At 50.3% G+C, this 119049-nt stretch overlaps 6 protein-coding genes across 12 annotated transcripts; 3 read left to right on the top strand and 3 right to left on the bottom strand.

The window, feature by feature from the left end:
- Positions 1–7235: 7235 nt before the first annotated feature.
- On the top strand, positions 7236–18606 carry Pigv (phosphatidylinositol glycan anchor biosynthesis class V). 6 transcript variants are annotated; one of them, XM_051171251.1, is made up of 5 exons: positions 7408–7965; positions 9912–10023; positions 13248–13342; positions 13967–14369; positions 18162–18606. In XM_051171251.1, the coding sequence occupies exons 2-5, from the start codon at positions 9946–9948 to the stop codon at positions 18438–18440; spliced, it is 855 nt and encodes a 284-aa protein (XP_051027208.1). In that variant the 5' UTR covers positions 7408–7965; positions 9912–9945; the 3' UTR covers positions 18441–18606. The 6 variants fall into 6 exon arrangements, with proteins under 6 accessions (XP_051027209.1, XP_051027208.1, XP_051027205.1 ...); XM_051171248.1 differs by having other exon boundaries at positions 7408–7547; positions 13248–14369; XM_051171247.1 differs by having other exon boundaries at positions 13248–14369.
- Positions 18607–35692: 17086 nt separating this feature from the next.
- Positions 35693–60898, top strand: Zdhhc18 (zinc finger DHHC-type palmitoyltransferase 18). The gene is made up of 8 exons (XM_051171421.1): positions 35693–36003; positions 42636–42796; positions 54901–55050; positions 56276–56413; positions 56517–56565; positions 57183–57285; positions 59227–59339; positions 60425–60898. The coding sequence occupies exons 1-8, from the start codon at positions 35693–35695 to the stop codon at positions 60546–60548; spliced, it is 1149 nt and encodes a 382-aa protein (XP_051027378.1). The 3' UTR covers positions 60549–60898.
- Positions 60899–68150: 7252 nt separating this feature from the next.
- Positions 68151–69404, top strand: Sfn (stratifin). Its single transcript, XM_051171772.1, has one exon. The coding sequence runs from the start codon at positions 68265–68267 to the stop codon at positions 69009–69011; it is 747 nt and encodes a 248-aa protein (XP_051027729.1). The 5' UTR covers positions 68151–68264; the 3' UTR covers positions 69012–69404.
- A 12632-nt stretch (positions 69405–82036) lies between these two features.
- Gpn2 (GPN-loop GTPase 2) lies at positions 82037–88407 on the bottom strand. Of its 2 annotated transcripts, none has more exons than XM_051171763.1 (5): positions 87955–88407; positions 86593–86749; positions 85155–85315; positions 83960–84090; positions 82037–82178 (listed from the first exon to the last, which is right to left on the bottom strand). In XM_051171763.1, the coding sequence occupies exons 1-5, from the start codon at positions 88363–88365 to the stop codon at positions 82088–82090; spliced, it is 951 nt and encodes a 316-aa protein (XP_051027720.1). In that variant the 5' UTR covers positions 88366–88407; the 3' UTR covers positions 82037–82087. The 2 variants fall into 2 exon arrangements, with proteins under 2 accessions (XP_051027720.1, XP_051027721.1); XM_051171764.1 differs by having other exon boundaries at positions 88024–88407.
- A 605-nt stretch (positions 88408–89012) lies between these two features.
- On the bottom strand, positions 89013–96454 carry Gpatch3 (G-patch domain containing 3). Its single transcript, XM_051171759.1, has 7 exons — positions 95971–96454; positions 93903–94327; positions 93098–93272; positions 92407–92466; positions 90357–90478; positions 90003–90130; positions 89013–89229 (listed from the first exon to the last, which is right to left on the bottom strand). The coding sequence occupies exons 1-7, from the start codon at positions 96419–96421 to the stop codon at positions 89013–89015; spliced, it is 1578 nt and encodes a 525-aa protein (XP_051027716.1). The 5' UTR covers positions 96422–96454.
- A 14347-nt stretch (positions 96455–110801) lies between these two features.
- On the bottom strand, positions 110802–113487 carry Nr0b2 (nuclear receptor subfamily 0 group B member 2). The gene is made up of 2 exons (XM_051171273.1): positions 112913–113487; positions 110802–111085 (listed from the first exon to the last, which is right to left on the bottom strand). The coding sequence occupies exons 1-2, from the start codon at positions 113451–113453 to the stop codon at positions 110844–110846; spliced, it is 783 nt and encodes a 260-aa protein (XP_051027230.1). The 5' UTR covers positions 113454–113487; the 3' UTR covers positions 110802–110843.
- Positions 113488–119049: the final 5562 nt, after the last annotated feature.

Here is a 119049-nt window from a genome sequence, read left to right as displayed (position 1 = left end):
TATATGTGTGTGTGTGTGTGTGTTTGTGTGTGTTTGTGTGTGTGTGACTCATTGAGACGAGGTCTCGCTGTGTAGTTCTGTTGGTCCTGAAACTCACTTTGTAGAATAGGATGGCCTGGAGGGCCTCACAGAGATCTGCCTCCTGAGATTAAAGACGCGTGAGCACATCCGACCCTTGACTTGTCTATATCTAGTTACCACTCTGGGTTTTTTTTTGGCTTTTCGAGACAGGGTTTCTCTGTGTAGCCTTGGCTGTCCTGGACTCACTTTGTAGACCAGGCTGGCCTTGAACTCAGCGATCCGCCTGCTTCTGCCTCCCGAGTGCTGGGATTAAAGGTGTGCACCACCACTGCCCGGCTAGTTACCACTCTTAAGGAAATCTTCCTCAGGCCACACCTTTTTTTTTTTTTTTTTTTTTTTTTTTTTTTTTTTTTTTTTAAGATTTATTTATTATGGATACAGATCTTGTTATAGATGGTTGTGAGCCAACATGTGGTTGCTGGGAATTGAACTCATGACCTTTGGAAGAGCAGTCGGTGCTCTTAACCTCTGAGCCATCTCTCCAGCCCAGGCCACACCTTTAAAATCAGCAAATACGGAGGCTGGAGAGATGGCTCAGCAGTTGAGAGCACTGACTGCTCTTCCAAAGGACCCGGGTTCAATTCCCAGCACCCACATGACAGCTCACAACTATCTGTAACTCCAAGATCTGATACTCTTCACACAGACATACATGCAGGCAAAACACTAATGCACATACAATAAAAGTAAATTATTTTTTAAAAATCAACCAATACCTTAAGTCCCAGAACTCAGGCAGAAGCAGGTGAATAGGAGTTTGAGGCCAGCCTCAACTAGGTCCACACAGTAAGACTGGCTCAAAAATCAATCAATGGATAAATAAAACTCAAAGCCTTTATGTCATGAGATTTGTTATTTATCTGTCTGGATCCCAGCTCTCCCCTGCTCCACTGTCCAAGGAGGTTCTGCCTAAGAGTCGAACTTTCTGTCTCCTCTATCCAAAGTACTCTGAGCAGATAACTGCACAGCTCACAGTATCATCTGATAAGTGCTCAGTGTGGAAGAGCATGTGCCTAGTATGCCCAAGGCTTTGAGTTAGGGCGCTGCCACTCAAAAGAGTGGGGGGCTAACAAGATGCTCAATTTGAGCCGGGCGTGGTGGCGCACGCCTTTAATCCCAGCACTCGGGAGGCAGAGGCAAGCGGATCGCTGTGAGTTCGTGAGTCCACGATGGCCAAGGCTACACAGAGAAACCCGATCTCGAAAAACCAAAAAAAAAAAAAAGATGCTCAACTTGGTAATGGTACTTGCTGCCAAGACTTGAGTTCACTCCCCAGTTCCCCAAGAGCCACATGCTAGGAGAGAACCCTGTCTCCTACTTGTGATCTTTCTTCCCTCTGACCTCACATGCACATGTGTATGTTCCTGGCCACCTTGTTTATCTTGGAGACAAGGTCTTATGTAGCTCAGGCTTCGAACTTGCTACCTCCTCCTGGTATGAGCTAGCTTATTTAAGATTACAGTGAGGTGGTTCCAAGGTTAAAAATCCAGAGGCGACTATTGGATTCCCTAGGGTTGCAGGCAGTTGTGAGCTGTCCAGATAGATACTAGGAACCAGTAGTTAAGAACACTGGCTGAATATAGGGTTCAATTCCTAGCACCCACAAAGCAGCTCACTACTATTTGTAACTGCAGTCCCCAGGGGATCTTTTTTCTTTCTTTCTTTTCTTTTTTTTTTTTTTTTTAATTTTTTCCAAACAGGATTTCTCTGTGTTATCTTGGCTGTCTTGGACTCGCTTTGTAGACCAGGCTAGCCTCAAACTCACTGCCTCTGCCTCCCGAGTGCTGGGATTACAGGCATGCACCATCACACCCAGCTACTCCCAGGGTATCTTATGCCCTCTTCTGGCCTTTACTGGCACCAGGTGTGCAAATGCAGGCAAAACTTTTTCTCCCCCTCCCCCCAAGACAGTTTCTCTGTGTAGCCTTGGCTGTCCTGGATGCTTTGTAGACCAGACTGGCCTCAAACTCACAGAAATCCACCTGCCTCTGCCTCCCTGGGTGCTGGGATTAAAGGCATGCACCACCATGCCATGCCCAGCTATGCATAATTATTTTGAAACTTTAAATGTCACTTAAAAAAAAAATCTCTGCTCCCTAACTTAAGTCCCCTCTGTCTTGCTTTCTTCCTTTCAGCACTTGTGAACATCTGCTCAGTGTCTCTTATATTCACCTGCCACCTTCCCTACAATATAAACAGTGGGTGAGGGTCACGGCTCCATCCCTCCCTGTCATACATCCTGGGCACACCGCATCCACATAATAACTAGCCAAGTGGCATCATAGTGGCAGATGCCATTGCTTTAGTTCAGTCTCTCTATTCGTCATTCTTTCCCTTATGAAAGTGGAGAAAATTAAAGTTCAAGGTTTTCTTCTAGAAAAATCAGAGATACTAATACGATTGTACACGGGGAGTGAACCCCGAGGCTATTTCTTCGTTGTGCACTTGTAGGCTGAGCAAAATATATTGCAAATAATCCTACAACAGCCCTGTGTGTCTCAGGTAAGTGTCCCCACCGACCAAGGCCCGAGTTCTTCCGGCTTCACAGCACACTCTATCCCCAGCCTGCTGCAAGGAGGCTGGGTTCTATTGTCTTTGGCAAGAGGCAGAAGCATCTCAAGAATTTTAGTCAAGCTGTCTTCTCATCTAACTTGGTGTGGCTGTTAATATCTGAGTCAGGGGCCAGGATGACAGATTAGTACTGTGGAAAAAAAAAACCTTTGTCAACCAAGATGGATTCTGATTGTTAACCGGGGAGAGGGGGGAAGGTGCTTTTCTTTTTTTCTGAGTTATACTGATAATAGCTATTTCTGCTACGGGTCTCTTGAGCTTCCCCCCCGCCACACACACACACACCCTTCCAATCTAGAAAGTGCATTTCTGGGCTGTGTGTAGAGCATTACCTAGGAGTTCTGTCTCCTGGGTTCCTTTCATCTGCTCTCCTGCAATTTGGGGGCAGTCTAGTGCAGTCTCTAGGTTCTGACTGGAGTTACCACTGGCAAAGAGAAATGCTGACCATTGAGCTGTGAGTAATTGGCTTTTGAGAAGTAAATAGAACCTGGCCAGTAGAGAACCCCGGGGTGTGGCCAGTAGTTCTTTTCCCAGGCTCCTCCTTCCTCCCCACCCCCACCCCCAAATGACCTTAACCTTCTTTCATAGCTGGACAGCAGCCAAGCCCAGCCCAAACAATACTCTGAAGCTTATTGGTTCTTTTGCTTGACAGCCACTGCCACCCCCAAGGGGCTAAGGCCTTCCCACCAGGCCTCTCTCTGTGGAGTCAACTGTTGAAAGGCAACTGCTGAAGGCGCTGGTGTTTTAGCAGCATGTCCATAGTTTTTAAAGCACCAGTGTTTGGCATCGGCAACCGGAGACAGGGAAGAGTCTTAGCAGGCTGGGGTGGGTGAGCATCTTCGAGTGACATGGCAGAAGTCAAACAAACAGGATACTTTGGGTGTCATCTGCAATGTTGAGATGGCTGTAAATATACCCAGCATCCTTGGAAACTAACGATATTTTCTTACAGTGAAAAGAAGTATCAAGTTCTGGAAAGGAATAGCTTCATCACAAGCATTAGCCTAGCCCACTGACCATTATGCTGGGTGATGGTGGCACAAACCTGTAATCCCAGCACTCTGGGAGGCAGAGGCACACATCCCTGAGTTCAAAACCAACCTGATCTCTCTTCCTTTTTTTTTTTTTTTTTTTTTTTTTTTTGCCAACCTGGTCTCGTACAGAGTATGCCAGGACAGCCAGGTCTACACAGAGAAGCACTCTCTTGAACAACAACAACAAAAGGACCAGGGAACTTTGGTTACTTTCATCTCAGTGTCCCATCCCAGATCAGGGTCCGCTAGTGCAATCCCATAGTTAGGTGGCTTTAGAAAGTTTGCTACCTGTGGGAGGCCGAGGCAGGCAGATTGCTGTGAGTTCTAGGCCAGCCTGGTCTACAAAGCGAGTCCAGGACAGCCAAGGATACACAGAGACACCCTGTCTTGAAAACAAAACAGAACAAAAAAAAAAGTTTACTGCCTGGAAACACAACGATAGGAAACAGATGCGCTGGGGGCTGTTTCTGCCCAATCGGGCCCAGCTGATCTCAGGTGTGGAGGCAGGAAACAAGGCAAGGAGGAATAAAGTTATCAGATTGTTTCAGGAAGGTGAGCCTGACTTCTCTTCAGTGGGAAATTGTTCTCTGGACATGGGGTTAGGATAGCTTGTCTTTAAAGAGTACTTTATGCTAATCACCCACAAATCCTGTGAGGGCAAAGACTAAACACGTCTTCCTCAGCACCTGTGGTACGCCATGCTTCCACTAGAAGAAAGAGAAAGCGTATTTAGGACTTGGTGTACCTTATATAGAATACTAAATACAGTTCCTAAGGACTCTTTTTTTTTTTAATGTATAAACTTGGGAACAATTTCAGTAACATGAAGTAGCTGGCTCAGGTACGTAACCCCAGTCCTGGCTGTGTTGGGGAGGATCGTGAGTTCAAGGACACCCTAGGCTACATAGCAAGACTGGGTCTCACTAATATTTACTAGAGCTGACTTGGAAGGCAGAAACATGAATTTGAGACGCCTGTGCCCTTGGGCACTTGCCTTAGGGACCTTTTTGTTGTTTCTGTGGCGCTAGGGATTAAGCCCAGGACACGTGCTCTGTCACTGAGTGACACACCCCCTGCCCAAGCTGCCTTCTCCAGGGTGGAAAGATTGCCCTGACTTTCCATTATATCCAGAAGCTAATATTCCAAACGAGGAAAATAAGTACTGAAATGACACGGACAGGATAAAATGGAAGGTGTTAAAAACAGGAAAGGGGGCCGGGCGTGGTGGCGCGCGCCTTTAATCTCAGTACTTGGGAGGAAGAGGCAGGTGGATCACTGTGAGTTCGAGGCCAGCCTGGTCTACAAAGTGAGTCTAGGACAGCCAAAGCTATCACAGAGAAACCTTGTCTCGAAAAAAACAAACAAACAAAAAAACAGGAAAGGGAGGGCCAGGCATAGTGGCACACGCCTTTAATCCCAGCACTTCGGGAGGCAGAGGCAGGCAGATCCCTGTGAGTTCGAGGCCAGCCTGGTCTACAAAAGCGAGTCCAGGACAGTCAAGGCTACACAGAGAGACCCTGCCTCGAAAAACCAAAAACCAGGACCTGGTGGCAGATGTGGATGTGGAGTTTGTCCCTGAAGCCAAACAACGGTCTGGTGTGATAATGTTTCAAGCAAGAAGATCAGCAGACGCTGAGGCAGGCAAGTTCAAACAACAAAAACGACGCCATCCTCTTGAATCTTAGAGTTCTAGAAGTAGCGGCGCATTGCTTTGCATGGACCTGCTTAGGAACCTGTGTGGTGAGGCTGTTCCCTGATGGTGTTGCGGGGTGGGGGTGGGACGGCGGCGGGAGATGTGCTCTTTCTGGCGTCCTGGGAGTTGGCTGGCTGTTTCCCTTGCTGTCTCTACTTTAGTGGCTCAGGGGCTGCGTGGATGAAGGCTCCATTTTAACTGCAGACTCAGAAGGCAAAGTGCGTGGTGCTGCCTCTCTCACCGCTCACAGCCTTGGAGCTCTACGAGCCCCTGCCACCCTCCAGTCCAAAGAGCCGGAGTGTCAGGGTTTCCAGAGCTCACGAGATTCAGCTTCCTTGTTTTCCTGTAGGAGCCGGAGCCAGAAACAGCAGAAGAGGAGGGGGTTGGGCAGCTGGGAAAGGACGCGAAGGAGAAATTGCAGCCAAGCTGCCACGGAAGACCCAGACAAAGTTCTACCTTTTAAGGGTGTTTCAGCAAACACTCTCGCTTCTCCTCGCAAGAGGACCCCTGCCATTTTTACAGGCAGATTCTGAGGGAATCTGATGCCATTTTCCCCCTTGTGAAGTCACACAGCAAGGACAGTTCACTTCTCCGTTTTGTCTTTAAAGGCTGAGTGCTGCGGAGGCTCCAGAGAGTCAAGGCATAGCCTTGGGCCCTAGTCACAAGTGTGCCCAGAGACGCACTGCCATCTCTCTCACAGGGCTGGCAACGACCGCCGTTTGTTTCCGCGCAGAAAAACCTGGAAGAATGACTTTGTAAACTCCCCCCTTTCTCTTTACCAACCACTAAAACGTCCCTTATACTCTATCCACCTTACACATAAATATCCAGGGCGCAGTTTTAAGTCCCAGGGCCTGAAATGATAGCTACAGCGCCCGGCCCCCACCGAGCTGAGGTGGGCTAGCTCCCTTTGCTGGGAGAGATAGCGACCATCTCTTTGTTCCCACCCACATTTGTGGCTGTTGAAGAAGATAAACCCCTCCCTCAGCTAAGGGCTGTGGCCAGAGGTTAACCCAGACCCAAGCTACTACGTTGAGAAGACAGATAACTGAAACCACAGGCGGCTTTGGAATCCTGAGAAACAAGAAGTCCACCAACGGAGAAGGATTTATTATCTGTTTCCTCTACGGAGGGTGCAAAGTTGTTCTAACAGTTTCCGTTACAGGGGTACCAACTGGCTGCTCCTCCCCAACAGACGGTTTTGTTGAATTAGCTTCCTTTTTTTTTTTTTTTGGCGCCAGCTCCTACGACAGAAACTGCTTGAGGGAGGAGTCCTCGGGGGTGTTCTCTGAGGTTTCCTTCCACGTCCTAGACAAATCACCTGAAGTGCGACTGAGAACTAAAGCAGGGTAGAGTCCTCCATAGCCAGAGGAGGGCAAAGTCGGGGGTTTCCCTCCCCCACTTTCTTCGCACCCGGGTGCAGGGTAGCGCTGCTTGCCACAAAACAAACCCAAGGAGGCTTTCTTTTGCCTATTCATGGTGACTGTTTTGTGCCAGGCCCTGTGCGGAGCTGATGTGGTGGAACAGGAGAGAACGCGCGGCTCTGGCCGCAGGGAATAGGTCTGGGGCAGTGCCCTGGTCCAGCCTCGGCCCACGCCGGCAAGTCAGAGGGGCCGGTTGCGTGATGGGACAGGGGCGAGAGCCGCGACTGAGCGCGCAGCGCCCGCGCGCAAGCAAACTGACGGCGAGCGAGAGGCAAACTCCTCAGGTGTCACCACGCCTGGAAGGTGCGACGCACAGACTTGGCCCCCGCCCTAGCCGGGGTCAACATGGCCGCCGAGGAGGGAGGCGGGGCGTTCCGAGTCCGGGCAGGAGGGGGGCGGGGCCGCCGTCGGCGGAGCCAGCGCGCAGGCGCGGGACGCTCGCTCGGGACCCGGATGGAGGTGCTGAGGTTGGAAGCTCCGCGGGGGTGGTCTGGACGCGCGGGCGCGGAGGAGACCCGGCGCCAGCTCTGGAGCTCTGGCGTTCTCCGGGGAGGGAAGCTGTCAAACTGAGGCCGAGAGAAATTAGGCGGAGGCTGCAGAGGAGCCCCGCCCCTCCGCCATTGCGGCCTCCGGCGCCGCCTCTTCCTCTGCGGCCTCCGGCCCTCGTCTGCTTCCGGCCCTGTTGCCTGGCCCGGCCCCGCGCGGTTCCCTCGGGACGAAGCCCTGGGCTGTGGCTCCCTTGGGGTGAGGGTCGATATCCCATCCCGGGGACGAACTGTGTCCGCAAAGTGCAGGCTGGAACGGGTTCCCTGCACCGAGGGGCTTAGCAGAAGGGGGCCGCGAGGCCTCTGGGGCAGAGTGCATCACCCCATTGAGGATGCTTAGCCTTACCCAGAGAGTCCAGGACCCCAGTTCAGCAGGCTTTCCCAGATAGCCCCCCATCACCGTACGCTTTCAGCAACAACGTACGCTGTCGTTGGAAGAAGTACGGGCTAGGCCTTGGAGACATGGGTTGTCCTGTCCGGAAAGGAATACATACCCTTTGTGCTTTCTGGCAAAACGCGCTCGTGACATTGGCGATAAGGTTTAGAACGCCGAGCATGAGGCGCTTGACGTGGTGGGCGTGTCGCTCCTCAGTTTTCACATCCATAAAATGGCGATGGTAATTATGCTCTTAACTGGTGTCTAATGAGATCTCACGGGAAAAACTAGTTCTAAGCATCCTGCCAGTTAGGAGTGATTTGACAAGGGGCTTCTTTCAAATGGAAGTTGGCAAACAGCGAGAGCGCTACTCGTCTTGATTTTACTTGGCTTAACTGTAAACTTAAGTGCGGGTTGCATCGCCTGCGGCCACTGAGTCCAGAGTTTGAATGAAAGAGAATGAGAGTCTAGTCAGAATGCAAAGGTGGGTTCAGTACTTTTCCTTTCCCTGCATCCCTTATGCATGCGGCTGGGAGGCCGGTGAAGAAAAGAACGGATTCATCCTAGGGCAGAGAAGGAGTTGGGTGTGCGGTTTTTTCCTGTGACCTGTTTGGGTTTAGCGAATCTGGTGTTGGAGACGGCGTCTCTAGTCTGAAAATAATGCTCCCTGGGATGTTCAGAAGCTTTACTTTAGACTGAATTTTCATGAGGAAACCTATGTGAAGTTGGGAGGTGAGCGGTGGCCCTGTTTTTTTCTAGGCCTCCTGGTGATGAAGCAAGCAGCAGGTGCCCCCTTGTGCTACGAAGGGAGTACTGTCGCTGTTAGCCAATCTTGTCCCCTTGATGGAGGATTTTATTTTCTCCCATGGTTTCTGTGACTTTGTCATTTGCTTTGTGTGTGTGTGTGTGTGTGTGTGTGTGTGTGTGTGTGTGTGCGTGCATCTGTTTGTGTATATGTGTGTGGCTACAGGTGCACCATGGCACACCTGAGTGAAGAGGACAGAGGACAACTTGTGGGGGTGTCTTCTCTCCTTCAGTTCTGTGGGTCACCAGAGTGGCAAGTGCCTGGACCTTTTGGGCCATCTTGCTTTTTAACATGAAATATGAGAGGGGGAGTACTTGGACCAGTGACTTTAGATCTAGACTCAGAACTGGTGATGCCGTATCCTGCCCTTGCTACGCTGTCCCTTTACATGCTAGGTCCTGGGACAACTAGGATTCAAAGCCACTGTGCTCATAAGTAAAGGATAGCAATGTAAAAATGGCAGGGTAAGAGGCAGTGACAGCATAGGGCAATCTAGTGGGATCAGAACATTCTGGAAAGCAAGTGAAGCCTAAAAGCTTAGAGGGTGTTAGCCACCTGAGAGAAGAAAGGGGGCTTCCGGCTCTTCTTGCTTAAGCACAGAAGGAGCCATGACTGCTTTTAAATTGGTTTTTTTTTTTTTTTTAAAAAGCCTTGAAGTGCATTATGTGCCTCAGAGTGGCTTTGGGTTTTGTATGTTGCTGCCACCCCCTCCGAGATGGGAAATAGCCCTAGTGGTAGACTCTGTCTTTGCCTTGAGTTTGTTTTAGCGATGGGAGCTGGCCGAAGTCCTGCTGAGCAGTGGTTTTCTTTTCCTTCGCCACTTAATTTAACAGACCAGCTGAACACACATCAGAGCGCCAGGCTGGCATGTGTAGTTATTACAGGCTTCTAGTGTGGTTCTGTGCCCCACTTCGGGGACTCTGGTTTGGGAATTATTTTATTATTCTGGGCAAGAGGGAAAGTGCACACACCAAATAATAGCAGCCACAACATTGATTTGTGTTGTGCTTTGTAGTTTAGTCCATTTTACCACAGTGACAAATTGGTGAGGTTGGGGGTGGAGAATAGCGTCACCTATTTTACATATAAAGGACTCACAGGGACTAAATGTGAGCTTGCAAGTGAAGCCTGGGACTTGAACCCAGACCTTTGACTCCCACCTAAAAGCATTGAAGAGGCTTTTAAAGTTCTGCAAGCTTAGCTTTCCAGTATCCTGCTTCAAAGTGACACCCAGTGGTCCACCTGCCTTCAGGATGAGTCTTTCCTCTGGGAAGTCAGGTTTGCCATAGTAATGTTGAAGGGGATGGCTCCTGTGAAGAAAATGTTATTGATTTGCTTTTGGCCCGTGTGTGACATTTTCTTCCTTGGGTGTTGGAGTTTAGAAGCCTGAGGAAGCTCAGTCCTGATGGTGTGAGGATGTGGGCCCTGGACCCTTACCAGAAAGAGGTGCTGAGGTTTGCAGTGAGCTGCCGTGTCCTGACTCTAGCGTTACAGGTCAGTCTCTGATCCTTTCCCTGATATGCTCTCGCTGTATGACTGAGCTAGGAATGAAGACTAAGTGGTTTTCATTCTTCACTTCCGGTGTGCCTCGGTGTGTGGTTGGACCCTGACACACTAGGCCTGGCAGCTGGAGAGTGGCCAAGAGCCTTAGCAGTGCTGTTGACCATGAAGCAGCAGCAGGGGTTTTCCTAACAGCCTTGGGTAGCTGATGGTCTTACCAACCGGGTGCTTTTAAAGGTGTGTGTGTGACTGCTTAAAGTACTGCCCAAGGTTCCCTTATTTGGAGTCTGAGTTCTGTGTTACCTGAGTGGGAGGGAGGCGGCCTTTCCAAAGTTCTGCGACTGTGTGTAAATATTCATCAGTAGTGACTCCCTTCTTCTCCTTGCTGTCTCAGCCACTCAGTTCTCAGTATGTTTGCCCTTTTGCCACCCCCTGCCCCCAGGCTGTCTTTTTTTTTTTTTTTTTTTTTTTTTTGGTTTTTTTTTTTGGTTTTTCGAGACAGGGTTTCTCTGTGTAGCCTTGGCCATCATGGACTCGCTTTGTAGACCAGGCTGGCCTCGAACTCACAGCGATCCGCCTGCCTCTGCCTCCCGAGTGCTGGGATTAAAGGCGTGCGCCACCACGCCCGGCTGAGGCTGTCTTGATACATATTTTAATCAAAATCACACAGGTATGAATTATTTGGTGCCTAGCATAGTGCTTTGTACTTGGTAGGCCCTGAGTTTATGATCATGAGTGAACATAGGTCAACACCCTAGAGCTGCTGAATTAACACAATGTGTGTCTGTGTGTGTGTATATCCGTGTGTGTGTGTGTCTGTGTATCTGTGTGTGTGTGTATCACCCATATCTGGGGCTCCAAGCTGCTTCCTTTGTAGAACCCTTTTCTTTTCTCCCCTATTTTTAACCCCCTCTGAGCTTCTAGCTCTGAATCCTTCCTCTCCTATTAAATGAAGCACTTCAGGGTTTGCTGGCTTTGGGGATTAAAGTGTCTTTAATTTGGTGGCGAGTGCTGTTACCTGTGCTTGTCACCCCTATCCCATTTCTTTTCACTGGAGTGACTTGATGAAGAAACTGACCAAGAAGAGAGTGAGCCTTTAAGTGAGCTGTGCTCTTGTTGCTAGGCTGGGGAGCCTGGCTTGGTGATGGCTCTGGCCCAGCATCAGCTGAGTTCCTGGCAGAACCACAGGAACAGTGCAGCTAGTCAGCATCTGGGACAGGGAGCCAGGACAGCTGGGGCCTCATTCAGTGTGAGCTTGGAAACAGTGTATTTCCTCAAATCCCTGAAGTTCAGCCACCAAAGTTATAGTGAGTACCTGTTCCCAAAACTGTGCTGAGTTGTGCAAGGCCATGTTTTCCCTCAAGTAGCTGACAACCAGTGAGGCAGAAAGACGTGTAACAATAGATTGGATCTCGTCCTCTCTTTGCTCACCCCTTCCAGCTCTAAAGCGCATGCTGTCAGAGCTTCCCCTAGCCACTCTGCGTCGTTGCTGGCATCTCTGTCAATGAGTTATTCTTTGAAGGTTTTGACTCCTGGTTCACTAGCACTCTTTCTGGAACTACTTCTGTTGGTGTCTGCGGTTTCAGTACTAAGAAGATACACATTCTCTGCCCTGGTCCCTCACGGCACTGTGCTACTTCCTGTCAGGGATCTTGTCTTCACTGCTCCCGTAGCATCACTCCATAGCCCGCTCCTGCTGCAGAGTCTGTTTTATGCACCTCACTCTTTGACCACTGTCTCTGCAGCTCACTCCTGTTCCCTCAGATCTGATTTTTCATTCTCTCTGGCTGTGTAATCCATGGAACCTACCATGTTTCTGTGGCTTTCAGTTTCCTGTCTCACGAAGCTGAGTCTGTTCCACTGTGGCAGTCATTGCCATGCATGCATATGCTCTTTTGTCCCAGCACCTGCTTTACCCTGAGACAGAAGTCTAGTCTTGGTAAATATAGTGATCTGCCTCCTCCATGCCTACAGCTACCCATTAAAACAAAAACAAAAACAAGGGCTGGAGAGATGGCTCAGTGGTTAAGAGCACTGACTGCTCTTCCAGAGGTCCTGAGTTCAATTCCCAGCAACCACATGGTGGCTCACAACCATCTATAATGTGATCTGATCATACTGTATACATAATAAATAAAATCTTTAAAAAAAAAAAACAAAAACAAAAAACGCAAGCATTGGGCGTGGTGGCGCACGCCTTTAATCTCAGCACTTGGGAGGCAGAGGCAGGCGGATTGCTGTGAGTTCGAGGCCAGCCTGGTCTACAAAGTGAGTCCAGGACAACCAAGGCTACACAGAGAAACCTTTCTCAAAAAAACAACAACAAAACCACTGCATGCATAAGCTCCCATTTTCTGTTAGCTAGGCAGTACCCCCTTTGGTTTTTTGTTTTGTTTTGTTTCTCTTGTTTGTTTTTAAGACAGGGTTTCTCTGTGTAGCCTTGGCTGTCCGGGACTGGCTTTGTAGACCAGGCTGGCCTTGAACTCACAGAGATCTACCTGCCTCTGCCTCCCAAGTGCTGGGATTAAAGGCGTGAGCCACCACGCCCGGCCAGGCAGCTTCTCTTACCCCATTCTGCTGAAATAGCTCTAATGGGTCACCATTGACCTAAATGCTAGTGAAGTCAGTGCTCAGTTTTCACTTCCTATCTTATTGGGCCAGTGAGCAGCATTCAGCCATTTCTCAATCCTGCTTTTCACTTGGTTCTAAGATACTGTTCACCCCTGGGCTTCCCACACCTCACTCATCCCTCACTGTTCCTGCTTCTCTACCTGGAACTCACTGTAGACCAGGCTGCCTTGCCTGCCTCTGGCTTCTGAGTTCAAGAGTCAAGGCTCGAGCTAACATGCCTGGCTTCCTTCTTTCTATGCTGGATCCTTACTCCTTCCATGAGGACTCCACCTTATCCTTGATGGGCTCCATCCTCGGATCTCGACTCTACCTCTGCCTTCTCCCCGGGCATCTCCTTCAGTCTCACACCTGGGAATACCAGCCCTGCTTACGTATCCGATTTATGTGAGTCCTGATCTGGCTTCTCATTTGTAGACTCAGGCATCTCCTGCTTGGTGTTGAACTTAGAGTTTACTAGTTAGCACTGGAGCGCCCTACACATGTGTGTGTGTGCACACACACACCCCAACACGTCCGTCCTTCCCATTTTATTACGTGGTGATTCTTCCAGTTACTCACCGTCATCCTGGTTCTCCTTCACCCCACAGGCACTCTTCAACACCATCATCCCAGACCACCATGCAGATGCCTTTTCTCCTCCCCGCCTGGCCCCCTCCGGCTCTGTGGATCAGCTTATAGAAGGTTTTCTGGGTGGTCTGTCTCGTTGGGATGCAGAACACTTCCTGTTTATTGCTGAGCATGGCTACCTTTATGAGCACAACTATGCCTTCTTCCCTGGCTTCCCCTTGGTCCTGCTGATGGGAACTGAACTGTTGAGACCCTTGCAGGGCCTCTTGAACCAGCGCAGTTGCCTGCTGGTCTCAGTAGCACTTCTCAACTTCCTGTTCTCTGTGCTGGCTGCAGTCACACTTCACGACTTGGGTTGTCTGGTTTTGCAGTGTCCCCGCCAAGCCTTTATTGCAGCGCTGCTCTTCTGCCTCAGCCCTGCCAATGTTTTCTTGGCAGCTGGCTACTCAGAAGCTTTGTTTGCCTTCCTAACATTTAGCGCCATGGGGCAGCTGGAGAGGGCCCGGGGCTGGGCTAGTGGGCTGCTCTTTGCTCTTGCCACTGGTGTGCGCTCCAATGGGCTGGTCAGTGTTGGCTTCCTCTTGCATTCTCAGTGCAGAGGCTTTTTTTCTTCTCTTGTGGTACTGAACCCCTGGAAACAGCTCATCCAGCTGCTGGCCTCTCTGTGCTTGTCAGTGCTCACAGTCAGCCTACCCTTTGCCCTCTTTCAGTATTATGCCTACACCCAGTTCTGTTTACGAGGCTCAGCCCACTCCATTCCTGAGCCCTTGGTACAGTTAGCTGTGGACAAAGGCTACCGGACTGCAGGAGAGAATGAGCCCCCGTGGTGCTCCTGGGACCTTCCTCTGATATACAGCTACATCCAGGATGTCTACTGGAATGTTGGTCTTCTGCGCTACTATGAGCTCAGGCAGCTGCCCAATTTTCTGCTGGCTACACCAGTGGCTGTACTGGTCGTATGGGCAGCCTGGACGTTCGTGAGCACCCACCCTTGGTTCTGCCTTACACTTGGGCTGCAAAGGAGCAAGGACAGTGAGAGGCTGGAGAAGCCCCGCCCTGGCTTCCTCAGTCCAAAGGTGTTTGTGTACCTGGTCCACGCTGCAGTGCTGCTGCTCTTCGGAGGTCTGTGCATGCATGTTCAGGTGAGGCGGGTCTGCCTGGGATGCTGTGTGAGTGCAGCTGAAACCTTAGACAAGAGAGCTACTCATGCCGCCTGTAGTCAACAGACAAGGTCAGGCACAGCTGTAATCCCAGCACTGGGGAGGAGGAGGGTTTTAAATTGAAGTTCAGCCTGAACTACAAAACACTTTTCATATCTGCATAGGCTAAATAGCTAGACAAGCACAAGCCTAGGGCGTTCTTTGTTCTAGAATCTGAATCAGAACTCTGAGGATGGGACACAAGTAAGATAAAATTACTGCCGTACTGGAGAGTTGGCTCAGTGGTTAAGAGCACTGTCTGCTTTTCTAAAGGTCCCGGGTTCAATTCCCAGCACCCTCATGGCAGCTCACAACTGTCTGTAACTCCAAGATCTGACACCCTCACACCAATGCACATAAATTAAAATTAAATAAAAATATTTTTTAAAAAAAATTACTGCCGTAGTGAGTCCATGGTATGAACAGGGAGGCAGACATAGGAGGCAGGTAAAGCTAGGGGCTAGCCAGCTCGGTAGACTGCTTTCCTAGAATGCTTGAAGACCTCGGGTCCTTTCTTAACACTGCATAAAACTACCTGAAATCTCTGTGCTTGGAAGGTGGAGGCAGGGGAATCTCTGTGAGTTTCAGGCACTACTCACTACTTAGTGACACCCTGCCTCAAAAAAAACAAAAACAAGGGCCTGGCGTGGTGGTGCACGCCTTTAATCTTAGCACTTGGGAGGCAGAGGCAGGCGGATAACCATGAGTTCGAGGCCAGCCTGGACTACAGAGCGAGTTCCAGGACAGCCAGACCTGTTACATAGAGAAACCCTGCCTCGAAAAAACAAAAAACAAACAAACAAAAGCCATCCTGAGCTTTATAGAACCCATTTGCTTATTTCAAATTATACTAGTGCTGTAAGAATTAGAGGGCCGGTATGGTGGCGCCGACTTTAATCCCAGCACTTGGGAGGCAGAGACAGGTGGATCGCTTGAGTTTTGAGGCCAGCCTGGTCTACAAAGTGAGTTCAGGACAGGCAAGGCTACACAGAGAAAACCTGTCTGGGGGGAGCGGGGGAGGAATTAGCTGGTGGTAGTGGCACATGTCTTTGGTCCCACTCAGAGGCAGGCTGATTTCTGAGTTCAAGGCCAGCCTGTTCTACAGTGTGAGTTGCAGAACAAAGGCTACACAAAGAAACTGTCTCAAAACAAACAAACAAACAAAAAATTCATCCCAGTGGGTAGGTCATAGACCAGTTTGAGGCCAGCTGGGGCTACATAGTGAAATCCTGTCTCAAACAAAAAATTAAATCCACCCAGGCATGGTGACACATGTGTAGCTCCATTGCTTGGGAAACAGAGGCAGGGAGAACATCCTGAATTCAGGGTAAATTCCCAGCCAGCCAGACCTACGCATCGAGATCCTGCTCAAGAAATCAAATGAAAGTTCAGATAAAGTACTGCAGGTGAGTTGAGAGAATAACTTAGTGGTCGAGTACTTGCCTAGCATGTGAGAAGCCCTGAGTTCAATCCCCAGCTCTGAAGTAAAGATGTAGGGGAGTAAAATAGTTTAGTGGATGCAGGCACTTGCTGCCAAGCCTGATTGACTCCACAAGATGAAAGAAGAGAGCTGACCACACAATCTGTGTATTTATTGTGGATGTGGAAAAGTACTTAATTCACTAAGGGAGGAAGGCATCATACTTTAAATGTGTTCTGAAGACAGAAAAACAAAAGCAACTTCCCATATAAGAGGCATGTGAGGCCTGGCATGGTGGCGCACACCTTTAATGCCAGCACTGGGGAGGCAGAAGCAGGGGGATTGCTGTGAGTTGGAGGTCAGCCTGGTCTACAAAGTGAGCCCAGGACAGCCAAAGCTACACAGAGAAACCCTGTCTCTAAAAACAAAACAACAACAACAAGCATGTAGGAGTAGGGCGATGGCTGAGTTGATGAAGAGCCTACAGCCCAAGCTGAAGCTGCATCCTCAACTGAGCACCCACGTAAGAGCTAGGCATAGTGGTGCTCATCTGTGGTCTTAGTGCTGGGAGAGAGACAGGAGGACCCAGGGTGTGCTGGCAGCCAGTTTAGCCAATCAGTGAAGTCCAGGTTCAGGGAGAAACTGTCTCAAAAGATCCCTTCACAACCATCTTCAGATACATAGACTGAGATCAGCCTGTACTTGGAGCCATCATTTGCCACTTTGTGGGTTCCTCTTTCTTCTGCCCTTCTCTGCCCCTTTTCTTCACCCTTTTAACCCCCAACCCTAGATAAGAGAAAAAGATAGAGAGGAAAGGAAAGAGATCCCTCAATAAAGTCAGAGGTCTGAAAGGGGGTGACTTTATTGTTAAACTACTCCCTGCTGAATCGGGGCATCGAGCTCCTTGGGGAAAGTTTGATCTTTGCTTTCAGGATATCTAATTCATTCTTCCTGTTTCTTCTTTGCACATGGTTACTTAACAAACCACAACCAGCAACCACCCCGCTTCTTGGGGTCTTAGCATTTCTATACCCTCTGAAACGGCCCCAGAATTCCAAATGTCACAATCACAGAAATTGTCTGCAGCTGGCAAAATCATGCCCCTTCCAGAGCAGGAGGCAAATCATAGTCAGCTGCTGCAAAGCAGCCCGTTATCACCACACCTGGGATTAAAACGAAAACATGTTCTTAGAATATTTCTGAGTCTTTTGTTTTGTTTTGTTTTTTTTCTTTTCTTTTCTTTTTTTTTTTTTTTTTTGGTTTTTCGAGACAGGGTTTCTCTGTTTAGCCTTGGCCATCCTGGACTCACTTTGTAGACCAGGCTGGTCTCGAACTCACAGCAATCCGCCTGCCTCTGCCTCCCGAGTGCTGGGATTAAAGGCGTGCACCACCACGCCTGGCTCCTTTTTTTTTTTTTTTCTTTCAAGACACAGTTTCTCTGTGTAGCCCTGGCTGTCCTAGACTCGCTTTGTAGACCCAGCTGGCCTTGAATTCACAGAGACCCACCCACCTCTGCCTTATGCATGCTGGGATTACAGGTGTGTGCCACCATGCATTTCTGTGTTTTTTAAAGAAATCAAAATTCCAAAACTCTTGACTACATGCACTACATAAAATTCTGTCTCCAAAACAAAGCAGCAGCAAAAAACATTCTAGGCAGATGGGGGAAGGAATGGGTACAAGCCGGGGTGTGAGTCTTGAGCACAGGTGATAGACATCTTGTCCAGGTTTTGGGATGGTGGTGGCAGTACAGGATTAGGGGCTTGAGTTTCTATCCAGTTATAAAGTTCTTGACTGTCTCCAGGAAAGTCTTGTCCCCACACTGACCAGCCCTCTCTCAAAGACGTATATTGACAGTTGTGATGTTCTCTGAGCCAAGTGGTTAGAGGAAGTAAAAAACAGCAATCTGTGGCTGTGGCTGCTTCACCTGTAAAGTGAGTGCCAGGCAAGCTCAGACAAGGTAGGTCAGAGCACTTGGAGACTTAGCTTAGAGCTCCCTTGAGATGGGAAAGGCTGAACCAAGACTTGCCACTTCTCTCTGCGCCATCCCCTGTGAGAAAGCCTCCTCGGGTTCCTGGCCTCCAACACAGACAAAAACTTAGAGACTATGGGCTAAAATCAGATCACATAGCGTGGTTAGCATTGGTCGGCCCATACTTGTGATTATACTGAGACCGATGATTGGTAACTCAGGTCTGCTGGGCTGGTGGTGCACACATCTTCATCAGGCCGCTTTGCTGAATTTGCTTTCCTAGTGTCAGGCCATGACTCATCCAGGCACGTCACTGATGCTCCAATCAATATGGCTTTTCTAGGTTCTCACCCGGTTTTTGGGCTCTTCCACTCCTATTATGTACTGGTTTTCAGCTCACTTGCTTCAGAGTCACGAACCACTGTTGAGATCTGTGGACACTGCACCTGGGAGGCCTCTTGAGCACTCCCCACCAGGACAGAAGCCCCTCAGAAACTGTCTCATGGAACTCCTATACAACTGGAAGACTTGTTCTCCAGTCACAAAGTGCGTTCTGGCCTACTTCCTGACCTACTGGCTCCTGGGACTACTCCTCCATTGCAACTTCCTGCCTTGGACTTGACCTGGAGTCTCAAGGGATGAGCTAGAAGCTGATGTAACCCAGGGTCTGAAAGCTACAAGACATCCTGGCTGGGACTGCCCACACATCCTGACAGCACTGTCCATTATGGTCTTCCTGTCTCTGGAGGCCAGTTAGGAGAGGAGACGGTGAGCACAGGAGCCCCTTCTCGGGGGCGGAGGGGGCGCACGGTACAGTGTAGAGCAGTAACTGTTTTCACTGCTGAGTGGAGCTGCCTCAAATCTCCCTGGGCGCAAGCATCAGGCAGTCTTTTTTTTTTTTTTTTTTTTTTTTTTTTTTTTTTTTTTTTTTTTGGTTTTTCGAGACAGGGTTTCTCTGTGTAGCCTTGGCCATCCTGGACTCACTTTGTAGACCAGGCTGGCCTCGAACTCACAGCGATCCGCCTGCCTCTGCCTCCCGAGTGCTGGGATTAAAGGCGTGCGCCACCACGCCCGGCCAGGCAGTCTTTTGTTGTTTGTTTTTGGCCTTTTTTGAGACAGGTTCTCTGTCCTGGACTCGCTTTGTAGACCAGGCTAGCTTCGAGCTCACAGTGATCCGCCTGTCTCTGCCTCCCAAGTGCTGGGATTAAAGGTGTGTGCCACCACAGTTAGCTGCATTAAGCAGTCTTAAGCCCACTGCTGACCTATGTGTAAGTCCTATTTTTTATTTGTTTGTTTTTTCATACTTGTTTTTCTTTTTCTTTGTTTGGTTTTGTTTTTTGGGTTTTCGAGATAGGGTTTCTCTATGTAGCCCTGGCTGTCCTATAATTGACTCTGTAGACCAGGCTGACCTTGAACTCAGAGATCCATTTGCCTCTGCCTCCTGAGTGCTGGGATTAAAGGAATGAACCACCACTGTCCAGCCCTGTGTGTAATCTTTAAAAAATATTTACTTTATGTGCATTGCTGTTTTGCCTGCATGTGTGTCTATGTAAGGGTGTTGGATTCCCTCAAATTGGAATTGCAGACAGTTGTGAACTGCCAAATGGATGCTGGGAATTGAACCTGGGTCCTCTGAAAGAACACCCAGTAATCTTAACAAGTAAGACAGCTCTCCAGTCCCTCTATGTGTAAATTAAATGTTTGATCAAAGCTCTAACCAACAGCCTAGTCTACTGACAATGGTGGAGACAGTATAGTGATGGGAGGAAAAAGGGACTGTGTGCTCTAAGTGAGATGTTTCTGAAGTTTTCTTTATGATACGGGCATGCATATATACATACATACATACATACCTGTATATATATATATACATATATATGTGTGTATATATGTGTGTGTGTGTGTGTGTATACAGACTATGAAAATCTGCAACAGATTACCTTTTTCTTCTTCTTTTTTTTTTTTTTTTTTTTTTTTTTTTTTTTTTTGAGGAGTGGTCAGGGAAGTTGAGACAGGAATACAATACTTGGGGTAGCTCCCTCTGGCTGTCCTGGAACTTCTGAAACTTGCTATGTAGATCAGGCTGGTCTTCACCCCCACCCCCACCCCCAGGCAGGGTTTCTCTGTGTAGCCTTGACTGTTCTGGACTCACTTTGTAGACCAGGGTGGCCTCAAACTCACAGAGACGCACTCTGCCTCTGCCTCCTGAGTGCTGGGTTAAAGGCGTGCACCACCATGTCTGGCTCTCAGGCTGGTCTTGAACTCAGATCCACCTGCTTCTGCCTCCTGACTGCAGGGATAGATGGTGTGTGCTGCAGCTTCTGCTGAATTACTTTTTGTAAGGTATAGAAGTGGCATTTGGATCCGAGCACTGGATCCCTGGATCCCAATCCTCATTTTCCAGATGTGTGATCTTAAGCTACTTTCAGAGCTGCCTTTGCGTACTCTGAAACTAAGGAAGACACTCCTTCCTGGGGTGTGCTTTAGGTCTTTTAGCCCTTAAATCTTTCAGCTACCTTAAACAACAGATCGCAGTCTAAACACCAGGAGGCTCAAACGTGGCCTAAGCGGAAAGTCCTTCGTTTCGTTTCCTTTGCTCTATCAGAAGTAGCCTCCCAGCGCCGTGGGAACAGCTCTGACCAGAAGCTGTCTTGGGAGAGTAATGACACCTGGTGGATGAGGGTAACCAAGGCTGACTGGTTTTCCATCCTCAAAAGCTCAGGCCTGGCTGGTAGGCATGAGTCAGAGGCATCTCTGACCCTGAGGAGTGTGGTGACTCCCACCTGTCTCAAGTCTCCAGGACGCTGAGGCAGCTACAGAGTGAGATCCTCTAAATGCCAAAGCGCGGGCCCTGCTGGGCCGGGTTTGTGCATGGCCTGGGCCAGGTAAAAGTCTGGCTCTGTGTCATTATCCTTCTTACTCCCCATTGGGCCAAAATCCCAATAAGCATATTCTTGAAAGCAGATGGCAATCAGCAGCAGCTTCTGGAAAGCTGAGAGTTGGAATTTGGACACACTCCCTCCAACCGTGACAGAAAGCTCAACTTGCCAGCTGAAGGGAAGCTCCTGGCCGAGGCCCAGCACCCTCCGTGGGAGCCTCCAGCCAGCCTGGCCAACGAGCATTCCCACCCATCACCACAGCACTAGCGCAGCCAAGCATTTGGTCCAGAGTCAAATGCTACTGAAAATGTACACACAGATTGGGGCAGCCCTCTGCCTTCTGCCAAGACACCGAGTGCCCTTCTTGGCAGAAGACGGTCACCTCTGCCCTAGTGTCCCTCCAGCTGGCAGAGACTGTGCCTCTTCACTAGCAGCTGCAAATCCTAGGGCTTCCCCATCCCCCCAAAAAAGTACGTGGGAGGAGCTGAGGGATACCCAGAGTGAGCCTCTCCCCCCTCCCCCAACAGTAATGCTGTTTTGTCTCTAGAGCTCATCACCCAAGAAACCCTACACCTGAGGACCCCTGCTAGGTGAGCACACAGAGGGGCCTAGGGCTCTCTGACCTTGGAGAGCTAGTTGCTAATCTTCTAAGGAGTGGGCTGACTTTATGGCCAGCAGCTGTCCTTTTACCAGCCTATTAACAGTCTTTAATAGTCTGCGAGAGGAACATGAAGGGCCCAAGGCCGGAAGCTTCCTGTTTACCCGAGGTCTAAGAATGCCACAGCTAGGTTGGGCAGCCACAGTTTCAGAGGGAAGTCATTTCCTTCTAAGACTCTGCTAAGAAAATACAGACCAGACATTCCAAGGACCCAGAGGGGCATGCCTTTTTGTTCTTTAATGTAGGTGGGAAAGAGGAAGCTTTGACGAGTGTCTAGCAGTCCCTTTGGGGTGGGGCAAGCGGAAGTCTGGATGGAAAAATGTAAAGTATGGAGGCTTAGGGGATTTTAAACGGACTCTTCACCAGTTGCTCATTAATGCCAATTTTGGACTAAGGAAGTCCTAGCCACGCCTCCTATCCTCAAGTGTTTATGGCAAGTTGCTGGCCAGCACAACAGAAGCATGCATTAGGGAAGTGGTAAATTCTTTAAAAAGCACCACTTTCTAGTGTGTTTGTGTGAACACAACATCCCATAGCACATGCCTGGAAGTCAGAATTGCCCTCTTGTCGCCTGTTGGATCTTTCATTACCCGAGTCCTGGGAATCAAAGTTGGCATGTCAGGCCTGAGGAGGAGCACCTTCACCCAGTGAGCCTCCTGCTGCTTCCAAAGTGGCATAAAAGGACATTTTGTTCTCTTTATTTGAATTATTTTTTTTAATTTATTTATTTAATGTATATGGATACTTTGTCTATATTACATCTACACACCAGAAAACTGCATCAGACAGATGTGAGCTGCCATGTGAGTGCTGGGAACTGAACTGAGGACCTTCGGAAGAGCAGTCGGTGCTCTTAACCACTGAGCCATCTCTCCAGCCCTTGATTTATTTATTTATTTATTTATTGTTTTTTTGGTTTGGTTTTTTCGAGACAGGGTTTCTCTGTGTAGCCTTGGCCATCCTGGACTCACTTTGTAGACCAGGCTGTCCTCAAACTCACAACAATCCACCTGCCTCTGCCTCCCGAGTGTTGGAAGTAAAGACGTGAGCCACCACCGCCCAGCTTGAATTCTTTTAATGAGGATGAATTTAAGGTTTAGCCATTCCACTGGCCCACAGTAGTGTTTTCTAAAGGCAGTTTAGGAAAAGATACTGAATTTAGAGATTAGGAATGAAGTTGAAGGTAAGCGTGCCGCCATAAAAACCACCTTTAAAAAAAAACACATTCAGGAGCCTGGAGGGATGGCTCAGCACTTGAGAGCACTGTCTGCTCTTCCAAAGGACCCAGGTTCAATTCCCAGCACCCACATGGCAGCTCACAAGTGTCTGAACCTTGACATCCTCACACCAATGCGCATAAAATAAAAGAGTTATTTTAAAAAATTCAGTGCTTCATTCATAAGTCCTTTTGTTATGTTTTGTTTTGTTTCATTTTGTTTTTTGAGACAGGGTTTCTCTATATAGCCTTTGCTGTCCTGGACTCCCGCTGGCCTCAAACTCACATAGATTCACCTGCCTCTGCCTCCCTGAATGCTGGAATTACAAGTGTGTGCCATGCCTGGCTTAATACTTGCTTTTTTGAGATAGAATCTCACTGTGTAGCCCTGTCTGGCCCAGAACTCAGATCTGCTTGTTACTTTCTCCCTGCTAGGATCAAAGCAATGAGCCACCACCACACACTGACACATTCCCCTCCCCCCTCCCTCCCTCTCTCTCTCTCTCTCTCTCTCTCTCTCTCTCTCACACACACACACACACACACACACCATACAGACTTTCTATGCTCACCCAGCTCTGAATAATGACAATGACACAATAATAACAGCATTAGCCCTTAACTTACTGTTGTTCACAGCTAGCTTTTATTTATTTTGGGAGGGAGTTGTTTGTTTGTTTGTTTGTTTCTTTTTTAGTTTTTTTGAGACAGGGTTTCTCTGTGTCACCATGACTGTCCTAGACTCACTTTGTAGACTAGACTGGTCTTGAACTCACAGCAATCCACCTACCTCTGCTTCCTGAGTGCTGGGATTAAAGTTGTGCGACACCTCCGCCTGGCCTTACAGCTAGCTCCCACCCCCACCCCCACCCCCTGCTTTAGTTGGGTTTATTAGAATGGAATTCAGGATAGAAGGGGAGGGGATTAGGCAGAAAATACAATCATGGAGGTCTATAGGCAAGATGGGGCCTTAAAGGAAGGCCTTTCCCTTAAAGCCTGGAGAGGCCCTTCACTAAGGGCTGGAAGGAAGGAGGGAGGGAGGGAAGAGAGGCCAGGCAAGGGCAGCTGCTCCAAAGAGCCCCCAGAAGAGAAACGTCTTTAGGAAGCAGCCTTCAGGGCGCCTCCCTGAGCAAATCCCCCCCCACACACACACAAATGAGAAGTTTGACTATACCTTTTAGGGGTGACAGGAAACCACTCTGAACTGATTTAGTTCAATAAAGCAGGCACGTGCAAGGACATGGAGGAGGCAGGAACGTAAAACATGGGATACTGTTAGGCCATAGCAAAGAGGGCTTCTTAACTATGCTCAAGTGTGGCCTCATCTCTTCAGGGTATGGGATTGGCCTAAAGGTGCCGGCCTATACTCTAACATGGGCGTGTGTGTACACAAGCATCTCACAAGGTGTGCATTAGGCCAGAGGACAACATTTGGGAAATGGTTCTCTCCTACCGTGTGATAGTCAGTCTTGGCAAGTGCCTTTACCTGCTGAGCCACCTCAGGAGCCCCACAGTCCACTTCTTAAGAACAAGTGTTGCCGGGCATGGTGGCGCACGCCTTTAATCCCAGCACTCGGGAGGCAGAGGCAGGCGGATCGCTGTGAGTTCGAGGCCAGCCGTGAGTTCGAGGCCAGCCTGGTCTACAAAGTGAGTCCAGGATGGCCAAGGCTACACAGAGAAACCCTGTCTCAAAAAACCAAAAAAAAGAACAAGTGTTGCTGGGGTTTCCAACAGATTAAAACCACCTGCTTTGAGTTTAAAGCCAAGACCCTTGAGGCATACCCTAGGTTTCTTACTCCCACCAAAAGACTCGCAGACTGACCCAGAGCAGAAACTCTAGACCCCGGAACTGCTCAGGTAACACACCAGTGAAGGACCGCATCGCTTTGGAGACCCATCCATCTACAATGCCTGGTGATGAGTGGCTTATCAAACATGCTGGCTGTTGTCACTCAGCTGGCCTTCAGCCCCACTATCACAGCTAGCTCTTATAGCCGGTGTTTACCCCTTTATATTAACCTATGTTCTTAGGTTCCTTATGGTTCCTTAGGTTCCTTAGGTTCATGTGGTTCCTTACCTCTTCATCTTCTCAGCCCCAGCACCCTGTCTCTTTCTCTGTGTCAGGCTGGCCAATCTTTTTATTCCCCCACCCCCACCCCCAAGTCCTGCCTCCCTTTCCTGCCTTTGCTATTGGCTGGTCAGCTCTTTATACACCCAATCAGAAAGTGATGGAGACAGGGCCTGGAGGTGGTGGCACAAGCCTGTAATCCCTGCACTTGAGAGGCAGAGGCAGGTGGATCTCTGTAAATTTGAGGCTGGCCTGGTCTACAGAGAGCGAGTTCTAGGACAGCCAAGGCTACACAGAGAAATCCTGTCTCAAAAAACAAAACAAAACCCACTGAGGTGATGCTTAATAATAAGAAAGCCAGGTCTTTCCTCAGCTCTTGGCTGGTACAGAAATCATTTAAATATACAAAGTCTTTACACAACGCCCCAAAACACCACTCCAAGCCGGGCGTGGTGGCGCACGCCTTTAATCCCAGCACTCGGGAGGCAGAGGCAGGCAGATCGCTGTGAGTTCGAGGCCAGCCTGGTCTACAAAGTGAGTCCAGGATGACCAAGGCTTCACAGAGAAACCCTGTCTCGAAAAACCAAAAAAAAAAAAAAAAAAAAAAAAAAGAAAAACCAAAAAAAAAAACAAAAACAAAAAAAACACCACTTCAACATCCTCTCTCCCTGCGTATGCACAGGCACACACATACACACACATACAGAGACAGAGAATTCCTGGGAATTGGTTTTCTTCTAATACCAGTAAGTTCCAGGGGTCAAAAGCAGGCCATCAGGTTGGTGGCAAAAAGCACCTTTTGCCCCACTGAGCCAGCCCTCTGACCTAGAAGTTTCTGTCTTGTTTACATCGTAGTCTTGTGCAGGTTGGGGCCAGGGGCCTATCCTATGCAGACATTGGGAAGCCAGCCTTGGTTTCCTGACTTGGCCCTGCCCTGGCTTCCCAGATTTCCTCTGCTTCCTGAAGGGCACTGAGGGGTCAGACTGGAGGATGCTAACACTGCTGTCACCAACCTTCTAAGGAGCAGAACTGACCTTTATAGCAAGGGAGGAAAAAACAGGTCACCATGTTCCAAATACTGAGAAATTCTTGGTGGTTTATCTGAAATTCAAATCCTGTACTTTTACTTACTAAACCTAGTGGCCCCTCTGAGGAAGCCCAGCACTCAGGAAGACGGACACTCAGACATTTGTATGGCAATGCCTTTCTGAGCCAAATACCTGTTTTTCCTTACAGAAATCATTTACCCCAACCCCGCACAGTCATTGTACTAAGCAGACAGTCCCTCAGTCAGCTTCAGAAGTAATTACTGGTGCATCGACGCATTAAACAAATCCTCTGCACTTCACAAATACACTCAGTGTCCATGGGTGGGGCAAGAAAGGGTGAAGTTGGGTCAGACTCCCATTTAGAAAGGGGAAGCAAGGGAAGGTGGGGCCCCTGGCCTAAACCCATCTCAATTCTTACTGGTCAGGCGTAGCAAAACCCCTCCTGGGATTAGGGCAGTTTCCTTGATTAGATCCTGATTTCCCTATTGGGAGGACCCTTGGTTGGTCCCTTGTCTGTTCTGGCTCCCTCCCCTTCCTGAACACACTGAATTCTGGACAGTCTTCTGTGATGGCGCCCTCAGGAGAACATTAGAGATGGGCCTTAGGAGTATGGCCTCCTTGGGAAATGGTTAGCTTTCACCACTGGCTCCCTATAATCGTAAGGCTTAGTCAGTTGGAGGCTGTGTGGGGATGGGACTTAAAACATGCTTAGAGGCCAGGCAGTGGTGGCACACACCTTTAATCCCAGCACGCGGGAGGCAGAGGCAGGTGGATTGATGTGAGTTCGAGGCAGCCTGGTCTACAAAGCAAGTCCAGGATAGTCAAGGCTACACAGAGAAACCCTGTCTCGAAAAACCAAAAAACAAAATGCTCAGAGGCCACTGGCATCCAAGCCTGATGACTTGAGTTCGATTCCCAGGAGCCACATGACGGAAGAAGAAGACCAAACCCTGTAAATTGTCCTCCAGCTGCTGCATGGACACAAACGGGAAGGGACACACATGCAGACACACAATAAATAGTTAAATTGCAAATATGTATACTCTTTTAAATTTAATTGTTTAAGTATTTTGTCCGCATGTGCACTATGTGGGTGCAGTTCCCAGGAGGCCAGAAGGGACGTCAATCCCCTGGATCTGGAGTTGCTGACAGCTGTGAGCTGTCCTGTGGGTGCTGGGAATCGAACCTCTGCTCCCTGGAAGAGCCAACGATCCAGCTTATATACATATAAAGGCCCCTCTGCTGCTATCTACTGTATTTTATAGCTCTGTGCCCCAAATTCTTCCCCCTCCCCCCCCCCCCCACTTTCTTTCTCGTTCCGGCTATGAGGTACTGGAGCTCTGCATAGAAAACCACATAACTAGCTGGGCAGTGGTGGCTCACACTTTTAATCCCAGCACTTAAGAGGCAGGGGCAGGTGGATCGCTGTGAGTTCAAGGCCAGGCTGGTCTGCAAAGCGAGTTCGAGGATGGCTACATAGAGAAACCCTGTGTGGAAAAAAGCAGAAAGGAAGAAAGAAAGAACTTCCCATACAACTGCCCCCGGCAGCCACAGGATTAGGCTCTGCCACTAAAGGCCACAAGAGGGCGACAGTGAGGCCAGAAGAGGAGGCAAAGCGTTTACTCCTTCAGTTGGCTTCTGGTTCCCATGAGGGAGGGCTAGGACCCTAACACTCCTTCTCTCCTGCAGTTGCTGTCAGTGAACTTTGGAGGTGTGTTGCCCCAGCAACAGTCACAGGACCAACTCCTTAGCATCCACTCAGAGACCCCAGCAACCAGCCAGTAATTTCCTTAGAGGTCTGGGTGGGTTGCCTGCAAGTACAGAGGCAAGAGTGCCAGATTTTTCCAACGTGAGAGGGGCTCTGCCCAGCCCCCCCAGGGGTCCCAGACTCAGTAATTCCAAATTCATGAGCTTTGCTTCCTGGTCTAGACAGTAGGGATGCTTCATAACCCCTTGCTTTATTTATTTATTTATTTATTTTATTTATTATACAGTGCTCTGTCTGCATGTACACCTGCAGGCCAGAAGAAGGCATCAGATCACATTATAGATGGTTGTGAGCCACCATGTGGTTGCTGGGAATTGAACTCAGGACCTCTGGAAAAGCAGTCAGTGCTCTTAACCTCTGAGCCATCTCTCCAGCCCCCACTTGCTTCTTCTTAACTTTTACAGGCATTTGTTTTATCTATATATGAGTGTTTTGCCTGGATGTAGACCAGACCGACCTCAAACTCAGCCTGCCTCTGCTTCCAGGGTGCTGGGATTGAAGTTGTGTTCCACTACGCTTGGCTCAAACAAAGGACAATTTCATCACCAACATTATTTAGAATCACCGGGATATAGTGACAATAAAAGGCCTACCCAGCTTTAGGGCCGGGCGTGGTGGCACATGCCTTTAATCCCAGCACTCGGGAGGCAGAAGCAGGCGGATCGCTGTGAGTTCGAGGCCAGCCTGGTCTACAAAGTGAGTCCAGGATGGCCAAGGCTACACAGAGAAACCTTGTCTCAAAAAACCAAAAAAAAAAAAAAAAAAAAAAGGCCTACCCAGCTTCATTAAAGGTGTGTGCCAGCACCAACTGACAACTGTATGTAGGCTTTGAACTTTACCAAACCTACTTTATTTGGGGTTCCTTAATGCCATACCACCCTTTCAATCCATCTACCTTAGATAGGAGAGAAGAGGTTAATGGGAACAGGAGAAGTAGACCTTTTTAGACTCGGTTCCTTGGCACAATTCTACTCTTCATTGTCAGAATTGCCGCCGACCCATTAAACAACAAACCAACAATTCAGCAAAAGTGACTGCAACTGCAGTAGCCAGAACCCGGAACTTCAAAGCATTCTCTGGAGCGTTTCTTTCTAGGATGGTCTTGAAGAGGAGCAATGAACAGCCAACATAGGAAGCGATGCCGAAACCCAAAAGCCAAGCCTCTGGTTTGGGGTGCGTGTGTGCGCGCGCACACACACACACACACAGACCTCCAATCAGAGTCCATACTAGGATGTTTATCAGTTGGCAAAGACCATGCTCCTGCAAGAGGCAGTTCCTCTTCTGGTGGACAAAACCACGTGTTCTCTCACAAACCACATGTCCTTACACAAGTCTGTTTTACATCCCACATTTGGGGTCAAAACAAAAACATGTTTACATCCACCACAGGCAACCTTGAAATTCTGACTCTCTTGCCTTCGCCTCCCAAACTCTGAGGTTAAAGGTGTTTGTTATCACACTTAACCCAAAGCAAGCATTCTACTGACTGAGCTATGTCCTTGGCGTTCCTAGTTTACCTACCCTTAGAGTTGTCAGTTGCAGTCATTATTTTTTGTAATTTTATTTATTTATTTTATGTATATGAATGCTTTGCCTGCATGTACTCCTGCAGGCCAGAAGATGGCATCAGATCTCATTAGAGATGGGTGTGAGCCACCACGTGGTTCCTGGGAATTGAACTTGGGACCTCCGGAAGAGCAGCCAGTGCTTAGCCGCTGAGCCATCTCTCCAGCCCTATTATTAATTTTTTCTAGACAGTGTCTCACTGTGTAGGCTTGGCTATCCTGGAACTCACCATAGACCAGGATAGCCTCAAAAGTCACAGAGATCTTCGTGCCTCTGTCTCCCAGAATGATAAGACTAAAGGGGTGGGCCACCATACCTAGCTTATAGTTAACAACTTTGTACTTAGTTAGTCATCACATTTTCTCTGTAAATTACTGCTGTGCTTTCTGCTGCACTGACAAGACCCCAAGGGTTATGAAAATTGGTATTAGGAAGGGTCCCAAGGAAACAGGTGAGCTGTTTCGCCAAGTTTGAACATACTAAGCCCCATGCCAGTGCAGTGTTTGATGCTCTCAGTTCCTGGCATGTGGCATCAAGTAACCAAATGCCAGCTGTGGTTATTTGTGACAAAGCGCCAACTAGAGCAAGTGTGCTGTACTTGACCGTAACAACAGTGTAAAGGACCACAGGCAGTCCTATTGCATCTGAATCATTGCAGAAAACAAAAAACAAAAAACAAGAATCTAGGCCGGGCATGGTTGCGCCCGCCTTTAATCCCAGCATTCCAGGAGGCAGAGGTAAGTGGATCTCTGTGAGTTCGAGGCCAGCCTGGCCTACAAAGTGAGTCCAGGACAGCCAAGGCTATGCAGAGACACTCTGTCTCAGGAAACAGAAACAACAACAACAACAACAACAACAAAAACAAGAATCCAGGCAAGGTGGCAGCACATGTCTGTAATCTCAGCAGGCAGGAGAATTAAGAGGTCAAGGCCCAGCCAGGCGTGGTGGTGGTGCACACCTATGATCCCAGCACTCGGGAGGCAGAGGCAGGCGGATCTCTGTGGTTAAAGACACTTGTTGTTCTTGCTTGTTCACTTCCCAGTACCCACAGGATGGCTCAAAACCATCTCTAACTCCAGTTCCAGGGAATCTGATGCCCTCCTCTGAGCCCCATGGACATCAGGCACACATATGACGCATGTATATACATACATGTAGGCAAAACACTCATACACATAAAATAAAGTAAATATTAAAAGCTGTAAAAGCAGGAAAGAAGGGGCTGGAGAGATGGCTCCGAGGTTAAGAGCACTGGCTGCTTTTCCAAAGGTCCTGAGTTCAATTCCCGGCAACCACATGGTGGCTCACAACCATCTATAATGATATCTGGTGCCCTCTTCTGACATGTGGGCAGAATACTATATACATAATAGATAATAGATAAATAAATATTTTAATCCCAGCATGCGGGAGGCAGAGGCAGGTGGGTCGCTGTGAGTTTAAGGCCAGCCTGGTCTACAAAGTGAGTCTAGGACAACCAGGGTTAACACAGAGAAACCCTGTCTCAAAAAAAAAAAAAAAAAAAAAAAAGCAGGAGAGAAATTGTAATTGAATTTACGTTTGTATGTATGCAGTCCAGGGCATACCATGGTTGAAGGACAGCTGGTGAAAATTGGATCTCTCCATCTATCATTGGGTCTTGGGCATTGGTCTTGGCACCAAGTACCTTCATGTGTTGAGTTATCTCACTGGTCCAGAAGGAAACATTTTAAATAAATCCAATATAGCCTTAGTATAGAGCAGCGGTTCTCAGCCTGTGTGTGTAGGTCATGACCCTTTTGGGGGTTGAATGACTTTTACAGGGGTCACATATCAAATATCTTGCATATCAGATATTCACATTATGATTCATAATGGTAGCAAATTATAGTTATAAAATAACAAAGAAATACATTTTTTTTGGTTTTTCGAGACAAGGTTTCTCTGTGTAGTATTGGCTGTCCTGGACTCACTTTGTAGACCAGGCTTTCCCCGAACTCACAGAGATCCATCTGTCTCTGCCTCCCGAGTGCTGGGATTACAAGCCTGTGCCACAGCACCGGGCTCAAGCGTTGCAGGATATTTGATTCCAATGTGATCCCCGAGACTGTGAACTGTATTTTTTTTTTTTTTTTTTTTTTTTTTTTTTTTGGTTTTTTCGAGACAGGGTTTCTCTGTGTAGCCTTGGCCATCCTGGACTCACTTTGTAGTCCAGGCTGGCCTCAAACTCACAGCGATCCGCCTGCCTCTGCCTCCCAAGTGCTGGGATTAAAGGCGTGTGCCACCACCACCCGGCTGAGATTGTGAACTGTAAAAACCTGTCTTTTGAGCCATGCATAAACAATATTACTTGATGAAAATTTATCTTCATATTGACCTGCAGGAAAATTGCCCAAATGAATGGGCTGTGTTCCAAGAGGCAATCCCACCAGACTATAGACAGTGAGGGTCTCCCCATACCCAGTCACACCATGCCAGGTATATGAGGATTACAGCAACGGCAGACATAAGAAGGCGCATCAGCACCAAGAAACAATGCTGAGCTGAAGCCCCTGGGCCTAGGCCTCTCCAGGGTACACCCACTGCGGCTGAGCAAAATGGTGGAAACTGGCTGCAGGAAGCCCACTTGCCCACTGCAGTTCCTCCTGCACAGCGCCCACCATCAAACCACTGTGACCCAATATGTGGGTGCTGGAAATTGATCCTCAGTCCTCTGGAAGAGCAGTGTTCTTAACCACTGAGCCATCTCTCCAACCTCCTCATAGACCAGTCTGGCCCCACTCAGATCCACCTGCCTCTGCCTGCTGACACCCTCACACAGACATACATGCAATCAAAACACCAATGTACACACGCACAAAAAGAAATGGTTTTAGCAGGGTAGGGTGGTGGTACACTCCCAAAATCCCAGCATCTGGGGACCCCAAGTCCATCCTACATTCCTAACTGTCCTTGAACCTAAGCAGCCAGCACATTCAATGGTATTTAAAGCCTTCATGTCAAATAAAGAGGTGCTGTAGGGAGCCACTGGCAAGCCCCAGTTAGTGAGTCACCACACAGAACTCTCAGGGTTTGGAGCAAATCCATGCCCTTTTCTGGAGATAGCTTCTTCTCTCTTCATCCCCCCTCCTGTACTTTGTTAGCAACTGGAAGCCTAAGTGTAGAATACTAAGTACCCATGACCCGAGCTCTGGGTAAAGGCGCTTGCCACTGCGGCTGATGAAGGGGAGAACTGCCTCCCACAAGCTGTCCTCTGACCCCCATGCATGCACGTGCTGTTGCATGTGCGCACACAAAATAAATAAAGGCTAAGAGATAACCCTGAAGGAAGGCAGGTGTGAGGAAGGCGAGAGCGAGGGTCACCTGACGGGCAGGTACTTTTCCTTCACCCTCCGCTCCCGCCGCACACTGCCTCCCCCTGAGGAGTTCCTTCTGTCCACAGCCCAGTTACAGATGGCTCCGCACAGCATGCTGCCAGCTCCACTCAGAGGCGCTACTGATGGACTGGGGTGTGCTCCCCTTGAAGATTCAAAGTCCTCAGGAAAGAGATTTGGATATCAGGGAAAGAGTTCTACAACTGAGATCCTGGCAGAGAGCAAAGGGAATACGGAATGAAAAGTAAGGGAAAACAGCTATAAATATCAACTATTTGCCTTGTGACCAGTTCCAGAGAGGAGCACTGTGTTTTTGTTGTTGTTGGTTTTTTGTTTTTTGTTTTGTTTTGTTTTTGTTTTTCGAGACAGGGTTTCTCTGTGTAGCCTTGGCTGTCCTGGACTCACTTTGTAGACCAGGCTGGCCTCGAACTCACAGCGATCCACCTGCCTCTGCCTCCCGAGTGCTGGGACTAAAGGCGTGCGCCACCACTGCCTGGCTGAGAGGAGCACTGTTAAAGCAACTTGTATTTCCTCCATTTGTTATTGTGTGTGTGTTAATTATAATTTACACATATTAGAATGATAAAAGAGTTGTAGTTATAATTGTGAACATAGACATAATACATATCACTTTCTCTTCATATTGTGCACATTTTTGTTAAAAACTAAGTTTTTTGGGAGGTTGGGGACAGGGTCTCGCTGTGTAGCCCAGGCTGGCCTTGAACTCACAGCGATCTGCTTGCCTCTGCCTCCCAGAGTGCTGGGATTAAAGGCGTGCAGAGGCCAGAAGAGGGTATCTGATCTGCTGGAACTGAAGTTACAGATGGTTGCGAGTCACTTTGTGGATGCTGGGAGTGGAACATGGGTTCTTGAAAGAGCAGCCACTACCCTTAACCATGCTAGCCTGTTTCTTTTGTTGTTGTTGTTGTTGTCATGTTTTGGTTTGTTTGCTTTTAGGATGCTTTCTTTCGGTGCTAGGGATTGAACTCAGGGCCTCACCTATGTTACTTCTGTGTTTTACCATTGATCATGAAGACCCCTGCTCCTGTTGATGTGTGTGTGTGTGTTTGTTTTGGGTTTTTTGTTTGTTTGTTTGTTTTTGTTTGTTTGTTGTTCGAGACAAGGTTTCTCTAGCTGGCCTGGAACTCTTGCTGTAGGCCAGGCTGGCCTCGAACTCACAGAGATCCTCCTGCCTCTGCCTCCCAAGTGCTGGGATTAAAGGCGTGCGCCACCAAACCTGGCCTGTTTGTGTTTTTTTAAAGCCACTCTATCTTAGTTTAGCATTTCATGTCACCATGTCGCAGTGCTCCGGGGAGGACTCACACAGGCTCTAGCAAGATAATAGAGAGAAACCCTGTCTCAAAAATCAAACAAACAAACCAAAAAAAAAAAAAAACCAACAACAAAACAGTGACAAGATGACAACTGCGTGCCACCATATTTTTTGGTGGTGGTGGTGGGCTAAGGTTGGGTCTCAGGGGCTGGAGAGATAGATGGCTCAGAGGTTAAGAGCACTGGCTGCTCTTCCAGAGGTCCTGAGTTCAATTCCCGGCACCCACATGGCAGCTCTCAACTGTCTGTAACTTCAAGATCTGACACCCTTACACAGACATACGTGCAGGCAAAACACCTGTACCTAGGTGTCGCTGGCCTGCATTCTGGGCCGGCCTGGACGCTGGTGGTCTCCCCGATGCGCGTGCGCTCCTGCTGCGAACCTGTTTGCTGTCTCTCTCTAGCTTGCAATGGCCGGTCTCCTCCCAGGATCCCTCCTCCCATTAGAAACACAGTCGCCTGGCTGGAGTCCCCGGTCCAGTCCGTATGGTTCCTCTCAGTCTTCAACAATGTCCGTCTCAGTGGGGTATCGCTGGTGGTAGTGTTTCCAAGCAGCGGAGCCCAAGGCAAGACCTGCCTAGACTGCCTTCACCTGGGATAATGTCTACAACCCTTCCACACGGAGCAAAGGCCTTGGCATGTTACTTCTGTTATACATACAGTAAGTGATGTAAGCTCTGTCTTGGGCAGCGGCGAACAATCATGAGTGCCCAGGTTCGGATCCGGACACCCACCTAACGATTTAGGCATCTGCCCGTGCACTTCAGCCAGCTCTGAGGGATCGGATATCTTCTCGAGGCCTCCACGCACGCATAGGCGTGGCACATTCACTCCCACAAACGCCAGTGCTCCTCCGTCGTACGGGCAGCTCAGTGGCAGAGGGGTTGCCTAGCGCATGAGGCCCCAAGAGCCATGCCAAACCAATCTCTGTTTCGGCAAACGGAAGCTAAACTCTCCTTGTTGGGTTTTCAAAGTGCGTGCACGGCTCCTTTAGAGAAACCTCTATGGTGAGTCACTGTGATACTCTCTAGTAAGTTTGGGTGGAGTTTCAGCAGAATTCCCAGGCCTGCAGCCATATTACAAGAAATAAATTCTGCCAACAACCTGAATGGCTGGCTAACAAGGAGACTGGTCCCCGTTTGACTCTGCAGATAAGAATTCAGGCTGGCTGATCCAGCCCAATAGCCTCAGGGGGATGCATGCAAAATAATTTGCTAAAATATTTCTAGACTCCTGACTTGAGACCTATGAGATAAAGTGTGTGTGTGTGTGTGTGTGTGTGTGTGTGTGTGTGTGTGTGTGTGTGTGTGTTCCCAACCTCCTGATGAAAAAAAAAAAAAAACCCTTGGGGCCCTTAAGCACTGATCCCCATTTAGGGGAATCTAGTAACCCAGGAATGGAGCTGGACTGGTGGGGAAAAACTAGAGACTGTTTCATACACGCCCCTTAGACACTCGGAACTTTCTTATTGGGCGGGGGGGGGGGGGGGGGGGGGTGTTGGAGACAGGGTTTCTCTGTGTAGCCTTGACTGTCCTGGACTCACTTTGTAGACCAGGCTGGCCTCAAACTCACAGAGATCCACTTGCCACTTGCCTCTGCCTCCCGAGTGCTACCACCGCCCGGCTGACACTCGGAACTTTCAAAGCAAATTATGTACCACCCTTACCAGCCTGCCCTCAGGTAGGTGAGCCTGGACCATCCCTTGAATCTCCCTGCTCTGCGAGGTGCCTGCCACACCAGCCTCCTAAACCAGGGTCTGAGTGCTTAGGCAGCGGAGGGAGCCCGGGAGGCCGCACCTGCAGTTCCCAGGGCCGGACGCATGGGGCGCTGCGGAGCGATCCGGGGGGCGGGGCGGCAGCGGAGGGGCCAGCCTGAGCGAGCCCGCGCGCGCGCGCCGCCGCCACCACCTCCGCTGCTCGGCCCGGTCCCGGAGCGGCGCGGCCGGCCCGCGGGGCGCGGAGCCGAGGCCCGCGGCCGGCCGCATGAAGGACTGCGAGTACCAGCAGATCAGCCCCGGGGCCGCCCCGCCGCCCGCCTCCCCCGGGGCGCGCCATCCCGGCCCCGCCGCGCCCCCCGCTCCCAGCCCCGGGCCCGCGCCGGGCGCGCCGCGCTGGAGCACCAGCGGCAGCGGCAGCGGGAGCCTGGGCCGTCGGCCGCGGCGTAAGTGGGAGGTGTTCCCGGGCCGCAACCGCTTCTACTGCGGCGGCCGCCTCATGCTGGCCGGCCACGGCGGCGTCTTCGCGCTCACGCTCCTGCTCATCCTCAGCACCACCGTCCTCTTCTTCGTCTACGAGTGAGTTCGCGCCCCTCGCCCCCACCGCCCTCCCGCGGTGCGTCCCCGGCCGCCGCTCCTTCCTCGCCTGCATCCCTGTGTCCTCCGGCCTCCGCCCGCCCTGGACCCCCTCACTCCTCCTCGCCACCCGGACCTTAGGTACCCTGCCCTGGTCACCGGGGCTTCTGCGGGGTCCCTTAGGTCCTCCTGTCCTCCTATCCCTGGCCGGCTCTTGCCTATCCCAGGCTCTTTCTCACACCTCTAGGCATCTTTCATTCCTATCCTCAGACAAGCAAGTTTTTGTGTCCTTTGGCTGCGGACACCCTACCGTGAAGATACTGCAGGGTCCTGGCTCCCTCAGACTGTCCCCTCACCCCCCACCTTCCCCTCAGTCATGCTTGTCCTGGGGGTCCAAGGCAGTCTTCTGTAAAGGGCCTCTCAAACTAGCCCTTCTCTCTCCTGCGCTTTTCCTTAGTTTCTCCAAAGCTTCTTCTTTAGCTCTCTGGTCCTCCAGGTGGCTCTCCCACCCTGACTTGGCTCTCCTCCTTCCTCTCTGGACACTCCGGAGCATCCCTGGGTGGTGTTCCCCCACCAGGACAGCGGCATCACTCCTTTTCATGGAAGAGACCTGGGTGTTTTCACGTGACAGGTTGCCTAGGGGTTGGCCTACACTGCCTCTCCGTCTTAAGGACCGAAGGATGGAGGGGTGGCTACTTGCTTATGGCTTTCTCAGGGTCGCCCGTGCACCCAAAGTTTTCACCCCAGCCTCAGCCTCTAGCAGGAGCCACCTGCCATGTGACTCCCTGCACACGGGAACGCTCCCACACACTCACACCCACCCACCGGGTGAGCCCCACCTTCCCCTCCTACTTCTGGAAGTTCTTGGAGTTGGCCTCTTTTTATTATTCAATTTAGTGAAGAACTTCATCTCTGGAGCCAGGGGACGTGTGGCTCAGATCCCAGCTCCACCTCCAATTGTGTGGCCTGGGGCAGTCACTTCACCTCTCCCAGCCCCAGTGTCCTCTTCTGTGAAATGGGGACTTGAATAGCACCCACCTCCGGAGCTTCTGTTGAACTTGGTACCTTGTCACGCATGCAAGCTTTCAACTGTTTGTGAAATTTTATTTTTATCACTCGTTAATTCTTTTAATTCTTTTGCGTGCAAGTTTCCAGCCCTTGATGTTGGCAGCTATCACTACTGTGTATGTTAACCAAAAATCACTTCCGGGAGGCATGTGGTCATGGGGAGGCTGTCCAAAAGACCAGTTCTCAGGTGCCTTGGCAGCACCTGGATTATGTGTCTGCAACTGCAAGGTGAAGACTTGCTCCCTCTCCACCGGTCCTCCAAAATGCCCTGTCCTTCCCCTGGGTCAGGATGGGAAAAGGTTCCAGGGGTGGGGTGGAGGTGGGGTGGGGGCTTGGGCAGGGGGGGAGGCGTTTACACAGAGAACTGCTGGCAGCCCAGCTTGAACCTCGCTATTACTATTGCCTCCCTGGGTGGGTGCTGCGGGGAAATGCTTTTCTCAGAGTCGCTGGGCCACTCTGCGAGGTGGTGCTCACACCACACCCGGGGTTATGACCCATGCAAGAGGAAGTACTGCTGACCAAAGTTGTCTTATGACCCTTCAGTATAAGATTTGACCACTCCGGAGTCTGACCTTCCGGGTGGGTCTCTTCTTGGTGGTAAGTCATTGCCCCCAGCCAGGAAGGAAGGGAGAGTTCAGGGAAAACAGACCAGTCAGTCACCTTGGCCTCCCTCACCTGTTTTACTTGGGGTGGTGACTTTGGGCTCAGGGTTTGGTGTGTGGGGCTTGTTCAGAGGACTCAAAGGAGGAGCCAGAGTGGTGCAGTCACCCTTAGGGAGGCGAGGACAAGGATGCTAAGTGATGTCCCACTCTGCACTGCTCCGGGGAGGGTCCAGGCAGCTCTTGGGGGAAGACCTTTCCTGTTGCAGATGGTTTTGCTTCCGTTTGGTAGGTTGTGACATAGCTTCCCAGCTTCTGCCTCACTTCTCTCATTCCACACAGCAGCAGCCACGGTCCCTGACATCAGAATTCAGCCTCCCTGGTTCTCCCTTTAGTTAAGAGCCAGTGCTGTGGGAATGGTCCCCTGTGGCCTCTGCTCCCCCTTAACCCTCCTCTCTGAGTTACCTCTCAGGCTTATTGGCCTGAGGGCTCACTCTTTTTATTTTTTATGTTTGGTTTTTCGAGACAAGGTTTCTCTGTGTAGCCTTAGCTGTCCTAGACTTGCTTTATAGACCAGGCTGGCCTCAAACTCACAGCAATCTGCCAGCCTCTGCCTCCCAAGTGCTTGTGGGTTCACTCTTACCTCAGGGCCTTTGTACTGTTTGGAGCACCCTCTCGGTTCACTGGTTTCTCTTCCCTCTTTCCTTGTCTGCCTATACTATATATACAAGCTTGCTTGGTCTCTTCATGTCTGTCTTTTCTGTGAGAGCATAGTAAATCTCCACAGTGCTCTGTATTTAGTGTCTATAGCCAGTACAAGGGATAACGGTCAGTGCTCAACACACAGCAGATGCTGGTTGAATGAATGGACAGATCACTTGCTGGGAGTGTGGAGCCGCCAGCTTGTAATTGGCAACCTGGCTGGGTGACCTTGAATCTGGCTGTGGAAATCAGAGCCTTGGTGTTGGTGTTTCCCGAGGGCTCTCCAAGCCCCTGGCTTCGTTCCCCAGACCCAGGCTTGTGCGTGAACTGAGTGAGCTGTCTGCCATGGTACCCAGAGCCTGGCTGGTTCTGTTGGACATGAAGAGATGTGTAATGCACATAGTAGTCACTCTGCTTGGAGCCCTTGGCTTCGGCAGGCCCCATCCTTAGGAAAGGCCTCTGCAGGCTTTAGGAGCACATGCCCTGGCTTCGCTCCCTGCCTCTGGGGACTCCTGGCCCCAAGCCCCACAACAGATGCATCTCCTAAGCAGCCCCCACCCCGCTGTATGCTCCTGGCTTCAGTGGAAAGGCGGTAGCTAGCCGCAGTTGGCGCCATGAACTCCCCTCCAGTATTTTGAAAGCTCTTGATCTGAGTTGTTTAAACTTCCTAAACTACATCTGTGAAGTCTGGAGCATAAGGGCAGAGGGTCCCCGTGAAGATTTGAGAAATGCACATAAAACGCTCAGCGGTATGTCTAGCACGTAGTGACTATATGTATGTCAGCACTTGATTAATAACTGAGTGATTAATTTTGAGACAGAGTCTCACTGTATAGTCCTAGCTAGCCTCGAACTCACAGAGATCTGCCTGCCTGTGTTTCCAAGTGCCTCAAACTCTCAGGATTTTCCTTTCTCAGCCTCTCAGGTGCCATGATATAGCATCGTGTCTGGCTTGTATTTATGTTGATTTGATATTGTCATTATTACTATTGTTGCTTTGGTTTTCACTTTGTGCTGCTAGAGACTGAACTCAGGGCTTTATGTGTGGTAGACAACGTTCTAGCACTTAGCTGTACCCCAGCCTGCAGGTGTCATTCCTAGTGACTTATTGACTAGGGCGGTATCTAGGACATAGGGAATCTTCAAAAGATGGCAGTAGACGCCTCGATGGTAAAGTGTTTACCTGGCGTGTACAAGGCATTGGGTTTGGTCTGTAGTACTGAAAAAAAAAATATGGTGGCTACTTTTTCTGCATGAAGGGACACCATTTCTTGGATAGGTATTTCCTGGGTAACACCAAGAAATGCTCTCTGTGTCCACCAGAAACTTGTCGCTTAGCAGGATAAAGGCAGGCAACAACATATTCACAGATAAGCGTGTTTTGTTTTGGTTTGGTTTGGTTTGGTTTTTCAAGACAGGGTCTCTCTGTGTAGCCTTGGCTGTCCTAGACTCACTTTGTAGACCAGGCTGGCCTCGAACTCACAGCGATCCGCCTGCCTCTGCCTCCCAAGTGCTGGGATTAAAGGCGTGCGCCACCACCGCCTGGCAAGTGGTTAATTTTTATTTTATTATTATTTTTTTTTTTTTTTCGACACAAGGTTTCTCTGTATAGCCTTGGCTGTCCTGGACTCACTTTGTAGACCAGGCTGGCCTTGAACTCACAGCGATCCGCCTGCCTCTGCCTCCCAAGTGCGCCACCACACCCGGCTCCTGAAACTGGTATTAAGAATGGTTGTGAGAAAAAAAAAAAAGAATGGTTGTGAGCCATGTGTGGATGCTGGGAGCTGAACCCAGGTCCTCTGCAGGAGCAGCAAGTGTTCATAACCACTGGGCCACAGTCTTTACTAACATTTTAAATAATACTGTGCAGAAAATAGCCTTGGGGAGGACTGCTTTATATAAACTGTCACTGGGCGTGGTGGCGCATACCTTTATTCCCAGCACTTGGGAGTCAGAGGCAGGCAGATCTCTGTGAGTTCGAGGTTAGCCTAGTCTACAAAGCGAGTCCAGGATAGCCAAGGCTGCACAGGGAATCCCTGTCTCGAAAAAACAAAAAAAGAAAAAAGAAAAAAAAAACAAGCAAAATAACCTGTAAAGGAAGGTCCTCTGAGGTAGGAAAGAGGACCACTTGTGTAGGCACTGTCACGAGACTGATGTGATGTAAGCAGACGGGGAGAAGAGGGGAGTCTTGTAGGATGAGGCTGGGGCACCCCACTAAAGCTTAGGCCATGGCTGGCCTACTAGGCAGGTTGAGAATTTGGTTTCCATTCATTGCAGTCGGAGGCTTTCAAACAGGGCAGTGACAAGGTCTGATTTACATGTGCAGAAAGTGGGTTGGCTTTGAAATGGACAACAGAGTGACAAAGAAGACTGGCCATAGGGGGCCCCCCTATAGGTTCACTTCACCCTAAAGTTAGGCCCCCTGCAATAGCTGGTACTTGGATGCGGAGGCCTGTGGGGTGCTCCTCCTATTAGGAGGACCTGACATCCCTGCAAGCTGTCTTTGGAGCCAGCCTGGGTCAGGAGCCTGAGAGAAAGAACCCCTCCCTACACTTAGTGCCCAGGGTTGGGCTAGGGCTGGGGCTGGGGCTGGGGCAGGGGCTGGGGCTGGGGCAGGGGCTGGGGCAGGGGCTGGGGCTGGGGCAGGGGCTGGGGCGGGCCCAACCTGTTCTCCATAGCCCTCCCCTCATTCTTCCGTGTTTGGCTGTAGTGTCATCTGCTTATGGGCCTTTCTTAGTCGACAGCACACAGCACCCTGTGTGAAGTTCCCTCTTTGCTGGGTTCTTTTCCCAGTCGACCATGAGCCACAAGGCAGAGAGACTCTTGTCATATCCATAGTCATTATTCCTGCTGTTTATTGAGGGTGTTACCTGGCACAAAAAAGAACTCAGTAAACGTTTGGGGAGCGACTGAGTGACTGACTGACTGAATTAGCATGGCAGCAATTCTGGTGGAAGGTTATCTCAAGTACAACCCCATTGGTACCAGCTTCCTGAGTTCTGCATTTAGTAAACAGATTCTGAGGCTGCAGCTCAGTGCTGGGACCAGGCTGGAGGGATGGCTCACCGATTAAAAGCTCTTCCAGGGAACCCAGGTTCAATTCCTAGCACCCACATGGTGGCTCAAACCATCTCTAACTTTCATCCCAAGGGGTCCAACCTTCTGGCTTCTTCAAGCACCAGGCATGCTCATAGCACATAGGCAGACATGCAGGCAAAACATCCAAACACAGAAAGTATTAAAATAATATTTTTTTCTTTTGGTTTTTCAAGACAGGGTTTCTCTGTGTAGCCTTGACTGTCCTGGACTCACTCTGTAGACCAGGCTGGCCTGGAACTTCAAGCAATCCACCTGCCACTGCCTCCCAAGTGCTGGGATTAAAATCGCGCCACCACCACGCCTGGTCAAAAGAATACTTTTTTTTTTAATGCTGGGTACTGACTGAGCTGGTTACAGTATTGTGTTCACATGTAGTCCTGGCACTTGGTGGCGCTGAGGTCGGGAGAGGCCTTGAGTCCAGGAGTTCAGAGATAGCCCAGGGACCCCCTGTCTTTCTGTTTCCATCTCTGTCTCTGTTTATCTGTGTGTCTATCTCTCTGGTTTTTAATTGCATTTCATTTATTTTGTATACATGTGCTTTTGCGTGTATGAATGTGAGGTAGGAGGACCCCTCGTGCGAGTCTCTTTTCTCTGTTCATCATGTGCGTTCCAGAACCAAACTCAGGCCATCAAGCTTGGTAGCACTTCTACATGCTGAAACATCTCACTGGCCTGCTTCTGTTTTTTTGTCTGTTTTTTTGGGGGGGTGTGGGGGTTGAGATAGAATTTCATATAGTCCAACTTGGCCTTGAACTTCTGATTTTCCTGCTTGGGCCTTCTGAGTGCTGGGAATACATGTGTGCTGCCACAAAGAAGAAGGCTAGGTACAGTGGTACCTGTGTATTCAGGAGATAGAGGCAGAAAAATCAGGAGTTCAAGGCCAGCCTGGGCTACTTAGAGAGTTTCAAGCCAGTTTGGGTTCTCTGGCAAGTTCCTGGAAGCAGGAAGGAATGAAGGAAGATGGGCCTTCCTGCCAGGGTGAGGTGAGGGAGACTATCTACCATTGGAGTAAGTCCAGGATTGACTAGTAATGTCTGCCCTGGGCACTCACGGGGAGTGGCTGCACTCACCTCCAGCTGCACTTCAGGGTGAGGCTCTTTTCAAGAACATGGTATCTGGGGCAATACCAGGGAGCCCTGGGGTAACCTGAACTCTCTTCTCTCCTAGCTGTCCCTACCTGGCCGTCCACCTGACCCCGGCCATCCCCATCATCGCTGCCATCCTCTTCTTCTTTGTCATGAGCTGCCTGCTGCAAACCAGTTTCACTGACCCTGGCATCCTACCCCGGGCCACCATCTGTGAGGCAGCTGCCCTGGAGAAGCAGATCGGTGAGGCTCTCTCTCTCCCTTAGCCCGTGAGTGCTGTACCTGCCGGCTCCACAATCCCAGATGTGAGAGGAGACCTGGTTTTCTCGTACAGTACTTTGCTAGGAATTACGGCTTGAGCAGTAAGCAGGGTGGGCTGGAGCTGACACTGTGATAGAGGCGAGACAGACGGCGAGCAAGCAGACAAGTAACTGAACAAGAAGTGCCGGCATCCAGCACGGAGCTGGGTGCTTCCGGGGTGCCGGGCAATGCTTTAAGCCATCTGTATGCATGACTACTGAAGCCCCATAAGCCAATGAGGTCAGTACTGTTACTCGCTTCCTGGTCATTCGTTAAATGAGACGCAGAGAGGTTTAGGTACATGGTTCAAGTCACACAACTGAAGCCATGCAGCGGTGGCCCAGGCCTTTAATCCCAGCTCTTGGGAGGCAGGCGGATCTCTGTGAGTTCGAGGCCAGCCTGGCTTACAGAGCGAGTTCCAGGACAGCCAGAGCAACATAGCAAGACCCTGTCTCAGAAAACAAAACAAAACAAAAGCAAAAACAAGCAAAAATCACAGTAAGTTCTAGAACTGCGATAGTCTTTTCTTTCCCCCAGACCAGGTGTCATGTAGTCTAGGCTGGCTTCAAACTCACTGTTCAGCTGAAGACGCCTTCATCTCTGGTCTGGCTCCGTCTCCTAAGTGCTGGGTTTATGAGCATGCTCCCACTCTCAGCTAAATGTTTGTGTACTCTTTATTCATTGAATCATGAAACATTTATTGGGCTCCTGCTGTGCGCCAGGAGCTGTTCCAGATGGGGGTGACAGAGGCATGAAGGGAACTGACAATAATCTCTGCCCTCAGGGTGGGTGAGGTGACATGCCAGGGTAGACAGTAAACAAATAAATAGGGTGTTAGGGAAAAGACTGAGGACTAGGGGAGGCAGGGGAAGGAGGGGGTGTCTGAGCCGAGAGGCACAGGCCTGGCAAGGAGGCGGTGCACAGGCTGGGTTATCCTAGGAGGTCAGGACAAGCCCTGGATGCTGTGGTAGGAGGGTGAGGGTCTGGAGGAGGGAAAGGCTGGGTGCCCAGAAACACCTGAGTGGAGGAGAGAGTTGTGCCCCAGGCCAGGACCTTTTCCTCTGGGGTAGCCTCACCCCAGCTCCTCCCTGCTGAGAAGTGACTCGCGGATGTTTGCACACCTCCAGGGTTTCCGGTCATGGTTGGCTCTTTGCCCTAAGAAGGCAGTGTTCACGCAGGCTTTTAATCGCCTCGCTGGCCTGGTGAGATCTAGTGACCTGTAAATGTCAGAGCCCGGCATCTATCCCCAGGAATCATTTTTGCTGACTCTGGAGCCGCTCAGGAGGGCGCAGGAGGGGACATCTCTCGGTTTTGCCTCCTCTGCCCTGTATGGGGGCAAGGTGGCAGCGTGGGGGCAGCCACACCCATGGCCTTCCTCTAGAAGCTAACTTCCTTCCCCTTTGCACAGCCAAGGCCTCACCATTCAGTGTATGATGGAGGCTGCAGAGCAGCCACTGGGTTCACCTTCCCTTCGCTCAGGCTGATCCTGAGACGGGATTATTGTGCAGCTCAGCCCATCTGGCTGCCTGGAATCCCCTGGCTTCTGAGCTGCTTGCCCGGTAACAGCAGTAATCCCCGTGTTTGGGGAGAGCTTGGCTGTGTCTCCAGTACCCTCCACCGTGATCCCCACAGACCTTCACATATGCAGAGGCTGAGCCCATTGTCCGGATGTGCCTCTGTGAACCCAAACAGGGAGTCACAGGGCCAAGGGTGAGGGAAGATGAGGGGGTGGGTACCCTCTTCCTACGCTCCAAGCTTTGTGTTTAGGGGTGGCAGCAGGACGTGCCCCTTCCATCCTTCCATCTGCACTTCAGTATCCCGTATCCTGGGCCAGACCTCCTATGGCACATTCCCAGATGCCTTTTTCCTTTTCTGTTCTTGGGCTTCATGGCAGCCATGATGGAATTGCTCTTCGCTGCCGTGTGCGGCCGAGGGAGATGGACATGGGTGTCTAGCTCACCTGATCACCGTGCAGGGAGCTCGGTGTTGTTAGCTAAAGAATGGGTGCATGGAAGGATGACCAAGGAATGAGAGGCTCTCCTTGCTGCCCTGGGGGCATCTGAGAAGTTTTGGGGGCTCCTCGGGAGGACATGGTGGGTTCATGCAGTTGAGTGCTGGCTCCTGGCAGCCAACTGGAGGATGGGACTCTAACGGCAGGAGGCTGACCCGAAGGTCCCTGTTAGGTGGAGAGGGATGATGGGAAGAGGCTTAGGTAGGCGATGGGGGCGGGGGTGGGGCAGGCGGGTGGGGTGTCTTCCTTGTATGAGGCTTTGTGAGGTGATGGTTGCCACCCCGTGAAGTTCCGTTGGACTTCAAGCGCAGGCAGCTGCATGAATGGAGCTCTCCAGGCAGATGAAAGAGCAGGAGGGAGCAAGACCAGGCATGGGGCTGCTGAGCAGGCCATGTTAGAAGGAACGTGCTGGGTAGTGCAGAGAATTAGGGAAGCCATGTTTAGAAGGATGGCGTGGAATCAGGGCCTAAGACTCATCTGGGAACAGCCAAGTCTGAATGTGGCATCGTGGGGACCTTTAAATTCTCAAGCCTGAGTTGAGCCTAGATTTTGAAATGTGTCCAGGAAACTGCTGTCACGGCTGAAGCACGGTTTCCTGAAGGGGACTAAGGTCCCTGAGCCTGTCCCATCAGCCTCCTGTGTCTGCCCTTAGCTGACCCCAGGGCCCTCTCCAGGGCAGGGTGCCACATTTCCTTCAGGACTCTGCCAGCCAGGCCTCCGCTCCTGCTTTCTCCCTTCAAGTGTAATTGTTTCTCTAAGACTTAGTTTCCCTTTCACGCTCCAAAGCTTAAAATCTGACTGACTCGCCAGGCGTGGTGGCAGAGGCAGGCAGATCTCTGCGAGTTGGAGGCCAGCCTGGTCTACAAAGCAAGTCCAGGACAGCCAAGGCTACACAGAGAGACCCTGTCTTGAAAAAACAAAAAAACAAACAAAATAAAAGATTTTGAGTGATGCCCTAGCATCCTCAGCTTGTTTTCCTGAAGAGCAGTCATTGGAATTCAGCCTGCATGGTTTTACACTTCTCAGCTCTACCTTCATCCATCTGTATCTCCCTTCCTCCCCCTCTCCCTCTTCCTCTCCCCCCTCTCCCTCTCCTTCCCCCCACTCCCCCCCCCTTTGATTATTTTGAAATAGGGTCTCCCTATGTATCCTTGTCTGGTTTAGATATATTTGAACTCAATATATAGAACAAGCTGGTGCTCTTCCTGCCTCTGTCTTTCCTAGATACTAAGATTACAGGTTCCTAACTCCCATCCTTTTTGTTGTTATTGGGCAATGGTGGCGCACGCCTTTAATCCCAGCACTCGGGAGGCAGAGGCAGGCAGATCGCTGTGAGTTCGAGGCCAGCCTGGTCTACAAAGTGAGTCCAGGACAGCCAAGACTACACAGAGAAACTCTGTCTTGAAAAACAAAACAACAATATTTTTTTTCTTTCTTTTTTCTTTTTTTAGTGTATGAGTGTTTTGCCTGCCTGTATATATGTGCACCACCCATGTGCATTCCGGGTATCTGCGGGTATCGGGAGGAGGCACTGGATCCTCTGGAACTGGAGTTGTGGGTGCTGGAAACCGAACTTGCATCCTCTGTAAGACTAACAAATGCTCTTAACCTCCGAGCCATCTTTCCAGCCCTTCCCACCATGTTTTTAGTGTTTTCCTTTAAATGGTTCACTTTTTTATGAGACTGCCCCACAGATCTAGTTCCAGATCACCCTAGTAAGACCCTGTGTAGCCCCTCCCAGAAGAGAGACAATCACTCTTAAATAAAACCTTATGCCGTATAACGATGCTTCCATCACTGACAAACCCCATATATAACCGTGGTCCAACATCATGCCACTGAATGGCATCAGCGCCTTCTTAGTGTGTGTAAGCACTCATGACATTTGATGGGGAACTCACCTACTGACGCAGTGATGCAATTCGTGAAACTTCCCTCACATGACATGTGACCGTGCATTTTAAAAGAGAAACTTATGTCAGCTGCAAGGGGACCGAGCCAGGCTCGCTTGTTCCGCACTGAAGGTTGTCGTGTAGAGGAACGCCAGGCTGCAGCCTCTCTGCCCGTTCTGGCTGTTGAGGCACGTCCATTGAGTTGTATGGTGGTGTCGGAACAGATGGAGACCTCCTCTTGCTGGAGTAAAAGGCTGGAAAGGAAACTGAAAGGGGACTGACTTTCTCAGACCATGATTCACAAGCCCAGGGCAGGAAAGTCCCTGTGTGGGTGGAGCCACAAGGAGAGCAGCAGCAGCAGCAGTGCTCCCCGCCCCCCATATCTTCCCCTCCCACACCTTGTGGGACCCCGCATGTGCGACCTTAACTTTTGCTTGCTCTCGTCCCTCTGCTGGGTGTGGTCCATCCCATGGAACTGGTATCTGATTCTATCTGGTACATTGCCACTTTTTTGTTTTATTTTGGTCTGAGTTTTATTTTGTCTGAGGCAGGCTCTGTATAGCTCAGGCTCAGTAGAGATGCCCTTGAGCTTTTTTTTTTTTTTGGTTTTTCGAGACAGGGTTTCTCTGTGTAGCCTTGGCCATCCTGGACTCACTTTGTAGACCAGGCTGGCCTCGAACTCACATCGATCCGCCTGCCTCTGCCTTCCGAGTGCTGGGATTAAAGGCATGCGCCACCACGCCCGGCTTTGAGCTTTTTTGTTGTTGTTGTTTTTTGGTTTGGTTTGGTTTGGTTTGGTTTTGGTTTTTTGAGACAGGGTTTCTCTGTGTAGCCTTAGCTGTCCTGGACTCACTTTGGAGACCAGGCTGGCCTCGAACTCACAGAGATCCACCTGCCTCTGCCTCCTGAGTACTAGGATTAAAGGTGTGCACTACCAAACGTGGCTTTTTTTTCTTTTTTAAATATTTATATGTAGTGAGTCCAGGACAGCCAAGGCTACACAGAGAAATCCTGTCTCGAAAACAAGAAAAAACAAACAAAAACGAAAACCAAAAAATCACAACGCTGTTCTTCAATATTTTTTTGAAATCGAAATAATTTGAAAAAACTTAGTCCAATGAAACTTTGAGGACATGCACAAATAAATCTGCTATCTTTAAGAAAAGTAGCATTTGTCCTTTGAAATTTCTAGTAGTAAGCAGAGAAAATATAGTTTATGCTTTATTGGAAAGAAATTGATTTAAGAAATTAAAGAAATAATATCACAGCAAAAAAAAAAAAAGATTTATATGTATGTAATATTCTGCCTGCATGCCTGTACACCAGAAGAGGACACCAGATCTCATTGTAGATGGTTGTGAGCTACCGTGTGGTTTCTAGGAATTGAACTCAGGACCTTTGGAAGAACAGACTGCGCGCTTAACCTCTGAGCCACCTCTCTAGCCCGCCCTTGAGCCTTTGATCCTTCTGCCTTCACCTCCCAAGCGTCGAAGTTGTTAGAGTGTGTACACATAGTTCACACGGTGCTGGAGATCCGTCTCAGGGCTTTGTGCATGTCAGGCAAGCACGCCACCAACTGAGGTATATATCCCCTGCCTGGTTTTGGGTTTTGAGACAGAGTCTCATAGGGTAGCCAGGCTGGCCTTGAATTCCCAGCAGTACTGCCTTCACCGCCCATTACTTCAAGCACAAATGTGTAATGTCTTCTTTGGCTCTCTTATGTATTCTTGGTGGTGGTGTTGGGGCATTTTGTTTAGTTATTTGTTTTCAGTTTTTGAGACAGGGTTTCTCTGTGTAACAGCGCTGGCTGTCCTGGAACTCTCTCTGTAGACCAGGCTGCCCTCAAACTCACAGAGATCTGCCTGCCTCTGCCTCCTGAGTGCTAGAATTAAAGGTGTGACCCATCATACCTGGCTTCTGTATCAGAGATATAGACACCGGCATCAGAAGTTGAGTAGCTGTGAGTTAGGCTTGAATAAAATGCCATCTCTCCGCCGGGCATCTTTAATCCCAGCACTCAGGAGGCAGAGGCAGAGGCAGGTGCAGATCTCTGTGAGTTTGAGGCCAGCTTTGTCTACAAAGAGAGTTCCAGGACAGCTAATGCTACATAGAGAAACCCTGTCTTGAAAAACCAAAAAAAAAAGACTAGAGAGATGGCTCAGAGGTTAAGAACACTGTCTGCTCTTCCAAAGTTCCTGAGTTCAATTCCCAGCAACCATATGGTAGCTTACAACCACCTATAATGAGATCTGATGCCCTCTTCTGGCATGCAGACAGAACACTGTATATATAATAAATAAATTAATTAATTAAAAAAAGAAAGCCCCCCAAAATGAATAAATAAATAAAATGCCATCTCTCCTTGCATGTAGTCATAGAAAGCACAGGTTGCCCATTTTGGAAGTGAGGAGACTGAGGCGCTAGAAGACTTGGCAAGCAGTCAGGCCACGTTTCAAAGTGAAACCAGGCTGGTCCCAAGTCACCCCATGGTGGCAATGACATTGATTCACACAGCTTTCCACACTGCCGTACAGTTACAACCTCCGTGTGAGTCTACCCTCAGGCAAAGAGCTTCCTATCCCCAGGCCTTGCACTAACTAACCCTGGTAGGTGGCAGGGCCTCCACCAGCCTCTGGGAACACACGGAGTGGTCACGTGGGGATTATAGCGGCCAGAGCCTGAGGGTGGGTTTATGGTTTGTCTTGAGCTGGTGCTGGGAGAGAGCTGACAACTGCAGGCCACCCTTCCTTCCTTCCTTCCGCCTTGGACCCCCTGCGTAGCGTGTGAAGTCCACAGATCTCTCCCTAACACTGCAGGAGGAAAAAACCTTCTCAGTAGCACAGGCCTGTCCTGCCTTAGTGGGATGAAGGCTGGTTCCACACCAGGACTGGCTCACATTGGCATAGCCCAGAAAGTCTATTCTGAAGGTTTGGGGCTTCTGGCGGTCCCTCAGGAAGGAGGTGTGAGGAAATCCATGCCACATGGGGCATGGCAGAGCCCATTTCTGGGAATGACTTCCTCTGAGTTTCCTGCCTGGACGGCACCAGGCCAGGGCACTCACCAGCATGTGGGCATCTGCTTTCCTTCCTGGGGAAGAGCGGGTCTTGGCGGAAAGCTCTGAACTACACCCCAGAATCCCTTCAGGCTAGGAAGCTTTTCTTAGCAGCCACTCCCTGTTTCCTTTAGTTAGGATGTTGTTCCCTCAGAGGCCGTGGCCAGAGGATCAGAAACCAATCTTGCTGCATAGCAAGACCGTGTCTCACACAACCAAAACAAACTTTTCTTTTTATGTATAGGGATGTTTTGCCTGCGTGTATGGCTGTGCACCACATGTGTCTGGTGCCCAGGGAGATCAGAAGAGAGCATTGGATCTCCTGGGATTAGAGTTATAGGCGTTTCTGAGCCTCCATGTGTGCTAGGAATGGAACTCGAGTCCTCTGGAAGAGCAGCTGGTGCTCTTTTGTTTTGTTTTGTTTTTTTGAAGACAGGGTTTCTCTGTGTAGCTTTCACTGTCCTGGAACTCACTCTGCAGACCAGGCTGGCCTTGAACTCAGTGATCGGCCAGCCTCTTCCTCCCAAGTGCTGAGACTAAATGAAGATGGGTCCATTCCACCCTCCCTCCACGCCCCCTCCACCCTCCCCCCATACCCCCTCCACGCCCCCAGCTTACTTACTTATTTGTAGCAGAGAGGTTGAGTGGCTTGATATGCTTCTCTCAGTAAGTTCTTGGGCAGAGATGTGTAGCCATATGTCTTAACGGCTTGACAACCCCTGTACAGGTCAGAGAGACAGTAGTGGGCAGAGAGCCAGAGCCGGGGCAGCGGGGCAGGATTTGGAGGTCTGGAGTGGAGTAATGCCAGGAGCTTGGGAAGAGCTGGGCACTCTGCCTGCTGGCAAGTTAAGGCCCATTGGTCAGGACCAAGGTCAGTGGCTCCTGGGATCCCCCAGCCTCACCACAGCAGAGAGACTGGGATTCCTGATCTCTGCTTTACCGGAAGTGGCAACAGTTAAATGACTTAACCAAAGCACCTGCTTGTAAGTGGAGGGGCCAGGACTTGAACCCCAGCCCACCTCAGCCTCAGGGCTTGTCTTCTTCCTTGGCTTGCTGCCTCATAGTTTTTAGCCACAGGACTGTCCCTTATTATCTTGTCCCTACTCAGGAGATGTTACAGTCTAGCTAGAGGGAAGAAGCACACACACAAGTCCTGTCCCAGCACCAAGCCGTGACAGGTGTGTTCAGTGTGAGGCAAGAAGCTGGTGTCTGCAAAGCCTGAGGTGGCCAGAAGGGTAATTGAGATGAGGTTGGGCCTTGGTGAGTCCTGGGAAAAGAAGAAAAAGGAAAGGGTTAGGGTTTCCTGGGCTAGGGACAGGAAGACCACAGCAATGGCACCATGTTAGGGGAGGGACATGAGAGAAAGGGGTCCCAGTGTGCAAGGCTCCCAACACACTTCCACAAGTATGCAAGGCTCCCAACATACCTACACCAGTGTGCAAGGCTTCTAACACACCTACTCCAGTGTGCAAGGCTCCCAACACACTTACACAAGTATGCAAGGCTCCCAACACACCTACACCAGTGTGCAAGGCTCCCAACACACCTACACGAGTTTGTTCTCTGAGCTGTGGGTGTAGCTCGTGGCCTTGCAAGCAGTTCCCTAGGATTCAATTCTCCAGGACCTCAAAGGAAAAATCAAAGTGCTGGGTGTGGTGACGCACACTTTTTATCCCAACACTTGCAAAGCAGAGGCAGACAGATCTCTGTGAGTTCCAGGCCTCTTTCATTTCTTCCTCCCTTTCTTTCTTTTAGATTTATTTATTTATTTTGCATACAGTATCTGCCCCCATGTGAGCCACCATGCAGTTGTTGGGAATTGAGCTCAGGTTCTCTGGAAGAGCAGTCAGTGCTCTGAACCTCTGGACCATCTCTCCAGCCCTCTATATAGGAAACTTTCTCGGGAAAGAAAAAAAAAAAATAAGGAAAGAAGAAAGAAGAACAACATTGGCTGGTGGTGTCCGTCTGGCACCAGAGGCTCTGGGTTTGATGAGTAGCACCACATAGAGGCAGAGGCAGGCGGAACAGAAGTTCAAGGTCATCCTCATATGGAGCAAGCTTGAGGCCAGCCTGGGCTGCATGAGACCCTGTCCAAAGAATAAAGTTTGTCCTTGAACTTTTTTGGGGGGGTATTTCAAGACAGGATTTCTTAGTGTAGCCCTGGCTGTCCTAGAACTCACTCTGTGGACCAGGCTGGCCTCAAAGTCATAGAGATCTTTATTGCCTCTGCCTCCTAAGCGCTGAGATTAAAGGCCCGTGCTACCACCACTGGGCTGAGTTTGTGTTTGTTTGTTTGTTTGTTTTTTGGTTGTTTTTCCGAGACAAGGTTTCTCTATGTTATCTTGGCTGTCCTAGACACAAAGAAGATGACTGGCCAGGCAGGGATGAGGAAGAGGATGCCGTCTGCAGGGAGGCTGTGCTAGTTACGTGTCACCATGACAAAAGAGCTGATGAAGTCTCTCGGAGGAGGAGAGGAGCAACTTAAAAACTGGAGGGATGATGCAGCCGTTAAGAGCACTGGCTGCGCTTCCCGAGGCCCGGGGTTCAGTTCTCAGCACCACGTGGCGGCTCGCAGCCCCCTGTGACTCCATTCTCACGGGACCTGGGGTCTGGTGTCTTCCTCCAGCTTCTGTCCACGCTGAACACACGTGGTGCACAGGCACACGTCAGATAAAACACCCACACGTGAATGAATTGATTTTATTATACAAGTTTTTTTGTTTTGTTTGTTTGTTTGTTGTTTTGTTTTGTGTAGCTTTGGCTGTCCTAGACTCACTTTGTAGACTAGGCTGGCCTTGAACTCACAGCGATCTGCCTGCCTCTGCCTCCTGAGTGCTGGGATTAAAGGCATGCGCCACCATAGCCCAGCTTTGTCTTGTTATTTATTTTATGTTTTGGTTTTTCTTTCTTCCTTTTTTTTTTTTTTTTTTTTTTTTTTTTTTGTTTTTTGAGACAGGGTCTCTCTATGTAGCCTTGGCTGCTGTCCTGGACTCACTTTGTAGGCTAGCCTCGAACTCACAGGGATCTGCCTGCCTCTGCCTCCCGAGTGCTGGGATTAAAGGTGTGTGCCACCACGCGCAGCATGTTTTGCTTTTCCTTTCTTTCTTTTTTTTTTAATATTTTATTTAATCTTTAGTTTATGTGCATTGGTGTGTGGGTGTCAGATCTTAGAGTTACAGACAGTTGTGAGCTGCCATGTGGGTGCTGGGAATTAGACCCAGGTCCTTTGGAAGAGCAGGCATTGCTCTTAACCACTGAGCCATCTCTCCAACCCCCATGTTTTGCTTTTTCAAGACAGGGTTTTCTCAGTGTAGCCCTGGCTGTACTCAGAGATCTCTGCCACCCGAATGCTGAGATTAAAGATATGCGCCACCAAGGCCAGCTGCTTAGTAGCATTTTATACACGTGTGGTTAAGGTTATGGTAAAAGAGTGTTCCTTGGTCGTTGGAAATGTAAAGACAGAATCCATTTGTCTCAAGTTCCTGGCTGTCCTGGAACTTGGCTTTGTAGACCAGGCTGACCTCAACTCACAGAGACCGGCCTGCCTCTGCCTCCCTGAGTGCTGGGGTTATACGGGTGTGCCACCCCACCTGTCTATATACTCTTTTGATCCGAACACTGAAATTATATGAATTCAGCTTGGAAAACACTTATCCAACAAAACATGTAGAATTTGCAGGCTTTGGGTAAACTTGTTATTCCTTCTATAAAAAGTCAGTAAAGAAGCGATGGGTGTGGTGGTACACTCTTTTATCCCAGCACTCAGGAGGAACCCTGTCTCAAAGGAAAAAAAAAAAAAAAGAAAAAGAAAAGGGGGGGGGGCTGGATTGGTGGCTCAGTGGCTAAGAGAGCCGCCTGCTCTTTCAAAGGTCCTGAGTTCAATTCCCAGCAACCACATAGTGGCTCACAACCATCTGTAGTGTGATCCAATGCCCTCTTCTGGCCTGCAGGTGTATATGCAGGCAGAACACAGTCTACGAAAGAAAGAAAGAAAGAAAGAAAGAAAGAAAAGAAAAGAAAGAAAGAAAGAAAGAAAGAAAGAAAGAAAGAAAGAAAGAAAGAAAAAAGAAAAGAAGGAGAGAGAAAAGGGTCGATGCAACAGGTGGTTCTGTTACCTACTTCTCTCTGGCAGTGTAGTCAATAAACATGTCTTTTTCTAAAAAAGAAAGAGGAGGAGGAGAGAGAGAGACATTGTGGTCCAGGCTGGCCTTGAACTCGCCATTTTTCTGTCTGTTTCCCAGTGTTTGGGATTGCAGGCATGTGCTACGTGCCTAGCTCTGACATTCCTCTGTTTCTGTTGATTTGGTTACATTATTTATTGATATTTTACATTAATTTTTAATTCTGTATGAGGGGCGGGAGGTGTGTATGTGACTGCTAGAAGTGAGCAAGTCTTCCTGATGGTTACCAGGCACCCAGCATGGACGCTGGGAACAGAGACTCCTGGGAGAGCAGGAAGCAAGCACTCCTGACCGCTGTGTCATCTCCCTGGCTCTTTAGAAGTCATGCTTACTTTGGAGAGAGATCAATCCAGGGGTCTGTAGATACCAGTTCTAGATCCTATTTCTTCCCTAAGGTGTTTATCTTGTTTTTTTTTAACTGTGAAACTCCCACGACACATGTAGCTGTACACTGGTGGCGCACGCCTTTAATCTTAGCACTTGGGAGGCAAAGGCAGGCAGATTGCTGTGAGTTCGAGGCCAGCCTGGACTACAGAGCCAGTCCAGGTCAGTCAAGGCTACACAGAGAAACCCTGTCTGGAAAAACCAAAAAAAGAAACTCCCAGGCATTAGAAGTTGGACCTGGGCTTAATTAGATGCACATGGCCTCCCCAGGGGTCTTCCTAGAACTGTGTCCCTTATGACCCTTCTCAGGGCGAAGGCCAGCTGCTGTGTGAGCAGGCCCCAGGCCTGGAGGGAGTACTGGGTTCTTAGGGTTTGTCCCTGCCTTACCCTTCCCTCCCCCATCTTCCCTGGGCACATTCTCCCTGAGGTGCCTCCTGTCCCAGCCGGGAAGCCGTGGCTTCCCGCTAGCTAGCACGGGCCATGCCTGCTGACTCGGGTAGCCTCATTTTCTCTCTTTCCCCCATCAGATAACACAGGCAGCTCCACATACCGCCCGCCCCCTCGGACCCGGGAGGTGACAATCAACGGGCAGGTGGTGAAGCTAAAGTATTGCTTCACCTGTAAGATGTTCCGGCCACCCCGGACCTCACACTGCAGTGTCTGTGACAACTGTGTGGGTGAGTGTGGTGGAGTCTCGGACGCAGGAAGTCACATGTGGGGCAGGGCGGGCAGCATCTGAAATACTTAGGGCTGAGCAGGAGGGCTGGTTGCTTCGGGGCTGGTATATGCTGTCCCCGTCCCCCCCCAATCCTCGAGCACCGTGGCAGACCGGAGACTTGAACTTGACTCCCGGCTTCAGGGTGCGCCTCAGTGGGTCCATGATTCCAGAAGCCTGGAGCGCTAACCTGGAAGACAGATGATGTAATGGAGAAAGACGGCAGGGAGGGTAAGGCTGGAGGAGTGAGGTGGGGAGCTTGAACCGGAGCTGAAAGGTGGCTTTTGACCATCCTCCTCTGCTTGCCTTGTACCTCTCAGCCTGCTCCCCAGAGCCTATACAGCTTGATGGAGACCAAAGATGATCCCTCAGGAGGGTGCCAAAGGGAGAGTCTGTGTGACACCCAAGTGCGCTGAGCCATGGTGACGATGCACAGTTCTCAGAGCAGTGACTTCATGGTGCCAGCTCAGCACTCCCTTGAGGAGGAGAGCAGAGGAAGCAGGCACTGACGTGGGTGACTCAGTGGGCGTTATTCAGTGCTGCCAGTCCGCCCCACCCACCTCCTTAGAGGGCATCAGCCTTTGGCATAAGGCCTGCAACGGGCTCATGACCCAGATTCCCACTGGAATTTTCTCACCAGGGTGTGACTCCCACCCTCAGGGACTTAGCACTGGTATGAGCTCAGTCCTCCGCCTTGGCCTCTGGTGCCAGCTCTCTAAGAGAGTTACCTAGTGGCCCAGCCCTCTCTGGACCTTAGGACCAGAGCTGTTGGCACATAGCCAGTAACAGGCCATGGTCTGTGAGTCTTTGAACCAGACACTCTATTGGACTCTGGAGATTTCAAGGGTCAGAGACCACCACGTGTCCTGCTCAAAGGCAAGGCTGTATAAAAGAGGAGTAACAGAGCAGAAGACAGGAGACCCCTGCCTAGTTTGAGGCCATAGGAGACTTTTTAAGGGAGTGGCTTTGTAGTTGACATCTGAAGGCGTTACTATGGAGCTAACAGAATAGACAGAATGTGTCAGGCCGTGGGTGGGGACCGACGAGTGAAGACCAGAAGCAGGGTGTGTCTGAGGGAAGGCCAGGAGTCCGCTGGTATTGAGGGGGTGGGAGCGCAGCAGCCCGAGGGGAGAGCTAGCCACCTGTGCTGGGTGGAGGGCCACACTAACGCCTCCTTTCCTTTCTAGAACGGTTTGACCATCACTGCCCTTGGGTGGGCAACTGTGTCGGGAGACGAAACTACCGCTTCTTTTATGCCTTTATCCTCTCTCTCTCATTCCTGACGGCCTTCATCTTTGCCTGCGTGGTCACCCACCTGACTCTGCGTGAGTTGGGGGACAGCAAGGGGCGGAGGGAGGCTGAGCACTGAGCCCACCCCTAGCAGGGAGGCCACTCTCTCCAACCCCTGAACCTGCATTTCCTTCATAGGTTCTCAAGCAAAGAACTTCCTGTCCACTCTGAAAGATACACCAGCGAGATATCTTTTGCCAGCTAGTCACCCTGGGTGGATACTGAGGCCTCTTCGTGGGGCGAGTCCCCACAGTGGGATGGTTAGGGTCGGATCTGTTCTCTAGTGTCCACTCTGCCAGCTACATTGTCAAGACCCAGGCCAGAGTTGGTCCTAAATGGGTCGTCATGGGGAGGGGCTGAGTGTGCAGCCTCAGGAAACTGTCCCTGTTCACAAAGGCCTGGCAGAGTGTAGTTCTTAATTAAATTTTTGTTTATTTTATCTTGCCCGGGGGCAGCAGGGAGCATACTCCTGCCGTGGCACACAAGTAGAGATGGGGGGGCAACTTGAAGTTCAAACGCAGGTCGTCAGGCTTGGTGTCAAGTACCTGTTCCCATAGAGTCATGTCACCAGCCTGTGTGTCCCTTAGGATGCCAGGGGCCTCTGCTTGGAATTCCTTCCGTCTGCTATCCCTGGCCCATATCCGTCTTCTTCCGGGGGTGAGAAGATGACCTGCTGAGAAATGATGACAGGATCACAGAAAGGTCCCCAGACCTGTCACTTTTCAGGCATCTAACTCTAGGAGCCAGGGGGGCGGGGGGCAGAGGAGCTCCACCCTTTCCCGCATGTGTCCTTGACAGGCCCACTGTGCTAGAGTTGGTCATCTGCTTCTTCTCAATCTGGTCCATCCTGGGCCTCTCAGGGTTCCACACTTACCTCGTCGCCTCCAATCTGACAACTAATGAAGACGTGAGTAAAGCTGGGGCTGAGGAGTCTGGGGAGTCTGGGGAGGCCAAGTATCCTAGGGATCCCAGGGCAGGGCCCTAATGTCCGACCCAGAGTTCCTGTATGCTGCAGCTCCTTGGCGTGGCACCTAAGTTGCCTTGCTCGAAACTCCTCGGAGGCAGCAAGCACACAAGGCTTGCATGCCAGAGCCGTGCCACTTAAGGATCTTCGAGTGCCCTGCTACTCTTGGGCATTGCATCCCACTGTGACAGAACTAGAACACATATTGGCCATGGTGTGACTGAGACATGTGGCCTGGGGTCATAATGCTAGGAAGGGCCAACGTAGGACTGATGTCTAAAAGTTATGGCCATGCCTTCGCATCCACCACCCCACACCTGCCGGACTGGGGTGTAGGCACTGAAAGACACAGTGAGAACAGAACACCATGTCTCCGTTGACCTCTCCCACCCACTCACTTGGGGGCTTTTGTTTGTTTGTTTGTTTGTTTGTTTTTTCTGAAACAGGGTTTCTCTGTGTAGCCTTGACTGTCCTGGACTCTCTTGGTAGACCAGGCTGGCCTCGAACTCATAGCAGTCTGCCTGCCTCCGCCTCCCAGGTGCTGGGACTAAAGGCATGTGCCCACTCACTTGGAAGCCATCAACCAGCTAGCATTATCTAAGCACGACTGTCCCCAGTCCATAACACTACCTGCCCTCACTGTCCTTCAACCCATAAGAAGAAAACTGTAGTGTGTGCTCCCAGGGTTGCTATGTAACAGTGATTAGAGACCCACCATTTAAAAGAAGATGGATCGAGCTAGACGGTGGTGGCGCATGCCTTTAACACCAGCGCTCAGACAGGAGGCAGAGGCAGGTGGATCGCTGTGAGTTCGAGGCCAGCCTGGTCTACAAAGTGAGTCTAGGACAGCCAAGGCTACACAGAGAAACCCTGTCTCGAGAAACCAAAATAAATAAATAAGAAGATAGAACCATTCCAGACTGGACATGGTAGTACATGCCTGTAGTCTTCACACTTAGGAGACTGAGACAGGAAGATTTCAAATTCAGGATTAGTGTGGCTAGTGTCTCAAACTAAAGTAAAAAAAAAAAAAAAAAAAAAAAGGCTGGGGATGTAGCTCAGTGCTTCGACACTTGCCTAGCATGTACAAGGCACTGCCCTCAGCCTCAGAAGGGTCTGGAGAGATGGCTCTCAATGGTTATGAGTACAGGCTACTCTTTTTTTTTTTTTAAAGATTTATTTATTTATTATGTATACAGTGTTCTGCCTGCACACCTGCACACCAGATCTCATTATAGATGGTTGTGAGCCACCATTTGGTTGCTGGGAATTGAACTCAGGACCTTTGGAAGAACAGCCAGTGCTCTTAACCTCTGAGCCATCTCTCCAGGCCCGGGCTGCTCTTCTGGAGGACCCAGGTTTGAGTCACAGCACCACATGGCAGCTCATAACTCCAGTGTGCAAAGGGTGTTACTCTAGTTCTTTGTAACCCAGTGCCCTCTTCTGGCCTTCTCTGGTACTGCACACACATTGTACACAGATATACATGCAGGCAAGATACCCATACACATAAAATAAAGTTTTGTTTTATATATACTTTTTTTTTTTTTTTTTTTTTTTGGTTTTTCGAGACAGGGTTTCTCTGTGTAGCCTTGGCTGTCCTAGACTCGCTTTTGTAGACCAGGCTGGCCTCGAATTCACAGCAATCCACCTGCCTCTGCCTCCTGAGTGCTGGGATTAAAGGCGTGTGCCACCACACCCGGCAGGATAGAACTGGTTTCTAAATGGGCCTACTTACCCTGGCCTCTAGGTGGCCTTTCTCCAAAGTGAAGCAATGGGAGGGGGAGGGGCTGGGTGGGACTCAGTGGTGGATGCTTAGCACATACAAGGCCCCAGCTTAATCTGGGAGGGAGAGAGCTCACCCAGGCTTCTTCCTCTTTCCAGATTAAAGGGTCTTGGTCCAGCAAGAGGGGAGGAGAGGCCTCTGTCAACCCTTACAGCCATAAAAGTATTATCACCAACTGCTGTGCTGTGCTCTGTGGCCCCCTACCTCCCAGGTAAGCAAGAGCATGTAAGAGAGGCCACTGACGCTTGTGGGGTCTCTGGACCTTAGCAGGCCTTTCTTCCTGTGCATACATGGCTTCCCTCTGCTCAGCTGGGTGACTGGGAGAAATTCTGACAGAGGCTGTTAGTTTTAATCTTTTGTACTCGTTTGTAGAATAAAAAATAAGTGCCAGCAGGCATGGTAGAGCAGGCCTGTAATCCTAGCATTCAGGGAGGCAGAGGCAGGCCAGCCTGGTCTACAAAGTGAGTCCAGGACAGCCAGGACTGCGTAGAGCAACCTTGTCTTAAAAAAAAAAAAAAAAAAATAATAATAATAATAATAATATACCTAAAGAGTGCTAGGTATTCTGTGTGACCCCACACCTCAGAAGTCCCACAGTGACTGTGGTACCGTGCTCTGCCTCTGCACAGGCTCTGCACCCTCCTCTGGAGCTTCAGTGGCTAGGACACTCCGTGTGATCCTGACAGCAGGGGGCACCAGAGCTCCAGAACAGGAGTTGACTGGCCATGGGGTGCTGCAAGGGCAGACCTTACACAGTTGTGTCCTGTCTAGGGAGACAGGACAGTAGGCCCCTCACTACCTCCAAATAGCTATCGTTTCTTACTTTTCTCTCACTTGCAGCCTGGCTTCTTGGCGCCCAGACAGCTGAGTCAGTTTGAGTAACTTGTGAGGTAGAGGCAGGCCTGTCAGAAGTTCAAGGTCATCCCCAGCTTACATCCTCAAGTAGCAAAGCTACTTGGGATCCTGTCGTGGTGGCACTTGCCTCCAGAAGGCCTTGTTTTAAATACATTTACATGCATTCACATGTGTGTGCGTGTGTAAGTGAATGAGCAAATGATCGTGTACACACCACATGCCATGGTGTGCATAGGTGGGTCTTTGGGGTGGAACAGAAGGTATCAGGTTTGGTGGCAAACACCTGCACCACTGCGCTGTCTCACCAGCCCCAGAGGGAGGGGCTGAACCCCCTGAATGGAAAGCAGCTTCGAGCTGGGGCTTTTGGGGGGGGGGCCGTGGACAGTACTGCTTGTCCCTTGGCCTGGAGCTTTGACATGTCCTGCCTTTGTGTTTTGGAAGCCTGATTGACCGGCGGGGATTCGTGCAGTCTGACACCGTGTTGCCCTCGCCCGTCAGAAGTGACGAGGCAGCCTGTGGAACCAAGCCAGACTCAAGCATGGTAGGAGGCCACCCATGGAAGTGACTCAGTGCTTGCTACCTGCCGGGACCCTGCCCATGCCATCCGAGGGAAGCAGAGCCGCCAAAGACTCCAGTCTTTTCGTATTTATTTCCCGCTCTGTGTGGCTTTCTCTGAATTGTCCCATAGCCGTACCTTCTGCTCCCCAAACCTAGGTTCCCAAAGTTTGAGCCCTAGGTCCCTGAGCTGATTAGTGGCAAGAGAGGAGAGCCACAGCCCCTGGAGGCCACCAACGGGGACCATGCCACATCACTGCCTGTACCCTGGGAGGCCCGGTGTGAGTGGGGGTGTGAACTGAGTGGGCCACCTCAAAGCTGGAGGTGGGCTTGGACATGATGAGCCTGGGCCTTTTGGAAGCACAACTGCCCAGCAGCTGCCTCTGAACCACAGGTGCCAGGCGGGGAGCCTTCCCAAGACTGCTTTAGTTTGGGGCTCCTGCATTCCCTTTGTGATGGTCATTGTGTTTTGGGGGGGTGGCAGGGAGGTTAAGTGGAATTGGCCAATAGGATAGGGGTAGAGCTGGGCTACCAGTAGAGCGTGGGCCGAGGGGGGAGGCAGCTGGTGTGAGAAGCAGCCAAACAAGCCATCCATCCCCCTTCCCCCCCAACCCCAGCTCCTAGAGAGTCCTGGGCAGCACAGTAGGAATGGGGACCTTGCCTTCCCCTGCCAGTGGAGACGCTAAAGGATCCTTTCCTGTGTCCCCTGAGTCCCTCTTCCAAGTCAGGGTTAGAGGTGGGTGGGTCAGCTCTTGTTGGCAATACTTGAAACGGGTTTATTAATGCTGGGTATTTTGCACAATTTTATAGACCTCTTTTTTACATAGCCTTTTAAAATAGAAGTTAATGTGTTACTTTGTGTAGTGCCAAGTCAAGGGTTTTCAGAAGGTTAGGTAGTTCAATCCATGTATTACAGCAGATCCAGCAGGGGCGGTTGCGTGTGTTTGCAAACACACGTGTGTTCATGTGTGCCCAGCTACAGCCGAACCCCCATATCCCCTGGGCTACTCCTTTTCCCCATTACCCAGGTTAAGAAGCAGCCTGAGGCATGGGGTCTGGTAGCACCTGCATTAGTCACAAAAGACCCCTGGGCTCCTGCCCTCTTTCCTTCCACCATAGCTTTGGACAGCTGGGGACTCAGCCACCCAACCCCGGGTCAGGCTCCCAGCTGTGACCTGCCCTGACAGGCTGAGGCTAGGTGTGGTGGGTGGAGTGATGGCTCTGGGGAGCGTCTGCCCTGTTGAAAGCCACACACACACCCCCTCCTCCTCCGCGGTCTGCTGAGCGTGAGCCCCAGTGCTAGGGACTAGGAGGCAGAGCGGTTCTGCTAATCTAGTTGGGAATGGAGGAAGGGGCAGAGTAGGTCAGAGTGCATGTGTGGCTTGGCCGGAAGCTCATAGCATGTCTTCTTCCTGCTGGGAGCTGTAGTTTCTAATCAAAATAGAGACTTGTTCTCCTGGGCCCTAAAGGGGGGCCGAAGCCCTTGGACTTAGGAAGTCACTGCAGCGCCCTTTCCTTGCTCCCAAGGCCAGTGGGTCCCAGACAGAACTGGGAAGTGGTGGGCACCAAGAGTCCCCTGGGAGACACAGCTGCAGAGCCCTAGGCCATCCTGAGTGGCCCAGGGAGGGAGACAGGAAGCTAGGAAGCAGCCGGAGGAGGAGCTCCCTAACCTGCCTTTTGTTTAAGCCAATATTCTTTGTTCCTGCTTGTAATAAAACCTCTGTTTTTAAGGATTTGCTTTGGTTTAGTTTTTGTTTACTTTTGTTTTGCTGAGTCCCTGGCTTGCAGCACAGCATTGGGTTCTTTCAGGCAGACTTGGGTCTTTCCTGGGAGTCAGAGCAGGCGGGTGGGCAGTCTGGTGACTGGTGGCAATTCTGCAGAGCAGAGGGGACTGTGGCTACACCTCTCCCCTCAAATCTGCCTTCATCTTGTCTGCCTTCTTGTGCCCTCGAGTTCTTTCCTGCTGACTTTCCACCCTGATCCCCAGGGATGGCTCAGCTTGTGTGAGACCTACTGGTCCCAGTTGTTGCTTCCTGTCCCTAGCCCCAAACCGACCTCCTGGGCAGCAGATCTTAACATGGGCCCACCTCTCTGGTATCTCCCCCAGGAGGACACTTGTCAGGACTTTGCCATCTCCTGCACAGCCTGAGGGGTGTTAACAGGCCTCTCTGCAGAGGGTTAGCTGGTAAGACCACCTCTCACCTCTCAGCCAGCACCACCCTCATGTCACCTCATCCTCATCGCATGCCTCACCAACCCCATAGAGCCTGTCCATCTGTCTGGTGTGTGGTGTGGCATGTGTGCTGGCAGGGGCAAGTCCTCAGGGCTCACCCTCAAAACACAAGGCTCTTAGTCCTGTCCCACCCCCTCCTTGGGCTAGGCTTCTTTAGAGCACCTGTCCTTTCAGAAGACGAGGGATGAGGCTGGGAGGGTGGCCCACCTGCTCTGAGGGGCCTGGGCTGTTGGTGCTGGTGTGTAGGGCCTTCAGTCAGGTCACTTAACACCTCTGCACCCTGCTTCCTGTTCCTGCTGAACTCTTCCTTGCCTGTTGCCTGCTGCCTGAGCTTTGGCCCTTTTCTGGGAGAGAGGAGGGTACTGTGGTAGCCCTTGACCCCACTTGGGGCCCTATAGGCTACTTCTTTCCATCCACCCCTCCCTCCATCCATCTGTCCATCCACCCATCCATCCGCTAAGCTAACACTCTCTCTTCTCCTCCTTTGCCATCCTGCCGGGATTGTCCAGTGTGTGCGGGGCCTTAAGGAGCTCCTGAGGACTGCCGCTCTCTGCCTCTCCAGGAGTGGACTGGGGCAAGCCAGGCACCCCACACCTCCACCCGCCTAACCTGTGGCCCATCTGCCACCATCTGTGCCTACAGGGTCTGTCCCCCCAGCCTGTCCTACTTGTGTGCTCTCTAGAGCTAACCCCCTCTCCACCCCCAGTGGGCAGGCGCTGACCTCTTGGCCCCCACCCCAACTCTTTGCCGGCCGGAGTGTAGAAAGCCATACTGCAGCCTCAACACAATACTGTAACATTGCTGAACCTCGCCCTCCCCTCCTCCCCTCCTGCCCTCCTCCCCTCCTGCCCCTTCCCCAGATTCGTGAATTGTCAAGACTCTTCAGGAATCTTGCCTTACAGCCTCTCCTCCCAGAGCCCCCAGTCAGCAGCAGAGCCATGGGCAAGCCAAGCAGGTTCCTTCAGGAGCTATCTGGGTGTTGGTGACGCTGCTGAACAAGTTTGGCGGCTGTTCTAAGCACAATGGGGGGCCCCCACACTGTTCCCACGCCCCTATTTCCCCCCCCCCCCCAGTAGGATGTGAAGTGTGAGCCTGTATCCTTGGCCCCAGGCACCAAGGGCTAGCCAGCTCCGTGTTCTTCCAAGGACCCAAAGGGAACCAGACCAGACCTGGGAGAATCAGCTGCGCCCAGCATGGTCGGGGGTGGGCGGAGGCGACTCACCTGCTGTTCACTACCTTTTGTAACAGAAATAAAGACACACACACCCCTATCCTTGCCATAGTGTGTTGTGCCACTTTCTTTTGGGGGCCTGCGGGGGCCCTGCTGTGGGTGTGTGAGAGCATCTGCCTCTCACCCCAGCAGGGGAAAGTGAAGCCTTGGAAAAGTCCTGAACTGCTGTACCCAGGAGCAGGCTGCCAACCCCCTGTTACCAGTGGGGAGGCCGAAGCCCAGAGGCAGGAAGGGACGTGCCCAAGGCCTCTTACAACCCAGTTGGAATGCAGTCCTGCATGCTGACCTCATTCTGCTGTGTTCCATAAATTCCACCCTGTCTGGTACCCTAGGCTGGCATAGCACAGGGGGGCTACTTCGAACAGCAATATTTTAGGGGGAAAAAAAAAGCAAATGGCTGAGTCATCTAAACATCCTCTGGTATCCCTTCCTGAAGGCAACGGGTACACAGCCCTGAGCTGCGTCCTCACAGCCAACCACGAACTTTTGGTCAAACTGTAGAATCTGATCATTTCAAAGACAGAGATTACTAGAAAAGTTTTTAACTACTGAGAGTTCCTCTTGCTGTCATCAAGAGGCTCCAGAAAGGTGGCCAGTGACCAAAAGGCTGAGGAGAGCCTCCTGCACTGTGGCCCAGTCTTCTCATCCTGCTGACTCAGACAGCTGCCTTGGAGTCCCATGTTCTGTGCTCTGCCAGGGCCTGCCTGCCTGCCTGGGCTCCTGGACTTGGGACGTAGAAGCCTGGAGGCAAAGGGAGGCAACAGGAACTGAGTCAGGATCTACAGGCCAGAGCTGGCAGATGTGTCAAGCCGCCTGGCCTCAGTGGAGACAGAACAGCAAGAGGTATGGTGAGGGTCTAGAACGTGGCTGTAAGCCCACCAGGTGCCTGGCCTAAGAGGCATGAGGAGGAGCTGGGCGTGGTGGTGCACTCCTGTAATCCCAGCACTCGGGAGGCGGAGTGCTGTGAGTTCAAGGCCAGCCTGGTCTACAAAGTGCGTCTGGGACAGCCAAGGCTACACAGAGAAACCCTGCCTCAAGGTGTGTGTGGGGGGGGTGGGAGATGTGTGAGGAGAACACTCCCTTCTTGGATTTAGAAGAAGCCTCAGAAGCCGGGTGGTGGTGGTGGCGCACGCCTTTAATCCCAGCACTTGGAAGGCAGAGCCAGGCGGATCTCTGTGAGTTTGAGGATAGCCTGGTCTACAAAGTGAGTCCAGGACAGCCAAGGCTACACAGAGAAACCCTGTCTTGAAAAACCAAAAAAAAAAAAAAAGTAGAAGCCTCAGTTTTGCCAGGCCCTGCCATCCAGGCTCCTGGCATCCTGGGACCTCCAAATCCTCCCCAGGACTTGGGGAGGCCCAGGCTAGGTGACTAGAGTAAGGAAGGCCCTTGAGGGCTAAGAGGACTGTTCCAGATGGAAAGGGAGGCGTCAGTGCCAACTGCACTTAACAATTTGTCAGGTTGGAAAGGGAAGAGTTTGGGCAGAGGACCTCTTCTGTGGACACGTGGCTGGGTCACAGGGCATGGATGGTTTGTGGTCTTTCCTCATTCCGTAGAACCCAGCTCAAAAACAGAAACAGAGAGGGGGTGCTGAGTTTAGGTGGTAAAGTTCTTGGAACCCTTGGGTACAACCCCAGAACCACTGCATGAAGCCAGCATGGTGGCACTGTGTACACAGACCAGACTGGCCTCGAACTTGCAGAGACTCTCCTCCTCTTCCCTCTTTCTGCCTCCTCCCCCACCCCCTCACCCCTTGTTTTTTCAAGATGGGGTTTGTCTGTATAGCTTTGGCAATCCTGGACCCACTTTGTAAACCAGGCTGGCCTGGAACTCACAAGAGATCCACCTGCCTCTGCCTCCCTGAGTGCTGGGATTACAGATGTGTGCCACTGTGCCCCACCCTCTTCTGCCGGTTAAATGTTGAGGTTACAGATGTGCAGCAGTCTATGAAGTACTGCGATCAAACTCCATACATGCTAGGCAGGCACTCTACCAACCCAGCTACACTCCCTAGCCTCTTCATTTTATTTATTTTGTGGGGGGAGGCAGTGTGTCTCTTCGCCTCCTATGTGAGCCTCACCATGCTCTCCCCTAACTTGAAGTGTTAGTGTATTTTCCCATCCTTTTCCGTGTCTATGCCCTGACTTAAGCGAAGCACTCAGGAACTCAAGACAGAGGAAATTGCATCTGTGTCCTGAGAAACCTCATAGAATTGGCCAGAACTCGGGTCTCTCAAGAGTCTGTACTTGGAGCTGGAGAGATGGTTTAGAGGTTAAGAGTACTGGCTGTTCTTCCAGAGGACCCAGGTTCAATTCCCAGCACCCACCTGACAGCTCACAACTGTCTGTGATTCCAGTGCCAGGGGAATTGACACCTTCACACAGACGTACATTCAAGGAAAATACCAATGCAGATTTAAAAAAAAATAAACTGGGTGTGGTGGTACACGCCTTTAATCCCAGCACTCGGGTGGCAGAGGCTACATAGAAAAACCCTGTCTCAAAAAACCCTGTCTGGAAAAACCAAAAAAATAGAGTGCCTGCTCTTGTGACACAAACACATGCCATCCTGTCTTTAAATATCTCCCTCCAGGAGGCAAAGTGAGTGTTCAGACACAGCGAAGAGACAAGCAAGGCTGTGAAATAGTCCTGGTTCAAAGATTAGATTGGCTAGGTCCCAGAGAGAAGATTCTTTTGTTTTGTTTTGGGGCGGGAGGTTTCAAGACAGGGTTGGCTGTTCTGGACTCACTTTGTAGACCAGGCTGGCCTGGAACTCACAATGATCCACCTGCCTCTGCCTCTGCTGGGATTAAAGGCGTGCACCACCACGCCCGGCCCAGGGAGAAGATTCTGGAGTCCCATCTAAGCTTTGTGGGGCAGATAAGCAGGAACCTATCCCTCAGTGCCTGTTCCCTTAGTGGGGCTTGAAAACGGGGCCCAACCAAGCAGGGACAGAGTTTGGGAACAAAATGGTCTCTGAGGATACTTCTCTCATGGGTCAGAGGCCAAGCCAGGGAGTCAAGTGGGGCATCTCACTGAGCCGGAATCGCTGCTCCATAAAACAAAATGGTGTATGTCCTTACCGGCTCCTTTCTTTCAGCCCAGTCTTCCTCCCCAGGTTGGTAGCGTCCCCCCTGGGGGACCAAACTAGCCTGAGCACCCCGGTGGCCTGCTTCCCAGCCTCTGAAAGGCAGTCTGAGTCAGGCAGAGGAATGGGACAGTCAGAGGGCTAGCCCCCCACCACCCTCCCTCCCTCCCTCCCTCCCTCCGTGACAATGATGGCAGGCTTAGAAGGGACAGGTAACCTGATGTGGAGAACCAGAGAGTAAAGTCTCAGACAAGTGGCAACAGGCCACCAACTTGAAAGGGAAAATTGTGCTGTAATGGGGAAGGTGTCCAACAGGCCTATTGGATGACTAATTACAAAGGCTGGGCCGAAGCGTCAGAGGCCGCTCGTTAAACACTTCATTAAGTGGCACCCTGAAATGCCACCTGCGCACTCTGGGTGTTCATAGGGGGACCCTGAGAGAGAACGAGGACCAAGGGATAGAAATGCCTTCAGGCCGACTCAGAAGGAAGTCTCCCTTCCAGATAATGGCTTCCAAGAAAAGCCAAAGGGGCAGGGTGCAAGGAGGAGGGGTTTTAGGGAGCAGTGTCACCCCTTGAGACTTAATGTTTCCACCTCTGCCGTCCTACAGAGCCACCAGAGGATTTCACCAGGTCATGGATGCTAAGGTGTTTGAGAAACCATACAGCCTCACCATTACATGCGTTCTCACCTGAACCATCCCAGCCCTCTGTACTAGCCCATTGGGCTCTGCCTGGCCTAAAAGACCTCAGTGGCTGAAGCCATTCTTAACCACCCCCAACCCCCCCCCCCCAATCCTGAAAGACAATCTTGATTTTGCTAATTCAAAACGCTCCTGCAAATGCAGCCCTGAACAGCAGGGGGCAGTGTGGAGCCTGAAAGGTGCCTGTACAGGTAGGACCGGCGGCCAGGTTTCTCCTGCTGACTTGACCTGATGACTCAACGCCACCCCCTCCCCACCCCCCACCCCCATCCCAGCCCTTTTACCTTTAAGGAAGAGCCGGAAAGGGTGTGGGGAGAAGAGGAGGAGGCAGAGGCCAGGCCCGCCCAGGCCACTCCCAACCCTCTACAGGGCCATGCCACCCCAAGCCAAAAAGGCAGGCGCAGCTCAAGGGAGCCACAGAATCCGGCGTTAGTCGCAAGGCAGCCAGTCCGTCCGCCTGTCTGTCCTCGGAGTCATGGAGAGAGCCAGTCTGATCCAGAAGGCCAAGTTGGCCGAGCAGGCCGAACGCTACGAGGACATGGCAGCCTTCATGAAGGGCGCCGTGGAGAAAGGCGAAGAGCTCTCCTGCGAGGAACGCAACCTGCTCTCCGTGGCCTACAAGAACGTGGTGGGCGGCCAGAGAGCGGCCTGGAGGGTCCTGTCCAGCATCGAGCAGAAGAGTACTGAGGAAGGGTCAGAAGACAAGGGGCCCGAGGTGAAAGAGTACCGGGAGAAGGTAGAGACCGAACTCCGAGGTGTGTGCGACACTGTGCTGGGCCTGCTGGACTCCCACCTCATCAAAGAGGCCGGGGAGGCGGAGAGCCGCGTCTTCTATCTGAAGATGAAGGGTGACTATTACCGCTACCTGGCCGAGGTGGCGACCGGTGACGACAAGAAACGCATCATCGATTCCGCCCGGTCAGCCTACCAGGAGGCCATGGACATCAGCAAGAAAGAGATGCCACCCACCAACCCCATCCGCCTGGGCCTGGCCCTGAACTTTTCCGTCTTCCACTACGAGATAGCCAACAGCCCCGAGGAAGCCATCTCACTGGCCAAGACCACCTTCGACGAGGCCATGGCCGACCTGCACACCCTCAGTGAGGACTCCTACAAGGACAGCACCCTCATCATGCAGCTGCTGAGAGACAACCTGACGCTGTGGACGGCCGACAACGCGGGAGAAGACGGTGCTGAGGCTCCGGAGGAGCCCCAGAGCTGAAGAAACCTACAGACCTGCCTGCCCTGCCCTGCCCTCCAGTCCCCGGCCTGCAGAGAGAGGACTTAACTACGGGAGCGAGACTCTGCCCTTCCCAAACCCTGAATGTTCTGCCACACCCACGAAGGCTCCTTTGGAAGGGGTACAGCCAAACCGAGGCCACCAGGGGCTGGGGAATTTCACTCTTCACGGCAGCAGTCTGGTGGGTGTTCCTAACTGTCCACTCTCGCTCTCTTTGCCCCCACCGCTTCCGTACACCCCTCCCCCTGAGCCTCTGTCTTGTACCTCTTGGTCCTGGATGCTAGGGATCGGAATGGAGGAGGCTCCCACCCCTGTGGCTGAGAACTGGACTGTGGCAAGGGCTGGGTGTGTGTGACTGTGTGTGAGTGTGTGTGTGTGAGAATGAGAGGGAACACATGTTTGCTGGGTGTGATCACGTTTCCGCTCAATAAAACTTCCCCCGTGACGCTCTTGTCTTCTTCGGTTATTGGCCATGGGCTGGGAGTAAAAATGAAAGTGGGTTAAGAGGACTTGATTCTGAGCCGGGCGTAGTGGCACACGCCTTTAATCCCAACACTCGGGAGGCAGAGGCAGGTGGATCGCTGTGAGTTCCAGGCCAGCCTGGTCTACAGCGCGAGTCCAGGACAGCCAGGGCTACACAGAGAATCCCTGTCTCGAAAAACCAAAACAGAAAGAGAGAAAGAAGTTGATTCTGGGACTCTTGAGTTAGGGCTGTCCCTTGGGGCTGTCTGGGTGACCTGGAAGTGACAAGAGCCTTTGGGCCGGTGTCGGTTACCTGGGAATTTTGGGTCGGGTGACTTCAGGTGAGAGGCTATCGGGAAGCCCCCACAGCGCTTAGGCTGAGGCCAGGTGAGCACAAAGTCAGCTCAAAAGTGTGTGGGTGTTGTGGGCGGTGAAGCCAGAAAGCTCAGGTGTAGAGGGGTCCACGAAGCCAGGGAAGTTTGAGCATAGTGGCCTCTTTGGAGACGGCAATTCACGAGTGGCACTGAGCACCTCAGATCGGAAGGCGGTAAACGGTCACAACCAGTGCTCAGATCTGAGCTGAGGGGTGCACAATCCGAGGCAGGGGCATTGTGCCTCCATTAAAAAGAGAAAAAAAAAAACCCCACCAGATCTGATAAGGGAAAGCTCCCCAAGGCTCAGCGATTCAAGGTGGGGAACCAAAAAAAAAAAAAAACCAAACCGCTGGCGAGGAACCGTGCGAGCTGGGTGGGAAGGGCCGCAGGGGATCCAGCTGGACCAGCCCACGGCCCGAGCACCCGGCAGGCAGCAACAAGCACCAGCCCGCCGCAGAGCTCCGCCGCTTGCACGGCCCAATCACAGGACAGACTCTCCACAGAGCCCGCCCCCGGAACCAGGCTGGCCAATAGGAGAGCGAACAGTGGGTTTTCCCGCCCCGCCGGCACCGGCTACCTTTCGCGGAAAGACGAAGCAGCGACCCCGCTGCCCGTGGAGCGCAAAGTGGGGCGGCGTCTTCCCGGTTTCACTCCAACAAGTCGCCACCTGCCCGACCCGGGAGTTGGCCCCCCTCCCACCCCCGGGAGCAGCGGGACAAGGGCGGGGCCGTGCGCAAAATTAATCTCCGCCCTTTGAGTCATCCGCTCACCTGGCGGTGTCTGGGCCAAGCCGGCGGCTGAATCGCCTGGAAGAAGGCCAAGACTCTCTCTGGAGCGTCAGAGGCAGACCAGCGATGGTCGCCAGCAGGCTTGGGCTATGTCCCCGACTGACTTTGTAGCCTGGGAAAACCGTGGCACCTCCCTGAGCCTCAGTTTCCTCTCTGTATCGCTAAAGGCTTTCCTTGGGTGCAAAGCTTAGGCTGCTTTGCTCAAGGGTCTCAACCATTGGGTCCTCCTTTGAAAAACGATTAGGAGTGAGAATTGAATCAATTTCTTCCTAGACTGGGCATGGTGGTTCGTTCCTTTAATCCGATCGGCTAGGGTGTGGCTCGGCTTATCTAATGTCCAAGGACGTGTCCCCAGCACCGAAGAAAACCAAAATGTGGGGAGGGAGGAGCTCCAAAATGCTACTGATGAAGTCTTCCAGCCAGTGTCACTACGTCTGGGATTTATCTAGTATTTCTTTTTTTTTTTTTAATTTTATTTTATTTATTTTTATCTAGTATTTCTAAGGCCAAAACAGAATAAGCATCAGGGCCCAGTTACTGCCAAAGTTGGCCTGGGTGGGCCTCGTAAGAAGGCTGGCCTGGCAGGGAGAGAACTTTCTGGAAGGGTTAAGAGAACTCAGCCCAGACTTACTGGGCATTCCAGAGGCCAAGTTTGGCCACACCTATGCTGCCCCACTCTTGTTACCGCCCCCAACTCTTCTGAGAAGCTGCAGGATCTCTTCAGAGCCTTTAGGACCCTCTGTTTTCTCATTTCCTGGTGATATGTCAGGTTTCAGGGTTTCTGGCTTTCCAAAGTCTCTGGGCTAGGGCAGGCAACTCCCCTCAGCTCAGTAGGTGACCCGGTTTCTTTCCACTAGACAGGTCTGGTGACTTTCTCTTAATGGGGTAGGGCCTGGGAAAGGAACTCCTCCTGTGCCTCTCAGCCTGTGTGCTGGCTCCGGACCTTGTGGGGCTGCCCTGAAAATGAGCGGGTGGGAGCTTTGTTAAGGTACTGTGCTGGTGGTCACAGATAATCCAGAGGAGACAGCCTGCACTGGAGGTCATGAAGTCCACTGATTACTAGCACCAGATCGATCGTAGCTATTTAAGGCAATACTTTCTCACCAAAGTGATCTCACACCTTTGTGTCTACATGTTTTAAAAAAAAAACTTTTGGGGTGGAGATGGCTCAGCCATTAAGAGCACTGGCTTATTTGATTCCTAGCACCTACATTTCAGCTCACTACTCTCTGCAACTCCAGTCCCAGGGGAATCTGAAACCCTTTGCTGACTTCCACGGATACCAAGCACAAGTGTGGTACGCAGACACATATGCAGATAAACACCTATAAAAATAAATTTTAGAGAGCTTAAAATTATGGCTCACTATAACTCCAACTCCAGGGATCTTCTCGCACATACACAGGCACATGTGCACACACAAACTGAGGTCAGTCGAGGCAAGATGGTGAGACTCGGTCTCAAAATAAACTGTCTGTAAGGGCTAGGGAGATGGCTCAATGGTGCTTAGAGCCACAGAAACCCAAGCAAATGCAGGGTGTGATAGGTGGCCTGCTTGTAACTCCAGCTTACAAGGGCAGAGGCAGGGCATCCCAGCTGACCACATCAGCAGGTTCTCCATAAGATCAAGAGAGCCAGCCTCAGGAAATTTAAGTGGAAGCAGCCACGCCTTTAATCCCAGCATTTACCCAGGCAGAGACACGTGCATCTCTGAGCTCAAGGCCTGCCTAGTCTACAGAGTGAGTTCCAGGACAGCCAAGACTACATAGAGAAACCCTACCTCAAACAAACAAACAAAAACCCAAATAAACCGACAGGCGTGGTGGTGCACGCCTTTAATCCCAGCACCTGGGAGGCAGAGGCAGGCCGATCTCTGTGAGTTGGAGGCCAGCCTGGTCTACAAAGCAAGTCCAGGACAGCCCTGTCTTGAAAAACCAAATATAAAACCAAAATAAATAAAAATAACACTTGAGGTCAGTGGAAAAATATGTGCCTGGCATATGAGTGTGCTAGGCTCAGACCCCAACACCAAGGAGAGAAAAACACGCCCCAGGAACCATCTGTGAAGGAGAGCTAAACATCTTTTTTTTAATTTAGATCACAAGTGGGGGATGAGAAAAAGACTTGTGAGAGAGCAGGTGGTGTTTATTCTCCTAGAAGTTGAACTACCATGTGGGGGAGATTGGTTTTTAACCAGCTGAAAAACATCCTTGAACAAATTCTGAGAGGAGGTATAAATGTGAGCCAAAAACAAGAGGCGGGGCCTTTGGAGACTTGGGATAGATTTGGCTGTTCATCGCTCCATTCTAGACGCTCCTAGAGAGAACCAATGAGAGAAGGCTTCAGGGCTCCGGGCTCCAGCTGAGGTTCCAGGTTCTGGTTTTTTGTTTGTTTGGTTGGTTGGTTGGTTTTTCGAGACAGAGTTTCTTTCTGTAGCCTTGGCTGTCCTGGATTCACTTTGTAGACCAGGCTGGCCTCAAACTCACAGCGATCCACCTGCCTCTGCCTCCCGAGAGCTGGAATTAAAGGCGTGAGCCACCACTCCCTGGCCTTGAGGTTCCGGGTTCTGGTTGCTCCAGGTTAAGGAACCCTGCTGATTCCGCCAGGAGAATTGTTCTCGAAACTGATATCCTTAAGGTTTCATTGTTGTAGTCTTTAATCATCATTTCCCATTGTTTAGGTTAGTGGGGTTATAAGTGAAGTACTCTCCATTAATAAGTTCGTAATATATTTGTTAGCCGGCTGGCACACGCCTTTAATCCCAGCATTTGGGAGGCAGAGGCAGGCAGATCGCTGTGAGTTCGAGGCCAGCCTGGTCTACAAAGCGGGTCCAGGACAGCCAACGATACACAGAGAAACCCTGTCACGAAAAACCAAAAAAAAAAAAAAAAAAAAGAAAAAAGAAAGGAAAAGAAAATCAAATTGGCTCTGTAGATTCAAAGTTGCAAGTGGTAGGCAGAACCAACCAGGCAACGTAGGAAAGACATTACCAGAAGGCTACTGTGGGTTCTTCCTGGAAAGCAACGTACTCTTCCCAGGAACACACACACACACTCTCACTCACTCAGACACACACAGAGACACACACACACACACACACACTTAGACACACACATACACTCACTCACACATGCACACACACACACACACACACACTCTCATATATACATATGGACACACACACAGTGTCTGACATCCAAACATCCCAGGCCTCTCCAGGAAACCTGATTTCAGATGTTTGCATCAAGATGGCTTTCCCGACCAGGGCACCCCATCCTCCCTCTTCCCAGAGAGCAGGATGCAGTAATAGCATAGTTGCCATGATGAGTCTGTGCCAGGCAGGCTCATATCTTTATCCTCAAGGTGAGGCATGGCATCATATCTGTGTTTATCCCTGAAGCAACTGGGGCTCAAAGTAACTCAATAGCTAAGGTTAGACCACTGCTTGTGCTGGGAGTGGGACAGGCTCTGACTCTCAGGCCCATGTCTTGGAATTACAACACCTGTTTTCAAATTGTTCAGAGGTTGCCTCCCGGCAGGACCCAAGTGGCAAGGGTTTTCTGTTTCCACACATTGTCGTTAAAGTAGCCACACATAGATCTGTTTTGTGTGTTGGGGTTTTATGAGTTAAAAATACATTCAAGAAGCATGCATTATGTTGGGCTATCCTGCTCCTGCTTCTAAAAACAAACAAAACAAAAAAACTAAAAAACCAACCAAAAAAAAAAAAACCTTTTTCTTTCTTTTTTTTTTTTTTTTCTTTTAGTTTTTCAAGACAGGGTTTCTCTTGTAGTCCTGGCTGTCCTGGACTCCCTTTGTAGACTTGGCTGGCCTCGAACTCACAGAGATCCACCCCCTGCCTCTGCCTCCCAAGTGCTGGGATTACAGGTGTGCACCACCACACCCTGCAAAAAATAAACAAACAAACAAACAAATAATAAAACCTTTTTCTTCCTCTACTCACTATCGGTGTCCTCCGCCCTAGGTCCCAGCAGAAGGCAGCTAGCTGTCTTAGAGCACGTGAGAGCAGAGCCATGCAGTTTCCAGCTTGGCTCGCTCACCTGCTTAGTTCTCCTTAACCAGCTCCACTCTTTGTCCCTGCTCTTCAGCTGGCTCACAGGGCGCACACCATCCCCCACCTCTGCTCTGTGTGGGATGGGGAAGGCAGGTTTCTGCATGGTAGGTCTCCCTCCCAAGAGTCCCGTCCCCCTCCCCCCCTCTCCTCCCCCCCTGGCTCCACCTCCCCACTGAGTCAGGAGCCAGGAATGTCTGTGGGGGCAGTAGACAGGTATGGCAGCCTGGGGGGTCCGGCTGATTCATCCCTGCTTTACACCCGACCTTCTCCTTACAGGGCTGGGAAACTGAAGTCTGTCTGGAGATAAGAGAGCAACCCTGGGCTCAGGGAAGCATGCTGGGTAAAGGCAAGCCTGAGGACCCAGGTTTGCTCCTGTGCCCCACCGGGTGGAGAACAGGATTCTAGAAGTTGTCCTCTGACGGCCATCTTGGCTGTACGTGCAGGCACATACATACACATAAATAAATGTAATAAAAATGTTTCTGAAGTAAGAAAAACTGGAGAGGTGGCTCAGGGGTCAAGAGTGCTTACTGTTGTAGCTAAGGACCTGGGTTCAATTCCCAGCACCCACATAAGGTGGCTCACAATGACTTGTAACTTGAGTTCTAGGGAATCTGATGCTCTCTTCTGGGCTCTTAGGTACCTACATGCACCTGGGGACATATATCACACAGCCATACAGAGTAAATAAAGTTGTTGTTGTTATTGTTGTTATATTTTTCAAGACAGGGTTACTCTATATAACCCTGACTGGCTTAGAACTCACTCTGTAGACCAGGCTGGCCTCAAACTCACATAGATCCACCTGCCTCTGCCTGAGTGCTGGGGTTAAAGGCGTGGCTTTTGTGTGTATAACACCCATCCTGAGCTGGGTGCGGTAGAGCCCGCCTTTAATCCCAGCATTTAGGAGGCAGAGGCAGGTAGATCGCTGTGAGTTCAAGGCCAACCTGATCTACAAAGCAAGTCCAGGACAGCAAAGGCTACACAGAGAGAACCTGTCCCAAAAAACAAAACATCTCATCCTGTTGCCTTGGATGACATAGAATTAGCTATGTAGACCAGTCTGGCCTTTGAAAACTGAGATGCCGGCCTCGGCTTCCCAAACACTGAGATTGAAGGTGCATGCTAACAATTGCCCTTCTACTTTATATTTAATGTTTTTGGTTTTGGTTTTTTGTTTGTTTTTTGAGACAGGGTCTCTCTGTGTTACCCTTGTCTGTCCTGGACTTGCTTTGTAGAACAGGCCGGCCTTGAATTCACAATGATCCACCTGCCTCTGCCTCCTAAGTGAGTGCTGGGATTAAAGGTTCATGTCACCACGCCCGGCTGTATTTAATTTTTTTTTAAAATTACATTTATTGGGGCTGGAGAGATGGCTCAGAGGTTAAGAGCACTGGCTGCTCTCCCAGAGGTCCTGAGTTCAATTCCCAGCAACCACATGGTGGCTCATAACCATCTATAATGTGATCTGATGCCCTCTTCTGGCCTGCAGGAGTACATGGAGGTATATACATAATTAAGAAATCTTTAAAAAAAATAAAGAAAAAAAGAAAAAAGAAAGAAACTTACATTTATTGAGCCTGTCGTGGCGGCACATGCCTTTAATCCCAGCACTCGGGAGGCAGAGGCAGACAGATCGCTGTGAGTTCGAGGCCAGCCTGGTCTACGAAGTAAGCCCAGGACAGCCAAGGCTACGCAGAGAGACCCTGTCTCAAAAAAACAAAAAACAAAACAAAAAACAGAAGGAAAAAGAAAAGAAAATTAGGTGTATTAATTTGTGTGTAGGTATATATGGGCACCATGTAGACATCAGAGGACAACTTGTCTGAATAGGCCAACCTGCAGAAATCAATTCTTTCCCTCCACCATGTGGGTCGTGGGAATCAAAACTCAGGTTAGATTTGGCAGCAAGGACCTCCTGAGCTATCTAACTGGCCCTTTCTTTTTCTTACCTCCAACTGTTCTTTGTTGGTTGGTTGTTTTTTTGTTTTTTTTAAGATTATTATTTATTACATATATAAATTATATACACACTAGAAGAGGGCACCCAATCTCATTATAGATGGTTAAGACCCACCATGTGGTTGCTGGGAATTGCACTCAGGACCTCTGGAAGAACAGACAGCACTCTTAACCACTGAGCCATCTCTCCAGCTCTGTTGGTTGGTTTTTAAATTTTTTTTTTTTTTTTGAGACAGGGTTTCTCTGTGTAGCCTTGGCTGTCCTGGACTCGCTTTGTGGACCAGGCTGGCCTCAAACTCAGAGATCTGCCTGTGCCCACTGAGTGCTGGGATTAAAGGCATGTGCCACCACTGCCCAACTAATCTCAACTCCTCTGCCTCCCTAACACTAAGACCAAAGGTATGCAACCACCAAACCTGGCTTCAATTTTATAAAAAAGTATTTCATTACCTGACATTTTCTTGATGTTTTATTTACGTGTATGTTTGCTTGCCTCTGTCTGTGTATGCCATCTGTGTGCATCGTAGGCAGCCAGGTCACATCAGATCCCCCGGAGCTGAATTAGGATGCGAGATGCTGGATGGGGATGCTGGGAACCAAACTTTGATCCTCTGGAGGAAAGTAAGTGCCCTTAGCTCTTGACCCATCTCTCCCATCTTATTTCATTTTTTTTTTTTTTTTTTTGGTTTTTCCGAGACAGGGTCTCTCTGTGTAGCCTTGGCCATCCTGGACTCACTTTGTAGACCAGGCTGGCCTCGAACTCACAGCAATCCGCCTGCCTCTGCCTCCCGAGTGCTGGGATTAAAGGCGTGCGCCACCACGCCCGGCCTTTATTTCATTATTTTTGAAACATTTGTTTTTGCTGGGCATGGTGGCACATGCCTTTAATCCCAGTACTGGAAGGCAGAGGCAGATGGATCTCTGAGTTCAAGGCTAGCCTTGTCTATAAAGTGAGTCCAGGACAGCCAAGGCTACAGAGAAACTGTCTCAAAAAGCCAACCAACCAACCAAACCAAACCCCATAAAAGTAAAACATTTGTATTTATGTGTATGAATGTTTGCCTGCAAGTATATAAATGCACATCACATGCATGTAGTACCCATGGAGAGAAGAGAGAGTTGAATCCGTTGGAGATTTTTATTTATTTTTATTATTTAATAATTTTTGGTTATTCAAGACAAGGTTTCTCTGTGTAGCCCTGACTGTCCTGGACTCGCTTTGTAGACCAGGTTGGTGTCAAACTCACAGCAATCCACCTGCCTCTGCCTCCCAAGTGCTGGGATTAAAGGCGTGCGCCACCACGCCCCACTCCCTAGAGCTTTTTTTTTTTTTTTTTTTAAATTATTGAAAGCTTGGTGTGGTGGTACATGCACACCTTTAATCCCAGCACTTGGGAGGCAGAGGCAGGTGGATCGCAGTGAGTTCGAGGCCAGCCTGGTCTACAAAGCAAGTCCAAGACAGCCAAGGCTACACAGAGAGACCCTGTCTTGAGAAACAAAACAAAACCGCCCAGTCAGCTTGGGCCTCCGGGGTTTCAGGCATCTCCCTGGCTGGAAGAGCAGGAACACAAAGAAAGACAAGACATAGCTTGGAACCCCCAGCAGGAGTCACATCACAGGGAGCAGCCGCACCTTACTGTGGAGTTCTAAGCAGGGCAGGAAACTGGAGTGGGCACCCCAGGTTGGGTAGATCAGGACTGGTTAAACAGGTGTTAGAGAAGAGATCCAAACTGGGGCTTTGGTGCTACAATGGGGCTGAAGGCCTTCCTTGTCCCTCTTGGGAAAAGATGGGAAATCTTTCTCCTTTCCAGACACTGCTAGGATAAGCCTGGGTGAGCACTCCACTAATGCAGGCAGACAGGGCGGGGCCCAGGGCCTCTGCCACTAAGCTAGGAGCCTTTCAGAGACCACCTCCCCACTCTACCTTCCGGCTACTTGGGGGAGGGTGGTCTCCAATTCAGAGATAGAAGCACTAAATCAGTGCTGCTCAGCAGGGGTGGCCAGGAAAGATGACGCTATTCATTCCTGGAAAGCACTGTGGTAGCACATCTGCAGAATCTGAGCAGTACCAGCAGCAGCTTTGCTTTTGTTTGTCTTTGGGTTTTTTTGTTTTGTTTTTTGTTTTTCCCGGAACAGGGTTTCTCTGTAGCCCTGGCTGTCCTGGACTCAGGGTTAGGGTCTACAAAGCCTGGTCTACAAAGGGAGTCCAGGACATCCAAGGCTACATGGAGAAGTCCTGTCTCAAAAAACCAAAACCCAAACCAAACAAAACTACCAAAATGTTATTTTGGGGGCAGAGATTACCAGCACTGTCTGGTCTCCCAGAAGTCCTGAGTTCAATTCCCAGCAACCACATGGTGGCTCATAACCATCTAGAATGTGATGTGATGCCCTCTTCTGGCCTGCAGGTGTACATGCAGGCAGAGCACTGTATTGACTTAAAAGCAAAACAAAACGTTATTCTGTGCATGTGTATGGGCACATGTGCTTAGGTCAGCTGACAACTCGCTTGAGTCAGTCACCCTGCAAGAACCAACTGGGGCTCAAACTCAGAGGCTTTACCCATGGAGCCTATCTCAACTTTTTTTTTTTACCTCCCCATTTTCCCCCTACTTTTTACATTTTATATTTTATGTGCTTGAGAGTTTCGTCTGCACGTATGTCTGTGCACATGTGTGGGCCTGGTACCTGCGGTGGTCCCTCTCTCTCCCTCTCTCTCTCTCTCCCCCCCCCCCCCCCCCCCCCCTCTGAGACAGGGTTTCTGTGTAGTCCTGGCTCTTCTCGGAACTCTCTCTACAAACCAGGCTGGCCTCGAACTCACAGACATCCATCTGCCTCTGCTTCTCTCTTGAGTGTTGGGGTTAAATGTATAATGTACTACACCCAGCCATAATTTTCGTATTTTCACTAGAAAGGTAAAACCTAACCTGAAGTTTGGTTATACATGGCAGCCGCCAAGCCTGGCTGAGAACTACGTTTGCTGAAAAATGAAACACTTGCCGCCACAACCAAGGCCTCCCTTCCCACCTCCACTCTGGCCAGAGTGCATGCTGAGGTGCACGGCTGAGCTATAAAGCTGTAAACAATGCCCTCAGCCCCTGCATGTGGTTTGTTCTGGGGAGTCAGGGCCTGTGATGGGCAAGCATCAAAACCTATGACTATGGTGCCATTCAAAACACAGAACCCTCCTTCCCACCCAGACATGGCGTTTGCCCAGAAGCCTGGGCGTCTGGGTTCCTGGGCTCCCGGCCCCGCAGGTGACTCACAGCAAAGCTCAAGCTGTGCCTCCTGGCCTCAGTTTCCCCTGGATTGCTCTGTTGGTACTCCCCACCTACTGTGCAGGGCATTAATAGGGGTGAGGTGCTTTGAACTCCTCAGATGAAAGAGGCTGGGGAAACAGCACCTGCTTATTACGCAGCCACAGCCTGGCGTGGGAGCTGAGGCTAGCCGCCCGTCTCCTGCTTTCAGCTGTGGCTGCCCACACTGGGAAGCGAAGATCAGGCACCAGGTTCACTGCCACTTCAGAACGGACTTTCCTGAACTGCAGAAACCCACCATGGATTCGACCAGTACTCGTAGCCCATGTTTAGATTCCTCAACTTTTCTCTTGACTAAAGTTCCCACGGGGTGATAAATGACATATGTACATACACTGAGGGCCACTCCAGACTCAGTTGACAAGGTGAGCTGAGGGAGCCAGGCTAGTGACATTCCCTACCTCGTCTCTCTCCGGGTTGCTGTAAGAGCCACGTGAGGATTCTTTATGAGCAGGCTCTTTGTAAAATGCCAAACCCAGCACACATGTAGCTGTAATGGGTCTACAGATAAAGCCAGAAAAAAGCCTGCTGGCACAAGTGCCCTTTGGTCATCAGGCCCTTCCTGTCAGGATGTAAGGGCAAAATTGAGTCTATAGCACCACCTACTGGCTAAAAATGCAAACTGCCGCTCCCCTACATAAACAGCAAAGAAGAGTTCACAGACAACTTAATTTAAAACATTAAATAATTTTATTTATTTTTGTTTTTCAAGACAGGGTTTCTCTGTGTAGCCTTGACTGTTCTGACTCGCTTTGTTGGTTGGTGCCGGGTTGGTGTCGAACTCACAGCAATCCACCTGCCTCTGCCTCCCAAGGGCTGGGATCAAAGGCATGCTCCACCACCACCCGGCAATACTTTCCTTTTTTCTTTTCTTCAAGACAGGGTCTCTCTGTGTAGCCTTGACTGTCCTAGACTCACCTCGTAGACCAGGCTGGCCTTGAACTCACAGCAATACTACTTTTCTTTAAACAACTCACTTTGCACAAACCTTCTTTAGACACAGGGCTTGACTGAAATTAACGATATAGCCAAGGCTGACCGTGGACACCTGATCCTACTGTCCCAACATCGCAAGTATTGGGATTAGAGGCACATAATAAAAATCCCCTCGTTTTTGAAGGAATCACTCCTTTCTCTCCTGGCATGTGACCCTGGCACACGCTAGTTACTACTAAACTGTCTCCAGCCCAAGTGATGTTAATCTTTCAAACTTTCACTAATATTTGCCAAAACAGAATAAAACCATAAAATGCATAGGATAAAAATAAAGCAGTAAATAAGGTCTGGCTAGGAGTTGCCTGTAGATGTTTGACCTGAACACCCACTGTTAGCACTGAAGGAGGAGGTCACGCACAGCTCTGATTTGCCGGAGCAGAGGCCTCGTGAACCTGTCCTGAATGAAGAATGAAGGGACAAGTGGGGCTGCTGAGGCAGCTCCGCAGGGGAAGGCACCTGGTGTCAAGTCCCATGACCTGAGCTCACCACGGAGAACTCGGGAGAGACCCTGGTCCCACAAGCTACCTGACCATGCCTGCACACCTGCGCGCGTGCACACACACACAAGCAATTACAAACAAAACAAAGGCCGGGCAGTGGTGGTGCACACCTTTAATCCCAGCACCCAGGAGACAGAGGCAGGTGGATCCCGGTGAGGCCAGCCTGGTCTACAATGAGAGTCCAGGACAGCCAGGGCTACACAGAGAAACTCTGTCTCAAAAAACAAAACAAAAAACCCTAAAAAAAAAAAATTAAAACAAAAAACAAAGAAACAGGACTATTCGGAGGAACAGATCATTTCTTGGTTCTCCAAACCCTCAGGTCCGGAGGATTGAAGAAAAGTTTGAGGTCACAAAAAGTCTCATATCACACCCCATGGAAGCCCAAGTAGAGCCAGTCCTCAACTTCTGGGCAGCATTTCCTGGGGGCAGGGCTCCGAGCTTGAGGGCGCCACAGAGGGCGCGTGTCTGCTTTGAAGTCCTTTGCAGGGATGGCTGCTTCCTCCCAGCCTCAGCATGGGCTGGACAGGGCTTTTGGGTCTGTACCCTGCCAGGCTGTGCGCCCACCACCGAGCTGTGCACGGCTACCCAGGCCCCGAGTGTTCCAGCTGCATGGCCTCCGGCTCTGCAGTCTGCTCCGAGGATGCTAAGTACTTCTCCTGGATGCCCAGAGTGCTGAGGGAAAGGGGGGGGGGGGGGGGTGTCAAGGCTTAGAGCACAAGCAGATGATGAGGGATTGGCCCGGCAGGATCTGACCTCTTCTGCCCTAGTTCCCACAGTTGGTGAGCCACTGCCAAGCATCCCTGCGCCACGCAGGGCTCCTGTTTCTCCCCACACTGACCATATAGCAAAGTGGTCCCTAGTGCCCAGGGAGCACTAGCCCTCCAGTATATGCTCTATACCAGACCAGGGTGTTCAAATCCTGCCTCTGCCACTTCCCTTTCCTCGTAAGGGCACCCAGGAGCTGTGACCATAAAGTGAGTAGAGCACCTCCCTGACACCTGTCACACAGCAGGTGCTCAGTGACTACTGCACCCCCTCCTCCTTACCAAGGAAGTACCCTACTCTTCTTGGGCTACAGGGGACAGGACACAGATCACATTCACAACAGGAAAGACTGACTGGACACTGCTAGCACTAGCTGCACATGACCTATTGCCACCATTTTAGCCACTCGCCCTTAAGGGCCTGACACAAATCACTAGTGCTGGTTGGACTCATCTGCCTCTATATCCCAGACCCTGGAACGCCCATCTCCAGCCTCCTGGACCAGTGCTGTCTCAGAGACCATCGACCTGAAGGACCAGGCCTTTCCCTCCTGCCTCTTACCCAAGGAACACATGAACTGGTCAAAACCCAATACCAAAGGCCCAGCTGCCGTCTGCACAGCTCTGGCTGTCCAGCAGTGAGCTCAAACTCCGCTCAACTGCCCGCCCATCCCTTCTAAAGGCAGACCTGTCCCCTCTACCCCATGACCACTCTGCCACTAGCTCTCCTAATCTACCTCTTCCATACCATATTTTTCAACTCATACTTTTTTCTCTATTCTCTTTGTTTTTATTTGTTTGGTTTTTCTTTTTTTGGTTTTTCGAGACAGGGTCTCTCTGTGTTAGCCTTGGCTGTCCTGGACTCTCTTTGTAGACCAGGCTGGCCTCGAACTCACCTGCCTCTACCTTGTTTGGTTTTTCAAGACAGGGTCTCTCTGTGTAGCCTTCGCGTCCTGAACTTGCTTTGTAGACCAGGCTGGCCTCACACTCACAGCAATCCACCTGCCTCTGTCTCCGGAGTGCTGGGATTAAAGGCATGTGCCACCATGCCTGGCTTCTCCTATATGTCTTGAGGTAGTCTCTTACTTTATAGCCCAGGCTAGCCTCAGGCTTCTGATGCTCTTTCTCCCTCAGAATCCCAGGCACTGACTTACAGGCATGTGCCGGGAGTTGGCTGGAGAGATGGCTCAGAGGTTAAGAGCACTGCACGCTCTTGCAAAGGTCTTGAGTTTAAGTTCCAGCAACCACACGGTGGCTTATAACCATCTACAGTGAGAGCTGGTGCCCTCTTCTGGCCTGCAGGCACATATACAGGCTATGCTTTAAAAAAAAAAAAAAGGAAAAAACAAACAGCTTAAGACTAGCTTGTACCACATAGGTTGCTATAGGTCAGCTAGGGGTAGAGAGACCCTGTCTCAAAACACCAAATAAATCAATCCTCATCCTTGAGACTGTCTACAGATCCCCCAGCAGGGATCAAACCGAAGTTTCACGGCCATAGGCAAGGAGCTATCCTGGGCTGCACCCCCCTCTATGCCCAGCCACGCCTCTTTTACTCACCACTTCTTTCCCATTACACCTAGCAAACCGAACCCCTCGCACTTCTCCCAAAGGCCCAATGCCATTTCATTTCTAGGCCTCTGTGCCTGTGTTCTTCCATTGGTCCCTTCCCGCGTCCCCTAAGGATACGAGGAGAAATGAAAGTCGGCTCCCACCGCAGCGGACATCATGGCTTCCAGGCTTCGCTGTTCCTGAACCCCAAAACAGTAGCCATTGGCTTTGTCCACGGCCTGTAAGACCCGCTGGATGCTGTCCTTGTCCTGAGCAGAGCAGAGAAACGGCTTGGTGAGCTGTGGAGCTGAGGCTGTGCCCTCCAACAACTCCTCCCATGCTGCCGCCGCCGCCACATGTGCACCTTCCTTGGCCTAGAACAGCCACCCCCACCCCCCCACCCCCACATTCCCCACCCCAGGCCCGGCTGCTCAGCGCAGTCACTGCCCAGGGCAGCACCCCTATTATCCTAGAGAACTGCCTGGTCCCCACTGGGGCAAGCAGCCTTCAAGGTCAGGAGTCAGTGAAGGTCAAGGCACCTCCAGAGTCTGGACACCTGACAAATACCTGCTATGTGGGTTGTAACAGTCTCCCCATCCATGTATCTCAATGAAATATACAGATCAAAATAACATGTGTTCAGCCCCCAGCACAGTGCTGGCAGGGAAAGCCTTAGGAGGGGGTGGTGGGCACGCACACTCTCCTCACGCTGAAGTTAGCAATTGTGGGGTTACAGCATCAGTTCTCAGCCTTCCTAACACTGCGGCCCTTTAATCTAGCGCCTCCCGCTGTGGTGACCCCCAACAATTCAATTGTCTTGTTGCTCCTTCATAACTGTAATGTTGCGACTGCTGTGAATTGAATTGTAATGCTTATGCTATGCAGGATACCTGTTATGTGGCCCCCAGAGGAGTCACAGCCCACAAGTTGAGAACTACTGTGTCTCCGGCTGCAGAAAGGAACGTAAAACCACCATGTCTCTTGGGCTATCTGTTTCAAAAAGAGGCGCGGTGCGGAGGTTGAGGGCAGCATGGTTGCTCAGCTAAATGGACCCAAAACCATTGTCCCCTTGGTCCTGGGTCAACTTCTTGCTGGTGACTTTCTGGATTCACTCATGTTCATCCACACTCAAGAGGGAACCAGCGCAGAGGCCTCTGTGACTCAGGAGCAACAGGACCAAAGTCTGGTCTATGCTTTTACTGGGATCATGGCTACTGCTGCTCCTGGTCCTGAAAGCAAGCCAAGGACCGGCCCAGGGCGCCAAGTCTTCACATGCCCTTCGCATGTCAGACCTGCAGGCAGGGAGGAGGAGAGATCTCTCACTGTCCAGTACCTGGATGTTCAGGGGGATGAAGGAGACCAGGCTGTAGTCTTCGATGAGCTGTACCAGTTTCTCGTTGAGCTGACGGTAGTGACAGAAGAAAGGGTCAGACGCCAGGTGGTCAAGCAGGTAGGAGAGGTCCAGGACTTCTGTGTAGTAGTCCAGGTTGAAGGCTGAGGAAAGAAACCAGAGTTAGAAGCTGCTGACACTTAGGCTTAAGACCTCAGAACTAGCCAGGCGTGGTAGTACACATTTTTAATCCCAGCACTTGGGAGGCAGAGGCAGGTGGATCCCTGTGACCCAGCCTGGTCTACAAAGTGAGCCCCGAACAGCCAACACTACACAGAGAAACTCTGTCTCAAAAACCAAACCAAACCAACCAAACAAAAAAATCATAACCGAGGGGCTGGAGAGATGGCTCAGAGGTTAAGAGCACTGATGACAACCACATGGTGGCCCACAACCATCTGTAATGTGATCTGGTGTCTTCTTCTAGCAGCTAGGCGTACATGCAGGCAGAACATGGCATACATAATAAAGAAAGAAATCTTTAAAAAAAAAAAAAAAGAGAGAGAGAGAGAGAAAACAAACAAAACCAATACTGGGTATGGAGGTGCACCCCTGTGATCCCAGCACTATGGAGGCAGAGGCAAGTGGATCTCAGTGAGTTTGAGGCCAACCTGGTTGACAAAGCAAGTCCAGGACAGCCAGCGCTGCACAGCGAAATCTTGTCTCAAAAATAAACAACAAAGTAGGAGCTGGCAAGATGGCTCAGTGGTTAAGAGCACAGGCTGCTCTTTCAGAGGACACAGGTTCAACTCCCAGCACCCACATGGCAGCTCACAACTGTCTGTAGCTCCAGTTCCAGGGGATCTGACACCCTCACACCAATGCACACAAAATAAAATTAAATAAATTATTAAAACAACAACAGCAACAAAGTAAAAAAAAAAAAAAAACCAAAAAACAAAGAAACAAACAAACCTATAACCAAGGTTGAGGGTTTAGCTCAGTGGCAGAGGCCCTGGGCTCAGTCCTCAGCTCTGAGGGGCGGGGGACCTATAACCAATGTAGTTTTTCTTTTTTTTTTTCCTGAGACAGGGTTTCTCTGTGTGTAGTCCTGGCTGTCCTGGAACTCACTCTGTAGACCAGGCTGGCTTCGAACTCACAGATCTTGCCCAGCTGGGTGAGGACAGTACTGGCTACAGCAGCCTTCCAGCTGTTTGTCACCACCCAAGTGTCAAGGTGCCATGGCCTCAGAGCAGTGATCCGTTATCCACTTCCTTTAGCCAGCCACTGTCTTATCACCTTGTTTAAATCCCTTCATAGCCCTATCCACATCTACTGGAGGGTCTGGCACAGTGGCCCACACAATAAATGGCCAGTTTTCAGGAAGCCACAGTGAGGCAGCGGCAGCTTCCTCCAGCACCAAGCAGGGTCGGTCTCTTACCCAGCTTCCCATAGTGCTCAATGAGGTCCATCTTGGAGAGGACGTTGACGTGGGGCAGCTCCACATGCAGCATGGTGGCCAGGGAGGTGCACAGGACGGAGATGAACTTGGCTGGGTCAGTACAGTAGTGAGAGTCCACAAGGTGGACAGCGGTCAGCTGTGAGCAGACAGCACAGGGTGAGAGGCAAGGCTGACCTGGGTGGGAGGGAACTTTGGGACCCACGCCCCCCTTGTCAGACTGTAGCTTAGGGAGCCAGCCAGGCCTTTCTTAGTACTGTTCTGCTTTTTTCCTTCTACATGTGTGTGCTCAAGACCAGGTTTTTTTTTTTTTTTTTTGGTTTTTCGAGACAGGGTTTCTCTGTGTAGCCTTGGCCATCCTGGACTCACTTTGTAGACCAGGCTGGCCTCGAACTCACAGCGATCCGCCTGCCTCTGCCTCCCGAGCGCTGGGATTAAAGGCGTGCGCCACCACGCCCGGCTCTCCGAGACCAGGTTTTAAGGCCACAATTCCCGATCTTTCGGCCTCCACAAGCCAAGCATGTCCCCCTCCCAGAAGATACTAGACACTTTTTTCTTACATGGTACCTTTTTTTTTTTTTTTTTTTTTTTTTGGTTTTTCGAGACAGGGTTTCTCTGTGTAGCCTTGGCCATCCTGGACTCACTTTGTAGACCAGGCTGGCCTCGAACTCACAGCGATCCGCCTGCCTCTGCCTCCCGAGTGCTGGGATTAAAGGCGTGCGCCACCACGCCCGGCTCTCTTACATGGTACCTTTTGTTCTATTATTCTGGGGACGAAATCCAGGGCTGGAAGCCTCTGCTTGTTACACAAGATCTCTACCATTGCCGGGTATGGTGGTGCACACCTTTCATTCCAGCGTTTAGGAGGCAGAGCTCTGTGAGGTCAAGGGCCAGCCTGGTCTACCAAGAGTTCCAGGACAGCTAGTGCTACACACAGAGAAACCTTATCTCAGGGGGAAAATCTCTACCATTGAGCTAAATAAGTCTCCAACCCTTCTCAGAAGGTCTCTGCCAAGAGCCCCGCAGTGGGCCACAGGTTCAAATTACACTGCATCTACCTCTCCACTTTCACTACACTTTCGCACACCAAACAATCGCTGAACTGTTTAAATTCCCAGTTGAGAACAAACATTCTTTTACAAATGACAAAACTGAGTGGGGTGAACGGACTTTCAGACACAGGAAGCGGGTGGCAAAGCTAAAATTGGTACTCAAGAGGCTTTACATCGGTTCCAAACCCAACTCAGCCCCATCTCGCAGTGTGATCTGGGGGTGTGGCGTCTACCCGCCTTCCGGTCTCAGGGACTGTATCTGCATAATGGGCTGGCCCGACGCTAGACGAACCCTGAGGTCCCACTGAGCCATCTGGGAGAAGATGTTGCGCAGGGCGGCGTGGTGGGTGCAGAGTTCCACCTGGCCGGGGCAGTCGAAGAGAAAGTAGTGGCCTCGGAGGGGCTCCAGCTTGGCGCGCAGCCAGTCCAGGTTGGCCTCCAGGTACTCCATACAGTAGAGCAGGCCGCCGTTGGGCCCCAGGCGCAGCGCGTCCATCACGTCGCTCAGCCCCACCAGCTCGGCCACGTCCACGGCACACTCATAAGGCAGCCCTTCGTTGGCGGGGTCCAGGTTCACGACCGCCACGCGCCGACCCAGTGCCCGCAGGAACTCACTCATGCCCAGGCAGTACGTGGTCTTCCCCGAGCCCGGGGGCCCGATCACCGCCTGCCCGAAGGCAGTGACCGGGACAGGCCCCGCCATGAGTGAAGCAGGCCAGCCCACAGGCACTTTCCGAACTAAAACAGGCGACCCACGCAGAAAGACGCCAACTACCCGGTACGAAAGCGGAAAGCTCCCACTTCCGGACTTGGCCGGAACTTGTCTGCAGAGGAAGTCCCGCCCACACGACGACGGCGCAGGCTGTGGTCACGCAGGCGCATTTCTCACGCCTCCTTATCAGGCTAGTGTTTTCCCAGGCTTCTGTAAGGCAGACTTCTAGGCCTGGTCCAGTTGTAAATTCACTTATTTTAGCGCAGACCCGTCCCTGGCCAGAGGGTAGAGGTGGTGAGGGGCGGCTCGACCCTCTCTGGATCAGTTCTTCTCTGGTCCCTTTTCCTGTCTCATGGTATTGTCGTTCAGACATCCCCTGAGCCCCCAAACCCACTTGATTGTGCCACAGGCTGTTCTGGGGAAAGCCAACAAGGACTAGGGTTCGAGACCAAGGAAAGGCCTTTAGGCACAAACGCCCCAGGGGAAGGAGGGGCTTTTTGTGCATCTGAGGTAGAGAGGTGGCGGGCCCGCCCAGTGCTGTGTACTTTAGCCTGGCTGCTTCAGAAGTCTACAAGGCAGGATACCCGGGAAGAGGGATGTGTTCCTGCCGCTGGGCAATCCCGACCAAGGCCCTGGCCTCACTCAGGCTCCGAGGGGCTGTCTAAGGCCCAGCTGGAACTCCTCACAAAAGTCTTATCTGTCCGAAACTTCATGCCGGTGGGTGGCTGGCGCCGGAGCAGGGACTCCCTCTGGTCTTGGGGCAGAGGCGCATCGTAGACTGTGGAAATGAGCCCCAAGCTAGTTCCACGGGGTCTCTTCTGTTGTCCAAATGGCTGAAGTTTCTCTCCATGGTACCTGGATGAAACAGGGCTCGTGGTGAAGAGGCTGGCAGGAGACAGGAATAAATTCTACACGCCTGGTTAGTATGACAGAAGTGCCTCATGGTGATAGGAGACAGTCTGTGTCAACTCCCAGGAACCTTGGAATTTTAAGGGGTTTTTTTTGTTTGGTTGTTTTTGTGTGTGTGTGTGTTGTTTTTTCTTTTTGAGACAGGGTTTCTCTGTATGGCCCTGGCTGTCCTGGACTTGCTTTGTAGACCAGGGTGGCCTTGAACTCAGAGAGCTCCAACTGCCTCTGCCTTCCTGAGTGCTGGGATGAAAGGCGTGCGCCACCATGCCCAGCTGAACCTTGGAATCTTCATCCCCACAACAGACCACCTTATCAAACCTCAGTTCAGACTTAAGAACACGACTTTCCTGTGGGGAGGGGAAATCCATGACCCTATTTTTTTTTTTTTTTTTTTCTTTCAAGACAGGGTCTCTCTGTGCAGCCTTGCCTGCCTGTCCTGGACTCGATTTGTAGACCAGGCTGGCTTTGAACTCACAGCGGATCTGCCTGCCTCTGCCTCCCAAGTGATGGGATCAAAGGCGTGCGCCACCACCCTCTGGCAAAATCCATGATCCTTTTAAGCTGTAGGATTTAGTTTAAAACGAACGTAACACCTATTTCTTGTACCTTATACTATGAGGTTGTTCATCTAGGGTACCCATCCCCCAAGCAACGGGATGAGGGAAACCAAACTGCCCAAGCTGGACTGTGACCCTAGGGAGTCCCTCAGCTGCACTTACCCCAGTCCACGCTTGCATCTAGGGTGCTGGCCATCACCATCCAGGGCCTCAGGCACCCCGGAGCACCTACTGCCCAGGCCCTGGCCTTCAGCCCAGCCCTGGCGCTCCATCACCTTCCGGCCAATGCCCTGCAGAAGGAAGCAGTTAGACTCAAGGTGCTGCATGTCCCTTTATTTGGGAGACAGAGGCAGAGGATGTGAGTTCAAGGTTAGGCTGGGCTACACGTGGAGACCCTGCCTTAAAGGAAGTAAGGGATGGAGGGAAAAGAAAAAGGAAGGAGAGGGAGGCACATTCCCTGGAACAGGAAGAGAAATAAAGGGAAAGGGCTGAGTGGGCCAGCCAGTGCTCACTCACCTTGGTGTGGCGCTCAAAGGTGCCCACTTGGCATCCTATCACAGAGCCATCTTCCTGGCCATCACGCAGCCTCCTCTCCAGGCGCATTTGGACAGAGTCACGGGCATCCTTGTCCCCACCATCTGAGGGACCACAATCCATTTTGTAAAAGGGTCCCACTCACCAGGAGGATGAGGTTTCTGGGGTCCCCTCACAGGTCTTACTGAGTTGTTTGCATAATGTTCTGTAGTCTCTCTTACGAGCCTGGGAACTCAACAAGAACAGGAAGCACAGGTCTCATCTCACAGATGAGGGACAGTGCACAAAAGTCACAGAACTGACAGAGATGAAATCAGAACCCAGGTTACTGCGAACTGCAGAGACGGTTCAGCAGTTGAGAGTATGTACTGGGCCTCTACAGGACCCGGCTCATTTCTCAGCATGCACATGGCAACTAACGTCTGTCAGTAACTCTAGTTCCAGAGGGCTCTGATGCTCTCTTCTGGGCTCCAAGTGTACCAGGCACGTGCTATACTTACATGCAAGCAAAGCAAACAGGATAAAAATAATAAATCTAGCCGGGCGTGGTGGCGCATGCCTTTAATCCCAGCACTCAGGAGGCAGAGGCAGGCGGATCGCTGTGAGTTCGAGGCCAGCCTGGTCTACAAAGTGAGCTCAGGATGGCCAAGGCTACACAGAGAAACCCTGTCTCGAAAAACCAAAAATAAATAAATAAATAAATAAATAAATAAATAAATAAATCTTAGCTGAGGTTGGTGGCACATGCCTTTAATCCCAGCACTTCCAAGGGAAAGGCATGTGGATTTCTGAGTTCAAGGCCTGGTCTACATAGTGACTTCTGGGATAGCCAGGGATAGCCACGTAGAGCCTGACTCAAAAATCAAACAAAATGAAAAATCATAAATACAATTAAAATAAGAATTTTATCTAAAAAAAAAAAAAGGACAAGAAATCATGCCACACACCTTTTTTTTCTTTTTGTTTTTCAAGACAGGGTTTCTCTGTGTAGCCCTGGCTGGCCCTGAACTCACACCCATCTGACTACCTTTGCCTCCCTGAGTGCTGGGATTAAAGACATGTGCCACCATGCCCTGCTACATGGCACCTATCTTTAATCCCAGCATTATTTATTTATTTATTTATTTTTGTCTTTTGAGACAGGGTTTCTCTGTGTAGCCTTGGCTGTCCTGGACTCGCTTTGTAGACCAGGCTGGCCTCGAACTCACAGTGATCCGCCTGCCTCTGCCTCCTGAGTGCTGGTAATCTCAGCATTTTAAAGGCAGAGGAAAGAGGATCTCTGAGTCTGAGGCCAGCCTGGTCTAGTGGTCCTCTCTCTGTGACAGGCCTGTGGCGTTCTGGGTGAACAGGTTCCAAACAGTTAGAAACTTGGCTTTTGGTCAACTCATAATTTTGAAGAACAACCTGGAATTTTGTTTTACTTTATTTTGTCTTTTGAGACAAGGTCTGTGTAGCCCTTGGCTGTCCTCAACTCACTCTGTAGACCAGGCTGGCCTTGAATTCCCAGCGATCTGCCTGCCTCTGCCTTTTTAAAAAGGTTTATTTATTTATTATGTATACAATGTTCTCCCTGCATGTATATCTGCCCACCAGAAGAGGGCGCCAGATCTCACTATAGATGGTTGTGAGCCGCCATGTGGTTGCTGGGAATTGAACTCAGGACCTTTGAAGAACAGCCAGTGCTCTTAACCTCTGAGCCATGACTCCAGCTCGCGATAACTTTTTTTTTTTTCCTTCTCCAAGCAGTTTATTCAAGCTCTTCGTGCAAGCAACTCCCTCGAACCACACCCCCACTTTTTAGAGAGATTATTAGGTATGCATGAGGATATAAGCATGTCTATTCAGTACTGTGTAAATGAGCAGCTGCAGATTTTGGTGTCCAGGGGGTTCTTGACCCACTCTTCCTGAGCACACTGAGAATGAGAGACCCTGGGCGGCCCCTGGTCCTGACTTAACCTGTGACAAGCATGTGTGGCTAAGGCTGGGGACTAGGGCACACGCTCCTCCAGGACTGCCACCCCCTGCTCCGTACCTTTGTCATAGTAGACACTCATGTCCACGTCCCAGTCATCAGCTGTCTGCTCATCAAAATCTACAGGGGAAAAGACCCAGAACGTGGGTTAAAGACGCTAAGTTCTTTGGTGTCAGGACTATGGAATGAGAGCCAGGGCCTCGCACAGCTAAAAATGCTCTTCCACCAAGCTCTATGCCCCACCCCCAACGACTCCCACATGTGTTTAGAGCTAAATCTAGTTAGTCAACCCTTTCCGTTTCTATCCCACCAACTCCTCATTCCAAAATAGGATGGCCAGTCTGTATTTACATAGGATGGAAGCCATTTCTTAGCTTTCTTAGACTGTCAGGAAAATCTGCTTTGTAGAGCAGAGGCCCCAACTTAATGTCTGGATCCTAAGCGTCCCCACAGAGCACATGGGTGAAAGGCTTAGTGCCAGGTACAGCAGGAAGTAAGGGGAACTTTAAAAGACGGGAGCTTTGTTGGTACCCTCAAAAGAGACTGTGGGAACTTGGTCTCTTCTTTGCACCCCAGCCGTGAGGTGAACTGTCGTCCTGCACCAAGCACTCCACAGCGTGCAGCCTCACCACAGGCCAATCACCATGCCTTGAGTCGTCTAGCTGAGCCAGCCCTTTTCTCTTTAGGAGTTGATCCACACCCGGTATTTGTCACGGTAACCACAAGATAGCCAAGCGCTACCTGGCCTTACCTCCTTCCTCCTCCTGCCAGAACTGAGCGTCGGTGTAGAACACCAGGCCAGAGCCACCCTTCTCCCACTGGAGCTCAATCTCCTCCTCAAAGAGCCGCTCGCTAGTCCGCTCCTGCCTGGTCACGTCCTCGTGCAGCGCTTCGTGACGCTCCCACTCCTCGCCCCGGTCATCGTCCTGAGAGAACCAGAGGAGAGCTGAGCTGCATCTGACTTCCTGACCCACAGGCCTAAGGAAGGAGTTTCAGGGCCCAGGAGGGGACATGGGTGCTAGACCTCCGCACCGTGCCTTCAGGCGTCTCTAGAAACACCATACTTAGACCTTAAACCTGGACCAACACCTGGTGCCATCCCTGGGCATCTCATTCGACTCACTCTAAGGTCTGTGCTTTGACCCGGCAGGTTCTCCCCATACACTTTAATTCTCAGCACACAGCCCTCTCGCCAGCAGTTAATCAGTACATGCCACTGAAGCCTTTCTCCACTATGTCAGAAGAAAGAAGGGACAAGGACTGGCTCCTGCTGGGCAGCCCCTTCCTATACCTGGGTTCCTGGAAATCAGCCCAGTGGCCCTGTGAGGCAAGTGCCACTATTCCCATTTTATAGGCGGGAAGAGCCCAGGTTCAGAGGTAAGGTGATTTGTCCCCCCCTCTCCTAGGGCTGGGATGACAGGTGTGTGCCACCCTGCCAGGTTTCTGCAGTCTGGGATTCAAATGCAGAGCTTTGTGCTCCCTGGGTAATCGGTCTGTCCGCCAAATGAGCTCTCCCCAGCCCGAGCCTGGCCTCTGCAGGATGCGGCAGCACTCACATCTTCTGAGTGACACTCTTCTTCTTCCTCTTGAGGCCCCTCATCCTCAGGTTCATCCAAGGGGCTGGCTGCTGGATCTTCTGAGCAGGTTCCCTCGGGGATTTCCTCCCCGTCGGCTGTGTACACATGTTCTTCCTGCTCCACAGTCTCAGAGTCCTCGTACTGGAAAGGCACATTGCCGTAGCGCCGGGAGGAGCCCGTCTTGGGGAACTGAAGCTGCAGCTGGGTGATGATTCGAGGGGGTAGCCGGCAGGCCCGGATCAACTCCAAGAAGACGCGCAGGGGGGTGCCCACGTTGCCATTGGGCATCAGTGCTGGGGGGTTCAGCTCGGGGAGCTGCCTCAGGTCGGCCAGGGTAAAAACTGCATTCTCACCCCTCCGGCTCTGCAGCTCCTTCCGGGTCTTAAAGGGAAAGGACCCCAAATCTTAGGGAGGAAGGAGAATGGATGGATTGTAAAACCCTAGGATTTTTAGAAATATTTAAGCCACGAGAAGAGACTTGATACCCTATGAGCATATACAGGGGGAGGTAATCCCCCTCAGGAACAGTCATAGGGGAGGGGAATAAAGGGAAGAGGGGAGGGAGGGAAGAATGGGAGGACACAAGGGATGGGATAACCATTGAGATGTAACAAGAATAAATTAATAATAAAAGCGAATCCCAGTTTAAAGTTTTTTCCTACTAGACTTGTGGTATATATCTGTGAGACCAGCACTAGAAACTGAGGCAGGAGGATCATGAGTTAAGAGGCCAGTTAGGTGGCTCACAACCATTTATAATGAGATCTGGTGCCCTCTTCTGGCATGCAGGCAGAACACTGTATATGATAAATAAATAAATCTTTAAAAAGAAAAAAAAAAAAAAAAACCTAACAAGGTGATCTTACCTTTAAGCTGGATGACTTGAGTTTGACCCCCAGAAACCCACATGGCAGAATTGATAACTGGCCCCTACAAATTGCCCTCTGACCTCCATACTAGTGTCACCTGTATCTTCTGCTCCCACAAAATAAATATAAATTAAACAATTGTCTTTGTGTATAGGCCTGGGCGTAGGTATGTGCATCACATACGCAAAGGAGCCTGTGGCGGTCAGATCTCCTGAGACTGGAGTTCCAGGCAGTTATGGGCTATCCCATGGGTGCTGGAAACTCAAAGGCCTCTGCAAGGGTAGTAACTTGTGTGTGCTTAACTGTGAGCCATCTCTTATCTCCCTGGCCTTGAACTCAGAGATTTGACTGCCTCTTCTAGGATTAAAGGGGTGTGGCACCACTCTTGTAGCCAAGGATAAAATGTTTCAAAATAATTTATTTAAACTTCTCCATCAGAGCTGGGAGTGGTAGTGCAGCCTTTAATCCCATCCCAGTACTCGGAAGGCAGAGGCAGGTGGATCGCTGTGAGTTCAAGGCCAGCCTAGGCTACACAGAGAAACGCTGTCTCAAAAAAATAAAATAAAATAAAATAAATAAACTATCTGGCATTTATAACTATTTGACTTCCTTTTCCCAATGGACACACTTGTGCCCCCGCCTTCTTCTGCTGCCTCCTGTGGTCTGGTCTAAGTCCTGTGGGGAGCCCAACTGTGATTGCCTCCAACCCTAGAGTTACTTCTTTCCTCTGCAGGGCCAGCCTTCCAGTCGCTTGTGGGAGGTTAGAAGAAACCAATTTTCCTTTCTTTGTTCCGAGACAGGATTTCTCTGTCTAGCCTTGGCTGGCATCAGACTCAAGAGATCTGCCTACCTCTACCTCCTGAGTGCTGGGATTAAAGCTCGGCTCCAAATTTCTTTTTCAAGAAATTCTGTCAGTGCAAAATCAACCCCTCAGAGAAATGGTCCTAAGAGGGCATAACTTTGGAACGCATCTGTATTGGCCTCTGTTTTGGTTTTTCGCCTTTTAAGTTCTTGAGTGGAACAAAGACTTGGGCTGAAAACTTGTAGCTTTGTCCAGAACTGCCTTAGGCTCCTAAACGGTGGTAACCAGAGGTCTGACCTATCTTCGCAACCCAGGAACTGTGCCTCCTTTCCAAGGGCCGTAAATCCAATTCCAATCCATTCTCTCTCCCTCTTACCTGAAGCCTCAGTGGGTAGCCTTAGCCTGCGGATGTGACAACGGCCCGGGAGCCAGATCCCCTGAGAGTCCAGCCACCGGCGGCCCGAGTACATGCGGAGCAGCCGCTGAGCTTGCGCCACTCCCCTCACCGAGACGATGCAGCAGCAGGTGCGGGTCTGGACCGGAGCCGAGTCCGGGGCGGGGACAGCGCGGGCATCGGTGGCTGTAGCCTGGGCGAGCCCCGGATCCTCCGCAGCAGGCTGGGGGGCAGCTCGGGCCGCGTCCGGAATCGCCTGCGGAGGGCCCCTCTCGGGCCGATGCCGGTAGTGGAAACAGAGAAACCCTCCGCCGCGCTGTTCCCGAAACTGGCTGAAGTAGCTCCGTAGCTGGGCCGAGCGTAACACAGGAGGGATCCCACTCACCACCAGGTAAACCGCCAACTCTTCGTCCACCTCCCTGGGAGTCGCCATCTTGGGTTGTCACATGATCAGCCTGGAGTCAACTCTCGCGAGAACACCGCGTCTTAGACTTTGCGGTCTGTGGTCGTTTGGCCCTTCAAGCTGTGTTTCTGTTGCTCTTGGGCCGAAACCGGCTGTCCAGATCCACAGATGATGGGAAACTCGTCTGATACGCTTGGCTGTAGCTCAGTGATAGCTGGCCCAGCCTGGAAGAGGCTCAAGGGGCAAAGGAGGAACCAGTGTGGAGCACTTGGAGGCTGAGCTAGGAGCTGGCGGGAGTCTAATGCAAGATTGGACTATATAGTGCCAAGCCAGCCAGTGCTACATAACAAGACTGGATCTAAGTAAAACAGAAGTTGAAGAAGGCCGGGCGTGGTCGCTCACGCCCTTAATCCCAGCATTTGGGAGGCAGAGGCAAACAGATTTAGGCAAATTCAAGACCAGCTTGGTCTGCACAGTGAGTTTTGAGAGCCTTTATTACTCTACCCAGGCGTGGTGGCGCACGCCTTTAATCCCAGCTACCAGGAGGCAGAGACAGGTGGATCGCTGTGAGTTTGAGACCAACCTGGTCTACAAAGCGAGTCCAGGACAGCCAAGGCTAACAGAGAGACCCTGTCTCAAAAAAACTAAACTACTCTTACAGAGTACTTAGATTGGATTCTCAGCACGCACATACAAGACAGTTCACCCATCTGTAACTCCAGTTTCAGGGTATTGGACACCCTCTTCTGACCTCTAGAGGCACCAGGCACACAGGTGGTGCACATACATGCAGGCCAAACTCCCATACACATAAGCGTTTGTTTGTTTTTGGTTTTGCTGTGAGTTCGAGACCAGCCTGGTTTACAAAGTCCAGGACAGCCAGCACTACAAGAGAAACTCTGTCTTGAAACACACACACACACACACACACACACACACACACACACACACACACACACGAAAGGAAAGAAGATCCCTCCAAGCAAACAATGGGGGCTGGAGAGATGACTAGGTGGTTAAGAGCCAGGGAACCCAGGTTCAATTCCTAACACCCACAGGGCATTTCACAGCTACCTGTAACTCCAGTTCCAAGAGATCCAATGCCTTCTTTTGTCCTCTGAGGACACATGATGCACAGATATGGTTGTAAGCCAAACACCTATACATTCAAAATAGAAATTAGAACAAAATTTAGAACAATAAACAACTCACAACTCTCAGTTCCTAAAACATACAAGATTCACGAAGCAGTAAGGATTGCTGGAGAAAAGAGCCTGGTCCAGGTGCCTACCAGTCCAGCATAGAACTCCAGGGCTGCATCTTTTCAGTAATGCAACGAGCTGCGCCTGAGCCATCTATGCTCCTATAGGTAACCCCTTACCCATTCTCCTGTAAATAACCCGGATACATTCACTGGCTCACTAACGTGGACATCAGGAGAATCAATGCTGGTTAATTTTATGCAAAATTTGGTCTGTCGTTGGTTCCCTATTTAGGATGAGTAGGCAATTGTTTTCATTCCCCAGAAAAGTCCCACTAGAGAGAGGAAGACACTTTCTGCAGTAGTGTTGCTGCTGCTAAGGTATCAATGCTCCTGTAATCACCCCCGTCACCTATGCTCATGTAAAGGACCTTAAAAGAAATGCATTGGTTCACCAAAAAATAAGCAAACTAAAACCTTGAAAGTATAAGGGGGTAAGGGCTGGGGAAATGGCTCAGAGGTTAAAGGTGTTGACTGCTCTTCCAACGGTCCTGAGTTCAATTCCCAGCAACCCCATGATAGCTCACAACCATCTATAATGCCATCTGATGCCCTCTTCTGGCCTGCAGGTGTACATGCAGTAGAGCACTGTATAAACAATAATAAATAAACCTTTTTTTTTTAAAGGGCACTAACTAACTCAATGGAGTGGGAGGGGGACAAAGAGGGTAACAGAAGGGACAAGAATGATGGAAATACATTATATACATGTGTAAAGTATCAGAACAAAACTAATGTATAAATATGTGGTAATAAAACATAAAAGGGTCGGGCAGTGGTGGCACACATCTTTAATCCGAGCACTCGGGAGGCAGAGGCAGGCGGATCGCTGTTAATTCAAGGGCAGCCTGGTCCACAAAATGAGTCCAGGACTGCCAAGGATACACAGAGAAACCCTGTCTCAAAAAACAACAATAAGAACAAAAAAAAAAAAAAAACCCAAAAAACTAAAAAGGAAGCAAACAGGGCTGAGGTGTGGCTTTCTTTAATAGAGCACTTGGCTAGCATGCACCAAGCCCTGAGTCAGTTCCCAGCACCGCATAGTGTCTGTAATCCCAGCATCTCAGAGGTAGGGACAGGAGGATCAGTTGTATAACAAGTTTGAGGCCAGCCTGGGCTCATGAGAACTCTGTCTCTCTCTCTCTCTGTCTCTCTTGTTTGAGACAGGGTTTCCCTGTGTAGCCTTGGCTGTCTTGAACTCACTTTGTAGACCAGGCTGGCCTTGAGCTCACAGACATCCACCTGCCTCTGCCTCCCAGAGTGCTGGGATTAAAGGTGAGCACCACCATGTCTAGCTTCATAAGAGATCTTGTTAGCATTTGTCATGAGACGTTAGGACAGTGTGGGACTTGACCAGAGCCCTGCGGTCCAGCACAGCAGTGAAGGGTAAGGCCTCCAGACTGTTGTTCTGAGTTCCAGAACAGAGTTCACTGCAAAGAGGCAGCTTTATTCATGGAACTTAACAGAAGAGTCATGAGCACGCCTTGTTTACCTGTGATGAAACCAGACAGATTCCAAATTCCAGGTAACAGCTTAGTTGACCTCCTCGCCCCTGCCAATGAAGCTTTGGGTTAACTTCCTTCTCCCTTTCCCCTGGGTCTCTGAACTTTGGCCCATTCTCAGCTTGAGCCAACTCTTCCCTCCTCTTCCTCAAAAGCCCCTCGTGAAAATGGGTGACACACACATGTAATTCCAGCAGCACTCAGGAAGCAGAGGTGGTCAAATCTCTGTGAGTTCAAGGTGTGTGGCCATTCTTGTGTTATAAAACTGCCTGTCCTGGAACTCACTCAGTCGACCAAGCTGGCCTTGAAGTCGGAGATCCATTTGTCTGTCTCCCCAGTGCTGGGATTAAATACACATGCCACCACTGCCCAGTTTATAAACAGTGTTTTGTTTTTTTAATTTTGGTTTTTCGAGACAGGGTATCTCTGTGTAATAGCCCTGGCTGTCTTGGACTTACTTTGTAGACCAGGCTGGCCTTGAAATCACGAAGATACTCCTGTCTGTGCTGAGTTTAAAGGCACGTGCCACCAAGCCCAGTCTGGTTTGTCTTGTTATTAAGATATATTTATACATTTTATGATATGGGTGCTTTGTCTGTGTGTTCATCTGCACACTAGAAGAGGGTATCAGATCCCAATACAGACAGTTATGACCTGCCATGTGGGTGCTGGGAATTGAACCCAGGTCCTCTGGAAGAGCAGCCAGTACCCTTAACTTCTGAATCATGTTTTTGTTTGTTTGGTTTTTTTTTTTGGTTTTTCCAGACAGGGTTTCTCTGTGTAGCCTTGGCTATCCTAGACTAACTTTGTAGACCAGGCTGGCCTTGACCTCACAGTGATCTGCCTGCCTCTGCCTCCAGAGTGCTGGGATTAAAGAGGGTGGGGGGTGGGGGAGTGGTAAACACGACCTTGGAAAGGACATCTCTGAATCAAAGGATCCCTGGGACAAAGACTGTCTTTGGTTTGGAACAGGTGGGCTTGCCTTGCCATGGCCATAGCTTAGCAGAGGATCTTGGGGATCCAGGACTCCAAAGTTTGAAAAAGGCAGCCACTACCTCTTGGGCAGAAGCTGGAAAGGGTGACTTAGCCCTAATCAATCACATCAGGTGGAGAAGGAGAGGAGAGGTCCCCATGTGTCCTGGGCCTGGCCCTCTGGGCTGGGGGCTCTACTCCTCCAAGGTTTCAGACCAACAAAATGAGCCAATTCAAGAGTATAAAGCCAGGCGTGGTGGCGCACGCCTTTAATCCCAGCACTCAGGAGGCAGAGGCAGGGGGATCACTATGAGTTCGAGGCCAGCCTGGTCTACAAAGCGAGTCTGGGACAGCCAAGGCTACACAGAGAGACTCTGTCTTGAAAAAACATAAATAAATAAATAAATAAATAAATAAATAAATAAATAAATAAATGAAAGAGTATAAAAACAGGTTTAGCCGGGCGGTGGTGGAGCGTGTCTTTAATCCCAGCACTCGGGAGGCAGAGACAGGCAGATTGCTGTGAGTTTGAGGCCAGCCTGGTCTACAAAGCAAGTCCAGGATAGTCAAGGCTACACAGAGAAACCCTGTCTCAAAAAACAAAAAAACAAACCACCAAAAACAAAATAAAAATACCAGGTTTATTGAGAGGCAGCTCTGAGTGATCTCACAGGTGGCGGCCAATGAAGTTGCATACCTGGCTAGTAAGGGGGTTTTATAGAGCTTAGCCAAGGAGTGATGATGTGTCGGCTAGGAGCTGGGATCGTTCCCATATATGGTCAAACATTGAGCCCCTGGGTAGGCACTCTTGGGTGGCTTTCGAGAAATGTGGGGACCGGGAGATGAGATGGGGTTTCCCAGCTTGTGTGGAGGTGAGCAGGGGTTTCAGTGGAACAGTTAAAGGCACTGGCTGCTCTGTGGTGGACCTGGGTTTCGTTCCTAGTAACTGCATGGCAGCTCACAGCACATCTGTAACCCCAGTTCCAGGGGATATGATTCTGTCTTCTGGCCTCCATGGATACTGCACTCACAAGGTACACAAACATACAGGCAGATAAGACCCAGACAGATAAAAAAAAATATATGTAAAATCTAGTTGGGTGTGGGAGCAATTCCTAAAATAACAACAAAAGCAAAAAGTGTGTGTGCGTGCGGGCGTGCGCGCGCGTGCGCTCATGTGTGTGTATTGTGGATACCATATTGAATGGAAGCCAGAAGAGGGCGCCAGATCCCCTGGAGCTGGAGTTTCAGGTGGTTGTGAGCGGCCAGACCTGGATGCTGGTACCTGAATTTGGGTTCTCTGGAGAGCCGTCCACTCTCTTAGCAACTGACACATTTTATTTTCTTCTCTCTCTCTCTCTCTCTCTCTCTCTCTCTCTCTCTCTCTCTCTCTCTCTCTCTCTCTCTCTCTCTCCCCCTCCCCTCCCTCTCTCTCTCTGTCTCTCTCTTTCTTCTTTCCTTTTTGGTTTTTCGAGACAGGGTTTCTCTGTGTAGCTGTAGCTGTCCTGAACTCACTTTGTAAACCAGGCTGGCCTCAAACTCACAGAGATCCACCTGTCTCTGCCTCCTGAGTGCTGGGATTAAAGGTGTGCGCCTCCATGCCCAGCCACATAAATTTCATTTTTTAATTTATTGTCATTGTGTGTGGGAGTGTATGGTACTTTAAATTTTATTTTATTGGGGTTCTTTTTTAGGATTTATTTATTGTGTATATAGTGCTCTGGCTGTATACCTGCAGGCCAGAAGAGGGCATGAGATCTCATCATAGATGGTTGTCAGCCACCATGTGGGTGCTGGGAATCAAACTCAGGAGCTTTGAAAGAGCAGCCAGTGCTCTTAACCTCTGAGCCATCTCTCCAGCCCCTTTATTGGGGTTCTTATATCTCTTTCTCCCTTCTCCACCCCAAATCCTTCCAACCCCCAACACCAGGTAGGAGAGAAAGAACGTTAGTGGGGAGAGGGGGCGGAGTTCTCTTTAGCTGCTTCCTGCTGGTGAGGGTCATGAAGTTCCTTTGGGCAAATTCAATCGTCATTTCAGAATATCTCCAACATCTTCTCAGCAAACAGTATCAACGTAACCAGTGTGTGTGGAGTGAGCAGCAGCATCCTTCTTTCTCAGAGCAACGCCCCCAATTTCTCTCCTGACTCTGGAGTTTATTTCCTCTCCAGAGTTCTCAGAATTAAACTCTCTGCATCTGGCAAAGACCATTCCCCTCCCAGAGCCTGCACAAGGCAAACAGTCAGCTGCTGTGGACTATCTAAAGCAGCCCCATATCCTACACCTGGAATTAAATCAGAAACAGGTTTACATAATATAACTGAGTTGTTTTGTTTTGTTTGTTTTTCAAGACAGGGTTTCTCTGTGTAGCCTTGACTGTCCTGGACTCACTTTGTAGACCAGGCTGGCCTCGAACTCACAGAGATCGACCTGCCTCTGCCTCCCGAGTGCTGGGATTAAAGGCGTGAGCCACTACTACATAACTGAGTATTTATTTATTTACTAATGCATATGGGTGCCTTTTCTGCATGTACACCTGCGTGCCAGAAGAGGGCACCAGATCTCAGTATAGGTGGTTGTGAACCACCCTGTGGTTGCTGGGAATTGAACCCAGGACCCTTGGAAGAGCAGGCAGTGCTCTTAACCTCTAAGCCATCTCTCCAGCCGATAACTGAGTTTTTAAAGGAACCAGAGTTCCTGCTACAGGTGTGGGGTGTAGAAACGCACATGCCACGTGTGAGTTTGGGGGTTAAAAGGCCCAAGAATTGATTGTCCCTCCATCGCAGGCTTCCAGAGATTGAATTTAGACTGTCTGGCATGCACTTTTACTCAGTGAACCATATTGACCCTCTGATCCTCCTGCAGGCATAAGATTACTGTGTAATTTGAGTGCTGATTTCTGTACCCCGCCCTCCATATCTGGGTGCAATCCTTGCTCTGAGAATCTCCTGTCTCAATGTTGCGTAAACACTGCTCCCTAATTTTCCCCTAATATGGCAACAAAGCAGTGTACAGCCAATCGCTGAGCAGGGGAGAGAATAGGCTGGACTTCCTGCCAGCCAAGGGGAGGAGAATTTAGAGAGGTATTGGGGGATTGAGGCTTGGGAGAGGCATCAGGAGAGGAGCTGGAGCAGCAAAGCTACAAAGTGCAACTATCTCTGGGATGTACGCTGGGAGGAAGCCAAATCAGCTTAGAGGGTTAAGAATAAAGTAATAACAGCTCAGTTATTGTCTTGTGAAGTTTATTATAAAACAGTTTCAGTTATTTGTACGATAAGTGGGTTAAGAGAGAAACTGAGAAATAAACATGGTTTTGTTTTTTGAGGTTTCTTTTCTTCTTTAAAAAAAAACATTTTATTTAACTTTAATTTTTGGGCGTTGGTGGGAGGGTGTGAGATCTTGGAGTTACAGACAGTTGTGAGCTGCTATGTGAGTGCTGGGAATTAAACCCGGGTCATTTGGAAGAGCAGGCAGTGCTCTTAGCCACTGAGCCATCTCTCCAGCCCCTTTTTTGGTTTTTCCTTTTTTTTTTTTTTTTGAGACAGGATCTCTCTGTGTAACCTTGGCTGTCCTGGACTCGCTTTGTACACCAGGCTGGCCTCGAACTCAGTGATCCGCCTTTTTTGGTTTTTCAAGACAGGGTTTCTTTGTGTAGCCTTGGCTGTTCTAGACTCACTTTGTAGACCAGGCTGGCCTTGAGCTCACAGCAATCTGCCTGCCTCTGCCTCTCGAAAACACAGTTTTATAAACCAACTTTAACATTCTCCTGCCTCCAGTGCCTTCCAAGGGCTGGGGTTATTAACGTGTGCCACCACCTCCTAGCTTCTTCATGATTCTAGAAGTCAGTGTGTTGGAAAGCTTTGAGGAAGAGGGTAGGAGATGAGGTCTGAAGTTTTCTAAAGTATTTTTGTTAGTTTTTGTTATTTCTTTGTTTTGAGACAGGGTCTCTTTATTATGTAGCCTTGGTTGTCCTAGAACTCATTATGTAGACCAGGCTGGCCTCGAACTCACAAATGCCTGTCTCTGCCTCCCTGACTGTGGGACTACAAGCATGAGCCATCACCACACTTGGTTTACCCGGACTCTTATAAAGATGGCACAGGCAAGCTGGGCATGGTGGTGCATGCCTTTAATCCCAGCACTCGGGAGGCAGAGGCAGGTGGATCACTGTGAGTTTGAGGCCAGCCTGGTCTACAGAGCAAGGCCAGGACAGCCAAGGCTACATAGGGAAACCTTGTCTCGAAAAAAACCAAATAAACAAACAAATAAATAAAAGATGGCACAGCCACCCTCTGCCATGAACATCAAGTCCCCTTTGTAGACTTTGACTCCTTTCGGACTATCACTGGACTCTTCTTTTTTTTTTTTTTTTGGTTTTTCGAGACAGGGTTTCTCTATGTAGCCTTGGCTGTCCTGGACTCGCTTTGTTAGACCAGGCTGGCCTCGAACTCGCAGCGATCTGCCTGCCTCTGCCTCCCGAGTGCTGGGATTAAAGGCGTGTGCCACCACGCCCGGCTTGTCACTGGACTCTTCCACCAGATTCACTGGCATTTCCTTTCTTTACTGTTGTGTTTTGGGATACAAACCTTGTCCACATCCCCAGGTCCGACTCTCGATGCCCTCAGGCCTGTAGGTTCCGGGTTACATTCAAGAGGTGCCCCTTGTTTCCTGGCACCTCTGTGCCTTTGCATATTTTCTCCCCTCTGGAATGCCCCACCCTTGCAAACTCTCAAACATATCAGAACAGTCAGCATTCCAGGAAGCACCCCACACACTGCCCCCCAATCTCACGGCATGATCAATCAGGCCTCCTTCTGCTGTTCCCAGTTGGGTCCGAAGCCTCCTAGGTATCTTTATTTATATATATATATATAATTTTAATTTTAATTTACGTGCATTGGTGTGAGGGTGTCAGATCTTAGAGTTACAGACAGTTGTGAACTGCTATGTGGGTGCTGGGAATTGAACCAGGGTCCTTTGGAAGAGCAGGCAGTGCTCTTAATCACTGAGTCATCTCTCCAGCCCCCCTCTTAGGTATCTTTATCTGCCATGGGAAGAGTTCCACAAGGGCAGGGCCCAGGTCTTATTCTTTGGGTCTTTCCCCCTGACATCTATCAGAGTCCTGAGGAAATGCCAGGAGACATTAGTGACACAATGAGCGAGGGAATGGATCATGAGGGGCGGGGCGGGGGGGAAATCACTTCACTTTTTTGTGGTTCTAGGGTGCACAAAGGCCCTGAGGGCAGGGTGGCCTATGGCACAGCAGTCACCTGACAGCTGTTGACTGCTTAATGGACAGCCAGTGATTTGGCTAATGAAGATAGAGCTAATGAGGGCTTTAAACCATATACCCTAAGCTGCCCCGGGAGCCACAGTCACTCTTCCAGCCCTCCAGTGAGTCATCCATCCCTGGCTTAACCTGAGGACAAGGACTCTGTCCTAGAAGCAGATAGTCCCCAAACAGCGGCTGGTGCTCTCTGTGACTCATTCCAGCTTCTGCAGATGGCAAGAATCCCACCTCTAGAGTCACAGGAGTCTCAGCTCAAGTCTCAGTACGGACAACGTTCGTCTTACACTTTGAGAAAGTCCATGTCTCAGCTCTGTCTGCTGCTCTCAGTGGAAAGGAGACACAGACCCCACCCCCGGATAATAGAGACAGTCTCCCAGCTCTGGAAGGCCCTCCTTCCATAGGATATAACTCTTTCTTTGGTTTCATCACATTTTCTTTATGTTCCTAGCATAAGAGTTTGAGTGGGGGGCACAGGGAGTGAGTGGAGAGACAAAGAAGCAGAAGTGGGCTGGGCGTGGTGGCGCACGCCTTTAATCCCAGCACTCGGGAGGCAGAGGCAGGTGGATCGCTGTGAGTTCGAGGCCAGCCTCGTCTATAAAGTGAGTCCAGGACAGCCAAGGCTACACAGAGAAACCCTGTCTCGGAAAACAAAACAAAACAAAACAAAACTCCTGGGTCAGCAATGTGGGAGGGGCTAGGATGTTCTAAAGGTTGCATAGGCCAAGCAGGGAGAAGTGGGTGGCTCAGGCCAGGGTCTGGAGGTCTGGTGGGAGGTGGGTGTCTTCTGGGGGTGTTGGGGGGGCGTGGTGGTGGGGAATGGCTGTGGAGAAGGTGAGTGTCCAGGTCACTATAAAGAGTGATTGTCTGGATGGAGCCGGGCGTGGTGGTGCACGCCTTTAATCCCAGCACTCGGGAGGCAGAGGCAGGCGGATCGCTGTGAGTTCGAGGCCAGCCTGGTCTACAAAGTGAGTCCAGGATGGCCAAGGCTACACAGAGAAACCCTGTCTGGAAAAACAAACAAACAAACAAACAAAAAACCAAAAAAAAAAAAAAAAAAAAGAGTGATTGTCTAGTTAAGTCCTGAAGGACGTTAGAGCAGTTTGGCCTGGATTGTAGATTCTGATGATGCATAAACATAAGTCAACCACTTCATTCATTCATTCATTCATTCATTCATCCATTTACTCATGTTGAGATGTGGTCTCCCGTGGCCCAGGCTGGACTCGAACTCACTATGTATCAGAGGAGATCTTGCCCTTCTGGTTATCCTGCCTCCACTCTCAGATTAAAGGTGAGCCTCACTCACAGGGCTGGAAGTCAACTCAGGACTCTGCATACACTCGGCAAATGCTCTATCGGTTGAGCTACGCTCTCCAGCCCTAATTAAAAAAAATTTTTTTTTCCCAGACAGAGTTTCTCTGTGTAATAGTCCTGGTGGTCTTGAAACTCTTTTTGTAGACCAGGCTGCCCTTGAACTCACAGAGATCCACCTGCCTTTGTCTCCTAGGTGCTGGGATTAAAGTCACATGCCATCGGTACCAATGCAATTTATAGCAGAAAAAATTTAATTGTTTTATAATCCCAGAGGCTTAGAGTTTATGAAGGCCGACAGGTAAGTGGGTGGTACAGCAGCTGAGAGTTCACTTAAAAAAATTTTTTTTTCAAGACAGGGTTTCTCTGCATAGCCTTAGCTGTCCTAGACTCGCTTTGTAGACTAGGCTGGCCTCGAACTCACAGAGAGTTTACATCTTGATCTGCTAGCATCAGGCAGAGAGCTAGCTGGGAATGGAGTGAGTCTTTTTAAACCTCAAACCCTGGGGCTGGAAAGATGGCTCGGCAGTTACGAGTTCTGTCTGTTCTTCCAGAGGACCCAGATGGCAGCTCACAGCTGTCTGTAGCTCCAGTTCCAGAGGATCTGACACTTTCACACAGACACACACGTAGGCAAAACACAATGCATATGAAATGAAAATAAATATAAAATAAAAAAGAAAGAAAGCTCAAAGCCCACTCCCAGTAACACACTCCCTCCACCAAAGCCATGCCTTCTAATCCATCCCAAACAGTGTCATCATCTGGGGACTACATGTTCAAACATAGGAGCCTACGGGGGCCATTCTTATTGAAACCATAACACATTCAGCAGTTAAGAACGCTGAGTGCAGAGCTGGAGAGATGGCTCAGAGGTTAAGCGCACTGGCTTTTCTTCCAGAGGTCCTGTGTTCAATTCCCAGCAACCACATGGTTCCCAGCAACCATTTATAATGTGATCTAATGCTCTCTTCTGGCCTACAGGAGTACATGCAGACAAAACACTGTTAATGCAATAAATAAACCCAGAAAGAAAGAAAGATAGATAGATGTATGCACAAAAAAAAAAAAAAAATAGCCGGGTGGTGATGGTGCACGTCTTTAATTCCAGCACTCAGGAGGCAGAGACAGGTGGATCGCTGTGAGTTTGAGGCCAGGATGGTCTACAGAGTGAGTCCAGGACAGCCATGGCTACACAGAGAAACTCTGTCTTGAAAAACCAAAAACAAAAAACCAAAAAACAAACAAACAAAAAACAGCACTGAGTGTTCTTCAAAAAGACCCAGGTTCAATTCCAAGTATCCATATGATGGGTCACAGCCATCTGCAACCCCAGTACTGTGGGATCCTATGCCCTCTTCTGGCTTCTGAGGGCACTGGGCATGCTCATAACGCACAGACATATATGCAGGCAAATCATCCATACACATTTTTAAAAATAAAGAAAAAAGAAAATAGGGGCCTGGAGAGATGGCTCAGTGGTTAAGAGCACTGTCTGCTCTTCCAAAGGTCCTGAGTTCAACTCCCAGCAACCACACGGTGGCTCATGACCATCTATAATGTGATCTAATGCCCTCTTCTGGTCTGCATGAAGACAGCATGTTCATATACATAATACATAAATAAAATAAGCAGACGAGGGGCTGGAGAGATGGTTCAGTGGTTAAGAGCACTGCCTGCTCTTCCAAAGGACCCGGGTTCAATTCCCAGCACCCACATGGCAGCTCACAACTGTCTGTAACTCCAAGATCTGACACCCTCACACCAATGCACATAAATTAAAAATTAAATAAAAAATATTTAAAAAATAAGCAGACGACTATGTGTCGAGGGAAGGTATCCCCAGCAATGCTCATTCTTGGTTGCACAGGTGCACTGTGTTGTGACTGGGTGGCGTGGGTACACCTGTGTGTTTTGGGAGAAAGGAGCAGCTGCATTATGCTTTCTAATACTATGTGAGGGTCAGCTGAGGGTAGGGTGTGTGTGTGTGTGTGTGTGTGTATCTGTGAGAGAGAGAGCGAGAGACAGACAGATACACAAACACACAGACACACAGATACACAGACACAGAGAGAGGTGTCTGTGTGGGTGGCCCTGAGCTGTACTTCGGGGTTCTGTGTATCCTTATTGCGTTATTCTAGAATAAGGAGGCACAGGGGTGTTCTTGGTGCTGGCCCTGGGTGTCTGTCCATAACAAGGAGGAGGCATGGTCCCAAGCTGGGGGAGCTTTAGAGACAGGTCAGAGTGGTGACTCCCAGGCTGTTGTCCCTGAAAGAATGACCTCTTGCTGAGCAATGATTAACTTGGCCCCCATGGGAAGGAGCCAAACCGTGGAGGTGAAGGGGTGGAGCTTGATCAGGGCAGGAGGAGGGTCTGGGAGTCCTATAGGCAACTGCGCTGTTATCACTTTCTTCTGCCCACCCTTCAGGTCAGTCACCCTGACCCAGGGTGACCGGGTCACAGTAGTTAACAAACACTGAGGCACAGATGTTAACCAATCAAAACAGACCCTAGCCAGGCTCTGACTGGAGCTTGGGGGGTGAGGGGTGGGGTGTGGGGTGGAAGCTGTTGCCAAGCACAGCCTCTCTGGTGGCTAGGACAGTGGGAATTGACTCTTTGACAGGAGGGTCCCAGGAATGGGGCAGGGCAGAGGGGCAACGGACAGGAACTCAGGGGCCCCAGACAATGGTTTCAGGCTTTAGTGGTTCAGGCTAGGGTGACCAATGCCACATGCTAAACCTCTGGCTGCCTCTGCTTCCAAGCTGCTAACAGGGCAGCCCTTGCTGCTTTGTCCTCTGGCGCTGGGAGAGTAATGGACCAGGGTCGTCTGTCAATTGTGAGAATGGGGGTGTGTGTATGGCTGGGGACTTGGAGGGTCAGAAATTCCAGGAAGTGAAGCGGTCTTGTGGTTTTTTGGGGAATGGGACATTCCTGAGGTGAGAGACACGCTTAGAAAATAGTAACCTGGGGCTGGAGAGATGGCTCTGTGGTTAAGAGCACCGCCTGCTCTTCCAAAGGTCCTGAGTTCAATTCCCAGTAACCACATGGTGGCTCACAACCATCTAGAATGAGATCTGATGCCCTCTTCTGGCCTGCAGGTGTACATGCAGGCAGGACACTGTATACATAATAATAAATAAATCTTTTTTTTTTTTTTTTTGGTTTTGGTTTTGGTTTTGGTTTTTTTTTTTTTTTTTTTGAGACAGGGTTTCTCTGTGTAACCTTGGCCATCCTAGACTCACTTTGCAGACCAGGCTGGCCTCGAACTCACAGCGATCCGCCTGCCTCTGCCTCCCGAGTGCTGGGATTAAAGGTGTGCACCACCACGCCCGGCATAAATAAATCTTAAAAAGAAAGAAAGAAAGAAAGAAAATAGTAACCTGGGAGGGGACAATGGAAGCTCTGGGGACAAGAACAGAAAGCACCTCTGCTTGGGCAGAAAGGCAGGAGGGCGCAGGCAGGTGTTGAGCGGATGCTTTTTGCTGGTTCACCGTCAGTTGTTGTTTTTTGTTTGTTTTGTTTTGGTTTTTCGAGACAGGGTTTCTCTATGTAGCCTTGGCCATCCTGGACTCACTTTGTAGACCAGGCTGGCCTCGAACTCACAGCGATCCGCCTGCCTCTGCCTCCCGAGTGCTGGGATTAAAGGCGTGCGCCACCACGCCCGGCTCATCGTCAGTTGTAAAATAAACTTTATCCCTAGCTCTGCTGTCACCTTCCCTCCCGAAAACATTAGGGAGCTGGTCCCCCGTTCTCTTCCAAGAGTTCCCCCTGGCAAGAGTAGTAGGGTGCACCCTGGAGATTGGCTGGCCCCTCCCACAGGCAACCATGGTGTCAGCAAGTCATACCTTTTATTACAAAAGTCAATAACTTAATTTCGTTCTATACAAAATCAGGAGGAACTCTTGCCTGATGTACAGCTTCATGCACCTATCCCCGTCCCAGGAAGGGAAAGGCAGTTTGGCCCAGAGGCTTTGGAAGCCAACAAGGGCCTGTTAGGCAGTTAGTAGTGTCCAAACCAAGGAAGTCCAAGCTGGGGCTGTGTGTGTGGCTGAGATAAGAATTGCCCCTTGTGGGGGAGCTGACTGCTGCCTTGAAAGCACTGGACTGCATTCTTTGGGTCACCTCAGCAAAAGCATTTCTTCCAGCAGTTCGGCGATGTCAACATTTCCGATGATAGGACGGAAGAAGAGGTCTACCAGAAGGCTGCACGGAATGTTCTTGAGAGTGGAGGCCATGAGGAGGATTCGGGCCAGGCGGCCTTGGCTAGCTGGGTACCAGGGCTCCAGGATTTCACACAGAGCCCAGTGTGCCTCCTGCTGCAGGTGAGCGATGTGGCAGGAGGCATGGAGGCCTGGCACATCTGCAGCAGAGTGGGTGGAGAGGGCTAGTGAGCAGCTAAATCCGGGGAGGTTGGCTAGCCTCCGGGGTGTGAGAAGGTTAGCAGTTCCCCCACCTCATATGCTGGGGCACAATGCAGGGCTAGCGCATGCTAGGCGGCCATTCTATCACTGGGCTCCTTTAACATGACAGGCCAGAGTTGTATCATCGAACAAAACGTTCTCCGCCTTTAAAGGCAGAGGTGTGAGCTGAGTATTTTTTGGTTCTAGGAGCCAAATCCAGGGCCTGGAGCACATAAGGCAATACTTTACTAACGAGTCACGAGCCTTGGCCCCCTCTCCCTCCTTGGGGGCTCCATCTCCTTCAGTGTCCACCACTTTATTTACCTGTATATAGCTAGATAATGTGGATACAGTGACTAAGACATACGGGCTAGAGTGATGGCTCCGTGGTTAAGAGCATTGCTCTTGCTGAGGACCTGGTTCAGTTCCCAGTATCCACACGTTGGCTTACAACTGCCTATAACTCCAGCTCCAGAGGATCTGGTATCCTCTTCTGATTTCTGTGAGCTCCCATGATGCACACACATACACATAGGAACTCACAGACAGGATGTAGCCAGCCCTGGCTATCTTTGTTCTTTTTTTTTTTTTTTTTTCAAGATGGGGTTTCTCTGTGTTAGCCTTGGCTGTCCTAGACTCACCTTGTAGACCAGGCTGGCCTCGAACTCACAATGATCCACCTGCCTCTGCCTCCCGAGTGCTGGGATTAAAGGCATGCACCACCACGCTGGGCACCCTGACTATCTTGGAATGAGCTCTGTAGACCAGGCTGGCCTCGAACTCACAGAGCGCCACCTGCCTCTGTTTTCTGAGTGCTGGGTTTAAAAGTGCGCAACCACTGCCGCTGCCGCCTCCACCACCCAGCTAAATATATCTTAAAACACAAAACAGAGCCAGGCTGTCTGGGGTTGAATCCCAGCACTGTCACTGACTAGCTAGCTGAGTGACCTCTGACAAGTAGTTTAACCTTTCTGAGCGACCTTAGCTGAGTAGTTTAAACTCTGTGCTTCAGTCTCTCCATCTGTCAAGTGAGGATAATGACATTATCTGTTGCCCACGCTTGTTGTGAGGTTTAATCAAACCAATATTTGTAAAGCCCTTAGGCTGAGTCCTAACATATGGCAAACACAGTGCATCCGTTTGGTACTGTTGGTACTGCTGTTTGACACTATGCTTTAGCTTTCAAGGCCTGTCTCTTGTTTTCCTCAAACCTTCAAAGAATATTCCCTCATGGTCATAGTTTGAGGCCAGCTTGGTCTACACAGTGAGTTCTGGGCCAGCCAGAGGTACATGGTGAGACTCTGTCTCAATTCTCTTCCTCACCACCATCACTGGTTTATACAAGGAGCGCCCCCACTTCCACCCACTCGTTGCTTTGCTCTGTGTGGCCTCTCTGAACTCACGGAGGACCTTAACCTTCAGAACCTCACTGTGCAGCCTGCCCTTGAAGACGTGGCTGCCACACAGCTGTATCCATCCCGCCAACCTCCAACTCCTCTACCCTCCCACATTCCCTGAGATTCCGGCCAAATTTTCTCAGGTGCAGTGGTAAAGACCTGCCTCTGCCTTAGCTTGGCCTGTATTCCCATGCCTGAGCTGCCTTTGCCTTGCTGTGTGGCCTTCAGGTAGTTGCTTAACCTCTCTGTGCCTCTCCTGTGGTTATCTATTTGAGGCTAACAAGGACCCAAAAGAAAACCATGGATGTTAAGCCCCAAGAGGATTCTTTCCTTGGAAGGGCCAGTCCCCTCCCACCTTGATGCCCATCCAAGCAGCGGCTGGGAACTCACCTGGGTTGAAGAGGATGGTTCCTTTCAGGTAGGCATACTCCTTGGGACCCAGCTCAAGGCTCCAGAAAGACTCCAGGCAGCGCTGCAGCCACCTCACAGCAGCCAGCGAGGGTTGTGGCCGGTCTGGTAACTGGGCACCCTGGGTACCGCTACTGGGTTCCTCCAGCAGGATCTTTTTAAGTATACTGGGCATCGGAGCCTCAGCCACTTCAAAGGTCACAGTATCCTGGGCCAACCCAAGCAGGAAAAGAGGGCCCCAGCCACCCTCCAACAGCCGCCGCTGATCCTCATGGGGCAGGTGACTGAAGGAAGGCAGGTTCCTGAGGAAGGCTACTGTCTTGGCTAGGACATCCAAGGCCTCGCGGCAGGTGCGGTGTGGAGCACACAGGCGGACAGGCCGGTGCTGCTGGCACAGGCAGTGGCTGCGAGATGCGGGTGCAATGGGCCTGGTCCTGATGCTGGGGCTCAGCAGGGCGTACAGAATAGTCGGGCGGGCTGCGGAAGCCTGGCATGGGCAGACCCCTGGCCGGCTGGAGCTCATGGTTGGTGTCTTGCTCCTGTTTCTTTTTAGCTATGTGGCCTTCTGTCCTGTGGGTGCTATTTATATCCCTGATGGGCGGGAGGGGGCATGGCCACACAACCTTGACTCCAGAAGTCATGTTCATTGAAAAAAAAAAAAAAACATATACACACACACAATGCACATGCTGACCGTGGCAGGACTGGCAGGGAAGTGGTGGGGGAGGGGCGTTGGGAGCTAGCTCCACGTGGCCTCGCTATCGCTTTAGTCAATGAAATGGCCATTGCAGGGCACATGGCCATCTGCCTGGGTGCCCTTTATCGGATGACTCAACTGTATAAACAGGGTCATTAACCCAGGCTGTACCAGGGCACCAAGGTCTCAGGCGCTCAACCAGCCTGTGACTGCGACTACTGTTTCTATTGGTGCAGGGTTCTCACTGAGCCAAGGAGCCAGCCAGAGAGCTGCCTAAAACCTTGAATTCATGACCCAGCCTGGAAGTGCCTTATCGCTGCTGTGTTTGCCTAACCTTGGGGCTCTGCGCCTGTTGTCGGTAATGGACAGGCTGCAGGGAAGGGAGCCAGGTCCCTGGGGGACTTTGCTCACAGTACAGTCTAGGAGGCTACCCTTCTGTGACTGCAGTACAAGGGCCCCTTTGGGAGGAAGAGCCCCTGCCCCAAGCCTACATTCCTATAGCTCCGGAGAGGCTGGGTCTGCGCTCGCAAAACGGTGCGGCTACATGGCTACCATGGACCCACTCCGTGCGTATCACTTTCCGGTGTAACATGGAGGACTTTCCGGTGAGGCTAGATTCTTAACTCTGTGACGACCCCTGACACTCCAGGAGGTGACCAGCTCAAAGTCACTCCAGCAGGAAGGGACAGAACACAGATATGTCTGACCTCAAAGCCATCCTTGTTTGTCCCCCTGGGATCAGTTGGTGCAGCTGAATCGTGAGTTTTCCCAGCGCGGGCGGCTACCAGCCACGCCCACCCCTGGCTGGTCTGCAGGTGGAACCCACCTGCACCTGCTGCCCATGCTAGAACAAGGCTCTTTTCTCCTACATATGAGTCTCAAGTAGTTAGAGGTGAGGGACAAAAGGAACTGGGAGGGCCTCAGTTGTGTCAGGTTCCTGACTTTGGGTAACCTTGCCTAGCAGGCTTGCTGTCACCACATTCTTAGGCAACCTGGTGCTCTAGATGAGGAGAGAGAGAGAGACTCTAGCATTGGAAGCTATCAGTGTTCTGTGAGCCTTGGGGCCTCCACCCCACCCCCACCTCCCCGCAGGGTTTCTCTGTGTGGCCCTGGCTGTCCTAGAACTTGCTCTGTAGACCAGGCTGGCCTGGAACTCACAGAGATCTGCCTGCCTCTGCCTCCCAAGTGCTGGGATTAAAGGCGTACACCACCCACCACCTGGCCTGAGCCTCTGTGTTTTATCAAAGACAATAAAGTCTCCCTGGGGTGCTGGTTTGAGGACAGAGCAAGGTCCTGCGTAGACAGTAAGCGCTGACACCCCATTCTTTTCATCTCCGTACACAGGCAGGCACACTGCCTTCACTGTAGTGGTATATACCTTCAGCTCAGGCCTCTGTTAGGAAAAGAACAGACAAGCAGGCATGCTGCAGAGATGGCTCAGAGGTTAAGAGCACTGACTGCTCTTCCAAAGGTCATGAGTTCAATTCCCAGCAACCACATGTTGGTTCACAACCATCTATAATGAGATCTGTATACATAATAAATAAATCAATCTTGAGAGAGAGAGAGAGAGAGAGAGAGAGAGAGAGAGAGAGAGAGAGAAGGAATGTTGTTCTGGGCTTCAATGAAACCCCAATCAACACTAGGAGCCGAATCTGATGCAAACACACAAGGGTCTCGTTTATTGACTGTTCAGCTTAAGCTGGGACCCACACTATCACCGACACAGCGGATCAGGTGTGAGTCCCGAGTACAAGTGGGAAAGAACTTTTTATAGATTGTAGTAAGCAAGTAAGTGGGTTTCCAGTTTGGCAAGCATCTTACTGATTGTTTCTTGAACTAATTGACATTCGTCCGGTATCAACCCACCAATGATTAACTTCTAAGGAGTAACTCTTGAGAAATCCAGGGGAGCGTCTGATCTTTTAGTACTTTTTAAAAATTTTCCAGCTAATTGGCAATCCTATATCTTTGTGCCAAGTGTATCTTTGTGGGTTTCCTAGATCCGGAGTTCAAGAGTAGGGCACCCAAATACAGAAATGAAAATGTTAAGCGAACTGAAGTTACTTTGGTCCATCAGGAAGAGTCACACTGAGAAAACGAACACAAATGAAGAGACACCAACAGAGCTGGGTGGGGTAGTTCTCAGAGTGGTCCTGGAGACTCCATTGAGGTCTCCCCTGCTCCCTAGGACTGTCACATGAAGGATGCTGCTGCTTCCTTTCTCCTCTTATTGTTGCTTGTTTTGTGCTGATTTCTTACTCTCTAGCTCAGATTAGCCTTGAATTTGCACTGTGTTGCCTTAGCCTCCCAGGTGCTAGGATTACAAATCTGAGCTATCACACCTGTTTGTTAGAGCCCGCTGCTGCTGTCTTTTTTCCCCCACTTCGAGACAGGGTTTCTCTGTATAGCCTTAGCTGTCCTGGACTCTCTTTGCAGACCAGGCTGGCCTCAAAGTCACAGAGATCCGCCTGCCTCTGCCTCTCGAGTGCTGGGATTAAAGGTGAACACCATCACTGCTGCAAAGTTAACTTACTGGATATAATAACCAATTACAAAAATCTCTCTCTCTCTCTCTCTCTCTCTCTCTCTCTCTCTGTAGTTCTTTTGTTTTGTTTTCTTTTGTTTTCTATTTTGGTTTTTTGAGACAGGGTTTCTCTGTGTAGCTTTGGCTGTCCTGGACTCACTATGTAGACCAGGCTGGCCTCGAACTCACAGAGATCCACGTGCCTCTGCCTCCCGAATGCTGGGATTAAAGGCATGCGCCACCACGCCTGGCTTGTGTGTGTAGTTCTACCTTCTACCTTTATGTGGGTTTCAGGGTTCAAACTCAGATGGCCAGGCTTGTCCATGAGAATGCTCTTTATCTGCTGATCCACCTCTCTCACTCTCCCCCCCCCTTTTTTTTTTTACAAAGTTATTATGATTATGCTTACAATTTTTAGTTTTTTTGAGACAGGATTTCTCCCTGTAACAGCCCTGGCTGTCCTAGACTCACTTTGTAGACCAGGCTGGCCTTGAACTCACAGAGATCCACCTGCTTCTGCCTCCCAAGTGCTGGTGTGCACCATCACCACCTGCTTTCTGTGTGAGTTCTTGTCCTGATTTCCTTTGAAGGTAAATATCGGTCTGGAAGTGTAATCCGAATAAGCCTTTCCTCCCCAGCTTGCTTTTGGTGGTAGTGTTTCATCATATTAATTGTAGCCCTATGTAAGACACCATGTCTGTCCTAGAACTGTGTAGATTAAGATGGCCTTGAGCGCCTGGTGTGGTGGCAGGCAACTATAGTCCCAGCACTCGGGAGGCAGAGGCAGGTGGATCTCTGTGAGTTCGAGGCCAGCCTGGTCTACAAAGTGAGTCCAGGACAGCCAAGACTACACAAAGAAACCCTGTCTGGAAAAAGAAAAACCAAACAAACACCAAAATAAAAAAATTAAAAAGGCAACCTTGAACTCATAGAATCCACCCACCTCTGCCTCCTAAGTGCTGTGATTAATGGCATGTGCCACTGTGCCAGATTAAAGACATTTATATGGGCTGTGGGTGGTGGCGCACGCCTTTAGTCCCAGCACCCTGGAGACAGAGGCAGGTAGATCTCGTGTGAGTTCAAGGCCAGCCTGGTTTACAAAGAGAGTCCAGGACAGCCAGGCCTCTGTGTTGTAGGGGAGATAAACATGTTTTTCTGTTGATCCAAAGTGTGGGATGGGGAAACAGACTTGGGAGAGAGCAGGATGGTTTTCCACTTAGAAGTTTAACCACTTCGTGGGGGAGCTTGGATGTCGCCAGCTGAAAACATCCTAGTAGAGACTCTCAGAGGAGATATATATATATATATATATGTCCAAAACAATGATATTGTAAATGCTATTATGGAATTAACGATGTAACTATTTGACAGCAAGACAATCCCTCCCTCAATTTGGTGTTTGAAAAGTGGAGCTGCAGCTTGGTTTGAAATTTGTACTGTTTCTATCACTAATAAAGTTATGGCTTCTTCTTTTTTTTTTTTTTTTAAGTTATGGCTTCTTTCTGGAAAAAAGGGAAGGATATAAGAGAAGGAGATAGATTTATAGAATAAAAAGTAGATTATTGAATCTACTAGCCTCAAATATTTTACATTGGCATTGTAGATTGATGAAAATTTAAGACTATTTTATTCAACTTTTGTTTTATGTATTGTATATTGTATGGTGGTTGAAACTTAAGATCATTTGGTTCAAAATTTACTTAATGTATTATGCATGTGCAACTCATTTGAAAAGGTGATGCACAGTTGTAGTCTTATGAACGCTAACTGTTATAACCTGTTCAGGATGGTCAGAGATAAATGTTGGTAGTTAGTCACCTATAAATCTTATTAGATACTAAATTACTTAATTGCAGAACAAGCCTTATGTAGCTTATTGTATATGTTATCAAAAGGAACAGATAATGGATGGAAGGGAAGGAATAAATAGATGCTCTTCAAACACTTCAGAGATCCACAGAAAATGGCATTTAATTAAAAAAAAAGATTTTATGACAGAGAGACACATCTGCTCCTGGTAGCACCTCTAGTCTAATTATGAACTGTGCTTATCTCTACTGCTGACGACAGACTGACCGTCCACTATGATCAAGCTTGATACTGCGAAATTGGCTGTCCAGCCTTGCAGAGACCAGGTGGGCCAGTCCTTCAGGATTCCTGCTTCAGAGCAGTCTGTCAGATGGTTTTGGGCCAGTGGGCTGAAGACTGGATGCCCTGACGATGGAGAGGAACCTGTGACTGTCCAGTCAGCTAGCTCTCTGTCCTGGCAACACTTTTAGAAATTGCTTGTCTGCACTTCCTTCATATTAGATAGTATTTCCTTCTGGAGTCTCTGATGGGGTTGAAGACTAAGATAGCCACAGTATTAGTTTGTTGTTGTTTTTTGGTTTTTTGAGACAGGGTTTCTCTGTGTAGCCTTGGCTGTCCTGGACTGGCTTTGTAGACCAGGCTGGCCTCGAACTCACAGAGATCTGCCTGCCTCTGCCTCCCAAGTGCTGGGATTAAAGGCGTGGGCCACCAAGTCTGGCTCTGTTTCTTTAGTCCATATAGGAAAGAGATGAATGTTGGGGCTTGAAGAGATGGCTCAGCAGTTACAACACTTGATACTCTTGCAGAGGACCAGGGTTTCTGTTCTCATCACCCACATGGCAGGTCACACCCAACCGTCTCTAACTTCCGTTCCAGGGGATCCAGCGCCCTCTTCTGGCCTCTGCAGGCACTGCACATTTATGGTGCATAGGCATCTATGCAGGCAAAACACATACTGTCTTTTCCGGTGTATAAGCTGACCTTTTTGTATTGTTTTTTATTTTGTTTTGGTTTTGTTTTTTCTTTTTTAAATTTTGGAGACAGGGTTTCTCTGTGTAGGATTGGCTATCCTGGACTCACTCTGTA

The sequence above is a fragment of the Acomys russatus genome, chromosome 29, assembly GCF_903995435.1.
Source record: "Acomys russatus chromosome 29, mAcoRus1.1, whole genome shotgun sequence".
Taxonomy (NCBI): Eukaryota; Metazoa; Chordata; class Mammalia; order Rodentia; family Muridae; genus Acomys; species Acomys russatus.
The sequence above is the reverse complement of the archived record's forward strand: the minus strand, read 5'-3'. Positions and strand labels throughout refer to the sequence as shown.

What these genes read in the sequence shown, in the direction of transcription:
- Pigv (XM_051171248.1), top strand. Translation starts at nt 9,946, where the DNA reads ATGTGGGCCCTGGACCCTTACCAGAAAGAGGTGCTGAGGTTTGCAGTG. An exon ending in TCCTGACTCTAGCGTTACAG is followed by an intron (nt 10,024 to 13,247) that starts GTCAGTCTCTGA and finishes TTCACCCCACAG; the next exon opens with GCACTCTTCAACACCATCAT. An exon ending in GTCTGTGCATGCATGTTCAG is followed by an intron (nt 14,370 to 18,161) that starts GTGAGGCGGGTC and finishes TGGCTTTTCTAG; the next exon opens with GTTCTCACCCGGTTTTTGGG.
- Zdhhc18 (XM_051171421.1), top strand. Translation starts at nt 35,693, where the DNA reads ATGAAGGACTGCGAGTACCAGCAGATCAGCCCCGGGGCCGCCCCGCCG. An exon ending in GGTCACCCACCTGACTCTGC is followed by an intron (nt 56,414 to 56,516) that starts GTGAGTTGGGGG and finishes TTTCCTTCATAG; the next exon opens with GTTCTCAAGCAAAGAACTTC. An exon ending in CTGAAAGATACACCAGCGAG is followed by an intron (nt 56,566 to 57,182) that starts ATATCTTTTGCC and finishes TGACAGGCCCAC; the next exon opens with TGTGCTAGAGTTGGTCATCT.
- Sfn (XM_051171772.1), top strand. Translation starts at nt 68,265, where the DNA reads ATGGAGAGAGCCAGTCTGATCCAGAAGGCCAAGTTGGCCGAGCAGGCC.
- Gpn2 (XM_051171763.1), bottom strand. Translation starts at nt 88,365, where the DNA reads ATGGCGGGGCCTGTCCCGGTCACTGCCTTCGGGCAGGCGGTGATCGGG. An exon ending in TCATCCCCCTGAACATCCAG is followed by an intron (nt 84,091 to 85,154) that starts GTACTGGACAGT and finishes TGCTCTGCTCAG; the next exon opens with GACAAGGACAGCATCCAGCG. An exon ending in GCCGACTTTCATTTCTCCTC is followed by an intron (nt 82,179 to 83,959) that starts GTATCCTTAGGG and finishes CCTTTCCCTCAG; the next exon opens with CACTCTGGGCATCCAGGAGA.
- Gpatch3 (XM_051171759.1), bottom strand. Translation starts at nt 96,421, where the DNA reads ATGGCGACTCCCAGGGAGGTGGACGAAGAGTTGGCGGTTTACCTGGTG. An exon ending in GCTACCCACTGAGGCTTCAG is followed by an intron (nt 94,328 to 95,970) that starts GTAAGAGGGAGA and finishes TTCCTCCCTAAG; the next exon opens with ATTTGGGGTCCTTTCCCTTT. An exon ending in AAGAGTGTCACTCAGAAGAT is followed by an intron (nt 93,273 to 93,902) that starts GTGAGTGCTGCC and finishes TGGTTCTCTCAG; the next exon opens with GACGATGACCGGGGCGAGGA.
- Nr0b2 (XM_051171273.1), bottom strand. Translation starts at nt 113,453, where the DNA reads ATGAGCTCCAGCCGGCCAGGGGTCTGCCCATGCCAGGCTTCCGCAGCC. An exon ending in AACCATCCTCTTCAACCCAG is followed by an intron (nt 111,086 to 112,912) that starts GTGAGTTCCCAG and finishes ACTCTGCTGCAG; the next exon opens with ATGTGCCAGGCCTCCATGCC.